At 38.8% G+C, this 106,247-nt stretch overlaps 6 protein-coding genes across 14 annotated transcripts; 2 read left to right on the top strand and 4 right to left on the bottom strand.

Annotated features, from left to right (window-relative positions):
- Nucleotides 1-355: 355 nt before the first annotated feature.
- On the bottom strand, nt 356-45,192 carry si:ch211-191a24.3 (tensin-3). Of its 2 annotated transcripts, XM_058379274.1 has the most exons (29): nt 45,019-45,192; nt 43,801-43,882; nt 43,282-43,324; nt 42,808-42,991; nt 42,638-42,688; nt 42,425-42,547; nt 41,481-41,545; nt 40,113-40,196; nt 37,363-37,472; nt 37,227-37,287; nt 37,075-37,150; nt 36,849-36,978; nt 32,581-32,658; nt 32,238-32,336; nt 24,513-25,247; nt 20,597-20,697; nt 20,314-20,437; nt 18,283-18,363; nt 9,292-9,448; nt 8,114-8,448; nt 6,588-6,674; nt 6,363-6,494; nt 4,809-4,904; nt 4,493-4,570; nt 4,305-4,382; nt 3,331-3,499; nt 3,052-3,120; nt 2,943-2,972; nt 356-2,825 (listed from the first exon to the last, which is right to left on the bottom strand). In XM_058379274.1, the coding sequence occupies exons 4-29, from the start codon at nt 42,958-42,960 to the stop codon at nt 2,681-2,683; spliced, it is 3,447 nt and encodes a 1,148-aa protein (XP_058235257.1). In that variant the 5' UTR covers nt 42,961-42,991; nt 43,282-43,324; nt 43,801-43,882; nt 45,019-45,192; the 3' UTR covers nt 356-2,680. The 2 variants fall into 2 exon arrangements, with proteins under 2 accessions (XP_058235257.1, XP_058235259.1); XM_058379276.1 differs by lacking the exon at nt 43,801-43,882.
- Nucleotides 45,193-47,607: 2,415 nt separating this feature from the next.
- si:ch211-191a24.4 (uncharacterized protein LOC100150331 homolog) lies at nt 47,608-51,852 on the bottom strand. Of its 2 annotated transcripts, none has more exons than XM_058379784.1 (4): nt 51,672-51,839; nt 51,267-51,366; nt 50,819-50,937; nt 47,608-50,275 (listed from the first exon to the last, which is right to left on the bottom strand). In XM_058379784.1, exons 2-4 carry the CDS (start codon nt 51,362-51,364, stop codon nt 49,617-49,619), a joined length of 876 nt encoding a protein of 291 aa, XP_058235767.1. In that variant the 5' UTR covers nt 51,365-51,366; nt 51,672-51,839; the 3' UTR covers nt 47,608-49,616. The 2 variants fall into 2 exon arrangements, with proteins under 2 accessions (XP_058235767.1, XP_058235766.1); XM_058379783.1 differs by having other exon boundaries at nt 47,610-50,275; nt 51,716-51,852.
- A 1,452-nt stretch (nt 51,853-53,304) lies between these two features.
- mcm3l (MCM3 minichromosome maintenance deficient 3 (S. cerevisiae), like) lies at nt 53,305-58,031 on the top strand. Its single transcript, XM_058379362.1, has 17 exons — nt 53,305-53,378; nt 53,538-53,650; nt 53,829-54,037; nt 54,137-54,267; nt 54,338-54,576; nt 54,675-54,783; nt 54,902-55,055; nt 55,147-55,278; nt 55,421-55,629; nt 55,824-55,998; nt 56,462-56,588; nt 56,711-56,861; nt 56,956-57,096; nt 57,164-57,264; nt 57,370-57,458; nt 57,572-57,647; nt 57,762-58,031. The coding sequence occupies exons 1-17, from the start codon at nt 53,307-53,309 to the stop codon at nt 57,958-57,960; spliced, it is 2,427 nt and encodes an 808-aa protein (XP_058235345.1). The 5' UTR covers nt 53,305-53,306; the 3' UTR covers nt 57,961-58,031.
- Nucleotides 58,032-58,352: 321 nt separating this feature from the next.
- Nucleotides 58,353-65,863, bottom strand: mep1ba (meprin A subunit beta a). Its single transcript, XM_058378514.1, has 12 exons — nt 65,836-65,863; nt 63,716-63,775; nt 63,583-63,626; nt 63,366-63,444; nt 63,149-63,266; nt 61,477-61,655; nt 61,051-61,269; nt 60,712-60,864; nt 60,124-60,339; nt 59,346-59,813; nt 58,675-58,860; nt 58,353-58,579 (listed from the first exon to the last, which is right to left on the bottom strand). The coding sequence occupies exons 1-12, from the start codon at nt 65,861-65,863 to the stop codon at nt 58,353-58,355; spliced, it is 1,977 nt and encodes a 658-aa protein (XP_058234497.1).
- Nucleotides 65,298-75,033, bottom strand: LOC131345850 (uncharacterized). Of its 2 annotated transcripts, XM_058378947.1 has the most exons (9): nt 75,015-75,033; nt 71,618-71,725; nt 70,612-70,708; nt 70,409-70,488; nt 69,142-69,399; nt 68,992-69,045; nt 66,519-66,627; nt 66,242-66,349; nt 65,298-66,025 (listed from the first exon to the last, which is right to left on the bottom strand). In XM_058378947.1, exons 2-9 carry the CDS (start codon nt 71,701-71,703, stop codon nt 65,960-65,962), a joined length of 858 nt encoding a protein of 285 aa, XP_058234930.1. In that variant the 5' UTR covers nt 71,704-71,725; nt 75,015-75,033; the 3' UTR covers nt 65,298-65,959. The 2 variants fall into 2 exon arrangements, with proteins under 2 accessions (XP_058234930.1, XP_058234929.1); XM_058378946.1 differs by lacking the exon at nt 75,015-75,033 and having other exon boundaries at nt 71,618-71,862.
- Nucleotides 73,914-101,246, top strand: trappc8 (trafficking protein particle complex subunit 8). Of its 6 annotated transcripts, none has more exons than XM_058378943.1 (30): nt 73,914-74,218; nt 78,084-78,278; nt 80,379-80,462; nt 81,857-81,946; nt 83,837-84,011; nt 84,714-84,867; nt 86,758-86,836; nt 86,953-87,209; nt 87,709-87,824; nt 87,901-88,051; nt 88,142-88,242; nt 88,512-88,617; nt 88,750-88,881; nt 89,898-90,122; nt 90,811-90,919; nt 91,379-91,573; nt 92,053-92,216; nt 92,494-92,568; nt 92,704-92,803; nt 92,934-93,082; nt 93,204-93,637; nt 93,738-93,906; nt 94,163-94,259; nt 96,248-96,316; nt 97,029-97,087; nt 97,253-97,456; nt 98,026-98,127; nt 98,999-99,141; nt 99,992-100,081; nt 100,175-101,246. In XM_058378943.1, the coding sequence occupies exons 1-30, from the start codon at nt 74,062-74,064 to the stop codon at nt 100,407-100,409; spliced, it is 4,416 nt and encodes a 1,471-aa protein (XP_058234926.1). In that variant the 5' UTR covers nt 73,914-74,061; the 3' UTR covers nt 100,410-101,246. The 6 variants fall into 6 exon arrangements, with proteins under 6 accessions (XP_058234926.1, XP_058234925.1, XP_058234924.1 ...); XM_058378942.1 differs by having other exon boundaries at nt 98,996-99,141; XM_058378941.1 differs by having other exon boundaries at nt 92,931-93,082.
- The last annotated feature ends 5,001 nt before the right edge of the window (nt 101,247-106,247 follow it).

The following is a 106,247-nucleotide window of genomic DNA, read 5'->3' as shown; positions in this document are numbered from 1 at the left end:
CTTAGTCAAGCATGCTGTGGCTTGAAAAGAGGTGACATAAAGGCAATGAATAAACAAAGACAGAAGACAGAGAATAGGAGTCTGTGTGTGTGTGTGTGTGTGTGTGTGTGTGTCCACAGTGATACATATCTGAAAGTTTGGAACTTTTGGCTGATCTCCACAAGAATAACTGCTTTTATATCACAAAAGTTGTATCCTGAGGTTAAGGCTATTAATTATTAACTAATTATTATAATGATAATTATTATTAATTAACTGACCTCACTGGTGAGTGTGAACGTTTATGATAACTATTGCCACCTGCTGGTTTTGACTAAAACCTGTCAGTTTTCATAAATCGCCAAATGACACTAGGTTGTTCAGTTGCTTTTATTATATAAGAATATAGGATGTAGACATATCTATACATCATTTACATCAAATACACTGCAATGGAGGTTATATGAAGGAGGGGGAGAGAGAGAGAGAGAGAGAGAGAGAGAGAGAGAGAGAGAGAGAGAGCAATTTCAACTGAAAGAGTTAAAATAAAGAAAAAAGTGAAATGTTTGTCTTCACACTGAAAGAATGCATAGGTGTAAAAACCTGGGGTTTAAGTTCTGGAGCTATTGTACAGCTTGCAATTTTATTTACAGAATAAATATACTGTATATGTTCATTCTGTGCTGTTTAAAGTTAGTACACTTGCAGTTTAGATGACTTGAATTGCGTATACAAATTCTAAATAGCAAGTACTGTAGTCTGAGAAGGTAAACAGCAACTAGAATTTATTATCATCATCATTTATTATCAGTGTGTAATGCAAACTGAACGAGTTTACAAGCACCAATGATCGATAATGTTGCTTAACTAATTGCTGCAATGAGAAGGAAAAATATGTCAAAGGTGACAGAATGAAAGTGAAATAATAAAGCTGAACAAGTATGTACGTTTACACAAATTATATATAAAAGCAGCACTAAAAGCTCTCAAATACACTGAATGTACTGGTTATCTGCTTATCTAGCAGCGGAAGAGGCAAAGGAAAAGGAAAAGGCAGTTTCCTTGTTGAAGAAAAATCCACTGACAAGCAATAAAATCCTTTGGCTCGGTGGATTGGTTATGATTTATGAGATGAATACACGCATTTTCTAAACAGATCGTAACACAATGTAATAAAATGCTTAATGCTGAAAATAAATATGTGCACTTCCATTAAATATGATTCATCATGAGTCTTACTAGGCTGATAAATTGGTTATAAAAATAGTTAACAGTCAATAGTCAATAGAAAAAGCTCACAAATCGTTTGGTTTAGTGATCAAATTCCATCCACTGCCCGGAGTGCTCCTATGGTCAAATTATTAAAGAAGTGATAACACATAGACAAGAAGTATAGACAAAATATGAGCGATGATGCACACTATATTGCCAAAGGTTTTGGGACACCCCTCCAAATCACTGAATTCAGGTGTTGGGCTTGGACCCTTAGTTCCAGCAAAAGGAACTCTTAATGCTTCGGCATACCAAGACATTTTGGATTCATGCTCCCAACTTTGTGGGAACAGTTTGGGGATGGCCCCTTCCTGTTCCAACATGACTGTACACCAGTGTACAAAGCAAGGTTCATAAAGACATGGATGAGTGAGTTTGGTGTGGAGGAACTTGACTGACCTACACAGAGTCCTGACCTCAACCCTACAGAACACCTTTGGGGTGAATTAGAGCGGATACTGCGAGCCAGGCCTTCTCATTCAATATCAGTGCCTGACCTCACAAATGCGCTTCTAGAGGAATGATCAAAAATTCCCATAAACACACTCCTAAACTTTGTGGAAAGCCTTCCCAGAAGAGTCGAAGCTGTTATAGCTGCAAAGGGCGGGTCAACTCCATATTACATTCATGTGCATGTAAAGACAGACGTCCTAAAATTTTTGGCAATATAGTGTATCTTACCTACAGAATATGTCACTGATTAGTAATATCAGAATTAGTAAAATATGAAAAATGTTGTAATTTATGGCAGTAACAGAGACACAGTCCAGTTTCAGGAAGAATTTGGTGAAGCTGCCATAATTTATTTATTTTTTTTGATGGATATTAAAGAGTTTGACTCACCCACATTCTGTATCTGAACACTGATAACCGAACCAAAAATAAAATCAAAATACTTTTAGACAGATGTTACAGAGACTTCTGTTTAATTCAAGAAGCAGGTGTCACTGATGCATGTCACTGGGAAAGCACTGAGAAATAAAACAGTGCTGAGAAATGGTTCTAGGAATTTACAAAGGGCTTGTTGGAAACGGATTCTTACACGACCTGCAGATTTTGCAGAGTACAGACTGGAGCTCTGGTATGCAGATCACATGCTGCTTCTTTTTTGCAACCGACATAGCCGGCAATTTAAAGTTATTTTAAGCTGAGATGATAGGACTCCCTCTATTGGATGATGTGTGTAAATGGCACAAGGGAACCACAAAGGAAAGCTCAAACGAGTGGCCCTTTGCTCATTTCAAGGACACTGAGCAATGGTCATGCTCTAATCCTCTTTTTGTAGTCTATATGTTGCAGTAGTATTGATGTCACCTGTGCAGGTAAAAAAATGTTGATTTTTTTTGGTGACACCAGTCCACACGTCCACAAAACAGTTGTCACATGCCTTTTTCATTCAGAGTGGATTACGACAAGGGCACGTTTGACTTTATTTGGCCTTCTGGGAGCCAATCATCACCTTGGAGACGAAGTTGACGATAGCACTGGCCGGCTGCTCGGGGTCATGCTCTGCGAAAAGGTGACACACGTTCCCCGTGTTGCTCCCACTCTTCCTGGCTACAAAGCCAAAGATCCTGCGTGCACACAGATAAACACACAGCAAGGATAAATGTGTGTTCAATTTAACTGATTTAACATTAGTTCTAACAGAAAAAATACCAGACAGAGATATGGACAGGAGAAAGACTTACTTTGCATTCAGACAGCCATCTCTCGTCCATCTGTGAATAAAATATAAAAGTGAGCCTTGCTGGAATGACATCATTACACGTTGCTGTAGGTGTAGTGTGTGATAATTACTTTCTGTCCTGAGGATCCAGGGCACAGAATATGACCGTGTTGACAGGATAATGTCTCCTGAAGAACAATCTGGAAGCACGAAGGAATTTAAAATATGATTTCTAAATGCTATGAGAATCTGTATGCATATAAGTGACACACACACACACACTAGCACATTTTCAAGATACTGTACTGTTAGCACGCTCTACTGCATGACTATAATAATGTTCTGCTCATGTGACAGGGATTGCAGCTATGCAACATATCAGAGAGAGAGAGAGAGAGAGAGAGACTTACTTCCTCTGGTTATCTGTAAGCGTGATGCCCTGTGCAGACACTTTGAAGTGGACGATGGTGGAGGTGGTTGGAGGATCCTGACTGAGACTCACTGTGGTGGCCTTCTGTACTGCTTGTACACCAGTCAGAGACTCCAGCTCCACACTGCCCAGGAACCACACATTACACGCTGAAACACACACACACACACACCATTACAGATATAGCCAATAAATAAAAACGGCTCCAACTGTATAAACTTTAGACACAATGCTTTTGAGACTATCATGAGACTATCTCAGATGCTCCGCCCACAGGCAGATCATTTTCTGTACATTCCCAGCTATAAGCTTATAAATGTTAAAGGTTGGGATCTGGTTCTGAAAAAGAGTTACAGCAGAAAGCCATCTTTAGATTTTATAGCATTTTGCCTGAAGCAGTTAACAGTACGTTAACATCGTTATCCTGCATGCTTGCCAACCAGCTATAAAAATGGGTCTGTGGTGTGGGGTTTTCTCTGTCAAACAAATGGCCTCACTTTAACTTCCTTCCCTTTCAGTTAATGTAAACAGATGTTAGCCATACTTATATAAGAAGCATAAAACTGTGTGTCTTTATTATTCTGATGATTTGAGAAGGAATATTGTAGTCCTGTAGCCTAGATTCAGGCCTTGAGGTCAAATCTAAGTTAGTCACTGTGTGCTTTTCTCCACCATTCATTTTTTTAATTATTATTTCCGCTACACATGATGCGTAATTTAATTCAACAACCAGTACACCGAAGAGAATTTTCTCCAATAGCGAGAAATCACCTGAAATAGAAAGCTCACAGTGCAATTCAGCATCAATTCCAATACAGAGGTTCGAACACTGACTCTCCATTCAACCAGAACAGAAAAGTATTTGCATTTGTGTTCGAAGACATACAGATCACTGACCCCTAAACCAGACACATATCCTTAGTGGGATTTATAGCTTCACAGTAGCTTACAAACCTGCTCCTTGTTTCAGTAACTCAGTGGCTGAGTTTGTCGAAGTCTGTCCTTGAGACTCGTTCAACTCTTCCAGAGGGTCTGTAAGCGAGAAAGTAGTGGGGTTATACAGAGAAATGGCTATAATTTTAAGGTTGAAGAATGCTTAGAATGTGTATGTTCTAATGCTTAGAAACACACACACAGGATACCTCTGTCTGGGATAATTAGCTTGCAGGGCAAGGCCAGTGGTGTGATGGAATGTTGGCACACGAGAGCTGTCAAGCTTCCTAGAAACAATTTAAGAACAAATTCAAATTACATGGAAGTCGAGATGGACGAGACAGAAAGGCATTCTGTGATGATGATGATGATGATGATTTATATATCGAATGAAACAAATTCAACATTTGGCCACTAGAGGGAGATGATGGTGTAAAAGTTTGTGAGAGTTACAAAACTTTTGCACCTGCACCTACATAGACTGGCCAAAGAGACACACACACACACATAAATACAAACACATACCAAAGTAGGGTTCATTTGGGCAGCCTTTCAGTCTCACTCCTTTCTGTGTACACTCGATCAGGAAGTGACGCACAAGCTCACTGGTCAGATCCCCAACTGCGTGCACACACACACACACACACAGGGCATTAGTTTGGCATTAATTACACACAGTACACATAAAAGCCACAAGGAGGCTAATTCTGATTACGTACATCGTTCAAAGTTGTTTTCACAGCACTAAATTTTCAACCTTGAATTAAAAACACACCCACGTGTTCACGTATAAGTGTCACGTCACAAAACAGTCGCAAAATATGCGTAACATTTAAGAAGTTATCATGATGTGATTTCCAAATATGAGAATAATGACATTGTAACTACAGAAAATTAGAACTGCAGTATATCTAGTTTGTTAGATCACCTAAAGCAACAAAACAAACAATCATAATTGTTTATGGATTATTTTTGACAGGTTTGGATGCTGTTAAGTAAATATTGGAGAATATGACAAATACAACAGAGTATAAAGTATGTAATTCCCACTTTGTATGACTGACATATTCAAACTTGCTTGCTAGCACTAGTGGCTGAAGTTAACAGTGTGTCCATGTTACATGTAGTGGTTTCCAAGTCAATTATTATTCAAATATTATTTTTATATTAATTATTATTACTATTATTATTATTATTATTATTATTATTATTATTATTATTATTATTATTATATAAACGAAATAATAAATAGCTATGTAATAAATTCTTCTTCTTCTTCTTTCGGCTTTTCCCTTCAGGGGCAGCCACAGTGAATCATCTCTTTCCACCTATCCCTATCTTCTGCATCCTCAACACTTACACCCATTAGCTTCATATCCTCATTTATTACATGCTTTGTATGTAATACAAAGCATGTACTGCTTTTTTTTTATTACAAAGCTATGAAATAAATAAAAAAATTAAAATGTGGTATTTTAACTCTGGACCTGTTGGCAGATGAATATTAGCACACACCTTTTTCTGTTTATTGTAATTCTACTTGCTTAGTTATTCATAATATTTAATACTATTATTTTTTACAACATATGAATTAAATAATGTGCTTAATTAACAACTTTTGTTGCTTTGGGGAGTTTTTTAGACTTGCTAAAATTATCATAATTTTTTGGAGTAATGGTAATCTCCTAAGAAAGAGTTGAGACTTTGTTGGTTTTGTTATGATTACTTCCAGCCCCTTATCTCCCACTTCCCACTCTGAAGACGGATATAAACATTTTGTATATGTGGTTGAGGATGTAAGTGTGTTACACTGTTAAGTGCAGTGTGTGTGTGTGTGTGTGTGTGCCTTGCTTCCTTCCTCTAAGTGAAGGAGGCAGATGCATTATGAAGTTGCATACTGGTGCATAGAACAACACTTTGTGGCAATAAACTCTAGCAGACTTGCATGTCTCAATTCAAAGGCAAAGAAAAAGAAAAAAGAAAACAAAATAAAGCTTATCAAATGTTTGGAAAGAATAAAAATGAAAAACTGTAAAGCCAGCGTAAGAATAAGAGGCTCTGTATTCTTCGCTTCGTCACCTTTCTTGCTCTGCTGTAGGACAGAAGGAGGGGGTGTGGCCACCTTCATGGCAAGTCCATACGCTCCTCTGAACGAGTGACTGTCTCTGACGATGAAGGCTCCGGGCTCTTTGTCTTTCAGCAGCGCGATGGCTACGGCACACCAACAAACACCATTCAGAACATTAACTAAAAGTGTCGAATTCAAAAATGGGACATATTTATGAATCCCGATTGGATGCTCACCCTGCTCTCTGGAGATGTCCGGCTTATACCAGAACTTTGACGTGTCTTGAACAAATTTGACGTTGACTGCTTTACTGGAAAAGGAATCTGTTCAATGTGGAAACAATATGATTAACATCTTTAGTCTTCAGTTCTGCTGAACAAGATTTCTCTTATCTTTCATGACTTTGGACTGGAATAGTTTCTTTGGCCCAAATTGTTAGAGAGTAAATTGACAATAGGTTTACACACACACACACACACACACACACACACACACACACGTAACTGTCTTATGTTCATGTTTATGAGGATCCGATCCTTGATCTGCACTTGATGGAGGTCATGAAACAAGGAGAAAAAAATTAATCTTAAAAATTTTATTTTTATTTAATTTCATTCATTTATTTCATTTAAAGTACTATTTTAAGTGCTGGCTCATAGCATTTCAATAAATGTAGTTTTTGTCTATTTTTGTATATATGTACAGCACCCAGGCAATTAAATAATGGTTTTTCCACCTTTTGTATTGCATTATTTTGTTTAAATTTTGAGCCAGTAGAAAAATATAGATGATGTCATCTATATGATCCTTTATAGCTGTGCCTGTAAATACAATCAAATAAAAATGTCTAATGAACCTACTTTGTTCTATATCTTAAATCTGTGCAGCAAAACCTGTTAAATCCTGCAGTCAGATGCCTGAGCTAAACACCTGCAACCTTTATGAATTTTTTATTATTACTTAAATTCAGATATTATTGTATAGCAACTGAAAGTACTATGACTCGGGATTTCTTTTTAGCTTTACTGAAATTAAGCTCTTTAGTTTTTTTACTTTTCTATTTATGTGATTAAAAATGTTAGAACAGTGAGAAAATAACTCACTGCTATGACTGAATTCTGTTCATCTTCACCATTGCTATGAACAGAAATTCTTATGAAACAGTATCAAGAGTTACCTTTACTGTTACCTTTAGAAATATTACAGACTTTAATACATCATACAATTACTTATGGTTATAGTAACATACATAAAACAAAAATATTATATTTTTAAGGGTGGTGAGTATTTAGGTGTTCATCCATCCATCTATCCATCCATCCATCCATCCACCCTCCCATCCACCCATCCATCCAATCCATCCATCCATCCATCCATCTAACTATCCATTATATGTACTGATTATCCTACACAGGGTCATAAGGAGCCTGGAGTCTATCACAGAGGACTCGGGGCACAAAGTGGCAATACCCTCACACACACACTCATTCACACACTATGGACATTTTAGAGATGGAGATCAGCCTACAATGCCAGTCTTTGGACTAGCAGAGGAAACCAGAGTTCTGGAGAAAAACCCCAAAGTACAGGGAGAAGATGCAACTCCATACACACAGAGCGGAGGCAGGAATGGGATCCCCAACTCTGGAGGTGTGAGGTAATTATGCTAACCACTAAGACACAGTTCCTGCATCAAGTACACCAAGCTGTTCAATCTGAAATAATGATCTCAAGCTGCTAGGTAAGGTTTCATTTATTTTACCTGGACTTGGCGAAGACGCAGTAGGTGACCCGTTGTTACTGGAACCTCCACTTAGACAGAATGGTGAGTTCAGGGAGAGCTCTCCTCCATCCATCCCTCTCCTCTTCTGAGGTAACAGCGGTGGCTGTCTTCCATTCAAGCCCAGAGACTCCAGACCCTCCATTGCTTCCAGTAGACTAAGCTCCAAGTTCCCTACATCAAGGCTGGATGGCAGGGCACGAGGGGAGCTGTGGGCATTAGGGGTGGAAAGTGATGGTGGAGGTGAAGGCTGGGGTGTGTAGTAACTCAGAGGCGTGTTAGAACCACTCTCTAACCATGAATGAGCTGAAACAGGGCTGGATGGGCAAAGGAGTTGAAAGAATATCAGAATAAAGTATAGATCCATTGAAAAGTATATATGTTGAATAACATATTTCTTAAAGCAAATGAATAAACCTGGCCATGCTGTTATGGAAAATGCCCTGACCAATCAGATTTGAGAATTTAACATCACTGTGATCTGACTGCTTTTATTACGCTAAGCCATTTATAATACTTAATCATTAGGATAATTGTGTTTGGTTGTAGACTAATAAATTAAATGGTATTATGAACATTTTTGAATTATTTTCATTCAGGAGTTTTCAATGTTGTCTACAAAGGCATGATGTGGCTGCAAGCTTTTATACCAGCTGAATAGGACGCACACTTGATATGCATACATGGTGCAAACGAAACAAACAAATGGTGAAGCAATAACCAAGGTAGCAAAAGTTACTGAATGTGAAAGAGCCTATGCCTGACGATGCAACAAGCAAAACGTGACATCACCAGAAGCTTGACAAAGAAACACTGGAACCTAAATAGGTCATGGTGATTAGTGGAAATGCAAAACAGGCATAAGTGCTCAGTGACATTCAGGGTCATGTGACATGCAGGGGCTGAAGGGTATTGAATCCAGTGCCAATTCGGCGTAACCCTGATGTGATTAAACAAGAGGAATGAGATTCGGCTCCTGCTTGGTTGGAAGCCACACAATCACTTTGTGTTTAGAAGACCCCTGGCTTTATTTCTCACTTAGTTTTAGTTTTCATTTTGATCTTTTCCACCAACACATACTGAGCTTGTTTACCTAGATTTGGAATAAATGAAATGTGATAGAAGGTCAGTGCAAGGTCAGTAGGTTTGAGAGACGTTACCTGTCTATGTTGGGAAGTGGACTTGAAGTGCTCACTGAGCGCATGGAGCCGAACCCTCTCTGGCATGGGGCGGGCCTTGATGTTACATCGGCGTGAAACAGGTCTCCGTCTGACGACACAGAAGAGTGTGTCATATTATCCATATATCCCCGTGATTCTGGAAAGAGCACAAAACAAATCTTCTTAATGCAGTGTATTGAATCCAAGAACTTTATGCATGTGCAATTGTCTCGTCACTCTTTATAAAGAAATGAAACTTGCGCAGTTAGGACAGTGTGGTTTGTTTTCCCAATAACAAAGGACACACAATGTCAACACTTTAAATCGTATTACATGGGAGGAATTTAAAAAAACAAAAACATACATACCCATATAAAAATAAACAATCAAGAGTTATAAAGTGAATGCATGTGATGGAATGTATGTGTCTTAAGTGTTAATGGCTGGTGGGCTGCACAAACACACACACACACACACACACAAACACACACACACTCTTAACCACTCACACACACCCAAACGCATTCCTGACATAGTGCACATAACGCTACACAGAGGGGGCTCTACACAATATCTCTCTCCTCCACCAAGAGCTTCTAAAAACAACATCCTGGACAACGCAGTAGCAAAGTAAATTATCACTAAATTCTCTACTTCATTACATAAAAATAAGCAGTTCTTCTGGTCAGAATCCAAATCTTTTTATTTAGTAAGTGAATTATAAGGATTTTTTTTTATTATTGTGATGGAATCAATTCACACAATAAGTTATGTTGTCTTTATTTGTCACATTTACATTACAGCACAGTGAAATTCTTTCTTCACATATCTCATCCTTGGGGATTGGGGTCATAGCACAGGGGCAGCCATGATGCAGCACCCCTGGCCCAATGGTGGCAGCTTGGCAGTGTTGGGGCTTGAACCCTGATCTTCCGGTCAACAACCCAGAGCTGCCATCGCCCCAATATACAATATACACTAATATACAATAAACATCAGAAGTTAGTACCTATAATTATGGTCCAGTGGGCTGGTAACTGCACAAGGTTAAAGGTCCAATTAAATCAGAAGTTCCAGCGGTATTCCAAATTATTACTATCAACAATGTGCAATAACAAAGTTTGCCATGGTTACAGTATATGTACCTAGAATAAACAGACATTTTGGGAGTAAAAAGAATTAGTGACTAAAATTAAGTTCCCAGATGGATAAAGTGGGGAAAAATGACTCACCCTAAAAAACCCAAACCTCAACGAGTATACCCAAAAGCTTTGAAATACCAAGCCCTATTTAATCAGAGACTTACTTGTAGGGTCATCCAGTGGAAGTGAACTCGAGAGCAATGCATGTAAGCGAATATGGAGGAGAAGGGATAGGTAAAAGTTCCACAATGATAATTTTAATAAACAGACTCAAGCACCAGGATGATAAATGACCCTGTAGGACTGAACCAGTGCATGGATTAATGTTGAGAAGATGACGTTTCCACACCAGAGACCAAAAGATCTGCCTGCAGTTTTTATGCTGCATTCAGCTCAGGAAGTAAGCTGGAATTACGTCATTTTCAAGGTCTCCATATTTGTATTTTGTCAGCAACAAGCTAGCCAGCTAACTGTGATGAATGATGTCTATTTCCTTCAGCAGAAACACAGCAATCTGTATAGGCAGTGTTATAGACATAGATGTAGAAAGTTAAGAAGCACTACTTTGTAGACAGTTCATGATGTGAGCCACCATGTCGAATTGTTGCCACTTGCTGAACTCAGGGTTGAGGGTTTTGGTTTTATCTTGTTTGAGGTTCGAAATTTAGAGCTACAAAGGTAGGTGGGATGCAGCATCACTCACATGAGGTCTATGTTAACACAGGAGGGTTATGTTAGACATCAAATATGGCTTTGGAAGATTCCTAGCTTCAGGAATTGTCCGCATGTAAACTTGTGTCATTGGTTACTTTCTGTCGTCTGTCATTTTATGGTGTTATTGCATGCAATCCTGCATAGCAAAGAAATAAAATAAGCTTAGCTAAACACTGGGGTGACAAGATAACAGGAAAAAAATCTGATTATGGCAAGAAGTTGATTAAAGTTCATTCAGTCTTTATAGGGACAATAAGGGACAATAAAATTCTATGCAAAATTAAGACATGCGGTGCACATAATATTAAAACGTATCCTCTGCTAGTAGACAAATGTCTAACATGGAGACATTCAACTGATTTGTATGTTGTGGGTGGTTTCTTTCTGGTCTTATTCTTCTGTTTGGTATGAGAACGATGCACACAAAAGACCATCTTGTGCTTTAGACAGTACAATACTCACAACCCACTCCATATATCCAGCCTATAGTGAGCCAGGGATTTCTATTTTTAGCAAACGACTACACCACATGTTGTACAAAAAAAAAAAGAAATATAAATAATCAAATAATTCTTTGGGGATTTTGAGAAGCTGCAAAGGATTAAAAAGCGTGTCAGTTATTTATTTCAACAACAGAGTCTCTCTGGATTATATCTCCGGCACGCCAGAAAGACAAAGAATGACTTTAGTGTTACAGGCTTAACAAACTCACCATTCACAGGAGGAATGTGCGTGTGCACACACACACACACACACATACACACACACACACACACACACACACACACACAGAGAGAGCCAAGTTGAAAACTATTCAGCTGTTGTGATCAAAGCTGCACTGGGGAAAATAGTGGGGGATGGAAAGAGAGACAGGGGGTAAGCGAAAGGAGAGACAAGAAAATTTCTTGACCTCAATAATGGTTAGTGTAATGGTATTACACACTAGTAAAAATATTCCTGAATTATTTGTAATGCTATGAATCATTTTCATGATGAAGCTCTTTCTTCCATAACGTCATCAGACCTAATGGAACATTCTGGAAAGCCATCATCTGCTCTGTTACTCAGAAAATGTTTCTAAACGTTACGTATAGCAGTAAAAATAAAGACTTGCTAATGATATCTGAAACAAATCGAGCATGGTTTGTAGCAGAAATATTCATGATATTCATTCTCCATCCATTTACTGAACTGCTTATCCTACATAGGGTTGTGTGGAACTTGGAGACTAGCCCAGGGAGTTGGGACACGAGGCGGGTGATGGAGTGCTAATCCATCACAGGGCACAATTTTGCACACACACTCACACACTACACTATAGACAATTTAAAGATTCCAGGCAGCCTATAACGAATATATTTGGACTGGGGGAGGAAACCGGTGTACCTGGAGTAAAAACCTGTAGCACTGGGAGGACTTGTAGACTATCGAACCGAGAACATGCTAACCACAAACTTTACACCTATATATAGAACTGTAGCAACATATGCAGCAGCTGCTCCCTTTGTGTTTATTACCCCTATGCAAATTCATGCAGACATAAATAAATCATATCTAGCTCATGTTGATTTCAATTCTCAGGATTAAATACAATAAGCTGACATCATAGAGTGTGGTAATGTCAGTAATTCGTCTTATTACCTTCCATGGATGAAGAAAATGTACTTCAAACATCACTTTGTCTTATAATACACAAGTTGCAGCAATTGCTTTATTCCATTGCATTTGCCACATCATATCCAAAAGCATCTATCTATACCAGTGTCTAAGGTTACTAGCGAATTAGAAAACGTGAGACACATTTTCCTGAGCACTTCTCATGTTCTGTTCCTGCAAATAAAATTAGACCTTCTTGAGTCAAATTGCTCCTGACTGAATTGCCAGGACTTTGCTCTAATTTTATACGAATGACCACAAATAACCACAAGCCGTCTAATTAGAAACCAAACCGTCCAATTGAAAACAACGCTCCTAATGTTTCCTCTTTAGCTGTAACCGCTACGGTTTTATATACATGTGCATTTCATTCTTTAACGATTTCTTAAGAGCACTAGGCTAAGACTTCCTCTAATGGCGCATGTTCCGAACCAAGACATTACTTCACCAGGAGGAGGCAGGCTGAAAAACAGCCCCATTGCTTTAATTAGGAGAAAGTCTGTATGGTGTAAGTCATGTGTTTTTGCTCTTTCTCTGTGATTCAAAGGTGGCTCTGTTTCTATATCTCACTACCGATGAATCAGGGACAGTAATAAAAACATAATATTTACTAAACATAGAGCTTCAGGATTCACAGATTCCATGATATTCAATGATAAAAGTAGGCAATCAGATGTCCTTGTGATTCGTTGCTTCTGTCTGGTTTAGCTTAAAAGCAACAAATGATATTCTACAACTCTTACACTCCTTTTCACACAGAAACACTCAAACCCAGTAAAAAAGAAAGAGCTATAGACAACTTTAAAGATCAGCACACACTTCAGTGCCTAATGTCCACCTAGTTTCTGATTCCAGTCTCTTGTTTTCTTACACACAGCACAGTAGCTCCCCAGCAAAACCTCATTCTCTTGCTTTCTCTGTTTATCTGGGTGAACTTTATGTAGCATATTGTAGATAGCCAGAAAAGTCAGATGGAAAAGACTAAAACTGAATATTTTCCACAACTATGCATTGGTTTGTGTGAAAATATGTCTGCGTGGGACATGAGGACATTCAAAGACCTTTAAATCATGGAGAGATTTTAACTATTTACTATTTCAAATGCAATATTTATTCATTTCAATCTAATTTTATTTTTAAGTTGCTTTCATTCGTATAAAAATGCTTGATGCTAATATTTAGCTCCTGAAATGAGGAAAGAAATGATTAACTGCTTTATACTTGTAGATACTAAACTAATCTACAAAAGACAAATATTGGTTAAATTTGCCTATATTCAACATATTTTAAACGTTAAGAGATCATTTTATTTGCAGTAAAGTAGTTGTTGAGGCATGGACAACTAGCCAAATATCTTTAATGTGCTTTAATGGTGTTTACAAGCTGCTCCTATCTGCCCTGATCTGCAGACTTATCTGGAAGTTGAGTTAAAGCCTCACACAGATTCTTCTCCAAAACTGGAGGACTGGGCATAACAGGAAGAGTTTTCAGAAGACACAAAATCTTGCACATGCAATATATACTACAGCATTGAAAGAGCTCAAAGGTTTTTTAACAAGAGGAGGCCAAGATCAGAACTGACAAAATAAATAGGGGAAGACATCTGCATACGAACACAGTGACATTCCAAAGCCTGTTTGTAAATACACACACTTCCTTGGGCTGGAATCTGCATGTTATCAGCAGGCGAGATGCAAAGGGAAAGAGCCAAAGAAGAGCAAAGAATCAAAAGACAAGGGCAGGGAAGAGATCTACTCTAATAGGACGAGGATCTTCTTACAGTGCCTGCTGTCTGAGTAGACAATGCAAGCTTGCCAGAGACACATACAGCAAATGGCTAATCCATTAGCACACACACACACACACACACAACCCACACAACACACACTGGTATTAATCTGAACAAATTTTGCATACATACATGCATGGAAAGAACTTTTCACACATACCTAGAGAAGCAGTCATGATGAGGAAATCCTCATGGGAGATTCCTCCACAGAAAAAAGGCCGACTCCTTTGGCTATGTGTAAAGTCTTGCAGACGTCTCTGTCTCACTATCACTAAAAGTTTGTGTCTGTCTCTAAAAGTTCACTCTCTTTGTGTCTTGCTGTTACTGTGCTCTGCTTTCTGTCACAAATAATAACAGCATGTTACACAGTTACTGTCCAACTCTCCACTGTCCCTCTCTCTCTCTCTCTCTCTGTCTCTCTCTCGCTCTCTCTCTCTCTCTCTCTCACTCACGCTCACGCTTTCTATTTGAATGAAGTCATTGAGTTGGCTGAGATCTGCGAGAGTCCAGATGGAAAACTACTCCATCCTTTCTTCCTAGAGTAATGTGCCATTGAATGACTGCTGTGAGGAGACACAGGGAGGGACAGAGTGAGAGAAAGAGAGAGAGAGAGAAAGGGAGGGAGAGAGGGAGGGACGGCGTGAGAGTGAGGGGAAGGTCTGAGGATGTGGGGGAGGAGGAGGAGGAGGAGGGTAGACGACTGCCCCCGCCTGGTGCATGAATGAGGGACAGAGAAAGCAGGGACACTTTAGGCTCATTACCATATGACTTCATTGTGGCTCTCAGGCTTTTCACTAAGCATCCAGCAGACCTTCACAATCTGTCTGTCCGAGCAAAAGGCCAGCACCACAGGGTCAGAGGTTAGGATGTCCTCTTACTGATGTCCGTATGCTCGCTTTCTTTCTTCTCAAGTGGCATGTGCAAGCACTCCAAACATCTGCTCTTTGTGTGTGTGTGTGTGTGTGTGAAACTGAATACATAAAACTGAATCTTGTTACTTATTAAGGATGCTAATTAGTGTTATACTTTTAAATAGACTTGATACCCAGAAGTTTCTAAGTCATCTAGGCAATAAAATATCAGGCTGCTCTATTGTCAGTATCCATAGGGAAAAAATCAGCGTACATCAGTTACAAGTCTGAGTATTTAGCCAAGCAGAAGCTGTATGATAATGATAGGTCTTTTCAAAGGTAATAATAGCTACCATAAATAACTGTGTTTATGTTGTGATCAAATCAGGAGCTGTGCATATCTTTTCTATAGCAGCATCTCCAACTGTTATATAAACAATGTTTTATCAATAAGGTAGTTGTAATATGTAATCGTTTTTTATTGTAAGAGTATAGTATGGCAGATAATCTATAGCTAATAATAAATAGAAAGAGATCTGTTGCTGTTTAACAAAATAAACTGTATAATTATTTACATGGTGAAGTTTCCATTAAGAGGCATTCAGGTGATGTTTGTGAAAGTCGTCTTAAGTCTCAGAGCTTTGTAATAGTTGGTAAGTTTCCTTATATGGGACAGGATAGAGTCTTAAGTACAGGAAAGGACAGAGTCTTCAGGAGAAGACAGAGGCTTGGGACATGATAGAGTCTCTGGGACAAGACAAAACAGAGTCTTTAGGACATGACAGGGCAGATGCTTTAGGACAGGACAGAGTCTTTAGGACAGGACAGAGACTTTAGGACAGGGCAGAGTCTTTAGGACAGGACTGAGTCTTCAGGACAGGACAGAGTCTTCAGGACATGACAGAACAGAACAGAACAGGATAGAGTCCTCAGGATAGGACAGGATAGAGTCCTTATTATAGGACAGGACAGAATCTTCATTACAGGACAGAACAGGGACTTCAGGACAGTATAGAGTAATTAGGACAGGATAGGACATGACAGACTCTTCCAGATAGGACAGGACAGAGATTTCATTACAGAATCTTCAGAACAGGACAGCATTGAGTCCTCAGGACAGGACAGGACAGGACATCAGGCTTTGTGTTTTCTGGTTCCTGGTACAAGACAGTGCACATGTTGTGTTTAATATTCAGTCAAATCTGAATATTATTGAATATTTGAGTTGAATTGTGATCACAAAATAAATTAGTGCTGCAAACATAAATGAGCCTGTGGAACATTCTGACAGTAGAAATGTTTTTGTGACTACAAGTTTATAGTTTGTAGAAGATTATAGAAATATTTTCATGAGAATGATTCTTGGAGTGTTCCAAAGACCTTCAGGAGTGTACAGAGAAAATATATTGTTTAAATGAAAGTGCTGGGGTTTGTACAGCTCTGTTACTACAAGCACTGAGTCTTACATATGTTTGTAGATAAATACAAAATAGATGACCTGCTACGGTGAGCTGCACTTATCTAAAGAGGTAAAACAATTTACCAATAATTTATTCTCCTTATTTCCCCAAGACTCTCTCTTATTTTGGTATTGTACCTCAGTCTGTTTGGGAAATTGGCTTCTCTCTCCTTCCCTCTCTCTCTCTCTCTCTCTCTCTCTCTCTCTCTCTGTCTCTCTCTCTCTGTCCCTCTCTCTCTGTCCCTCTCTCTCTTAAGCAGCTCAATAAATATTTAGATTCTTCTCTTAGTCACTCAGTAGCAATCTACTACTTTTCCCATGTTTATTTTTAAAATACAACAGAGAGGTTTTAAGGAAGCACATATAATTTTATCACATCAGGAAATGATAACTCACAACTTTAGGACCTCAGAGCCTCAACCCATTTCCTGTTTGTTCGCATTTTATGCAATTGATTGATTTCTCAGTATAATATATCCAGCATAGTGAATGATGTAGTTGAAAAAAGTCTCCAAAGAAACAGCATGTTAGAGATAGAAGTCTTGTCAGTTGTTCAGACAGAGTGCTTGTATAATAAACGCATGATTCTATTTTAGGAGCAATAATACAGAGTATTAGAAGAACCTATAAGGATTGAATTATTGAGAATTATTGAAACATAGAATAATGCTGGTTAGTAAAAAATAATAATAATAATAATAATAATAATAATAATAATAATAATAATAAAAGTGTAAAAGGTTATTGTCTAAAAATAAATATTTAAAAACCTGAATCATATAATAATATTTCAATAATTTGGAATCTTAAAGTGGCTTAAACTTTTCTTTTATTCAGTTTTCAGTCCACAGCCTCACAGAGATATGTACATCCTTAAAAAATCCTGGTTGAGGCACAGGATGTCCATTTCCTGGCTCACAAGGCCACTTCCTGCAGCAGAAGGAGCTATTTTAGCAGCTACACACATTTTGATTTTGTGGAGTTTTTTTGCACACAGAAGTATTGGGTTGATACTTTGTTCTCGTTATCTCACAATTGCCTGTCTAGCAAGTGAGCATGTATGTCTGCACGCACACACACACACCCACACACCCACGCACACACACAATCATAAACTGTGTGTGTATAGTGGGCCCTGTGCCAGTGGCCCTGTATGATACTACGGGTCAACATAGTGCAGGGAGTCTCAAAGGAATTCAGACCAGCTGTACCGAATCAGGCGGCGCAAAATTATTCATTAAAAAATGGCATTTCAAATTTTTCAGCTACACATTTTTGAGCTTCACACAGAGTTGACTTCATTAACTTCTGTGAACTCCCTTGATTCTACAAAGCTTTGTTTGTTTCCTATATAAGAGCAGCCAGGTGAGTTGAGTTTACCTTGCTGTGTCCTTGAGAGCAGGTGCTGTGTGCCAGCCGGAGAGCTGAGACTCACACGGGAAAAGTCATACACACCCTTCACTGGTTAAATACAAGATAGAAACAAAAGAAGCACTTAATTTGACTTCATTCAATCACAAGATGCAGTTTAAACCAAGTAGCATACATAAGCCATATTATTAGATTTGATAATATACTGTAATATGCATCAGTACACTTGCCCTCATTACTTGGTTGTATTTGTTATGTCTTATCTGCTCTAATCAGCCTCTGTTCCTATTTCATTTATTTAAGTGACTCTATTGAGACTGATTTAGAGACGATAAACTGAAACATTCTGCAAACTGATATTCATAGTCATGTTCAATGTTGGATTCAGTCTGGCTATTATAGCCACAGAATCAAATAACTGATAATGACCTATATCTAATAAATGGAACATTGTGAAATGATTTTATTAGCATGGTAAGGTATTAGGTCTTTAATAAATGTGGAACTGGTGAAATGCCTTAAAAGTGAATGAAAATGAATAAAATAAAATGAAATGAAATAAAGTAAAATAAAGTTAAATTAAATAAATAAAATGAAATGAAGTAAAATAAAAAATAACACACAAATAAACAAACAAACAAACAAACAAACAAACAAACAAATAAATAAATAAATGCTCACTGACAGCATAGAAATTCATGATTATAGTGTGGTGTGTGTTTGTCAGTCGGTGTGGCAGTAAACTTTTAAGAAAAGCTTTTAAAAAAGCTTTTAGCTTTTAGCTTCAAGCTAAAAATGTAAAATAAAATAGAAAATAATCACTGACATGGAAATAAATTTAGAAATTCAGTGTTTGCTTTTAATTTAATGTTTTAATTGCATTCAAAGGGTGTGTGTGTGTGTGTGTGTGTGTAATGAACTGGGCAGAATAAGATTTTTTTCTTTTGATAATCTCTCATTTGCTTTTAACACTTTACATTTAAGCCTCCCACAAAAACAACAACAACAACAACAACAAAGGCTCACATGCAATCCCAGCCTGATTCTGACAGGGTTCTCTGACAGGCACACTGCCAACATTGTAATAATGAACAATGAGGAAACTGAGTGCAGTTTAGATGGATGCAGGTTATGAACAGCATGGAAAAACGATTTACACCAGGGACGGCTGATATATAAATGGACGTGCAGGGCCAAGCCACTTGTATGTCCAAAACACATCAATATCCTTATATTTTAATAGGCTTCAATATCAATATCCTTTCAGTTTTAGAGTCTGAGTACAGCTGACATAGAAAGTAATTACATTTGTGTCTTCACTGGTAGGAGTTCAATAGACGGCTCCAGTTTCACAAAAAAGCATAAAAATCCAAAAGATTTTTTAGAAAAGCCACAACAAAATACCACAACAATCACAAAATGCTCCTGGAGAGACTATATATATATAGAATATATACAACACTGAAATATTATGGTACTTTACTATAAATGTTTTACAGATTTACAGATGTTTTACAATTTGTAAAATTTGCAGTCTAAATATTTACAGCATTTGTTTTACACATATTTAATTCATTTAACGCTTACGACTTATGACTGACTTTACAGAGGCAGGAAACTTCTCCTCTTCTCTAAAAACTCAAACAGTGCAGAAAGGTAACGTGGATCTTTTCAAAATGCTAAAAGTCTCGGTTTTTTTAGTATCCTGTACAATTTCCAGGATAAAAACTATCCACGCTTTGAAAATATCTTGCGATTTTCAAGGTCGATTGTGTTTGCAGAGATGAGAAGTGTAACATTAAGCATGAGGTGAGCTTTACACTCAATATGTTAAAATTATTTATTACACATTGATCTTATTCAAATAGTGGAGTAGCAGAAGTTACATTATGTTGAGTAAATCTTACAGGAAATAATGTAGCTTATGAACTTAATAAAATACATATTATGGATATGAGGTCTTCATCGTGATACTTAAAGATATATTTTTATCTGAATCATATCTCTCGACTCTAACATAGACAAGCTGCTTGGACTTACTGTAAGGTGTAGGAGGCGTCACAGGAAATGCTGGTGTCTGTGGAGGTTGGTTAGGATCCACCCATAACAGACTGTCAGCCCCATGACTGAAATCCACTGTGTCAGTACTATACAAACCTCCACACTGACACACACACACACACACACACACACACACACACAAAGCAGGCCAGATGTTTACTCTATATGGAGGTGGAATTAGTCATAATGGATGACAAACATACCCTGGTTATGAAGAGGGCACTGTATGAGTGTGTGTGTGTGTGTGTGTGTGTGTGTGTACCTCAGATGATTTGTAGACAGCAGGATTTGATAACGGCTGGAAAAAATCACCTTCGCTGCACCTGGATGCAGGCTCATTAGTAATCGGCTTATTCCTCCAGACTGAGAAAGAAAAAAGAGAGAGTTTAATAGCAATTCCAAGAAATACAGTATTCCAGGATCAAAGGGAAAACCTAATGCAGTCATTATAATGTGTTGGGATTGGTCTTTGCTTAATAGTTTTGGGTTAGTGGTGAGGCTTGAAAAAGGGTTTAATAATATACACTTTACTGTATACAATATATAAATGGCAAATGTTATATTTCTAACAGGATGAAGTGTTCTGTGCTTTTCTGCTTCTTAAGCACATGCACATACATACTGCTGAGATTTAGCAATCCATGGAAGAAATTATGACATTGGGCAAATGTACTGGTCTGGCCTTTTAAGAAATGCCCTGCCAAACAGTTAGGCTTTACACTACACACTATACTTTTAAAAAGACTGAACACTGTACATGTTTGTTCATCAGATACTCTGCTGATTAGTAATCTGTTGAAACTGATCTTGATCTTGCTGCTTTTTTATTCCACTCTTAAATATAATAAATATTCCAATGTTAGCAAATAGACAAGATAGCATTTCCCTCATAGACATATTCAGACCTAAGCAAGTAAGCTTAGGACCACAATGTGACCTTAATTTACTTCCTGAATCTACTTTTGCTTGCTTTTCTTTTAGCTTTATTTTGGCTGTTCACAGAATCTAGTGTGATTTCTAGCCCAAAATGTATACGAAATCACACTAGATTCTGTGAACAGCCAAAAAAAGCGAAAAGAAAAGCAAGCAAAAGTAGTATATATATATCATAAACATCATTTCATATTCACTGACTCTGACTGGGCTGGAACTTTATCAAGAGGGAAGATAAATTATGGGGCACAGTGGCTTAGTGGTTAGCATGTGTGCCTCACAGCTCCATGGGTGGACTCCTGCCTCTGCCCTGTTTGTGATGGAGTTTGTATGTCCTCCCTGTGCTTTCAGGATTTCCTCTGGGGACTCTGGACACATGCATCTTAGGCAGATTGTCATCTCAAAATTTTCTGTACTGTAGTCATTTACATATGAAAGCTAAACCCAGGCCAAGGTGATAGGAACATGGGGGGGTCAACTGCCAAGCCTATTCCACGTCAATTTTTTGGCAGTTCCCGAAAATGATCTGTGCTGCCTGCACATTCCCGTGAACAGTCGTTAACCTGAAATTCTGTGGCAATTTACAGTGTTGTTAACTGATGAAAATCACACTTTTCATGCAGTGGTAGTGTGTATATGTACAGTATATATATATATATGTGTGTGTGTGTGTGTGTGTGATTGCGCACATTGATTGTTAGGTTGGCATGCTGTCTAGTGTGTCTCCTGTGTCTCCTGGGATCGACCAGGTGAAAGATAAGTGCTACAGAAAATGGGCCGATGGATGGATGGATGAAAGGATGAAAGGATGAAAGATGAACTTGGTCTGAACTGAAAGGTCAATTGTGACTATCAGCAAGTTTTGATGTGAAACTCATGTACTCTAACCGCTGCATTAGATGACCCAGGGTTTGACCCGCTCCGTTTTGGGCTGCAGCCGTGGCTAACCTCAGCACAGCCAATGACTGCATTTGTGCTCCACACACACCAATAAAAACCAACTGAATTGCTCGAAATGGTCGCTTCTACAAATTATGTGAAATCTTTTTCATTACAAAACCTTTAAACTGAGACGTGACAACATCTAACATTAAGAATTACAGTGAGGTAAACTGCAAAAGTGGACCATAATCACAATGTTATTAATAACAATTCTCTGACAGTTGAAGACAGGCCTCTGTAAAACAAAGAGCTGGGGAAAGTAAGTCCTCAAATGCATTCCTAAGCGCTCATGCAATTCATCTTCAAACAGAGACACACACAACATGACACACTCCAGAGTTACTGTATAAACATCCGTTCTATTTCTTTCGACAGTGGCGTCATTGCACCTTTTCTCTCAGAGCACTGTTCAGGAATGAATAAGGACACGAGTAAGGAGGTACTGTAACTAATGGTACTTAGATGGAGTTCTGGTTTTGGAAAGATGATTCAAATTAAATTGCTAAGCTCATTGAGTGTGTTGGTTGATAAAACTGGGGGTGCCAAAAGACCCATTTTCCTGTGTCTTAGTAAATATTTTATATATTGCCTGATTATCAGATTACAGTGGATCTGTCTGAAAATAGCATTTCATATTCATTGAACATTATCATTATCATCATCTGAATTATTTAAAATATGAAGACACCAGCTAAAGCAAAAATCTCCTGTGCATCCTCATCAGTCATATGCCCCGCCCCCTTGCTGTGCTCCTCCTCCTGACATTGAAACCATAACTTGCAGTCAGACGGTAATTCCTAATACGACATTATAGGAAGAGGAGATATAACTACCAGGCTTATCTGTGTTAAGTCAATTTGTTTTAGTTGGCATAGAATTAATCAATAACCTAAAAAATTACTTTTGTTCTTCTCAGTAGTCAGTAGTGATCAAGATCTACATGGATAAAAAGCATTATTTATGTATAGAACAGAGAAGAACAGCTGCTACCATCAGAGTAAAGCATAGAATTAAAAGCATATGCTCATATACTACCAACCATCCACCATCACATAAAGCAAAACAGCTCAAAGTGCAAAGGTGAGAGAGACGCACACCTGGAGCACAGGCTGTATGGCTATTCAAGTTCTGAATAAAAAAACATACAAGTTTCCCTTTTGCAGTGATTGAGTACATGTTTACATGCCGTTTAATTGCACCCCTATCTGACAAGCTGCATGAGGAAACCGGGATCACCCCAGGCCAATGTCACATCTATTGCTTTATCATAACATGGAAACTTTCCATACCGAATTCCAAGCACTTAACCGCCTCAAGATCATGGGATGATGAATACAAACAGACAGATTTATGACAAAAGAGTTTAAACAAAGAATTCTAGTTAAGCGGCACAATTGCTCTACCTGGAGATGTTTACACACCCAAACACACATATTATGCACACACACACTAAGTATTGCCTGCAGCGATACACTCCAGTGTGAAGGAGTTTATTTTCCTTAGCTGTACCTGTTCAGCCTTCCACACAGAGGTCCATTGTACGTGTGTGTGTGCGTTAATCCACTCAAGCCAACATAAGCTTTCCGAGTTACGAAAGCACATGAGAGTGAGTCAACGGACCTTCAATTTTACTCACACAGTGGGCAACGTCAAATAGCTTGAAGGGCATTTTTTGATTTGAAGGTGTGATGTATATTCACTGTATGTTCTAAAGTAAACCAGATGTTCTCATTAAAATGTTTAGGTCTAAAATCTTCTGTAGGACCAGTCTGAAGTTCAGTTAAAAATGGGACAATGATAAAAACCAGCATGTTAATAGTCAGTGAGCAGTAATTACTGTAACATGCTGTAGTGAGGGGAAAAATACAAGATACAAGCTGGATATCAACAAACGCTTGGTCAACTACATGACACACTTAAAAAGGCCAAAGAAATGACAAAACTAGGAAAGATAACAATATCATCAGACCTGTCCTTGACACGAAAGCATGGGACAAGTTGATTTTTATTATTTTTGCTTACTGTATTTATAAAATCATGGTTGTTGAGGCCACAAATATAAAAATAAGAACATGGTTTTTGGGATGTATAGTGTGAAAGGTCAGATTTAAAAGTGTAGTATGAGCTGTGTGAAATGTCATACAAGATTCTGTTTACCCAGTGTTTACAATCACTCAGGGGAACTATTTCCTTCAGAGGCATAGGCAGTTACTATTGCTATTACATCTTGTGTTTATTTACAATAGGTAAGCATCTTTATGTCTAAGTGGCAATGCAGAGCCATTGCTGTAAGAAAATCTTACCTGATTGGCTGGATTTTGCTTGGCCAACTAAGTATCCAACTCCGTTGGTGGTTGAACAAGTCACATGACCTCTGGCCAGTGTGGGTACAGGTTCAAACTCTGGGTCCAGGTCTAGGATCAGTTGGTTCAGCTGCTCGATTGACTGGTCAATATCCAAGGCGAGGGAAGCAAATTCATCATCCTTTGCCTCTGGCTCTGCCTCAAAAGAGACATTTTTAATCCCTGATTGCACTTTTTGTTCCAGTCTATCCGACATGTTGTACATGTAAGAACTGACAGAGACTAGCTGCTGCTGCTTCACCCATATGTGTGTCTGATCACTGCTAGATGGTGTGCGAGTGTGTCCAGCATCTTCTGACTGAACCGGGTATTCATGTCTACTCAAAACAGGAAGTTTAAAGCCTGTTTCTTTAGAGTCGGACACTATAGCAACAGATGTACTTTCATCCTCATCGTCTAGGATATTGGTTTCTCGTTGTTCACTCATGCTTTGACCATTCATGTGAAAAGCAGGGTCTATATAATGAAGATTTTCTGTCGCTCTCTCATCTCCGTCGCTTATGATGGCAATTTCAGAGGTAAGGACTTGCGCACGAGGCGGCTCTCCTGCCATGCTGACCTGAAGAGTGGCTTTTTGGCTCTGGAGTCCTGCGCCTGCTGCTCCAATACTCAGTGACGTAGTGGAGAGTCCAGAATCACTGCTCACGGAGGACGTTGCGCATTCAGTCAGCTGAGCTGGGGGGCAAATGCACAGAGAATAAGAATAATAGCCTCTATAGTGTCTATACGCAAGATATGTTTTATGGCCTGTTTTAACATTCAATAAACAGCATCAGAATATCAGGGTTTATTTTTTTTAGTCATACCTATGTATTTTTAAGCACTATATTAGTAACATAGAGATTATGAGATTAAGGCATTTGTCTGTTTTTGCCACACAAGAAAAGGTATTTGGGTGTCCATATGTATTGTTTATATTGCTAATAATTAAAATATTAGAATTTTATTTATAGACATTTTCAAATTAAATTGCCTGGAGAGAAAAATGTAAAGAAATTGACTGCATCCATTTATTTTCTGTAGCTCTTATTCTAGGGGACTCGGGGGTACAAGCTGGGGGACATCCTGGGCAGAGTGGCAATGGATCACTGGGCATAATCACACACATAGACATCTTTACACACTACAGACTAATTAGAGATGTAAATTAGCTATAAACACATGAGTTTGGACTGAGGAGGAAACCCGAGAACCCTGAGGAAACCCATAGGGAGAACACACCACACAAAGGGCAGAGGCAGGAACCGAACCTGATCATAATCAAGCTTATTTACTCATGGGCCTAGATGTGCTTGATTATCAATAGCAACTATTTCATATTAGGGTTTGTCGAAAATAAGTTTGTGATTTTTCTTCGGATTAAAAAACACACGTTCTTCACACTCCGCTCTACAGGTGTGTTGAAACACCAGAATCCTCTGCTGACATACACTTCCACTTTTTGTGACGCTGTGTGTCAGAGCCGACAGTCTAGACACACAACGTCAACACACTGACAAAGGGTTATTAAGGTGTCGTCCCATACACACACATACACACACACACACACACACACACACACACATACACAGACAAGCTTTGTCTAGATTTACTTTTGTTGACCGTCATACTATGTTCTAGCTCATCATTCATGCAGCAGCAGCTGAGCACTGATCAGACCTGATAATGTATGTCATCTCTCTTTTACACACACACACACACACACACACACTACAAATAACAGGGACACATACATGTCATAAGAAAATGTAGTTTTACACGAATAAAATAAAGCAGATGCATCAAATAGGAATCATCCTGCATGATAAAACAAAGAATGAAGGGAAGAAAAAAATGAGAAAAAAAGAAATAGAAAAAGAAAGTAAAAGAATGAAAAGAAAAGAAGAGTCCTGCATTGTTATATATCTCCAGCTCCAGGTGAAACATAGATAATAAAATATGTCTCTGTTTCCAGTTTTCTATAATGAGACAGGTATACGGTCTCCAACAAACACACACACACACACACACACACACACATACACACACACACACACACACACACACACTACAAATAACAGGGACACATACATGTCATAAGAAAATGTAGTTTTACACGAATAAAATAAAGCAGATGCATCAAATAGGAATCATCCTACATGATAAAACAAACAATGAAGGGAAGAAAAAAATGAGAAAAAAAGAAATAGAAAAAGAAAGTAAAAGAATGAAAAGAAAAGAAGAGTCCTGCATTGTTATATATCTCCAGCTCCAGGTGAAACATAGATAATAAAATATGGCTCTGTTTACAGTTTTCTATAATGAGACAGGTATACGGTCTCCAACAAACACACACACACACACACACACACACACACACACACACATACACACACACACTACAGTCAGGTAACATGCCTACCTTTCATGGCACCACCAGCAGCTTGTACAAACCCAAACATGCACCAAGTTTCGTTCTTTATCACAAGCTCAATATCACACGTTAAAAAGCAACCCCCAACACGTCCACTCCTCAGCCCAGTGAGGGACCTACACAGTGCTCTCTCACACGGCATTCCAATCTCAGCAGTTAATCAATCTCTTCCATATGTCGGGATACACGGCACATTCCAGGGAATATATTCTGCCATGAGGAATCAGCATAGTTGACCCTGAGTCTAATCTACAGAGTTTGCCTCTTAGGTGATGATATTGCAGAGGATATATCGTATATCCTTAGGGCAAGCTTCATTCTCAATGAGGTAACTCATTGGAGTTCCTTTCAATTTAATCGGGATGCAATTTCAAGTTCTAAAATCATGTCACCATGGCTACACCATGTAACAGTAAACTCAGCTTTAAACACATAATGAACTTCTGTAATCACACACAATTAGACAAGGGTGTTGTCTGAACCGTGTTCCTCCTACTTTGTCCTCTAATCTCTGGATCGTGTTAGGATGATGCTTTAGTGCCTCTTAATGCAGTCAGTATGAGCAGCATGGCCTGGTGTGTGTTTCCGTGTTCGTCTAAGCCAATTTGTGACGCTTCGATACGAAACGTTTGCGTAACACCGGTGAAGTGATGCACAAAGCAGATGGACGGAATGGACATGGATGATATTGGAAGCAGAAATATTAGCTAATGTAGAGGATGAGCACACACACACACATCAATACACTATACAAATCACCAAATTCAACAGATGTGGCAAACACCAGTGTTAACCCACAGCTGGCTACTCTCTCTCTCACACACACACACACACACCAATATGCTATCAAATCACCAAAAAACTCAGCAGATGTGGCAAACACCAGTGATAACCCACAGCTGGCTAGTCACACACACACACACACACACATACACACGCCTCAACAATCCACTCTTCATGAGATCATTCACAGGAGTTTTAGTCATACCAAAAGGCTTTTGTCACATAAAAGTATCCAAGTGACCACAAAAACACTCGTGCGTCTCTAACATAACACTTCTTATCATTGGTTAGACCAAATAGAAAAATAAAAAATAAAATAAAATAAAATAAAATAAAATAAAATAAAATAAAATAAAATAAAATAAAATAAAATAAAATAAAATAAATAAATAAATAATATATTGCAATCTACAAAGGCAGGATTCCAATTATTAGCAAAGTCCTCTCATCTTTTTCACTGCACTAATTTCCTTATTAATTTTTTTCCATAAATTACCACACATTACCACACGATTACCCAAACATCAAATTATCCAGAGCACAAAGCTTATTGCATTACTTATCACAAACCTTATTACATTACTACATCACAATTGTAGAACACTGCATGATTGACGGTCCATTAAAACTCTGCATGCATTAGACAATCACAGGGACACTTCATTGCAAAATCAAATGTCATAGAGCTCCTGAACTATGAACATATCTGCATACTGCATCTGAAATCAGCAGATAAGAGCCATAAACAGTCAAAGCTTATAAAGAAGCTACAGGAATAGGCATTGTGTCCGTGACAGAGGAAAAAAGAAGAGAGGGATTAAGTTCTAACCGTGCGTTCCTGCTGGTTCGTGTCCATTCTCTCGGACTCTTTCTCTCTCCTTCTTGCTTTTCTTTGCTTCCTCACTCTCTCTGTACAGCTTTGCGGGGGCGGGCAGCTTACATTCTTTACCATGAGGTGATAACAGCTCCCCTGTGTCGTCTTTTCTTTCGTCCACTTTCCTTTTTTTTTTCTTGATCTCTGCCTCCTATTTCTGCTATGATCTCTCTCTCTCTGCCTCTCTCTCTGCCTCTCTCTCTGCCTCTCTGCCTCTCTGTCTCTCTCTCTCTCACTCTTTTTCCAGGTAGTCCCTTGTGGTGATTCTCTTGATGTGCAGAAGGATCCCAGCTAAGAAAAAATGATTCCTCTCAGAGTAGCCAGCAGTCCACAGCAGAGTTTTACACCCATGCACATGAACACACACACATGCACATGAACACACACACATGCACATGCACATGAACACACACACACACACGCTCGACCTTGAGTCATCCAAATATGGTGTGGGGAATGTAAACAGGAGGGTGGAGCTACATGCGGGCGGACAGAAAAGTAGTAAAGAAACAAAGAGCAAGGTAAGGTTGTGACACAGGAGGCAGGAGAGAGAGATAAAGTATAGAGAAATGGATGGACTGTGGACGAGATAAGTAAAAAAAGAGGGATTAATAATATTCCATTGCATTACTACAAAACGTCCCCTGCAACAGCAAGCCATTAGCACCGCGCATGTACATACACTACTATAGATAGTATCTACATCTACATCTATGTTCTACTATAGAACATCAGGCACCTCTAATTACACAGCGGTTCAAAACTGACTTACACAACCAGATGTGCATCAACTGTAAATCACTGCCCTCTGACAAACACACACTTGTGTTTGGGTTTGTTTTTCAGAGAGTGGCAAAGAAAAAAACAGACTGCCTTTAAATATCCGGCCTGTTATTTCCTCTGTCTGGATCCCAAAATGGGTCCAAAAATGTTTCAATCTTCCCAGACGCTCTCTCAGTCGCATACAGATGGAGCGGAGTCTCCGTGAGCGGAAGCACAAAGCAAGCTGTGTCACAGAGTTTCTCCTTTTACAGCATTCTACAATGTTTTCAATGACTTTCACACATTTAGGTAAAGATCACATCTATAGAAGAAAAGGTTTTCCGTTTAGCTCAGAAGCAGGTCATGGCAGCAAAATAGCACAAGACAACAACATCTGGCAACAGTGTGAGATTAGACATTGTGGGAAAAATTAACCTTTCATTAATAGAAGATTCATCCCTGTTTGTTATATGCAAGCTGTGAGAGGAAACCATGCATGATTGTTGGCACCGGATGTGCTGGTTTGAGTATTTCCGAAGCTGAATGTGCAGAAAAAGTCTTGAGGAGAGAGCTCAGGGGAGACTGGCCAGATGGGTATGAGCTGACAGAAAGGCTAGAGTAACTCAAATAATCACTCTTTACAAACACGGTGTGCAGAAAAGCATCTCAGGATGCACAAAAACTCAATGTGGGTGAGCTACAACAGCAGAAGATCTCATCAGGTTCCACAGCTTTCAGCCATGAACATGAATCTGAACAGCTGAAGATGTTTTTTTTTTGTAAGTACTGTAAGTAAATTGCTCCATGTTCCTACAACTTGAACTTGGCCGTGTGAACATGGCTGTGTTTTCTTCTCAACAGTTCATTTACTTCAGGATGGTTTACAGTAAATCTGAGCATTTGGCTTCAGTCAGCTGATCCAGTCAGTAAGATGACACAGAGGCCAAGCCAGTGAGTCTGTTCATCTCCCTCTTTTCTCAAAAACAGGATTTTTATAATGGTTAACTCCTCATGAGTCACTGATTCGGATTAATTTCGGGTGTAATTTGTTAGTACAGCACCGAATTCACCATCACGTTTTCAATTCTTCCATAATAAATATTGTGGAGAATTATTTTTATGCTACTGGACCAGGAACACAAACCTGCAAAATGTGTGTTAATGTTAATTAATAATAATACTAGTAATAAATATTAATTAATAAATATTGACCAAAACTGTCTTTTGGTCAGTAGTTATGGTTTATATCGTGACAGTGAATACTAAAATCTATCTGCCATGCAGGCAGGATCTGTAAAGATGTGATGTGTATGAATTATTTTAATTGTTTAAAATGATATCTGAAATGAGGTCAGATTCATGGTCACATGGGATTCCTGTTCTTTTGATGGGAGTAGTAATGGCTCAGTGGTTAAAGCTCTGGGTTACTTGATCAGAAGCTGCCACTGTTGGGCCCTTGAGCAAGGCCCTTAACCCTCACTGCTCCAGAAGCGCAGTATCATGGCTAATCCTGCACTCCTCCTCAAAAGCTGGGATATGCAACAATCAGAATTTCACTATGCTGTATTATATTTGTGACAAATAAAGGTTTCTTCTTGTAGTAGGGTGTATGTATAAGGAGCAGGGGTCATCAACCAGTGGACACAGTAAGTAGACTGAACTGAAGATAAATAAGAAAAATAATGTTAAATTGAAGTTATATGTATAAATGTATACCAAATGAATAATGTATAAAGTGATATTTAACTAATCATCAGTGCATTAGCATTACAGTATCCTGTCTTCAGTCCGTCAGAGCTTTGTAAAGAGAGAATTTTATGAAAATGGTTTTTCCTAGTGTTTATTTAAATATCCCTGACCTGGAGATCTTTGTTTGTTTGCTTGTTTATTAGTTTTCTTTCTTTCTTTCTTTCTTAATTAAAACTCTAACAAAGTTTCTTGAGGTGAGGGATCATGGTATGAAATGATAGCGGTAAATAACAGGCACAATAACGTCTACATCACAGTTCCGTCCTGTAGTCCACAGCTAAATATGACTTGGAGGACAAAAGAGAGTCTGTCTATGTATGGCTTTGTTTTTTGTCTTAAGACTGTTTTATGTCTTAAAGCCATAGCTATGAACATTCCAAAAATATAGCACAAAAATAGTGGAGAAAAAAGTGCAGTTCGAGACCCAAGAGAAATTTGCAGGACCAGGGACAGAACATATGTAAAAAGTATTTACATGATTATGTCAATGCATATGTGTATTTATATATATATATATATATATATATATATGTGTGTGTGTGTGTGTGCATTTTGTTTATTGAAAGTATGTGATCCACTGATCCACATCTCCCTTGTAAGTGAACCATGCATTCACATTAGTCGAACAAATGCTCTAAATATTCCCAAGCCATTGGTATCAAAGGCTTCAATTTCCTGTAAACAACAACTTCCTGAGCCACTGCCAGTGTACAACCAAAAATGGTGAGAGAACAAGCCGGGAATGTTAAACCTACACTTAAATGATTCACACATGAGCATTTGTGTATTCGCAGCTAATAAGTCTGAAGACTTAATATGTTATATAAAGAAGACATCTTCTTTGCAATCCTCATGCTGTGTCCACTACTTTGCATAAGATAAACTCTTGATTCAAGTCAATACTTTTTTTTTTACTGAGAATATAGAATATAAAATCTGGAATAATAGCAGTAGCTCTTTTATGATTTCTAGTCTAAGCAAAATAAATAATGTTTATGGATGAAACAAAAAAAGCTCTTCACATGACTGTGAGCGGTCTGGATGGCAGACCGTGTGTGTGTGTGTGTGTGTGTAGATACAGTACCTCCTGCTGTAATGTTCTCATAAGAATCCCAGTGAACTAGAGGATCCAGAATGTCATAGTCAATGACAACCGCAGAGCTGTTCTTCCAGCCAACACTGCCTTTATACAGAGCAACTAACATCAGCATCACAAAGAACAGGACCATGTACTCAAGCTTTCACAACTCGAGATGGACAACTTTATTCAATCATGTTCATAGTTAAATGAATTTCTGTTTCACCTCCTTCTTATTTTCCCCCCTAAACTGGACAATCATGATGTCAGTCTTAATGTACAATGTATTATACTAATATTAATGCAGTCCAGGAGCACTATATAAGGATGGCAGGATCAGCGAACTTACCTTGTGGAAAACCTGGAATTGTTGCCATTTTTTCTGAGAAAATTAGCTCCACTTCTCCTTCCTCCAAAAATCTGGGATCTAGGATAGAAATAGTGGAAATGAGTTCCAAAGAAAGAATAGAGCTTTCACACCTGAAATAGTTGTAAACCTGAAATAGCTTTCACACCTGAAATACTTGTAAACCTGAAATAGCTTTCACACCTGAAATAGTTGTAAACCTGAAATAGCTTTCACACCTGAAATAGTTGTAAACCTGAAATAGCTTTCACACCTGAAATAGTTGTAAACCTGAAATAGCTTTCACACCTGAAATAGTTGTAAACCTGAAATAGCTTTCACACCTGAAATGTAAATTCCGTGTAAACAGAATCCTGGGTTATCTTGTTTGACGTTTCACACTGCTCATACCTCGTACTGTACCCACGGTTAATTCATCCTGACTGTTCGTAATCGAATATTTGCATATTTGCCGTGTCAACAACCATGACTGGATAAATATAGCAATGACTGTTAAAATAAATAAATATGGCTTGTCTCATGCTTTTGCATCAGTGTTTTCTTCTGTTTTGCTCACGTGCAGGTATTGTTATCTATTTATACTTTTAAAGTTTTTTGTGTTCACCAGTAGTTTATTAATATCCAATTTCCATGAATTTTTCAGTGTCACGTATTTCCCTCTCATTATGGTGTCCATGATGTTTTAGTGTTTTGCCGCCTGATGCTACAGAGTCATTGTTAAGGCTTCAGAATTTCAGATTGAGTGTCTGTTCCTGAGCATCGATCTGTAACCTTCTAACACTGCATTGTTCCACACTGTACATGTTAGGAACCACAACGCAGAGTTAACAAATTTGTACTAACCCCGCTTCAGAGCAGGGTCTCATAACCCCAGGTAAAAAAGCAGTGCTAACTCCGCCTAAAGTGTAAAATGTTCCTCCTTTTTTTTTTTACCTGGGGTTAAAAGCGGGGTTTAGAAACAAGCTGAACCCGGGGTTGAGCGCAGTTTGAAAAGCCGTAAATAAAGGTTTTAATATACAACCTACCAATGCTATTTCTTTTCTATTTTTTTTTTTGTACATACTGCATTTTAATCTAGAAAATCTAGACTAATCTAGACAATATTCTATAGACGTAGGAAATTGTACAATTATTTTGCATGTGAAGAATTAAGTCAACTAACACATAGGGTTCAAATTCTAACCTCTTCATGTTTACTGAATGTTTTAGGTGGTTTTTACACTGATGTAATGTTTTAACATGGCTAATGCTAAGAACCGTAATTCAGAATATCAAGGCCAGATGCAATGCGTTATCCATACATAAGAAAAACAGACCTGCTGCTTTATAATATACATTATAGTCATTTTCATGAAAAACTCCAGACAGGAAAACAAGCAAAGGTTATATCCATTATGCTGCCATGTTTACTGGTAATGATGGTTTCCAGCGGATTGTGTGCTCTATATTTTGGGTGACATTACAGCATCCTAGCTACATGGACAGATGGTTTAAAATCAGGATGTAATCTGAAGGCACAGATCATATATTCTCAGCAGATATAAATACAGACATGAATAGAATATTCAGTATAGACTGTTTTACTAGACATGCTCACACTGCACTAGCTGAGACTAGTTAATTTTTTCTTTTACTCTTATATTGGTCCTTATATACTTATATAAAGCTCATGGGATAAACAAAGACCACATCACATGATGCATTTATGGCATACTGACAGTGCTGGCATTTCTAGCTGCTTCTTATTCTCCCCAGTGTTTGCCAGTGATTCCAGAGGCACAGCAGTAGGGATCATATTAACCCTTTTGATTTGGGCCACGTCCATTTCAAGCTTATTTGTTGTTGTTTTTTCATTGCCGAAGCCACTTAATTCTAAACTCTTCAAACAGTCTGCATTACCAACACAAGTCTTGCCCAAAAACTTTACAAAATGCTCAAACTCTTCTCAAAATAAGCTCATTCGACCATATCACTGCCAACAATTCTCACTCCTAATACTCTGGGTCATAAAAATAAAATACAACAGAGAGTGTTACAGAATTGATGAAGTTTTCCATTCTGATTATTATTATTTTTTTTACATAACTCAGTATTTCATTATAGAATACAAATAATAATAATAATAATAATAATAATAATAATAATAAAACCTTTTCACTTTCTGTTAAATTGTATCTACAGTAACAAGAACGTTATGCTTCAATATCCTTATGCTTATATTTTTCCTCAATCATTACACTATGTAACACGATTTTTGTTCCTGGTTAGTGAAGGACATCTTCCAATTACTCTTGATGGAAAATGATTAAAAAAAAAACAGCCATTAAGCCCCTGGAAGTTTGGGTTCGGGCTTTTAAGAGAACGAAAACCTCAAAATTAGCCCATTTTACTAAAAAAAAAAACTGCCCAAAACCCAAACTTTCATGGCTAAGATGGGTTTTTTCTCTTTATTTGGGTTACAAAGAATGAGGAAATAACATTTATTTCCCAGGAACAAGAAAAAAGTAAAAAATTTGTTACATAATGTTATAGAAATAGATAATTCTCTATCTATCTCTGTCACTCCTCTTTCCTCATCAACCATCCTATCTTCCTTAGTCTGTGTTTCCAAACGGAATTATTCTCCTTTATATCTCCTTTTTACTGAAAGAAGGTAACTTGAGTAAAATTTCAACTGAAATTACAATGATCTGCTTTAGGAATGATTTTATTGTAAATATTTTGCTCGAATTTTCTATATATATTTCAGTCTGGTTGCTGCGTGAAACTCCGCATCGTTCAGTTTGTATGTGTTTAACAGATTTGAAAGCAGTGTGTTAGCAGATGAAAATGTGCTGCAGATATTCAGTGTTCAGTCCACCTGCTGAAGAATGACTAAAAGAGTTGATGGATTGTGTTCATTGAATGCTTTTTGTGATAAAGTAATGAAAAGTAATTCATAGTTTGGTCTGCATAGATGTGTGTTTCGCTGACTGTGTGAAGAGTTTTGAAAATGTGCCTTCAGCTTAAACAATGCAATTTTAGCATATACCGTACAGCCAAATACAGATACAGATCTGAAAATTTGGAGCACTAAATAGCCACAGCCAAAGGGATGTAGCAGCTTAGTGGTTAAGGACTACTGATAGGAAGGTTGTAAGTTTGAGTCCCAGGTCCACCAATCTGATACTGAGGTCCTTTGAGCAAGGCTCAGTTGTATAAAATGAGATATAATGTAAGTCTGCCAAATGTTGTAAATACAAATAATAGCATTGTGTTAAGGACAGTACCTTATCTGATATTTCTTTTTCACTACATCTAAGTTGAGTGGATTTATTTGACTGAACCTGTTTGTCATTTTGCTATAAATGTATTAATAATACATGAGTGCAGATATTCCACAGATTAACTCTCAATTGCTGTAACATGAAGTCACGCTGGTTCTGTCCATTATGTAGTCTACAGAGCCTGTCTTCACAGGTGAAATGAGGGTAGAGGTGGTTTAAGTGGTTAAGGCTCTGGGTTGTTGATTGGAGGATCAGGGTCCAAGCCCCACTGTTGGGCTCCCTGTTCCAGGGGCGCTGTATCATAGCTGCCCCTGCACTCTGACCCCTGATGTAATGTATATGTGGTGATAATAAAGGCTTCTTATTATCGCTCAGTCCTTCTTCTTCTTCTAAAAATAAAAATGTGTCCATTGCTACAGTTACTGCACAAGGATTCAGAACTAGATTAGAGGCAGCTAAAGATGGCAGAACAGATATATTCAAAGATTTTTTCCCCATGAGCCCAAGATTTTCAGGCTTGGTCAAAAAGGGCTGTTTTTAGGTCCCATTTTATGTTAATGCAAAACATTTCTTATTTTCCTTGACACAAAGCAGGGACACTGCATCAAGTGCATCGCTTGAGAAGCAGAAGTCCAGCAGCTGGAACTGGAGCAGATCCAACTGTTTCCAATTGTTTCCAGACCCTTTTGGCTCAAATGAGATTTTGGCTCATTCGTAGGAAAGAAGGTGAAGTTGGATCAGGTCTGAATCCACCCCATGGACATAGGCTTTTGTTGTTGTTGTTGCTGTTTGACAGTGAGGGGTACCGCCATCTTTAAAGCAGCATGGGCCAAAAATTTACTAGTGTTAAATAGAAGGAAGGGGGTGGGGCTTCCAGAGAGCATCAGAGCAAATCTCACTAGGTTCATTGTCCTATTTTATCATGACAATAGACTCACGGCATGCACGTGCTTCAAATGTGGCAAAACTACTCAGTCTTTGTACCTGTGTTTGCAAGATCAAGGTCCTTCTTGTGGAAGACTGAAGGGTGTCCATGAAGAGTGCCTGTGTGAAACTGTATGCGAAACACAATCTCTCTGCTCCTCTTGGCAAGGTTCTTATGATAGCAAACAATCTGCAGAAAATATAAATGAACACTTTTAACACTTTATGTATGAGTATGAATATGAGTGAGTTGCCACCTAGAACATTAGAGTCATCATTAACTCACCATGATGTCTCCTTTGAGAAGCTGTGGTGGTTCCAGTGCAAAATACACTTTGTCTGCTTGCCCCACAGAGACCTGACTGAGAGTCACACACACTTAATGACACACATCGCCACACACGATCATTTATTTTGTGTAATGTGTATGCATCTTACTGTATTCCTGTTGTGCACACCAGCTGCATGTCCTGGTAAACTCTCACAAACAGTCCACATACTAAAAAATAACAAATGCTTTAATATATTATTTTGATCTGTGTTTGCTTTGTATGTGTCTGTGTGTTGTGCTTGCCTGTAGGGTGCAAGTTTGGCAAGTGCTTCAGAGAGATGCAGTGGAAGAGGAGAGGAGAGGAGTTTATCTTTATCTGATGGACCAGGAGCTTGCCAAACATCTGCACATACCTGAAGCAGACACATTATCGTCAATCTCTCCATAGCACTGTACTGAGATTCTTTCAGTATAAACACACACACCCACACACACACACACACACACACACACACACACACACACACACATGTTAAATCTTTAAAATATCTGATGCTTCTTAAGAAAAACAAGGGGCTGGGTTCTTGTTTTTTTTAGACGAAAGCAGGAAAAAGATTAGAAGGAGAACGATTAAACGTCTGACACAGATTCTACCATCTCTAGACGTCTACCGTCTACAGCATTCTTTTAAAAGCTAGTCTCTCCGTTCAAATTTTGATGATGGTGGTGAAAATATGTCAGAGCAAAATCTTCCACAGGTGTTCTGGGTTGAGATCAAGTGAATGTGAAGGGAACAGAATATGATTTACATCATTTTCATCTTTGCATGCGTAGGGGGTGGAGTTAATCTGTAAGCAACCACTCCCTTCAAGATAGAAAGGTTTCATCAAGCTGTTAACCTTGTAGAATAAGCTTTTATCAGTTTGATCCTTCGATCGAAGGCGAATTCCGACAATGGCTCATCAGTATTTCTGTATGAATTTTGACAGCTGTAAACTAAAGCTGTTAAATAAAAAACATGTTATTATGATTCATCCCAGTCACTAAAAGTATAATAGGATCATTTTAGGGAAGACAAGAGCAGAAACTATTCATCTGTATGCACTAGTAGGTAATAATTGTGAGTCTAAACATAATATTTCGGACGAAAGAGAAATTTATCTATATATTATGAAGCTTCTAAGTAGCTCAGATAATGTTTTTTTTTTAGAATTAAATCTTACTTCATAAAATCAACAAAATTATTATTTATTATTATATTCTAATTTAATAATTATTTATTATTATTTTAAATAGTTCCCCTGACCACAGAGCCCCAAAAAAACAGCCCTAAATATAATGCTATGTTCAGCACATACAGGACTTAGACATTTTGAAAATATGTTTAATGTTGTGGAAGATTTGCCTAACTATTTACTACCTGTTCTTACACTGTAAAAAAAAAATAAATAAAGTTAACTTAAAAAGTTAAGGCAACTGGCGGCAAAGCAATTTCGAGTTCATTTAGCTTCTGTGGTTGAAGTTCTGCCCAAATCATTTTAGAAAGCTGATTGAAACTGCTGGTTTAAGTTAGGTCTGCCTTCCTCAGTAATTACATCTAACTAGTCATTATGAGTTTGTTTAAAGTAAAATAAGAGGTTGAGTGAACTCAACTGACCTGAAATTAAAATTTTTGAGTTAAGGTTCAACTTAATTTTTATCTTTTAATTTACGAATCTTGCATTCAAACTACAAACAGATTCATGTATGGTTTTCACTTCAAAAACCAAGAACGGCTGTAAACGGTCATTCCCTCACCAGGATCTTTTCCATGTCTAGAAGCTAATAAGACAAATAAGACTGATATACACCAATCAGGCATAACATTACGAGCACTTACAGGTGAAGCGAATAACACTGATTATCTCCTCATCATGGCACCTGTTAGTGGGTGTACTAGGATGCATTATGTGAAGAAGACAAGTGCAGTGCCATGCTTTGGGGAATGTTCTGCTGGGAATCCTTGGGTCCTGGCATCCATGTGGATGTTACTTTGACACGTACCACCTCCCTTGCAGACCATCTACACCCTTTCATGGAAATGGTATTCCGTGATGGCTGTGGCCTCTTTCAGCAGGATAATGTGCCATGCCACAAATCAGAAATGGTTCAGGAATGTTTGATGAGCACAACAACGAGTTTGAGGTGTTGACTTGGCCTCCAAATTCCCCAGATTTCAATCCAATCAAGCATCTGTGTGATGTGCTGAACAAACAAGTGGAGGCCCCACCTCACAACCTACAGAACCTAAAGGATCTGCTGCTAACATCTTGGTGCCAGATACCACAGCACACCTTCAAGGATCTAGTGGAGTCCTTGCCTTGATGGGTCAGGGCTGTTTTGGCAGCAAAACGGGGACCAACACAATATTAGGCAGGTGGTCAAAATGTTATGCCTGATCAGTGAGACTTGAGAGTCCTTCTGGAAATGTTAAGTAGCTGGACTACTCTCTCTGCTGTTAGGTTTTAATTATGTTAGGTAGAAAAATAAAAACTAGAGCTCAGCAGCACTGTGGTAAAAATATATATTTTATGCAAATAAAATGTGCAGCATGCCAAATATTTTATATATTATTTATATATAATATTTATATCGAGGCCAATATAAAAGCTAGGGGTGGGTGAATTATTACACAATATTTATACTGTTACAGGATAGCTATAAAGGGAATGCACATTTTGCAACGTATATCATTTGATTTTAAGAATCTGAAGCTGTTGCATTTGCACTTTTAGATTGAAAGCTATTGGACTATCACAGAAGAGGGAAGTAGAAAAAGTATCATGCCTGTTCTATGTCATTTCCTTATGATTTTGACCTCAAATCACATTTCAGACATTCCCCTAATATAACCCTTTGCTCTTGTGACAGATCTGCTGTTCTTAATAACCTAAACTTCCTGTTTCTTTTAATATTGTTTATTTTTGGAACAAATTTGAATGTTAATGAAACTGAGAGTATTGCTCCAGTATTAAACTGCATGTGTTGGAGAGAATTAGAGAGAAAATGTTTGCCTTTTCTGGGACGGAGTCATAAGGGAAGCCATTTTATCAATGTAGAACTTTTTCATGGTGTAGCAGTCTAAAGCATTCTCTTCCCTGAGAGAGAGAGAGAGAGAGAGAGAGAGAGAGAGAGATCAATAATTACATAGTATTAGTATATAGTATAAGTATTAATGAGAAATCAATGGGAAGATACTGTAGATGTGCATACACACATTCCACACCTTACATGATCATTTAAGTATATGATATAGTTAACACAGTACAAAACTGGCACAGAGCCGGCACTTGGATGTCACATGGCAACCCTCCCACAAACAAAACAAAACTGTGGCACAAAGTTCACCCACGTAGCGTCTTAGCATTAAGTTATACCTGACCTCTCAATTTCTTTCTTGATATCAACAATGATTCAATACAGTGTTTGCAATCGGGGCGGAAAATAATTTTTTGTACTTGAATACTCTCTTGCTTAATTATATCTATACTTCCAAGGTAAAGCAAACTTACTTTTATTTTTTTGTTTGGACCTTTAAAGTACTCCCATACAGTCATTGTGTGTGTGTGTGTGTGTGTTACCTATCTAACAATTCACTGGACTCCCAACCACTACAGATTAGCATCCTCTAAAGTATATCCATGTAGGGAACATATTTTGTGTTATATCTATCTGTGTGTGTGTGTGTGTGTGTGTGAGTGTGTGTGTGTTTGAATAAGATATATTAATGTTTCAACATGCCGGCACATCCAGACTCATAAAATGAGGTGTCTTGTTTGCTTTTCCCTACCTTTCAAAAGAATGCTGAGGTAAGTTTTGCTAATTTGCTAGCATTAATTGGTGATATAAATTACTAATGTGGTGACTACGTTAGCCTGTTTTCATCATTCATGTCAGGTTAGACTAGCTTTAGCGCACATAAATTATCCTGGCAGTAAATCAGTTCTAGCTGATAGTAAATATTGGTTAGTTACATGATATTTTTCTTCTGATTAATTCCTTAGCAAACTACATAGCATTAGATATGAGAGAATGCATTAGTCAGAGTGAATGATGTTTTCAGGCAAAATAGTGTAGCGCTCTGCTTAGAAACATCATCTTGGATTAGTTTTAGACATAAAAGTTATGTTTCAGACGGAAAATCGAATTTAATTAGTTTAATACTCAATACATTTCAAGTCGCAAGTACATTTAAGAACTAGTGACTTTTTCACTTTTACTTGAGTTCAGTTTTTGTCTGGAAAGATTATGACACTTTATCTAAACTATTATTTTATTACTTATATATTACATCTCAGCACTTTTTATTACACTCTGTATCATCCTAATTGCCGTTTAAGACTCACTTGTGACAGCTTGAATATGTGTAATGTTAGTTTTACCTGCTAAAGATGCTAGGAAGGTTGATGTAGGATGATATGACTACTCCTATCCGGTCTTTTGTGCCCTATTAAAGAAACAATGAGAGAAGGTGAAAGATTACTTAACAGTGTATCGTACTCTCTCTCTCTCTCTCTCTCTTCATATATCATACATCACATCCATTATCACCATTATTCATCATTACTCACACAATACATTATATAATCTATGATGTCTGTATATATACTGTTTTGCTATTTATTACATGTTTTTACTTCATATAATTACTTTGCTTAGTCCTATTATTCCAGATCATTGAAGGTGATATCAGAAATCACCCAAAAGAAGATAAGTTCCCATTTTGAGTTAAGGTTTCTTCCTCATATTGTCTTGCTTATTATTCTGTTTATTGTTTCAAGTGCTTCACAATTACAAGATACAGTTATTAACAAAAGTTTAGGAACTATGAATCTGTTTTATTTAAATGGAATCTCCTCTACATTATTAGCTTGAGTAAACAATCATATCCCTCCATCCATCCATCCATCCATCCATCTTCTCTGTATCGCTTCTCCTACACATGATGGCAGGGAACCTGCAGTCTATCACAGGGGACTTGGAGTACAAGGAAAGGGACACCATGGATGGCATGCCAACCTATCGCAGGTCACACACCCATTTACACTATAGGGACAAATTAGAGATGGACTGGTGGAGGAAACCACAGTACCCAGAGAAAACCCTTGAAGCACAGGGAGAACATGCAAACTCTAGACACACAGAGTGAATATAGGAATCAAACCCCCAAACATTCTAACCACTAAGCCACCTTTCTCATAAACAATAGCATAAGTGCATTAGGAAGGCTAGAAGGCATCCACAAGAGCAATATTAATGATAACTATGGAAGATTATCAACAAGAACCAAGAGAGGGATATGGAGGGAAGAAAAAGATTGGCTTACCCTGCTGTGTAGTAGAAGGACGTGTTCGCTGTGTGTGTTGAGCCAGTTCTCGATGCTTTTACACAGAGAGCACAATGAATGTAGGGATGGAGCATGCAGTTCAGGCCAGCCAACATCCAGGACCTGAGAGAACACATGTGTATCAATGACAGAGACATTGTCGTGACCAGGTATTACACATATCTTGCCAAATTTCTGAGTTGTAATCTTTACCCTGACATTTATCCTCCTAAGCTCTTCCCTGGGCTCTGAGACGTTAATAACCTGCAATCAGGGACAAAAACACAAGACCTTTTTATTAAACTGACTGCATGCAGCAAATATTTATACACTCTATAGGATAATGTAGATGCATTCGTTAATATAGTACAGTTTGTCCTCACCATGTAATTGTCGGAGTGTTTGGACTGTAACATCTGTGTGATGTTGTATAAGTTGTGTAGGTAGGTCTTTTCCGGACATGTGTGATTGAAGGATACGGCGATGATGCGCTCTGTGATGTAGTTCAGGTCAAATTCACGTCCTTCTGCCATCATTGCACTGGTCTATGCTAAATAACAGGAGTTGCTTCACATGACAAAAAGAAAATAGGTTAATAGACAAAGGAAAATTCCATTTTAAAACACTAAATACACTATCTGGTCGGCCAATCCCAAGGGTGTAACTTTGGTTTGAGAAGTGTGGGGATGGGGGAATAATTTTTCGATTTTAATTCCTGCATTTACATACATATAGGGACTATGATGATACAACATCTAGGAAATAATAATTAATAATTATTAATATTAATACTGCCAAAATGAATAGTAGCCTGCTTGTATAGAAAGAAAACTATGTATAGAAAAAAGATGTCTTACTTTCTTTTTTTGTTGTTGTTTAATAGAGGCTGATCACCAAGACCTGAGAGAAATATTTCAATATTAAGTCAAAAAATATTAAGTTTTGTGTTTGAATAAAATTGAGATAATGTGATTTTCAATTTCCACTGTTGAACAAACTTTTATTTTAAACCAACCATTTTACCTGAAAATGTAAAATAAATGACTTGTTGCACAGGATGTTTGAGAGACAGAGACACATCCACCAAACCGCAGGGGTTTAGAATAGAAAAAGCAGAAAAGCTTTTATGAACTGTGTGTTGAATCACTATTTTGTAATATTAGTTGCAGATCGATTAGTTGCAGATCATTAATATGTACTCATATTAAAATGTTGACCATTAATTTAATAATTGTCTTTCATGCATAAACAACCACCCTTTGTTAATGAACAAATTAAAATATTTACATTCCTGGTACTAATTTTCTGTGCAGCACAAATACCTAAGTTTAGTAAAAGAAATTAGCACAAACCAGGTTTAGCACTTCTTTACTTACATGTCATATTAATAAGAAAATCCAGTATGGGATAATGTGGGAGACACAAATGCTGGATTCAAGGATCCAGAATGGACTGCAGCTATACAACACAGATATACCAAGTTACAGCAAAGCCTCAGTTCAGCTAGTTAGCAATCTACAACTTAACAAGCACAATGATGGAACATGAAACTATCATCTTTCATGCTGAAACTGCTAATACTTTGGAAGCTGAGTGAAACTGAGGAGATAAGAGCGCAAGACAGACTAAAGGAATAAAGCACTGCTGCATCAGTCTCTTTGAGTAAATATGGAGCATAGCTAATTTCCATTTGTGCCACTTTCAGCAGGTAGTCGAAAAAGCATTGTGGCTGATATAGGCTTTATTAAGCAAAGTGAAATTAGTCTAATGGTTTTGAACGTGTTAATAAGGTGATGCATTGCGTTCTCAACACTGCAAGTACTACAAGACTTATTCGTTCATCAATATTTACTATTAAAATATAATATCCATTACTCAAATAGAGTAAATATATATGGTTAAGTTGCAGTTTGACCATTTACTGATAAGCTGTTTCCTTAAGTCCTAGCTAAAGCTAATCTTGAAGCTACAAATAAAAAGGCATTTGCGCGTGTATATATGTGTTCTTTAAATTATTTTATCTACCATTTTATCTTAATTCTCACACAATCCTCAAAATATCAGTGACAGATTTCACAGGAAGGACACTTTAACGGCCCTAAAACAATTAAACAATACATTTAATTACCCACTGCAACCTTATAAAAGAGACACAAATTCTTCATACAAATGAAGAATAAAACTTACATGAAAACACGTCCTTGCACATACACTCTGAATAAGGATGAATATGTAATGAAGTCTAAAAAGATGTTTGTAGTGAAATGAATACACAGGTCGAATTTAGTATAAGTCAGTGTCGCTCATCTTGGCTACTCTGAACAGACCAGTCACACATTATCAGAACACATTAAAAGAAAGTCCAAATGTTTTACTTTCTCTCCTCACTATCACTTCTGCCTCCAGAGTAAGTAATTAAAGATATAAGCACTTATCTCCTATTACTGTGTCTGAACTGGTTACTGGTTAATGCACATACTCTTCCACGCTTATATCATCACATTATCTTTCAGCATTAGTAGTGTCTTGGTTTGTTATATACAACAATGCACATAGAATAAAGTTCAGATTCAGGTTAAATACATAGATCTTACCTGGACAACGAGATTACAGGGTGTGCAGTCTTACAGGAACGTCCACTATATTCAGCCAGCGGTGATGAGAAAATGAAAGGGAAATGCAAGTAGGGAAGACAAGGACAAAAAGAGGAACATGCTCTGAACGCCGCATGCTACAGCTCACATGCACTTTGGCCAGCATTCTGTATGTGCGCAGCGCATGTTCTTCTGCTGTCAGCACTAGTTCTCAGTATGACTAAAGCAAAGAAGTCAAGATTAAGGGACACACCCCTCGCCTATAGTACGGATATTTCTACTGTAAGAGTCTTACAATGATACAATACTGTGTGCACTGTTCCAGTGCTGAATATTTGATCAATTTGGAGTCTTATTATATATTCATTGAAACGATACACTTTATAAGTTTATAATACTGTCAGATATCAGCAGGTGTGTATAAGGCAGAAAAAAATAATTTGCATGCAAGGATCAGGAGATATGGAGATACAACTGATTGTAATGGTGATTACAAGAAGCTTTATTGTACTGTGTGGAAAACATGACACTGGAGTAAATAAAGATCTTTTCATAGCTTAGTCATAAAGTTAAATATTACCTTCTTTTGAAGAGCGACTGACTAAACTCACGTTCATCTTTATGTAATAGAAAATATTTCACCATTTTAAAAATCGCTGCTTCAAAATAATGCAGAACTATTTTTTTTGTGATTGCGAAATAATGATTATTCCCTGCACCAGCTATAAACAGTGGGATTGCAGGCCAAACCTACAGTACTGTGGTGCTTAAAAGTTTGGGAACCCTTTTGTATAGAATTTTCTATACATCTGCATAAATATGACCTCAAGCAGAGAAAGAGAAATCAAACAAATGAGAGAGAAATATTCTATATTGTCATTTATTTATTGAAGGAAATGATCCATATCTGTGAAGGTGAACCTCTCGGATTAACAGTTAATGTGTAGGCTGAAAATAGAGTCAGGTTTTTTCAAACAATGGGCAAAGTGAGCATAATGTATTATGTTTATTTTAATTATATAAAGGACGTATAAAGGTCTTCAAAATGCCTTGATACTCATCTGGTTGGAAAACTCTACAGATTTTTGACTCCACTGATCAGACAGATTGTTTCAAAATGGAGGAAATTCAAGACCATTGTTGGACACACATGGACACCTGACCCATGCGGTTCTTCCTCAAACACACAAGTATCTTTGTATGCTGTAGCATTAAAATTTCCCCTGTGCACAAAGTGAGCTCTATAAAGACATGATGTATTAAGATTGGAGCAGAAGAACTCAAGTGTCCTGCACTGAGCCCTGACTCTGACTCAACTCCACTGAATTCCACTGAGACGAACTGGAACACTGACTGCACCCCAGACCTCCTTACTCTTACCTCATCTCACTAATGCTCGTAGCTGAATGATCACTAATCCGAACAGACACAATCCAACATCTAGAGGAAAGCCTGCACAGATGAGCAAAGCTTATCATAACAGGAAAGAGCGTAATATTTACATATTAATGCCTATGGTTTTTTGGTTATATTCAAGTGTTCACATAATTCTGATCATATAAAGTGTAGTGTCACTAAAGGGTTTGATGCATTTTATCAAAACACGTGATCCATGTAAGATCCTGCTTACTTTTACAGAATCAAGACAATCCTGGTCACTCACCTCTATGAGCATTACACAAAACTTTTTGTAAAACAGGATTCAGTGAACAGTTCAAATCTCTTTATTTTGCAGCGTTCAATCTTCAATAGCATTAAGCTTGTGACCAGAAAAGTATAATCGATATCAGCTTCTCCGTGCCAAGGGGCAGATCCAGCTGATGTTGAGATTATACCTTGTATCTTCTGTATCTAGACCTTAGGTAGCATCCAGACATGACAGATATCATAATATCATCAAAACACTTTATTTCTAGTTGGCTAAACAAGCTTTAATATTCATAATGTTCCTCGTATTGTATGTGGGTATGTATATTTGTGTGCCGCAAATTCTGTACATGGCTGTACATACATTTATTGAGAGAAATGATCCAATATTACATATCTGTGAATGCACAAGTATGTGAACCTGTAAGATTAGTGGTTAATTTGAAGGCTAAAAAATAGAGTCTGTTTTTTGTTTTGCTTCTTTTCTAACAGTGAGATGACAATCAGGTGAGTGAGAACAGTGAGAACCTTGTTTATTTAGGAAACAGGTATGTTTCAAATTGTGACTTTCAGAATACATTGATGATTATCTGATTGGAGAACTTTAAAACATCTCTTTCGGATTCCACTGATCCTCAGTCAGACAGATTGTGTGTAAACGAAGGAAACGCCATGATCCACATACCCATATACAATACAAGGAACATTATAAATATTAAAGTCTCTTGAAACCAACCAGAATTTTTTTTTTTTTTTTTTTAAATATTTGGACTTTATCATGTTAGATATTGTCTTTAAAGTAATTCTTTAAATCCCTTCTAAAAAAAAATAAATAATAATAATTAAAAAAAATTAATTAATGAATGAATTAATTAAAAAAACATAATAATTTTAAATAATTAAATTAAATTAAAAATCATTTTAAAAATGATAATGGAAGTCTAATGAGATAATTAGTGGACATTATTTTAAAATTGAACTTTAAAATGATTTGTGTTATGCATTTATTCATTTTTCAGCCCATGAGAAAATGTACAATTCAGTCATGTGAAGCAGATGGTTAACAGAAGAAACTCCATTTAATTACTCTATTTTATTTCATTTGATTTGTATAGTACATGCCACAAAGTGTTGTATTCGTATAGAAATTGCCACAATGAAAGCTTTATACCGGATGAATTGGGTGCAGATTTAACACTAACAGAAGCTAATTCCCTTCTAATAATGTTAGTGGGTTCGATCAGAAATATGTTTTCATAGTCTCCCGGTCCATACACAGGAAATTATTCAGATATTGTTAGTCACTCTTCATCTGGATATAAAGATCCCAGTGAAGGAAGTTCACACTGCTAATTTGTGCACATCTCACTTTCCTTCTTTCCTGAATCCATCAATAAAAAGAACAAGCAAACATGCATACCTGAGAATTTCAGCTGTCCTAAACGTCCTAAATGTCCAACTCTAGCAGTTGGTTAATGAATAGCAGCTAAAACTAAATGCACTAGCTGAGTTCTACTCTACAGTACTCTGAGTATTCCTACAACTGCAGGCGAAAAATATCCAAATGACCCGCTCCTTCTGCCGAGATCCTGCAGTATGAAGTAAAAAGGCACATTGCTATTCCATAAAGCAACGGGACTTGTGCAGAAGAGCTGTCAATCAAAAATAGTGGAAGGCAGCAAGTCAGTTCGGTTTAAGTACAAGTGCTATAGGTATCAAACATTCCTTGTGATTAAACTCTACTTGTTTAAAGTGTTAACTTGTTTTAATTGTAAAGCTCATTATAGCATCTTAGATTACATGACAATACCAACATGATGGATGTAGTATATCCATATTGTATTCATACTACACACATATACTGATCTGCATGAACTAGAGGAATGGCCATGCAGAAGATCTGGAGAAGGTTTCCACTGAAGTGCCTCAGCTTCTGTCTTATTGCCCAAAAATAACACAGAGTTTAAGAAAAAGGCAATTAAACCCACACTATACTACAATGTACACTATAGACAACTACAGTATATGGTCAAAATGATATGGAAGCCTGATCATAAAACCTACAATGTATGTGATTTTGTGGCTGTGGAGATTTGTGCTCATTAAGTCATGAAGTCAAGCACTAATGTCAGGAAGGTCTCTGTTTCAGTTCATCCCGAAGGTGTTAAAGGGTTGAGATCAGGGCTAAGTTCACATGAGGACACATGAGTTCTTCCACAACACAAGTTTGGAGTAAACAGGTTTTCCACTCTTTTCTCAGAAGAGGTCAATATTCTTGTTCGCTGGTAATCACCTATTCTCTAGAAAAGTGGTTCTCTGAGGCAAAGCCAAGAGAAAAATCCAATTTATTACATTTAGAATTAAGATCATAGAGTAATTAGACTGGTCAATTCAATGGAATGGCCTTAAATCCATCCCTAACCTTTGCATAGTAGAATTATCTTCATAAAATGTACTTCTTTATTTAGTCATAGTGCTTCATTATTTGTATTAATGTATTCAACAGGTGAAAATAACTGTCTGAAAATAAAAATAAGAACCCCTTCTCTAAGATTATGAGGCAGTCGTGGCAAGATATCACGTAGAAAAAAATTAAAACACTTAAGTAGTCAAATCAGTGTAAACAACAAGTGTATGCTGCCCCCTGCTGGCAACAATATTAAGGGTATAAGGCAACAGCAGAATTCTTAAAAACGTCAAAATGAATATCTAATGAGTATAAATTCTAAGAATTAAACATATTTACATTTTAATACACTTACTGATTCACATTTTATGTCTACGTAAAAATATACAGTTTATAGAAATAGATTTTTTAGGAAAAGCTATAACTACATTGTGCTTAATCAGTCCATCATATGCTTGTTATAAAATAATTAAAAAAAATAAAATAAAATAAAAACAACAACAAAACAACATTCCATCCAGCTTGTTTCTATTCTTGCTTTTGGTCAGATATAGATGCCGGACTCTTGAGATGTGTCTTGGGTACCTTGCGGTCGTTTAGGTCTCTCAGCTTCATAGTGAACACGATTCTTATTATACTGGTGCACATTTCGAATTGTTCTAGCAGTGAGAAAGGCTCCCACACCATACAAAATTCCCGCTATGATTCCGAACAATGCTACAGCTCCGTCTGCACCGTTCACGCTACAGTTCATCCAAGTCATCCCATTACGTGCGTAAAGTCGTTCTCGCTGTAAACACACGTCTGTCGAGTTCACCTTGATGACAAAATGCAGATACAGGCCCACTGCAGTGACATACGCCACTGCTCCAATCACCTGGAATGCAAACTGACCAACAAGGAGCTTTCGTTGAAGCACATAGGCAGGCTTGTTGCCCGACATGACGAAGAAAAGCGATAGCACACCAAAGGTGATGCTGAAAGCCAAGCCGCCGTAGAGTCCAGGAGCTCTCATTTGTGTAAACTGCATGTCAAGGTCACGCACCTTCTGAAGCTCTGTCCCTTCGAAAGGGATGACCACGTCGACAAAACTCCCGCCTGCTCCAAAATTCATAGCCGACATGCCTGACAGCGTCACGTAACCGGCCACAACACAGAACAACACCAACAGGTTGCACAGAAACGCGCACATCAGCACAATACCTGAAAAACACAAAGGTGGAAAATAACACAATCTTAAAAATGAGAACATCTCAGTGAACAAAACTGAAACAATAATGAGAAGAGTAAAGGAATGTTTGGATGTGTTGGAGAGTGGCAGTATAGAAAGAAAAATATTTAAAATAAGTCTGCTGCAACCTGAGAGCACACAACCAGTTAAACCAGCTTAAAAAGAAAAAAGGAAAACACTGGCAGTATCACAGGGCGTGGTTATGGCACAGAGAAAGAACTGCTGCAAACATCAACTCGTTCACTGCTTCGCTTATGGGATGATGCATTAATTTAGTAATACGAGCTCAAAAACTGACCGGTGGTGATGACATTTCTGTCGCGATATATTAACATCATGTTGCCATTTTGTAAATATCACCAGGTGCCATTTTAATCACAGTAACTAATTGGAAGATGCAACCTTGTATGGATTAGTGATCCTTTTTGGTCTAAAAACTAAACTACAAAATACTGCAATACACATCGTGCACTATTATTGTCTTGCTCTATTACCAAACATTTTCAGATACACACCCCTCCTGGAGCAGATGTGTGAACACTGTGATCCGTGTTCTTCTGCAGTCGACCTTCTCGCATGCTGGGAGCTGGATGTCATGTTTCTGGTGCTGTGCTGGGGCCTAGATGATGATGATCTGGTGGAAAATAAGTTATTTGTGAGGCATCAGAAACAATACAATGTCTTTTCGGCCATTTGTATCTACCCAAAAAATAAATAAATAAATAAATAAACCTTTTACGGGTTAAAAAGTCCCATAGCTTTTCTGATAGGATCAAGGCTGAGGAAAGGGGAGGATTTTGTATACTTCCTGGTGCGAATGTTCTAAAATGATTATCCAAGGTTACAAGAAAAGCCGGCAAACTCAGCCAAAAACAGTAAACATTACAGTGTTACGTGGATATTGATTGAGAAATGTTATATTAGAGTGAAAGTGAATGAGGGTCTGGTTGTAGAAATCCCTACCTGTTGTTGCTGGATGGTCGCGTCCGGTGTTGTCGGTTCTCTCTATAGCCCCCTTCCTGCCTCTGCCTGTGCCCATGGTGGCTTCTGCCCTCACTCATGGCTAAAACCCAGCAGGAAATAATAAACATTCATGCTTCTCTTGGGAATAAAACATTTCATTTTAACGCGAAAAGACAATCAGGACGAAAGAAAGACGAAAAGCGAAGTTGCAAAAAATATTGTTTAAAAATATATATTATAACCTGTTTACGCTTAAACCAACAGATAACAGCGGTTTATATAACTATCTTTATTTATTTAAGAATTATTTACTCAAAATAAAATAATCTACAGGAAACACTTTGAATCCAAGAGCTTTTTATTTAGCTCCGTGTTTCATATCGGTTCAATCTTTACAGAAAATACCTAGAATGCTGCAGTTGAACAGGTGCAGGAATGTACAAACGTACTAGCTATGATGATGATGATGATGATGATGATCTGGTCATTTGTTTCGTGTTAGAATCCAAAAACTCGATGTTTATGCTCGAAGTACAGAGGTATTTTGTTTAGCCGCCTTCCGTGAAACCCCGACACCGCCTCTAAGTCTCGGTCACGTGCTGAGATTCACACCTGTGAAAAGGGGCGGAGCTCAGGTGGTGTGGATAGTATAAACTCATGCAGAAAGTATATAGGTTATATATACATTTTAGGATTTTAGGAGATGATGTTAAATAGCAGTGTTTAGCTCACAATATATCAGTCATTTGAAAACGTGAACACTCTCTAAACTGCTTTAAAGAAGTTCGGTGAAGTTACGGGGTTTGTGATGCCTTTGTGCTTGCTGTGTTGTAAATTCCCAATAAGTGCCCTTTCTCTTCCCTGGTGAGAGGAGCATAGCTGGGAAAGGAAAGCAGTTGCTGAGGTGATAGGAATGTTGTGAAGGAAGAAATAAGGTCATTTATATCCGAGCATGTCCAAATCACAGCAGCAAACAAATCTCAAAATTTCATTATGCCTACTCTGATGGCTTCTCACTGCCAAAAGCCATCTAGAGTTTGGTAAATATCACCATAGTGACCATAAAATCAGATCAGATCACAATACTTGCTTTCACCTCAACAATACCCTAGTACTTTGTCTACCTCAGTATGTCAGTGGGTGGATTGGCTACGTTAACCCAAGCGTATGTGTGATTATAGATTAAGTTAAGTAGCCTTTATATGTCACATATACATTAATGCACGTTCTTCACATATTCCATCCTTGGAGGTTGGGGTCAGAGCACAGGGTCAGCCATGATGTTGCACCCCTGGAGCAGGGTGAGATAGGGGGGCCTTGCTCAAGGGCCTAACAGTGGCAGTTTAGTGGTGCTGGGGCTTGAACCCCAATCTTCCAATTAACAACCCAGAGCCCTAACCACTTGAGCTACCACCACCACCAATTGGCATTACATTAGTATTATGGCTGATGTTGCAATACCAATCTATATCAATCCTGAGGTTAACTATTAATAATCCTTTTCATGCTAGGAAAGATACAAGATTGGATGAATACAAGTATTAACATTCCACTAAACAACAAAACAATCTATGATATATGTGAAGTCTGTTGCCTGAAGCATTGCAGCAATACCACAAACCAAAGCAAGACTTTAAATAAATATTAGTCTTGGATACATGTGCTTTCAGTTTTCTCAGGGAAAAAAGAAATTCCTCCATACATATCATATAGGTATAGACTTTGCTGTCACTTGGAACTGGTTTGTATTTTTGCCCATTCCCAGTTAATTAGCCTAATTAGCCAGGTAATTGGTTCCCAGACCTGCAAACTCCAGCATTTCCTGCAGTCTAAAAAATTATTTCTCTTTTTTTTGGGGGGTAGTAAAGAAGTGGTTTTTTGTGTGAGTTGCACTTCTGTAAGTATTCTTGTTGTGTGTTTATATATGACTTTTAGTAGCATTTAGGAACTTATGTCTGCCATTAAATTTAAAGCTGCTGTTAATGGACTAGTACTAAGCTGAAGGTTTTTACTGTTTCAGAGGTGTAGTATTGTGAAAAAATGGATGGTGGCTTTGAGGATCTAGAGCTACGAGAGGCCCAGAGAGAATACCTGGACTTCTTGGATGATGATGTGAGCACTCCAGCAAATTTGTTCATAATTTCTAAAATATCAGCCATTGGACATTTTTATAACATCACTACATCTTTGTTTGTGATTTGCTTCACTGAAACAATGAATATTTGCAATAGCCTATAGCCCACTGATCTGACTGCTTTAATGTCTTCACAGCAAGACCAGGGTGTGTATCATGAGAAAGTCAGAAGCATGGTGTCTGAAGGACAGTCTCGGCTCATCGTCAACATTAATGATCTGCGGCGAAGGAATGAAAAGCGAGCCAAAGAGTCAGTAACCCTGCTTAGGTTTTGTGAGAATAGCAAACGTGCATTTATTGGTCATGTTGCTGCCAATGTTTCCTGCTAATTTCCATGTCAGTCTTTTAGAGGTTTTGGATAAATGCCTGCTTTGGTTAGCTCCTGGGTTTAAAAATGATAGACTGGTGTTGATTTGTGTTTTCACCAGACTTCTAAAGAATGCATTCAGTGAGCTGGTTGCATTCCAGAGAGCTCTGAAGGACATGGTGGCCTCTATCGATGCAACATATGCCAAACAGTTTGATGAGTTCCATGTCGGTTTTGAAGGCAGCTTTGGAAATAAACATGTCTCCCCACGTACACTTAGCGCCCGGTTTCTGGGAAATCTTGTTTGTGTGGAGGGCATTGTTACCAAGTGTAAGTCAGCGTGTGCTAATTTTATTTTTTCCTTATGGTTGCAGGTTGCTTTATGTAAATATAGTAACTTCTAAAAGTGCGTTTGTTTGTTTGTTGCAGGTTCACTGGTCAGGCCAAAGATTATGCGCAGTGTTCATTACTGTCCTGCTACTAAGAAAACCTTGGAAAGGAAATATACTGATCTGACTTCACTGGATGCATTCCCTTCTAGTGCCATCTACCCCACAAAGGTGTGTGTATGTGTTATGCTGGTCATGAACATCCCTGCCAGTTTTGTTAACAAATGTTTTGTGTGTGTAGGATGATGAAAATAATCCACTGGAAACAGAGTTTGGGCTGTGCTGCTATAAAGATCACCAGACTCTGACCATCCAGGAGATGCCAGAGAAAGCTCCTGCTGGCCAGCTTCCTCGGTCAGTTGACATAATTTCTGATGACGATCTCGTGGACAAAGTAAAGCCAGGGGATCGTGTACAGATAGTTGGTGTATATCGCTGTTTACCTGCTAAGCAAGGGGGATTTACCTCAGGAACATTCAGGTAGGTGAAGGTTTGTTAAATGAACTGTGGCCAAAGGTTTCTCTTAATCTATTTTTGGAGATTTTGCAGCTTTAAGATAAATGTATTGTTTTGTGCAGAACAATAATGCTGGCCAATAATGTCAAGCCGATGAGCAAAGAAATTGTTCCCACGTTTTCTGCTGACGATGTTGCCAAGATCAAAAAATTCTGCAAAACTCATTCTAAAGTAAGCCGCAAACCATTTTGCAGATTTATGTGAATTTACACTAATGGGCAATGTGTGTGCTCTGCCTTGTCTTTCTTAACTTGCAGAATTTGCCATTTTTGTGTGTGTTTTCATTTAGCATGTCTTTGAACACTTGAGTCGATCGCTAGCTCCCAGCATCCATGGCCATGAGTATATAAAGAAAGCCATCCTCTGTCTGTTGCTGGGAGGAAATGAGACCAACCTAGAAAATGGCACTCGCATCAGAGGCGACATCAACATCCTGCTTATAGGTTTGGCTAGAATGTGGTCATCAATTTCTTTTAAGACTGACCTTTTGAATTGTGAAAAAATGCTAGTTTTGTATTTTGTTTTTTTTTGTAGGTGACCCATCAGTGGCCAAATCTCAGTTGCTGAGGTACGTCTTGTTCACAGCACCAAGAGCCATTCCTACCACTGGACGAGGTTCGTCTGGGGTGGGTTTAACTGCAGCGGTTACCACTGATCAAGAGACAGGTGACTATCTCTACTAACTAAGTGTTGGCTTTTCCAGTATTGGAAATATTTGACATGGGTACTTATAAGAAAAAAGCAATGAGTTTACTAGCAATGACTTTAAAGCTCTAAATGCTTTTACTTCTTGATGCTTACCTCTCAGGTGAGCGCCGGTTAGAGGCAGGTGCTATGGTCCTTGCTGACAGAGGGGTTGTGTGTATTGATGAGTTTGACAAGATGTCGGACATGGATCGCACGGCTATTCACGAGGTGATGGAACAAGGGAGAGTCACTATATCTAAAGCTGGGATCCAGGCCAGGCTGAACGCTCGCTGTAGTGTGCTGGCTGCTGCTAACCCAGTGTATGGAAGGGTATGAGTTTTTTGTTGTTGCTCCTGTTGTTGGCTTTAGGTTACGCACGCTACTTTTTAAAGTCTTGTTTGAAATGTTGTGCTTTATCAGATTTTCATCAGCGGCATTTTATTACCACATTCAAATAGATAAATCGGATAGTTTTTCACTGAACTATATACTTAACCCCCCCTTTCTTCTCTTGTGCATACTAGTATGACCAGTATAAAACCCCTATGGAGAACATTGGACTGCAAGATTCCCTACTCTCTCGATTTGATTTGCTCTTCATCGTTCTGGATCAGATGGATTCAGAGAGTGACCGTGAGATTTCAGAGCATGTGTTGCGCATGCACAGATACAGACCCCCAGGAGAGCAGGAAGGAGCAGGTGAGGCTGAGGGGGAAATAAATAGGACTTGCTGGACTGGAAACTGGGGCAAATGTCAAAGCTTTCACTCTATTGCTGTAAGTTGGAATGACAGTGATATGGGTTCTGGAGCCAGGAGTCTGATTGGGTATAATCTGGCTTCTACATGGCTTCCTTTATTGTCCCAGTGGGATTAGCCTGTTACAGGTGTTTGTCAGCTTGTTATACAGGGTCATAGCCTCATTCCTTCAAGTGAATTAAAATTTCCAAATACATTGCATAAGCATCAATGGCTTAATGTATGTCTGTAATTAGCCTTTTAATGTGCATCTGAAATTAGCCTTTTATCCAAACAACTTTTCTTCTATATTAAGTCAGCAGAGCTTTTATATATGTACTTTTTAGGCTATCAATTAGTTATAGTTCTGTCCAGCTGGCAAAGTCTCTTGGAGACTGACTTTTTTTTATTTGGTGTGTACAATAGCAATGCCATTGGGAAGCACAGTGGACGTGTTTGCCACAGAGGACCCGAACATCACTGAGGCCACAGAACAGGAACTGCAGATTTATGAGAAAAAAGACAATGTCCTCTATGGCCACAGGAAGCGAAAGTAAGCCTAAATTTATTTTTATTGCATTCGCATCCAAAAACCTGTCATTGAAGTAGCCAACTGAAAAAGGTTTAAAAGATGGATGGTTTTTCATTAACCCATGACCAAGCTTGAACTTTCAGAGAAAAGGTTGTCACCATGGAGTTTATCCGGAAATACATCCACGTGGCTAAGCTAGTGAAACCAGTTCTGACTCAGGAGGCTTCAGACTACATTGCCGAGGAGTACACCAAACTGAGAAGTCACGACCAAGTCAATAACGACTTGGCAAGGGTGTGTATCCAAGATCTCACTGAGAATTTGTCACTCATGTTTTTAATGTTTGCCCTGTTCATTTAAATTGTTTGGGTTTTAAACCTTCAAACAGACGATGCCCGTCACAGCACGTGCCCTAGAGACTATGATCAGGTTGGCCACAGCCCATGCTAAAGCCCGTATGAGTAAAACCATTGAGTTGGGAGATGCAGAGGCTGCTCTGGAGCTCATGCAGTTTGCCTACTTCAAAAAGGTAACGGTATGGTCTTCTCTTTTTTAAAAAATGAGAAAATATCTATGAAAACTGAACGTTTGCATAGATTCTGGAGAAGAATAAGAAACGGAAAGTTCCTGAAGATGGTGCGGATGCAGAGATGGATACAACTCTGAGCCAGGAAACCCAAAGCCAGAGAAGTGTCAGGTCTAATTTATATTCATTATTATTTAGGAATTGTGTACAGTATATTAAATACTAATAATGCTTTAAAGCTGATTTGATTGACACATGGACTGGTACTGTCCACAGGAAACGGTCTCGTGTCTCTAAAGACGATGTGGATTCAACAATGGCAGGAGACTCTGATGACCCCTACGACTTTACAGAGGATGAAAACAGTCAGATATTTATCACTTGCCAGCATGAATATAATTGCTGTTTTCATTTCGTTTTACCCTTTTATATCTAGCATTTTGTTTGATAAAACTGGTTGTACTTTCTTCTGCCGTAGCCCAACCCAGCCAGCCAAGCAGGCCAGTATCTCAGAGAAGTAGCCAAAGGAAGAAGGCTGATGTCAGTCAAGACAGGTTGGGTTTTATAACCATTTCCTTTAAACCCCATGCAACAATTATTTGATTTTCTATGTTGTGAATAACCAGTGTGCTCTCTCTCTCTGTGTGTGTGTTACTTATTCACTAAAGAATGAAGGTTTTCAAGGCAGCCCTCCTGAAAGCATTCAAAGTGACCAGATCTCAGTCTGTGCCAATCCCTGAGCTTCTCACCCACATTAACAAAGGCCAGTCTGAAGAATTTGACCAGCAGGAGGTGCAGTTACTTTTGGAGCGCATGCAGGACGATAACCAGGTCATGGTGTCTGAAGATGTAGTTTTCCTCATTTGATAAGCTAGGACTACAATGGTCTCTGGACATGATTGTGATGTTGTATATCCTTATGTATTGATGTCTGTAGTGTTCACTGTTTGTAATTTAATAAATAGTTTAAGCACTTGTGAAGGGGTTTTTCTTTCTTTTTTTTGACTGCTGAAAAGCAATTCAGTTTAGAATTCTGGTTACAGGATTGTTTTAATGAACAAAACAACTCTTGCAACTAATTTATGAATTCTTTTATCTTTTATTTATGGATATCTTTTAGATGTCATGACTTTTCCACCATCGAGTGTGCCACTCTGCTAGCTAGAGAAATTCTGCAAATAAAAGTGAGAGTTAACACCAAAAATTAAGTTCTCTAAGCTTTTTTGAAAGTCATATTTGGTCACTTACAGCCTTTGGGGTCACTCGGAAACAGTCCCTCCCTCAGTATCTGTTGCTTCACTCCTTCGGGGTCTCTTCACCCCATACACCACACTCGCAACTGCAAGCAACAACGTAAGAACGGCCACAAAAGCGAAAAACACCACTGCTGTAGAGTTTACGATGGATGCACCGTTTGAAGAGCTTTTCTGCTCAGCATAGGCAGCAGGTTGAGGCACAGGCTGAATCTCCAAAAGTCCACTCACATCTGAAAAATGAATAAAAAGAATCATGCTCTAACAGGATTGAAATTATTTAAAAGTTTGAAAAATTAACCATCTTAAACATCAGCTTATGATTCACCTTCTAGACTAAGGAGGAAGATGGCATCATTTCCTTTAATGAAATCCCGACTCCTCAGACGGCTGTGTGTGATGAACGAGGTGGTACCAGTACCCGGTCCTCTGTAGTATGAGGTTCCGTCTGGATTTTTTACCAGACTTCCCACTTTCCGTGGATCGTCCCAGAAATATTCCACGTTGCCCTGAGCTTCAGGAAGAAAACATCACTCGTCATTAGAACCAAAATCTTAAATTCCTGATGCAACGTCTGCACAAAGACATCAATTTTAAAATCAATGCATTCTTTTTTCCATGTCCCTCATTATATTTATATTTCTTCCTTAATGTTGTCCACTTGAATATTATAATAGTTTAACTGTAAACTATTAAACAGTTTATGTAGAATATGGGGGAAATAAATCACTCAACTAGTACACATTACCTAGGAACATATTTAATTAAGTGAAAGATTTATAATTGAATACACATGAATATAAGTTTGGAAAATTTCTTCGTCACTAGCACTTGGGTAAGCTAGTCAGGCTAGTACACAGATTCTGTGGTTAGAAATTTGAATAAACCCTAAACAGAAATAAGAATATTTCATCCAAGAAAAAGTGGTGTTTTTCTAGTTGGTGATGGAGGTCCAGCTATCTCTACCCCAAGTTTATTAATGTATATAGTTGTTCTTACAGTCAGTGGAGGACTTGCTGGGGTCAGTGGTGATCATTCTTTGGTTATCCATGCGCTGCTGAATGTTTGGGTGCTGGTCCATCAGTGCTATTGTAGCCTGTCTCCATGGACATGGCCATTTCAGTTGGCTGTCGTTGGGACCAGAAGTCAAGTGCAAGTACATGGCCATATTGCTAGAACTGCTGGATTTCCCATTGACATACAGACCAATTTGGAAAGAGTAGCCATCAGGAGATAAGAAAGTGGGGCTGTAGATCTTTTCACCAACAGGTGTAGTGGCAAGGAGGTTGTTGAAGTTCTGGATGTGCCATGTATGGTGAGGGCATTGTGTCTCTGATAGGTTGATGTCATCCAGAGATAGACCTCCTTTGGATACTCCCTTGCCCTTCACCCCTTCAAACACTACACGGAACTTCTGAGGCGCGTCTAAAGTCACATGGTAAAGCTCCCAGGAGTTTCTCCGGCCTCCTGTTTTTAGGAAAGAATATATCATCCACAATGTAGGATTTGTACCTATAACCGTTTTTTAAGAAGACCTTAATTCATTCTAAGCTTGGGTGTCCAAACTTATCCAGGAAAGGGGTGAAGGTTTTCATTCCATCCAAGCACCTGAGTCGACCGAAAGGCCAGATTAAACAGATGGAATCAGATGTGGCTCCTGCTTGACTGGAATGAAAACCTGCACCAGGATTGGAACAAAATACAAAATACTAGCCTGTGTCTTGAATCATATCATGCATTAAACGATCAATTATTAATTCATCACTGAATAAATTACCGCTGAATCTCTGAATAAGTCTCAGCGCTCCATTAGGGAATTCATTGTTATATTCATGAACCCATATGTTTAGCTGGTCATCAGCAGCCCCGCTGTTGTACATGTAGAACTGCAGGCATTGACGTCCTCTTTTAGGATAAAAGAGTCGACTTTCCAAGTTAGCATTATCTCCAGGGTTTCCTGTGGCTGTGCTGAAATGCATAAAGTAACCGATACCTGTGATAAAAAAAAAAAAGTAAACAGTTAGTTTTAAACAAATGTTAATGTTCATAGATACTATCTAAATATTTTAGTATATTGCATAACAATCACTGGGATGGTATAAAGTCAATACAGAAATTCTGTCTGAGTTTATTAGACTTTTTGGTTGTTTGGTAAGCCATTAAAATATCTAAAGATTGTCAAGACCAAAGTTCTGGTGTGGTCATAAAAAAGAAGCCAAATAGCCGCATGATCACTTTCCATCCTAGTTTGCTCTTATCCGAGATGAGATAAGTGTTATCAGTTATCAGTGGACGTTCATGATCAACAGAATCCAGTTTAAGGATTATAAAAGTTACAAAACTACTTTGTAATAAATGTTCATACCATTGCACTGGCCCATGCTAGTGTAGTCGGTGTTTGCACCTCCGTCCACGCTCTTCACACGCATCCACTTTGCCTTTGCATCCATTCCTTGGATCATACCACAGATATTAGGCTGCTCAAAGCTACAGGAATCCATGAAGGTAGAGGATGTGGCTGGAAATAATAATCAAAAGTGAAAGAACAATCCTCCTCCCTCGTGCCATGATTTCAGTGCGATAGACATTTATTATAGATCGTATTAAATAATAATAACTATCACGAGAGTGTGTAATAAAAAGGACTTTATCATAGATTACAGAGAAAGGTAGGATTTTAATCGATATCTAGGGCTGCACTTACTGCAGTTATACAGCCTGTTTAGCTTGCGCACATCACTGGAACTGAACTCCATGCGCTGGCCAATTATGTCCATGAACTCTGGAATCTTGGTGACGATGGTCGGTTTGGTGTCCTTGTTAAAGGCAGTCTTACTGTAGTGCATAACAGAGGTGTAGTCGTAAGGAAAGCCCAGAGCACTGGAGACTGTGTCGTCATAGGTGTTGAAGTTGTGCTCTTTGCCTAGGGAGAATGCAGTGTAATGAGTCAACCATAAAGCAAAATATATAGAAATATATATAGAGAGAAGGAAAGATATAAAGAAATAAAATGGGATGTAGTGAATCTTGGAAATTACCTACTCTATACATACTGCACTGCAATGTCAAAAATAAAGCCACGTTTTAGGTTATTATATATTTATATTATTATATTCAATGATGTAGTTACCAGCTTCAATTTGATCCCACATGATGTTGACGTAATCATCTCGGTCCGCTCTCGATTGCTCGTGCCAGAAACCCAGCGCATGCAGGAACTCGTGCTCTACAGTCGCGAGGCGATCGCAGTTGTTGCCGATCGATAGCCTTTGCTTCCCTACATGACGATTTCCCACAGAGGAAAAACACCTAATAATACACAAAAATGAGAAGGTTACTGAGGACATGATGAGGATATTTCATGGTGTATTTTCCATTTGAAAATTTGCCTATAAACCACTGTGAGATGAGCTGCTAGACCCGTGACTGAGGGAGTTATACTGCACACTTGGAAGATTTTAAGTAATGTATAATTAAGTTCCAATCTTTTTTAGCACAGGCCTCTCTCTCTCTCTCTCTCTCTCTCATCCCACACATGCTATCCTGAGATACTAGTGATCCTACTCCCTTCTCCTTCCTGGACCCGCCCGATCCATCCTGATGCTCTACTCCTGGTTAAACTTTTCATCACTTTAAACCACTCGGATCTGCTGAGGATGACCCACATGGATCAACTGATATCATTCTCGATGATATCAATTGGTCAGTGGCTCTGGACAGAAATTGATATGAACAGATTTGCTAAGATGGCTTAGGACTTTAATTGCCACAGTTTTGCAATCGAGTCTCTATATGTGACCAGTTCCACTTTAATTTCAACAAAATAGATTTTATGTTAAAACTAGAATGAATTTCCTGGTTATGGAACCACTCTCAAGGTTTCTTCTTCAGGGACTTTTTCCTTCCTCTTTAGGAATACATTGAAAATATATATCCTAAATTCATATATTTCTATAAAGCTTCTTTGTGACACTGTCTATTTTTTTTTTAAAGGCGCTATGCAAATAAAATGAAATTTCATTGATTTTGGCATCATTTGGATTAATTCTGAACCAAAATTAAATGCTGTGCAACAATTTCAAGATATAACGTATGTAACATACACTGATCAGGCATAAGAGTATGACCACCTGGCATGTATTGTGTTGTGTATCAAGGCATGGACTCCACTAAATCCCTGAATGTGTGCTGTGGTATGTGGCACCAAGATGTTAGCAGCAGATCCTTTAAGTCCTGTAAGTTACTAGGTGAGACCCATACAGGACTTAAAGGATACTTTTCATAGATACTGACCACTGCAGACCGAGAACACCCAACAAGAGCTGCAGTTTTGGAGATGCTCTTATCCATTCGACTTGCCATTACAATGTGGTCCTCGCTCAAATCCTTACACTTGTCAATTTTTCCTGCTTCTAACACATCAACTTTGAGGACAAAATGTTCACTTGCTGCCTAATATATCCCACCCACTAACAGGTACCATGATGAGGAGATCATCAGTCTTATTCACTTCACCTGTCACTGCTCATAATGTTATGCCAGATGTGTGTATGTGTCAAAAGAAAGTCATGTCTCTTATACAAACCACAATGTCTCATCCCAAAAAAGGACATTTAAAGCTATTTGACACTCAGTAGTTCACCTTTAAACATGGCTTACACCTGAGCTTATTTGAAGTGCTACTGCTCACTATTTTCTGGTGGACCAGAGGTTTGTGTGGTCTGCACCCAGGTTTCAAAATCAACCAAATGTCATGGACTTTTCCTTTAAACAGGTTCTGTGAATGCGTAAATATTTCTTACCCAGAACCTTTGAATACAGAGATGTAGTTTGGCTCGCCACTCCAGGGTTTGAAGTCGATGCAAGTCTTGAGTCGGTATTGCTCGAATGCTTTTAGTATCACTCCTTTAGCATTGATCTCTAGAGGATATGTAGGTTAGAGTGATGTTACACTATTAGACATTTATCAGTCTATCAATGTTTTTTTTTATTATTATTATGTCAAAAAGAAGTTCTTACCCAAGCTGTCCTCCAGATAGTAAGGGACGGTGGTCGGCCAGCGATACTCCTCACCCAGAATACTGTTCTTGCCATCTCCCTGTTAGCCACACATTTATTCACAACAGTGTAAAATTTGCTTGGACTACTGCCAATTAACATTAAAATGCTGGACACTGATAAAGACAAATTTAACCAAATACTGGCAAACAAAAGGTTCAGAAAATGATGCACTGACCTTTTTATCCACTATGTCTCCCTCTACCAGGTCAAGTCCTGCTTCTATTACACAGAAATTTGAGGTCAACACACTACTTCATAGTGCAAGCATAACGTGAATAGAAAATGTTTCTGTTTTATTTCATTCTTACCTTCATTTATGTCAACAAAATCCCAGTCTTTTCCATCATCGATGTCCACCTCTGTAAAACCTAATAATAAAAATCTCAGAAATTATCTTAACACATCCAGTTCTGATATAAGTACATGCACTTAGCAAAAGCAGGATAGATAGATAGATAGATAGATAATCTTACCTGAGAGAGTTGAAGCTGTCTGTAATAGAAAGATATATGATTTTTTTAGCAATGAAAATTATTACTATAACATTTAACAGTATAAGAGATTTTTGTTTGTTTTTTGTTTGTTTGTTTGTTTATTTATTTGTGTATTATGGGTAAATTGCATACAAGGCAATTTCTTGTATTTCTTCTTCTTAAAGTAATATTTCTGATCACATTTCTCATTTTCTCTTTTTTTTTCAAGCTTTCTAGAAAGAAATAAAATCAATCTGCCATCCAATTATTTAATTTCAGCAAATCTGGTCAGAGTGTAGGATTAAATTTGTTTAATAAGAACCTCATAATAGGAAATACTACATGCAAAATAATGCGGAATATATTGAACAAAAAACTATAATATTAATTTTTTAAATATTTATTATTAAATATAAATATAAATACATTTTTTAAATACTATTTAACTATTTATTAATGAGAGTATTATAATAACAAGAGCATCAAGCCTGAAATATTTAGTAAATAGGATTTGCAGTCAAATGAAAACATTACTTTTTTTAGACTTTAATAATAATAATAATAATAATAATAATAATAATAATAATAATAATAATAATACATTTATTATTATTATTATTATTATTATTATTATTATTATTATTATATTGGGAACATAATCTTCCAGTATGTAATTTATGTTGTACATAATTCATACTGTATATATTACTTTACATTCATGAAAAATATCACTTTTTTAAGCTCTCATGTTTACACTGTTATCACTTGTGAAATCCTGAATGCAACAGTTATGCCTTTTTCTGCAAGATGCTGCTTTATAATCATGAAACTCTATGAGAAATACAAAAAAGTATTTGCTCCCTATTCGTAGCACATTTCAAGATTAATTTCTTTTACACAATACATACCATGACCCTTTATTGTTTGCACATCTGATTGCTCAGAATTATGAACAAGAAAGTTGCTTAAGACTTACCGAATAAAGTCTCTCAGCACATAACAGACAAACAAATAAAAACATCAAATCTGAGGCCATAGTCGGTGCTGCTGCTGTGTGTTTGTATGTGTGTGTGTGTGTGTGTGTGTGTGTATGTGTGTGTGTGTGTGTGTGTGTGCTGCACTTATGCACTCTGCATACGTATGTATTTATGTACAAATACATAAAAGGGAGAGAAAATGCTGTGTTGGCTGTGATAAGGAAGCTGAACTGATAAGACGTCAAATCAATGCTGCTGCTGTAAATGAGACTATTAATAAGGTCATATAACGTTTATCTCATTACAAAAAAGGTAGATCTTCCACCAGATTATATTTAATATCCAGGCTGATTTCTGATGACAGTAAATCATATCTAAAATCTAATAAAGCTTGTGTTTTGGTGGTGGTGCAGATAGGCTTCACACTGACAAATAAACACTTGTGCGTCAATCTCTTTTATTGGACACGTTTAAAATCACAGGTCATGGAAGGAGTTATGGAGTCAACAGATCAGTTATGGAGTGCGATTACTGCTGAAGGTGCAAACGTTAACTATATTTGTATGATACATGTGATATAATACAAATCCAGCCAAGTCCAGGAATAAATTAGAATAAGCAAATATTCGAATACAGAATAAGCAATCATTACAAGTAAGGATTTTTCTGAAAAGGTATTTAGTGTTAGAATTAATCTTAGATAATTATAATAAGTCTTCTTTATCCAGACATCAAGCTTCAGAAACATATCAGTTCATTCTTAACAACGTAATATTGCCATACACCTTTGATGCTGCTCAGTGGAAATCATTTTCAGTGATCAGTGTAAACAAATGAATTATTTTATCACCACAAGCTATAAAATAAAATGAGTCAGGACTCTGTTGGCTTGTTTTTCCTCTCTGTTGGATTACCTTACACAGAATTTTAGTGGTTGAAGATAACGCCTTCAGATTTTAGATGCTTATGAAGAAGCACTTGTAGCATCTACTTTCACATGAGCCATTAATCACTACTGTAGATTACAAAGAAATTCAATGCTGAACATGAATACAACAAAAACCAGCCTCTGGTAAAAAGAGTTAATGGAAAAATGTGGCATTTATGTTTGTTGTATTGATCTCATTATGGCATCCTGCAAGTTAACATAGTCGTTCTGGTGGACATTCTGTTGAGGAAAAAAATAATACAAAAAGTTATTATAAATGCATGTTTTTATTATTATTAATAATAGTATTTATAAATAATAGTAATAATAATACTAATTATTATTATTATTATTATTATTATTATGCTATTATATTACTATTATAATATTTATAATAATAATTATTATTATTACTATTATTATTATTTTAATAAATGTATGTAGGATGGATCTTACAGTTATGTCAGCAATGTAGTATCCGTGGCGGAGGTTGAGATGGCCGATGAAATCCCTGCTGCAGTAAGTCGGGTTGCCATGCGGCAGTGACACACACACTGGGCAAACCTACAGGCCGTGGGAGAACACACATACACAGAGGCACATCAGTCACTTGTTGAGATCTTTACAACACTAGTGCTGGTGTAATCTTACAGGTCCTGGCATTGAGGATCATTATCAAGTGTAATGTAAAGCACTTGCATTAGATTAAGAGGCATTATTAAAGCGTACTGACCACTCGTCTGCTGTCACAGAGATGGTTGTTGTTGCAGTGATCACGCAGCTCCAGGTCATCCAGGTTGCCTATCTGACAGTACGGACAATTATATGTTCTCGTGATGTATCTAGGAGAAAAAGAGTGAATGAATTAGATTAGATTAGATTAGATTAGATTAGATTAGATTAGATTAGATTAGATTAGATTAGATTAGATTAGATTAGAATTCAACTTGATTGTCATTGTGCAAATGTACAAAGCCAATGAAATGCAGTAAGCCAATGAAACGCAGTAGTAAAATGGTATTATTATTATTATTATTATTATCTATTTATTTATTTATTTGTTTATTTATTTATTTTTTACTGTTTTCTGATTTATCTGCCTTTTATGCTGTATGGTTTTATTCTGCTTAAAATCGTTCTAAAATTATTATTATTATTATTATTATTATTATTATTATTATTATTATTATTATTATAGGGAAAATAATCTTCTGGTTTTAAATATGTTGTACATTATTTATGTCATTTTCATTTGACTCCCTCTTACCATATATATCAACAAACATTCATGAAAAAATCACTGACTTATGTGACTTTATCTGTGATATCATTATCATTATTATTATTATTATTATTATTATTATTATTATTATTATTATTATTATTACATGTTATTATTTATGACACAAATTAAAATACTGAAAAAACAGGGACTCTTATGCTGGGAATTTTTGATTGTCAGAATCTACTTATCCTCTTAAAGGAAGAAATTCACTTCATCACTTCAATTGCAAAGATTTTTCTGTCTGATTCTCTATCCCATAATGAAACAATTTTCATTTCAGTGGGATTGTTTTTTTCCAGGATAACTTTGCCCTCAGGAACAGAAAGGGCCATAATGAAGTCCCCCCAGGAGTTGTGTTTTATTTTATTTATAGATTTTTTCAAAATTCAGGTTTTGATGCATCGTTTTTGTGCTTTTTTCTTTTGCAGAAAACTACTTGAATTGTTGAAACTTCAACCACAAGATCCGTCTATTAATTTTCTACCAAATTTGTAGTCATTTTGAGAAATTCAATTGATTTTGTGTTCATATTGCAAAATCCTGGAGGGACTGATAAAATAACACCAAAAACTGTGGCCCTGAATAACAGGAAGATTATAAGTAAAATGTTTAATGGAAAATATTCAATTGTTTGCTCTGTTAGGTGATTTATTGTCATTGTTTTTTAATAAACATTAGTGTGTGCACGAACTTGTCAATTTGACTAAAACATCCACTAGCTGCAGGGGATGTTGACTAATTTAAGCAAAAAATATCAGCAATACACAGACTAGCAATACCGATGAGCTGATGAGAAAAGCTAAACATGAGGGCATCTGTGTTTTTTCCCTTACTTTTCTATCTCAAATGTTTTAAGGTAACAGAATTCTAAGCTCAGACTTCCTGCTTCTCAGCCAACTGGTCAGCCAATTAAAAATGCAACCCTTCTTACTGCTGACGGTGCTATATATGATATACTGGCCTTATATCTACTTTCTATCTATTGTCCATTCACATGGGATTATATCAGTTAAGGACATATTCATGTACTCATTGTCATCTATCTTGTCGTTGCTTAGCAACTTATCTTTTCTTACTTATCTTATATTTGTTAAACCTGCACATTTCTGATAGTCGTCAGTCATGTTATCAGTGTTTCAGGATGTGTTTTAGATGTGAGTTGATTTGTTTTATGTGTCCGGTGTGAATTCAGACACATTGTGAAAATAGTTAGTAATAGATACTACAGTCAAGGGAGTGAATACAGGCACAGGGCTTGAGATTGAGATTGATACCTGTACCTTAGATACAAATAAATACAGCTACTCTGAATAATAACTTTTATCCTGACTAGAAGTTTACTGGATAATAAATCATATGGTAGTGGTAGCTCAAGTAGTTTAGGCTTTGAGTTGTTTGATCAGGGTTTAAATCCCAGCACTGCCAAGCTGCCACTATTGTGCCCTTGAGCAAGGCCCCCAACCCTCCCTGCTCCAGGGGTGCTGCATCATTTCTGACCCTGCGCTATGACCCCAAACCCCCAAGGATGGGACATGTGAAGAAAGAATTTCACTGTGCAGCAATGTCTATGTGACAAATAAAGACAACTTAATTTATATGCTGTGATCCTGACAGTCACCAGATCTCAGTCTAATTCAGATCTTAATCTATGGAAGATTTTGGACTGATGTGTTAGACAGCACTCTTGAACACAAGAGCATCTTTTGGAAGAATGAGGTGTTCATCTCTCCTGTAGAGTTCCTGAGATTTGGAAGCCTATGGCACTTTGTAGATGTTCAGAAGAAATCTGGTGAGTCAGAACGTGTTTAGAGTTTCATATACATAGTCCAAACTCCACATATGTATAAGTGTTTGTGTGTATGTGTGTGTGTGTGTGTGTATGTGTGTGTGTGTGTGCTTGCATGACACTGAAGCTATTTACCCAGTATCCAGAGATCCAGTATCCATTTCATCATTTGGAACATCCTCCCAGTTTCTGTAAGAAAATCACCCCTTAGTGCAGCACAAAAAAACCCTTACACATAAAGTTTTAGCTCTAAGTTGAATAATGTAAATAATGAAGTGTACTCACAGGTCATCAAGATCATCTAACTGGATGACTGGCGGAGGACTGGTGATTGCTGGGATGCTGACTGGATTTGGTGGTGGGGTGATCACTGCAGCAGGAGCTGCTTGAATATTGACTTGGCGCCGTGGTCTGGGAACTGGATGAGGTCTGAGAGTAGAATGGCCAGCAGGTTGTACGTCAGCGTTCGAAGTTAGCGAACTGACATTTGGAGCGCTGGCTGCCTGTGAAGCCCGGGTACTTGCATTAAGCAGGCCGAGGAGACTGTAGTTGGACAACAAATTATTGTAAGTAATATATAATATACATCTTTAAGTCTATATGAATTTATTATGAGGGTTTTTTTACTATGAACACTGCATAATAATTTCTAGTTCATATTTGTAGTAACCAAACACGTGTTATTTATTCATCCTGACAGAGCTGGAGTAATTGTGCTTTGTGTAATTGTAATTGTACTTTGTTATTTCACTTCAGTGCTATTTTGGAAGCTTTGGGCTCACTTTGTGCTTACATATTATTGGCATTTCATTAGACTTTCGTTAAGACGCACTCATGTATAACACACTCTTGACTCATACATTTTCATTTTCACTTTACACATTTTCACTTTTAAAGTGCAAAAACAAAATAAGTGGGAGTGGTAGCTCAGTGGTCAAGGCGTTAGACTACTGATCGGAAATTTGAGAAACCCAGGACCACCATCTTGCTACTGCTGAGCCGTTGAGCAAGGCCCTTAACCCTCAATTGCTCATTTATATAAATGAGATAAATGTAAGACACTCTGGACACAAGCACAAGTCTGACAAATGCCGTAAAAGTAAAACAAAACAAACAAAAGCCCATGTCCGTCTCTTCTTGTTGGATCTTCCAACTACTGTTATTTCAGCTATTATTCACCACTCCTGGTGGTCTCCTAGTTCCTCTACTTTCAGCTACTGTTACAAAATAATGTCATCTTAACTTCCCAAAAAAAACAAGTTCCAGGTCAATAAATAGTATGTAATAAATACTAAATAGGCGCTAGGGAACTAGAACATAGTGCACATAATATGATGAGTTAATATTGCATTATTAACGTACTATATGTAATACATTGTAATTATTGTGGAATTTTGATACTGTGTTCATTTGGTCAGCTATTCTCCCCAGTGAAAGGGCAGGAGTTAAAGAGTTTGATGACCACTGGTACACAAACATTTACTTAAACATAGTTTCATTACACTTTTTGCACCTGTGCATCCTGAGTTCATAAAATGTGCGCAGAACTTACGCCTGTATATTGGGGGAAACAGTTCGTGCTGTCTGAAGTGAAGCACGGGTACCGGGCTGTCCGTAGACACATACGGCAGACTGAGGGAAACAGCAGAGGACTGTTAAATGCACAACCTGGCAACAACTTGTCAAATGTTTTAATAAAGGAGCAGTCTAGATGACGATCTATATCATTTATTAATAAAAATTTTTTTGGTTTACCCTAAATGCAAGAGCGGCAGTGTCATTTATGGGGCTCCTGCAGTATGGACACCTGGGTCGTGCTAAAACTGCCTGTCTTAGGCAAGACTGACAAAATCTGCAAAGAGAGAGAGAGAGATGAGATATAAGATATAAGATGAGATATTGTTTTTATTTCAATTCTATTGCACCACAATATAATAATAAATGATGACTAAGTAATTAAATAATACAGCGCTCTGGTGTTGGCACTGTCAGCATGTTTATTTGTCACACGGTTGACAAATTTCCCCTCAGAAAAATTCTTTCACTTTGCACAGCTGCCAGGAATAGCTACAAGCATTTCCAAGAAGTTATGCTTCGCCATTTCACTCAAGTCATTTGACCTAAAAAATATGAGAGCAATGATTTATGCTGTATTCATGTAGAATTTAAGCTTAGAAAAGAGCTGGTTTGACTGTCATCGAAAGGCTTCAACGAAAACATTTGTTGAAATCCAGCAGTACTGAATATGTCTACGTTTGTTAGGTTATGTACTCAACGCTAGTTGTTGCATAAAGGTTCAGAGCGTGTTATATCTTTTATGGTAATTGTTTTGACCTTTAATATAACTTTTTATCAGAGAGAGAGAGAGAGAGAGAGAGAGAGAGAGAGAGAGAGAGAGAGAGAGAGAGAGAGAGAGAGAGAGAGTGGGAGAGAGACATAAATAAAGAAAGAGAAGAAGACACAGAAAGAGAGAGAGAGTGGGAGAGAGACACAGAGAAAGAGAGAGAGAGAGAGAGAGAGAGAGAGAGAGAGAGAAAGAGAGAGAGGCCTGTGCTAACCTACCAGGAAAATAAAACAGTGTTGTATTTAAGACACATCAATTCTTTTGTCAACAAATTATTATTAGTATCTAAATGTTGACTTTATTGTCTTACTCTGCATTTTACTCTCAGCTATCCCCATACTGAAGAAAAAGCCCATATCTCTTTAAACACTCTATACAGTCTACAGTATATTCAAATGTTCTGAACTTTTTACTCACACTTTTTTACAGCAAGGAACCGGCTGTGAAGGATTCTGTAAAGGGCCCTGACACACAGGGCAGTCGTCGTCCATGCTGCTGCTCATCGTCTACAGTGTGTGGTCTTAACTGAAAGTATAATTCATGACAGATCATAACAGGGTGGATCAGCTGCATGTCATTGCCGTCACTTTCTGTAACAGAGCTTCAACTTCCTTATAGATAAAGTGGCAGCCTATGCAGGGTTGGGGAAAGATTGGTTGGGTGTGTCTGTTAAACACTTTATCCTGGAACAAATAGAAAGAGAGAATCCTAAATATAGATCAAATATACATATAAATAAATATAAATCCTAAATAAGACAGCTGAAAATAGTTAGAGAAAGAGTTTGAGCATTATATTATTTTATTAAATTATTTAATTGAATTATGAGCATTTATTTATTTGTTTGTTTGTTTGTTTATCTTTTTCTTGTTTGTTTGTTTGTTTATTAAATTATTCATTCATTCATTTATTTATTTATTTATTTATGGGGAGGTGGTTCTTGCAACTAAGTTTTATACAAGGCAAACAGGAAATCTTAAACTAATAGTCTCTGAAACACTGTTAGAGTTTATTATATAAAAGGGGAAAGACACTTCCTTCAGCTGAGTAGTTCTTGACATTGCCATGATATTTTTGATCACTGAAGGCTTTCACTTTCAAAAGTGAAACCTTATAGTAATCAGACCTCAACAGAAATCTGATATAAATTAGTTATAGAGTATGACAGGGGGAACTCTGACTTTCTTTCTTGGCAAGAGCTCGATGTGTCTGACTCCAAGGTTTTGTTCCTGGCAGGAAATTTAACCCAGCTGACCGAACACAAATTATGTCTCGGTTAATGAGATCTTTAGGTGTTTTACAGATCCTACAGATAAGGACACGCTTTCTGGAGAGACTTTAAACTTCGAATCATTCTCCATAATACCTTTTAGGTTGTTTAGAAAAATTAATCGGCTTTTATTTCACGATTTCATATGAAGCCTAACATATGGATCCGTATTAAGTCGTACAATTTATTTATTTTTATTTGATTGTAATTGTAGTACAAATCTTTCACACATATTATTTTTAACAACTCCTAATGTTTCATTTTCACAAACTGTGGGCACCACTAGATGGTGGCACTTGGCTGTCACAGTGGAAATCCCCTAACAGACTACACACATACACACACACACACACACACATACACATACATACACAGGGAAGTATTTCTGGTCAAGGACTGGTGTTGTTGACCCCTGAGCAAATTGTACTAGATCCAAATATTTAGTGTTGTTTGTTTTGTTTTGTTACTAATACATAATTGTTGCGTTATTACTATCATTTTTTCCTTTTATCCATGGTTACCAGATACACTATATGGCCAAAGGTTTGTGACCTTCACACCTGACCATCACACCCATATGTGTTTGTTGAACATCTCATTCCAGCGTTAATCCCTCTTTGCTTTCATGATATCCTTCACTCTTTCTGGGAAGGCTTTCCACTAGATTTGGGATTCTAACGTCGAGTGAGAAGATCTGGGGTTCAGTCTGTGTTCCAGTTTATCCCAAATATGTTCAGTTGGGTTGAGGTCAGGACTGTAAGGTTCTTGTACATCACACTTGGCAAAACATGTTTTCATGGAGCTTGCTTTATGCACAGGGGGCATTGTAATGTAGTGAAATTGTAATGCTACAGAATAAATAAAGGCTCTATACAATTGTTTGCTTTCAACTTTGGGGTAACAGTTGGGGGAAGAGTGATGGGTGTGATGGTCAGGTGTCCACATACTTTAGGTCTTACAATGGAATATCATGATAACCTGGTATATAAATTCCACTATATGTCTGTTTGCATGGCTTAAAACTGTATAGAATAGTTCTTATGTTATTTTTATACCAATATTCCCCACATTAAATTAATGACAGACTGTCAACTGGTACTTGACATACTCTGCAGTGAAATAATGTGCACGCGTTATTTAAAATATATTTTATTTATAATATATGTTTATAATAATAAATCCGTGTCAAGCTTAAAACTGAAACCTTCAAATCATGCTTACGTTACACCTTTAATATTTTAACTTAGCAATACTTTTATTATGAAGGAAAATAACACTCTTGGTTGAATCCCAAACACATCCTTACTTCCTATATGTGCGCACTACCTAGGGTACTTAGCAACCGTTTCTACGCACTAGGTGGATCACTGTGTGTTTAACGTTAATGTATTTGGAACACGGCCCATTCCTCTGCTGTCGCCTGACAGCCGCAGTGCTCGATGGGAGTTAAATTGATTAGGAGGCGACTGACTGTTAGAATACAACATGGCTGCCGCGGCGGGCTGTCAGTAGGGGAGTTGTTTTTAAACTCTAAAGCAGTTGCTTTATTTCGGTTTAAGGCAGAGGACGCACTCCGTGCTCGGGTCCCGCCATGGCTCGGTGTGCTCAGTCCGTGCAGGAGTTCATCCAGGACTCGTTCGTGCCCATGGTGGCCGTGCTGTGCAGCGACGACGCCGAGAGAGTGACCCGCAAAAACAGCCTGAGTTTCCCCGAGCTGCTGCGGCCTTTCTGCCGGCTGACCTCGGAAGGTACGCGCTCACACCACGTCCTTGTGCTAATGAAGACGCGTAGAGGATGAACTGTTTGTTTTCGACGCGAAAACCGGCCGCGTAAACACACTCGGTTTAGCGTTAGCAGGATGCTATCGCCGTTAGCGCTGTGCTCACTCGGGCAGCTGACAGGAACCGGAGAGTGTCCGAAACCGCGTACTGATGGACTAACTAGTGTGTCACCATTCACGAGCAAGCCTGCTGACTAGCTCACTGAGTAGTAGGCCAGTGTGGTGTGATGTACTCGATTTGGGACACAGCCTAGCCCCGAGCGGCCCTCTTTCTTTTCAGTGTGAGACACCTGATCGGTTTGCCGGTTACCCGAGCAGCTCAGCGGTGTCAAATAACCTTAGATAACTTCTTTATTGAGATGGCCATCTTGTTCACATTAATCAGCCAGAATATTAGCTTGTTATTAGCCACAACAGCTAAGTTAGCTAATCGGCTGGCTACACCCTCTTTAGCAAGTAAACAGATTAGTGAAGCAACGCAGTGACTCTGTATCTGTTTAGAGCTCCAACTATTACAACATGTATTCGGGTGTAAGGACGAAGTGGGCGTGGCTTAAACCGGAAAGTGTTCTGTTGTTTTTGTTTGTTTAATTAAATATGGATTATAAAAAAGAAATACTTAGCAGTTAAAACACAGGTAGACATGATAACGGAGATGGTCTGATAACGCACATAGTCAGAATGCTGTGTGTGAGTGTGAACATTTCCTCAGCCACATCACTACTAAGTTTACATTTCTGTCACCCTTATCCAGAGCCACTTACCTCATTTTGTGCAACTGAGCAATTAAGGGTTAATGGGCTTGCTCAGGGGCTTGGCAGTGGCAGCTCGGTGGACCTGGGATTCGAGCTCAGTGGTCCACCACTGTGCTACTACACTAAAGCCCACGCTCATCCTGGGCTTATTGCACAAACACTTCATGATGATGATGATGTTCTTTCGGCTGTTCCCGGATCATTTAGTCCACATGTTTCGATTTGGCACAGGTTTTACGCCAGATGCCCTTCCTGATGCAAACCTCTTATTTAATCCAGGCTTGGGACCGGCACTGAGAGTTAACTCTTCAGTAGCTGGGTTAGAACCCGGGCCGCAGCAGTGAGAGCGCAGGATCCGGCCGCTGGACCACCAGGAGGCTACAAACACTTTATTATACTGCATTATAACTAAAAAGGCACTTATGCATCCGGCTCCAATGTTATAATCACAATGGCGTACCCCTAGAGTCTGCAGCAGATCTTGGAAATAATCAACATTCAGCATGCATGTAGCTCCTTTTGCTTAGCTGGAGAAAGGTGTCAGGCTGTAGGCTTTGTTGTAAATGAACTGCTATGAAGTACGTTAATAGAAACGAATAGCCAAGCTAACATTAACCCAACACTGAGTTTTTATTATAAGACACAAAACCTCAAATATTAGTCGCTGCTCCTGTGTGCATTCAGCAGTACAGCAAGATCTGTTCACAATGTAAACAGTGCTACCTGAGACATGAGTGACACCATTTCCAATATGCCATAGCCCTGAACTCGAGTAACCCATAGGAACCCTTTAGTGCTGTGTCCACTGGAAAACACAGAAGCAGAAATGGCAGTGCTGTCAGCGTCAACACTGCCTCAACATCAGCTACTTCAATCTAGTTCATAATTCAGCTTAACGTTTTAACCAATATAGTTGTTTCTGTTCCCCAAAATATAAATAATATAAACAATAAAGCCCTATCTTGATGGGACTAAACTGACAACTGGTTCTAGGGTCAGTTTTTTATATTAATTGAGATTTTATTTACATGTTGGTCTTTTACTCCGCCTTCCTTTAAGAAAGTTACAAGCCACAATTACCTACTGTTTTATTCTGCTTTGTTTTTTGTCAGCAATTGTCTTTTGTATTTTTTTTTTTAAAAATGGTTTTTCATCATTGTAAGGTGAATGGTCTCATTGTAGCATTGCAAGAAACTGGACTTTGTGGGCTTGAGAGGTTGTGCAGACCAATCATGCGATAAAATCTCACCATCTGGTATGTTTAGTTATATTACTTACTCTGTGACATGGTGCCGGAAATGTCAACGACAGTGTAATGAAATTGCAGTAGGGCAGAAATACTGTGCTATTCTGACCAGGTTCACTGGCTCTAATGTGTGCCGGGGGGGAAAAAAAAAAAAAAACCGACTACGCACGGTTGCCACGTCAACCTGTCTGCAGCTTTCGGTCCATAGCATTTTGTTTGTTGCATCCAATCCATGTCACACATTTATTTTCTACTAGGTTTCTGCAAAGCAGTCTGCATGTGACTTGGAATTCATAATGTTCATGACCCGTCTGAGTGGTGGACGTGACACGCTGTCTAATGCAGCTTGAGTGGACTCTCATATTGGGGTGATGGAGTATAATACAATATTATCACTGCTGTGATGAACGATGTTAAAACTCTTCTTTCTTTCTTGTGTATTATATTATAGATTCGGCAAGTACGTAAACATAACGTTGTTTTGTTGGCAGTTTATCAAACCTACATTCCCATCCAAAAGGATTGGAAAAGCAAGGTCAGATTTTTTTTTTTTTGGACATACAGAGATGGAAAAAAAAAAAGATCCATACTTGATAAACACTAATTGAATAGCTCTGAATGTCTGCTACTAATTTGAGCCCTGGGTTTCACCTGTGCGCACTGCGTTTGTGGATAAACCAACATGAACACCAGAGAGCTGTATGTAGGGAAAAAGCAAATCATGGAAAGACCAAAGTGTGGAGAAAGAAAGGATCAGCTCATGATCCAAAACATACAAGCTCATCTGTGAAGCATGGTGGTGGTAGTGTCATGGCTCGCTCTGGAACAGGATCACTAATCTTTACCGATGATGAAACTTATGGTGGTAGCAGCATGTATCCAATCTGTTTTGTTAGGATCTGCATTATGCAGCCAGACATCAACCCAAAACATACTGCCAACACAACAAAGGACTTCATCAGAGGAAAAAAAGTGGAAGGTTTTAGACTGGCCAATTTAATCACCGGACCTTAACCCAACTGAGCAGTATTTCAACCTCTTGAAGAAGAGACAGAATAGAGAAATTTTCCAAAACAAATGAATGAAGCTGTTGTATAAGCCTCACAAAAGAAGAGAGCAACAATTTTGTGATGTTGCAGCTTGACGTAGTTATTGAAATCAATGGATGTGCAAACAAATATTTAGTGTTATTTACGTTTAAGAGCTCTCTGCTCCAATATTTTTGCTCATCGGAAGAATCGATGGTCTGCCACCAAATTCTGTGTTGTTTAACACATCTAGATCTAATATCAGGAAATGAAAGCTGAAATTTTGTTCTGTTTTCACATCCATCTCAAATAAGAGGTCTTCAGTGTCCAGCAAAAACGTGAACTGACCTTGTCATTCCAGTACTTTTGGAAGGGTCGTGAGAATCGGCCCTAAGACACTAATGAAAAGCAGCTCTTCTTGCACAAGTGATCATTTTGGTTGTGTGGTGGACTTCTCTGAGAATGTGTTTGTGTCGAATATAATTAGATTCATTTAGGAATGTTTTGCACAGTTGCTGGAATAGAAAGGTCACTTCAGTCTTCATTTAGCAGCTGTGCTGAAAACAACCTGCTCTAAACAACACTAGAGTATTTGTATGTGGTTCACTGCCTTTCGTGTGTCCCAGTGCTCTTGGCCTAAAAATTTGTTTTGTCCTATTACATTTTGTTCTGTTTAGATTTTCACGATGTCATCTGAAACATATTTGTATTTCTTTTTCCTGCGATATGAACGTTTACTGCTGTCCAATACCCAGATACTCTTTGTGACTTCATTAATAGACAAGAAATCTTACTGTCCTTCAGGTCACCTGCGCGACCCCAATAACCAGATCGTAGTGGTGAAGGGGCTGAGGATCAGCGTGACAGGAGTGAACACTCGGCCAGCGCACTCCACCGAGCTGCACAGACTCCTGAGCCAGGCCGTGTCAGCCTGCCAGCCTCCCGATGGACCCGCTGCTAACGTCATCACTGCTGGAGACTACGACCTCAACATCAGTGGTGAGTCACAGAGAGAGAGAGAGAGAAATCGAGGAAGAGAGACAGGGGAAGACTTTGCTGATGGATAGTATAGAGACTTTGAAAGAGATGGAGATAAATAAAGACAGGGAAGGGTGAAAGTGAGACAGACCGAGTCTGGAAAATGACATGTAGAGATAGAGGAAGAGAAAATGAAAGAGATGTAGAGAGTGTAGGAAAGACAACCATAGAGACAGACAATGGAAGGAAATGAGGTGTGTAAGAGGATGAGAGAGTGAGAGAAACAGGAAGAAATGGAGAAGTTAGAACAGAGAGAAAGAGAGAGGGGGTGGAGGATGTCAGGAGAAGCGCTGGAGTGAAGCACTGAGAGAGAAAGAGACCGCTTGGTAAGGAAAGCTGGAGAAACAGAAGGGAAGGAGGAACTGAGGCCGGCAGTGAAGTGAGACGAGAGTAGAGACTTCTGCTGTTCTTTAGTTATTACAGAATTTGGTGCTGACTTATAAGACTTATTTCTTGCTTATGTGAGCTTGTTAAACTAATAAGATTTTGCCACAGTGGACTACGTTTAAACCAGTTTAATTTTAATGAGTTAATATTTCACAGAAATGTTATTCTAGTAAAGAAAATATCGTTCGCTTTAGTTACACGTATTTGTTGAGACTTCATACACATTTCAGCCTCCACATCCTCCAGTGTCTCGGCGGACCACTGATTCTCTCACACGGGTACTGTGATGCAGCACACATGGTGTCAGGGCTCCTGATGAACAGACAAGAAGCTTTTAGCCTATATCTCCAAATATTTGTGGACATCTAGCATGTCCTTGTTCAACAACCCAGTCCAGATTTATTCCCCTTTGCTCTTATTATAAACTCCACTCTTATGGGAAGGCTTTCCACTAGATGATGGAACGTGTCTGTGGGGATTAGTGATCATTCAGCTCCAAGAGTATTAGTGAGATCAGACACTGATGTTGTAAGAGTGAGGAGGTCTGGGGTTCAGTCAGTGCTCCAGTTCATCCCAAAGGTGTTCAGTGGAGTTGAGGTCAAAGCTCTTGAGTACTGCTTCTGCTTCTAAATTAACACAAAAAGACCATGCTGATGAAAGAAGATGCACCTCAACATATGGGTTCCTAGCTGATATTGCCATCCATGTTTTTTGTTTGCTCATTGTTTTCTCGCCAGGTCACATGATCATTTCTTTCTATCCAGACGCACATGTCTATTTGCATGCGTCTGCCTTGTAAATAATATCTGACTTCTGTGACTTGTAGCATGCGTACGAGTGACTAACCCCCAAATGAGAGTCCCTTTCGAAGAGGCGCTAAACCATCTACTTGGTCTGGAAAACTGTCAGGAGAAAGAAAATAAAATCATTCATCACTTATCAAAGGAGCAGTTATAATGCCAGCTACTGGTATAAAGCATTGTTTAATATTGATATTAGTTAGAAAACTAAACACTCTGTGGTGCATGCTGATAAATTAATAACTGTACATGATTTGAATATAAACTATTAAATCATTTATTTATCGATCAGCATTTAACATGCGATATTTAAGCAACTGGCTTTCAGGTTTCTATAAATAATGACTAGTTGCATCTCTGCATTTAATGCTGTAAATGTTTTGATGGTTTGTATTCAAAGTGTCAATCATTTTATCGGAATTCGTAAGATATTTATGGACCTGATCACGTAAACATCGAAAATACTACATGCTGGAAACTCGCTTGTCTTGTGGTCATTCTATCGTTGTCCAGTCATGAGACTTTTATTGATGATGAGTGTCGATGAATATCGATCCTGATAAACGAATCCAGTATGAACAGAGATAAAAAGCACATACCAAGAGGGGAAAAAAGGCGATCAATAAGGCAAGCTTTTATGTTCTTGAACCTTCTCCTCTGCTGGGCAACAACAAATAAAAGCCCCAGGCTTGTTCCAGGTGCCCACACTACCGATTTGTCCTTTCTCCGATGAAGAGTGGCCTGGACTTTAATTGTTAAGGCGCCCCCTGACTGCAAAGCTTTTATTCTAAACTGGCTGTTTTAAAGCGGTGTGTGTGTTTCAGAGTGCTCTAACCCAACCCTCTGGCTCTCTGCCCCTTTCTCCCCCTCCTAGACCGCTCGGTCAAAGCTAGCGTTCCCTGGTACTCTGACTGGAGAGAAACGCTCACCCAGCTCAGCTCCTCCAAATACTATACAGGTACTCGCTACAGTCTGCACCGGGGAGAAAAGGGGGAGTCGATTTTTAGTTCTAAAATCACCCACTCTTCCTCCTCTCTTTCCCTTTCTTTCTATAACAGATCTGTCGCTAACTCTGTTTTTTGTTTTTTTTTTTTTTAAGTTTTGTTTCCATCACCCGTCAAGGTGTTGGTTTTTCATGTCAATACACTGAGGCAAATGACTCGTGTGGCTGAAACAGTAACGTGGTATACAGTATAGTGGACTGATTAAAATGTAGACTTTAGTTGGGAGGAAATTTATTCGCTTCAAGCCCATGAGTCATTTCACTCGTTTTCTCTGATCCCAAGCCTCTTTCTCTTTCTAGATGTCTCGGTGCTTTAGATCCTGCTTCTGTCTTTGAGGCTTTTTGTTAATCACAGACAGAACACATCTGACCACTCTCATTGTGCTGCTAGGAAATACAGGACATTTATTTTTGCAAACCTGTGAATGGCTGCTGAGGTTTAAGAGATTGAATGAAATAAATAGCCTTTATTTGTCACATATACATTAAAGCACAGTGAAATTCTTTTCTTCACATATCCCATCCTTGGAGGTTGGGATCAGGTCAGCCATGATACAGTGCCCACTGGAGCAGAGAGGGTTAAGGGTCTTGCTCAAGCGCCGAACTTGGTGCTGGGGCTTGAACCCCTGATCTTCCGGTCAATGACCCAGAGCCTTAACCACCTGAGCCACCACCGCCCCATTTTACATATTCTACATATTCAGTGAGTCGATCAGATGTGTTCAAACTGTGATCAGATGTCCTATGTAATTGATCACTCTTTGGTTAGACCTCTGAATTTATTTATTTGGTGAAGTGATTATTGTTCTGTTTCTCTTTCACTTTGCTTCAATCCCATGTTTCCTGTCTTGATTATTATCCATTGATTTTGTTTTCTTGGCGCTTATCGCGCTCCTCTCGTCTCGGGTTGTTTGAATAGTCCCAGCGCACGTTTCGTCCGAAGCCACTGAGCTTTCAGTGAGCGTTTTGCATAAACTTTGCACAAAAGCATGCCGACTGATTCAGACCCCTTCGAGACGTAGCAGAGCTCGTTTAATCAGAGCAGCAAATCAGTCGGCTTTTATCAGATATGCAACTCTTCTTTTCTATTATTAGCTTGATTTCTTTAAATGAATTGACATTTTCCAGTGAGCAGTTTGAATCTAGAGAGCTGCAGCTCTGTTATATCGACAAAGCTTGTGTCCTCTGGTTTCTTTCTCCTTCCTCAAAAAGCTGAATTCTGTGATCTTGTGTCTCGTTCCTCTTTTCAGTAATGATAGACTCTGCTCCTCTGTCCAACCGTACAGGAGGATTCACTTCTACTGTGCTGTTCAAAAAACATTAAGTGTGTGTGTGTGTGTGTTTTCTAGCAACAACACCATGGTTTGAAGCATACAGGGAGAGTTTTCTACAGTCCATGCCTGCGTCGGATCACGAATTCCTCAACCACTATGTGGCCTGTATCCTTTATTAGACTCATTTTTTTACACACACACGCACACACGCACTCTCTCTGTCTCTGTCTCTTTCTCTCTCTCTGTCTGTCTGTCTGTCTCTGTCTGTCTCTCTGTCTCTGTCTCTCGCTCTTGCTCTCTCTCTCTCTCTCTCGCTCTCTCGCTCTGTCTCTCTCTCTCTCTCTCTCTCTCTCTCTCTCTCTTTCTTCCTCCCTGCCCATCTCTCTCTCTCTCTCTCTCTCTTCCTTTCTGTCTGTCTCTGTCTCTCTCTCTCTCTCTCTCTCTCTTTCTTCCTCCCTGCCCATCTCTCTCTCTCTCTCTCTCTCTCTCTCTCTCTCTCTCTCTCTCTCTCTCTCTCCCTTTCTGTCTGTCTCTCTCTGTTTCTGTCTCTCTCTCTTGCGCTCTCTGTCTCTCTCTCTCTTGCGCTCTCTCTTGTGCTCTCTCTTGTTCTCTCTCTCTCTTGCTCTCTCGCTCTCTCTCTTGCTCTCTCTCTCTCTCTCTCTCTCTCTCTCTCTCTTTCTTTCTTCCTCACACTCTCTCACACTCTCTCTCTCTCTTTCTCAGACCCATTTTCTCTTTTACTCCCATGCTCATTTCTCTATCTTATCATTTCCTCCTTGTTCGTGTTCTGTTTCTTTGTGCTCGTTTCCACACTTCAGTGGCTCTTGATTGTTCGTACAAAACTTAAACGTCTGCATAGAAATTTTCCCACTTCTTTGAATTTTCTGTTCAGTCAAGCTTGCATTAGTTCAGGCAGCAGGTAAATTGGACTTGAAGGTAACCGATGTTAATAAAACAACTAGGAAACATTTAGTCAGTTTTCACATTCACACTAAGAGCCAACGTCTCGATTCTGCTTGTAACAGTTTGGTAATGAATTGAACCACGTCATACTGCAAGGAGTTCCTCATTGATGGTAAAGCCCACCTCATATAACACCTTCAACATTCATACAATGATGTCAGTTTGTTGTTTCATATTTTTGTATAGTTTGTTTCTGCTTCAGGAATGAGGAGAAAGGGATTATGGGTAAACATAGCTCAGTTCATTACATGGGGGAGCACTGGGTATTAGAACAAGAGGATTTTGCTTCTGGTAGCGATGCATTTTGCTTTGTGTTGATTTCAGACTGCTAACTTTGTGCTGTTTCTCTGTCACGTTACATTTATTTCTCTCAAGCCTGCAAGGTAAAATCATTTACAACTTTTCCATCGAGGAAATAAGGTAATGTGAGCCATTTTCGATTAACATTGCTACAGATTGCACAGTTATATATCTCACCCTGGCTGTTACCTCTCTCCATTCATCTTCCTACAGTTGGTTGTTTTTCTTTTTCCTCTACATTCAGATTTGTAATGTGCTGTGCAAGTTGACATTATGCAAAAGAATTACATTTCTTCAGCTACCTTCACACATACAGCAGTTTCTGATCACCAGGGCACTGTACTATAAAGTCATCAGAAAGTGATCCTTGCTAATAACATTAATCAGTGGGTGGAGCAGCTTGCTTTCCATTGAACAACAAACCAGCTTTCTTGTTAAAAATAAAACAATATGGAGGGAGATATTTGTGTGTAAAGTTCAGCAGTGTTTATCTGTGTCATATCGTATGAGATGGAGAAGCAATGTGTGCTCTATGTCTTCGTCTTCACTCCCATAAAGTTCAGCTAGAGTCGCTAGACACGCCCACATCTAGTTACCAACGCTTGCTGTCTCTAGAAGTCATCAGCTCTCTTTGACACTGGATGATCTCCAGGTCACTGAATGTGTTTCTCCTTACTCATATATCTGTCTCTCTTTCTCTCCTTCCCTCTATCCATCATTTTGTTTTGTTTTTTATTTCTGCCTCCTTCCTTTAGTCCTAGTGTGTGTATTCCTTAACTCCAGCACGTGTAGGTATGTTGGTGGTGTCATCTCAGGAAAGCGTGCCCACGGAGCAGTTTCAGAAGCTCTCTCAGGAGCAGCACAGGATCCAGCACAGCGGAGAGTACACCTTCCCTAAATGGTTCATCCCAAACACCCTCAAATACTATGTCCTACTGCACGACATCAGCGACGGAGACGAAAAGAGGTCGGCTCACGAGCTCCAGTCTCTCTGAATCTTTATTTCTCGGTCGGTTGATTTGTTTGTGTGGGAATTTGTGATTATTAGAGATTTTTCCAGGTACTGAATCTCAGGTGTGTAATTTTACCTTAAAAGACTTTCTGGGGAAATGTTCAAATGGTGTGATTTAGAAAGGTTCAGATTCTGCCTAGGTTGAGAATTTCAATACAAATCTTTATTTGCTGTAGCAGCAGATCTCTAACTACTATTTACAAGACTGAAAAGAATTTCTGAATCTGATGATTTGAAGGTGTGGATCAATTTCCTATAACAGCAACGTATAGAAGATGTTGGGATAATCATAATCTTATCCTTATAATAATAACCAGCGGTTAGAAAAAGCATGTTGGCTAAACAATGGACAGCATATAGTAATAATAATAATAATAATAATAATAATAATAATAATTTATGTGGTGATTGATTTAAATCAGTGTTTTCTGAATTATATATTAAATGTAACTATAAGCCATTACCCAGTATGATGATTGTAATTAATATATTAAATTATAATCATTGGTGAATTGCTCTGGTATTAAACCAGAGTGTGTTATTTTTGTGTAGTAACACAGTCCATTGTGTTATTCCATGCTTAATAAACTTTTATATCTGACAGTTGCTCTCCTTTGCTCTTACTCCCTCCTCCCGGTCTCCTACTTCTCTCTACAGGGCAGACTCCATATATGAGGACATGAAGCAGAGATATGGTACTCAGTGCTGTTACCTGTTGAAGATCAACTCTGGAACAGGTGCTGCTCGGCCAGACGAGCAAATGCCGGACCCCTGGAGTCAATATCTACAGAAGAACCACATCTATAGCTCCGTGAGTCCTACGGAAACATGTTTACATAGTTGACCCTTGATCCTCAGGCTTAAACGAAACATTCCAGTGCTTTTCAAACCTATGACTTCAGTATGGTGGTATTTGATTGATTACTTACAACAAACCAGAATTGATATTTTACTCTATATTGAGAAAAAGAACTGAAAACCTGTTTACAGGAAACTTACATGAAAGGGACACTTCACAACAATGATGGGATGAGTGAGGGAGGTGAGAGTAAAGTCCTACCAAAGATGCTCTGTAATATTAGCCAGTGTGCCAACATTGGAGCAAAAAAGAAATTCTAGTTACTCATCCTTTCTCTAAAGGATTGTGGTATCCACATGCAACACGATCCTCCTGCAATACGATCCGAAGTCTGAATTATACAGAGTTAGAGCTTACTTTAACAATACTTTTTGTCTGAATCATTTCTGAAAGCTTTCCACCTCAACCTTCCAGCAAGTCGTGATGAATCCATATAATGTAGTATTCGCAGTTTTTCCGCTTTCACGCTTTCTTTTCTCTGTGAACACAAACTGCATGTACGCCAGCACACTTGGTTTCCACTGCTACATCCACTCGGGTGTAAAAGCCTTGTAGCTTCATGTCCAAGTGGGGCTACTATCCCGAATGAATAGCAAGATTCATAATCCCGGCAAAATTCAATTTCGTATAGCACAATTGCTATCGTCACAAAGCAGTTTTACAGGAATTAAATCAGAATATAAATGATCATTTCTTAAAATTATTTAAGTCTATATTTATCCTTCATGAGCAAGCCAGGAGTGATTGTGACAAGGAAAACCTCCAATATGAGGAAGCAGACTCTAGAGAGAACGCATCCTCATCTGCGTGACACCAGATAATAATAATAAGTGAGATCGTAAATCATTTCTTTTCTATAACTGTACACTATATAGTCAAGCGCTTTTGAGAAACTCATGAGTGTGAGCATCAGCATAATTTCTGAATTCATTATAATTTTTACATGCCTGTAGGCCCTTTGGGATGATTCACAGACTCAGTACTGCAGTGCAGCAATCACCCCTGAGCTCAAGCGCTCTTATTACATGGGCGGTATATGCCCTTAGCTGGAAGCTGTTCCATGAGCTTGTCTTTATGGCCAGATGAGAATGGAGTTGACCTGCAGTATTAGTTTAAGGTCATATTAAACAGTTTTGTGAATTGCAGATCGTTCTATCATCCTACAGTACTATTTAGACTGAATGGCAAATAGACCAGCTGCTTATCTGTCACAGAGGAATGTAAGATGTAAGACTCCCTTGACTAAGCAGAGACCGGTGTGTTGGGTGTTGGACGTCATCACCAAGGCCTCCAGGCAGACTGAGTGCTCAGTTTGTACAAGATCATTCCACTTTGAGGGTCTGCCAAAGTTTGTGTATTGCTGCCATCTCGGCTAATTAATAAAAGGCTGATTTCACCCTCTCAGTGGTCTGGGCTCCACTTAACATTATTATTGAGATGAATCTCTCTGCCCCTGGTAGTTAGGAGCAGAGGCTGGTTATGTATGTAACTGTGGTTTACTGAATTAATTTGTGGTGTGCACAAGAAGGTTCCAGGTTATTCAGGGTAATCTAGGGTTCATTGAACACTAACTAAAGTAACTAGCATTTGTCATAAATGTTTATTGACACAAATGTTTATTGTTTCATCAACTGCTCTTTGACTTCCTTTGGCAAAGTCAGGTGTTCTGTCATCTTGATACAGGTAAACAGGTCATCTCAATACATGTCTTTGGACCTTCCTGTCTTTGGTAATATGCGTGTAATATAGATTAGGTTGAAATTAAGTTCCTGTTACTCGACTTCAGACTTGTTTACTAAAGCTTTGTGTAAGCGTAAGCCGTCCTGTCTGTATACGTTACAGGAGCAATACGAAGAAGCTGTGGTGAACAATGTTGGGGAGAATAACATTAATTCTGAAGTGGATGGACTGGACACCGCAGGTAATTATTTATTTATTTATTTATTGCATGGGATGCCATTGGTTTTTAACACACTTTCAACTGACAAAGTGTTTCTAATAAATATTAATATTCTGATGTTCTCGTCATTTGTACAGATGCAGTCACCGATACGCATCCACTGAAACTGGACCAGACAGCTGACCCAGGTTATCCATGCGACTCCCGCGAGGCTGTGAACAATGTGGACATGGATCTATTAAAGTCACAGAAACAGACCCCTTCACCATCACAGGCTCATGGTGCCTGCCTGACCCTCAATGACCATGACCGCATCCGCCAGTTCATCCAGGAGTTCACCTTCAGAGGACTGCTGCCACACATCGAGAAAAACATCCGCCAGCTCAATGACCAGGTGATCTCTCTCACTTTTTTCTCTCACATTTTTTTGTTTTCTCATTCTCTCTCTCAATTGCCGTCTGTCTCTCTCTCACACACACACACACACACACACGCGCACTCACACTCTCTCCCCCTTCTCTCTCTCTCTCTCTCTCTCTCTCTCTCTCCCTCTCCCTCACACACTCGCACTCTTGCTCTTTCTCTCACACAGTCTCTCTCATACACACCCACACTTTCTTTCTCTCCCCCTTCTCTCTCTCTCTCTCTCATATACACACACACACACACTTACCAACAAAAGAAGTTTTCTCTTACATGCCTGACAACTATTAGCCTCGAGTAATATGTGTTGTTTCAGCAATGCTTTGTTTTTAGTGTTACTTTTAGCTCAGTGTATTCTTTAATCTTACCCTTTTATCAAAATCAAATTGAATTTTAAAGCAAATGAATTTCCTTGAAACAGTTTCCTTTTCATCTCATTCATTAACTCCTCTGTGTAACACTCTCTGTAGTTGGTGTCAAGGAAAGGATTAAGCAGGTCTCTGTTCTCAGCTACAAAGAAGTGGTTTGGGGGTGGCAAAGTTCCGGAGAAGAGCATTGCTGAACTAAAAAATACCGCAGGACTGCTGTGAGTGTGCAGATATAACACGGTCACTTGTTTTTAAGAAAATGCTCATCTAACCTTTTGACCTTTGTCACCACAGATACCCCCCAGAAGCCCCTGAGCTGCAAATTAGGAAGATGGCTGACCTGTGCTTTCTGGTCCAGCACTATGAGCTGGCCTACAACTGCTACCACACCGCTAAGAAGGACTTCCTCTCTGACCAGGCCATGTTGTATGCTGCTGGATCACTGGTTAGATACACCAACACACACAGTCATTTCAGTAGCTACGCAAGCTCTGATGCACTAGCATGTTCTTAAAATTTGTGTGTGTGTTTGTAGGAGATGGCCGCATTATCTGCATTCCTGCAGAGTGGAGCCCCCAGGCCGTACCCTGCCCACTACATGGAGACAGCTATCCAGACATACCGAGATGTCTGCAAGTATGACATTCTCACTTTTTTCCCCCCACCATTGGTAATTTTGTGCATATATGTACTCAAACTGTACGCATAAACAGACTATTGTCACACATAGCTTTTTAACATGTAATTTTAAGTATAGAGCATGTTGCATAGGCAATAGGTGAATGATAATCTATTTAAATGCTGGTAGGTGATCAGAAAAGGTAAACAGTACTGTTGAATATAATAGTATAAATTACTTTATAATTTGTCTGTACTTTTAATCTTTGTGTGTGTGTGTATTATAGAAACATGGTTCTGGCTGAGCGCTGTGCTCTGTTGAGTGCTGAGGTTCTAAAGAGTCAGGCCAAATACTCTGAAGCTGCAGCTCTCCTCATCAAGATGACCAGCGAGGTGAGCTTAATTTTTGTGTGAATGTGTGTATTTCCTAATGAATGTGAATTCATACCCAATTTGTTCTGGCTCTTTCTCTGGTATCCTTATAACCGTTTTAATCAAATTGATATCTGTCTCGTCTGTGCTTAGGAGTCTGATCTGAGGAGTGCGCTCTTATTGGAGCAGGCTGCTCACTGCTTCATTAATATGCGTAGCCCCATGGTGAGGAAGTTTGCCTTCCACATGATCCTGTCAGGCCACCGTTTCAGCAAAGCCGGACAGGTGAGACCGAGCCTCCTGTCCTGAGCACCATTTTAAACGTCCGTCTTGGCCAAACCAATACCTTGCTGTCCATTTTAAGATGGTTTTACTTTGGTGATAAAATCCCCACCCTTCCTGTTTTTTTTGTTTTTTTTTAAAAACCAAAATGTCCAGTACTTAAGAATGTTGCCTGACTGGATCCAAGAACCAGTAGTATCAGGAGATTAAGAGTCTAGTCACCATCTTGAACAAAATCAGTGAAATTAAATGTCGTAGGCTTATGTAGTCTGGCAAGCAAACGGTTTTCTGGTCATTGGCTTAAAATAAACTCTAAACAGAAAATTGCTATTGGATGGTCTTCTAAGCTGGAAGAATCAGTAGATTAAATCAGTATTGATATATATATAGCGCTTCTAACATAGGACAAAATGTCACATAGCAACTTTACATATATCTGGACATAGTTTTATCCCAAATGAGCATGTCACAGTCTCTGGTGTCAAAGGAAAAAAACTCCCTAGCTGACATGAGGAACAAACCTTGATAGGAAACAGACTCAAAAGGGAACCTATCCTCTTCTGACTGACAGAATATGAATCCTTATTCTTCTAAAAGTGTTTACTATAGTGTCCAGATGTGCTGTATTTCTTGGAAAGATCTTCAATATAAGCAACCAGGTCATTGTTGATTTCGTTAGTTTTGCGTTTAAGTTTGTATCAGTAGGTGATCTAACACATTATCTGTTAATTATAATATCTGATAATATCTTCCTGCTGTGTCTAGACACAGAGAGCAAAATGTAAGCCACTGTTTCTAATGCATGCTGTTACGGTGTATTAGAAAATAAACTGATTATATAATGATTCTGTTCTCTTAACCTCTGTATTATATATCATTGTACTCTGTACTGGCATGGCATGTTTACATATTTTGCTGATTTTCTTTTGATAGTGTGCAAAGATGCTTCCTTGTTTGAGGAAGTCATAATTTTCCACTTTGTCATGCATGTGTTTTTATCTTACTCTGTCTGTTTGCAGAAGAGACATGCATTGCGGTGTTACTGCCAGGCCATGCAGGTGTATAAGGGGAAAGGATGGACTCTTGCTGAGGATCACATCAACTTCACCATCGGCCGACAGTCCTTCACGTTGCGCCAGCCCGACAACGCCATATCCGCCTTCCGGCACATTCTCATTGGCGACAGCAAGCAGTCTGCCACGCAGCAGAGCGCCTTCCTCAGGGAATACCTTTATGTGTACAAGGTAAGAAGTTAAAGACTGTTATTTACCAGTTGAAAGAGAGTATATAGATAATGCCAGTGGTTAGATAAATAGATCAGGTATTTTGGCTGCTTAATAATATATTAGAGAAATTCTGGGATTTATCAAGGAAGGAGAATGTGTTTTGAAGACTGCATGTTTTTGATATTTTCCCTGAAGGTACTCATTTGAGATTTTTCAGCCAGCAGTGGAAGTGACAGTCATGCGAATTAATCTCATGGCAGAAAGAAATGAAAGTACAACTCCAATGTTCATTGACTCAGAATGAAAAATATTTAATAAGAAAAAATGATTTGTTTCAGCTGATGTGTGTCTCACATCAGCAGTAGGATGCAGTGTCGAGGGTAAAATTAAATCTGTTTCTAATAAATCCACTTTCATATAGCGTTATAGTTGTTCACCAGCAGAGGTGTTAAGAAAATGTGTCTTTTTTTTTATCTGGAACATCAGGGTTCTTACTAATCTGTGTAGCTGAAATGACTTTAGATATTTTGTCTCCTGATATATGCTGAAACAGCAATGAAAAGTGTAAGGAATTTCAGCTTGTAGATTAAAAAGGACCCTTTCTATTGATCGATCGATTTGGAAATGCTCCGAATGTGACCTTTTATTTTGCATTACTTTATATAATTGAATCCGTCACTCTGTCCATTTAAACCTGTGCTTTCAGAGCGCGAGTCAGCCGTCCATAGAGAACTCCCTGCCTCAGCTGCCCATACCCTGTTTACTCTGCGGCCAGACACGCGTGTTTTTTGGCCATGAGCGCAGACTCGCAGAGGGTAAGACATGCATATATGAAGCATTTCACCTTTTCGCTGTATGCATATACGGATGAATATAAATGTTGAGGGGTCGAATTCAAGCAAAAGTCTGTGCAAAATTCCTTGCAACGTTTTGTCCCAGAGCTGTTTTCAAACAGTCTTAACTTTTTCTTTTGGAAATAACCTCTGCCCTTGAAGTGTATTGGTGTGATCTGTATATGAAGATTTCAGACCTGTTGTATTTAGAGGTGCTGTAGTGTAATGGGATTATGAGACACAGTTAATCAGTAATATTTGCCTAGTGGATGCTGAGCCGTCTGTATTTACTGTTCTACCCATCAGCAGGTCTTTTACACTTTTTTTTGTGCATTATAATCTCATGCTTTTCCAATCAAGTGACTGCTCAAAGCTTAAGAGTGTGTGTGTGTAGATTGAGATGTCGCTGATTCCAGGCATGTGTGCTTGTGATGTTCATAGGGGAAAAACAAGCCGCCACCCATGTGTGGCTCGATCAAGAATACGACCGGGAACAGTCTCAGCTGTGTGCGGAGCTTGAAGAGCAGGTGGTGGCTGTGGTCAACCGGGGCAGCGTGCCCATCAGCTTCCAGCCAACTCAGTACTGCCTCAGCAGCCACACTGATAACCTACGCTACCCCCTCGCCGTGGTGGAAGGTAGGAATCCTCTCATGACACCACCAGTGAATGTTTCAGAGCATTCCTGACATTATATTTCCGAGCTCTGTTAAATAATTAACACAGCTAGGTGAGAAACTAGGCACAGACGGTTTAATGATGTGTCTAGGTAGCAGCTCGGTGTTGCCGAAGGTTTTCTTTTTTCTCGTGACTTCCTTTGGTTTATAAATACAGAGAGATTTGGGATTTGATTTCATTTAATGAGCTGGTTTTCATCTTGGAATGTGTCTTAAATCTTTCCCCATGATCTCCTCACTCATTTAGTGTCTTTGGATACATGTGTGACATGAACAGTGTTGAGGCTAAATCATGAAAATGCTAATATTAGAAATCATCTTTACGGTACAGTAAGATTTGATGTGTATAATATTGAAGTGGAATGACCCAAGGAAACATAAATGTTTGCAAATCCACAGCATAAATCATACATGCTCCATATATATGCTTTGCCTCTGCAGAGCCCATTATCGTGGAGGTGGTCTTCAGAAATCCTCTGAAGGTTCCACTGGCTTTGTCTGAACTGTCTCTGCTTTGGAAGTTCACACCGAAGGACTTTTCTGGGCCTCAAGGAGGCACAAGCGGAGAAACCATCTTTAATGAAAAGGAGGCAGCTACAAGCAAAGTAAGAAAATCTGTTATTAGTGTTTAATTAGGCCTCCTGTGTTTAATACTTATTGTATTAATAGTCTAGCATATGAACATAGACACTGAATATTTTTTTTTCTATTTATCTTTCTACTATTTGTTTATTTTACACTATTTTGATATATCGGTTTTCTCTGATGTCATTTCTCTTGTGCCGCTGTGTCAACTAGAATTTCCGCCACAGGGGAATAATACAGCTACATCTCATCTCCTCTCCTATTATCTAATCTGTCAATATGAATTCTGTGTTTCAGGCTACAGCATTCAATGACCTTATCAGCACTGAAGTCATTCCAGAGTTCCCTATGAGTCCTGAAGAAACGAAAGTGGTGAGGAATTTTCTTCTTCTTCTTCTATTTCTTGTTTCTGTATTTCGTCCTTCGGTTTGTTTGGCAGATTTGTTCAGGTGTCAGAAATGTATTTCTTGTTCGAGTCTGATTTTTTTTTTTTCTTTTTCTTTTCAGGCTCGACTAAAGTTGCTGCCTCATAAAACCGGTGAGCTGCATGTGCTCGGTGTGGTCTACAACCTGGGCACTGGTGAGGAGGACAACAACACTGGTGAAGGTACCTTACACTCAGTCACACTCACTGTTTATTATTTGAACCTGCTGTGGTGAAATTTTCTGTTTGTTCCTACTTGAGTATCCGTTTCAGTGTCTCCAGAGCATTGTTGGTTCTCTCCTGTGCTCAGCAGCCAGTGGTATGATGTGTGTCCGCGGGAGGCAGGATCTGGAAATCAGGGGGCCGAGACTGAACTTGACCAAAGAGGAGAAGACCTCTGTCCGACACGGATCAGACCGTCGCCTTGAACCTATCATCACTCCTCCAATGCCTCTGCTGGAGGTCTGTGTGTGTCTAGCACTACAGCAACCTTTAATCCCTTGCAGCTTTAGTCTTGTTTGCAGGCTTAAGCCACGCTCACCCTGCAGCTCTTACAGATATTTTCTTTATCGTCCCATCCCAGGTGTTTTTCATTAACTTCCCCACGGGTTTGCTCTGCGGCGAGATCAGAAAAGCGTGGGTGGAGTTCGTCAACATGAGCGCCGTTCCCCTCACTGGCTTGCGGGTAGTGTCCACCCATCCCGAGTTCTTCACCTTCGGGAGTGCTACCTCTGACCTCACCCCGGTGACCCCCACTGCCGCCGAGAACTGCTCCGCTTATAAGACAATGGTCACGCCCCCGTCTGAAGCTGCCGTGACGCTGGTATCCCCTGCATCGTTTGGCGTAACCGGGGATGACCGGTCCACGGTAGCTGAGATTCCGTTAACAGGAGGAGTTCTGGGACCCGGTGAGGCACTACAGATACCACTGTGGCTCAGAGGACCTGACAAAGAGGGCGTGCATGAGATCCACTTCCTGTTTTACTATGAGAGTGTGGAGAAAAATGCGAAGCTCAGGTACCTACCAGCAGAGGGAGTTTTTTCACTTATTTTATTCCGACAGCTTTGAATGACTGCTCTTCACTCTGTCTCTCACTTTCCCCTTCCTCATTCTCAGTCACCGGGTGCTGCGTCACACCGTATTCATCTGCGCGAGTCGTTCCCTGAGCGCAAGAGTGACGGCGTGTCGCAGTAACACACTGCCAGGGAAAGTCAGGAGAGAGGAAAGGGAGGAGGAGCACTGCGGCAGCATGCTGGTGTTCGTGGACGTGGAAAATATCAACACTGTATGCCCCTTTCATCAGACATTCCTTAGTTCCCCATACATGTTCAGCCTCTCTGTTCGCTTTCTAATCAATATTCCAGTTTGCTTGCACACCCAATCAGCAAAAACACTCACATATGAATATATGCAGGATGCTAATCAGCACACTTTTACTAGCATGTCTGTTGAATCAGTGCTGAATCCAGTGCTAACATGAATGAGTTCAGAATTTCCTTATTCGGAATGTCTCTTGTAATGTCCGTCTCTCTCCCAAACAGAGTGAAGCAGGGGTGCGCGAGTTCCACATAGTGCAGGTGTCTAGCAGCAGTAGACAGTGGAGGCTGCACAAGTGCATCAATCCTACTGGAGACAAAGGTCAGTGTGCTCTACATTTTCATTTACTTCTTTCTTTTACTTTCAAATTGAGGGTTGTGCCAGGAAATTGGCTTGGACTGGTATGAACACCCATGCACTGATATTAAGCAAGAACTGAAAGAACTGTTACTGGTCACTGCTACTGTTGAGGTTTCCTCCTCACACTTTGCTAATGATATGTTTGAGGTTAGGTGTGGTACGGCTTCATGGTATAATATTTTTTTTTGTGTACATGGTCTCACTCAGTGTCTAATCTGTTGTCTATTCAGCCTAACGTGGCAGCAGTACGCTGCAAAAATCATGCAGATACACGTCAAGGACTTCAGTTGCTGTTCACATCAGAATGGAGATGTAGGGTCTCTGTATTCTGGTATTGGATGTGAACTGGAGCTCTTGACCTGCTGCTAAATGGCTGGCTGATTAAATAAATCCATAAATGCATAAATAACCAGCTGTACCAGTATTTCTATATGAAGTGAATATCTGATTATACACTGATTTTCATACTCGTACTATCAGGTATAGAAATGATATTAAATAATAGATTAAGCCATTGTCTCAAAAGTGTTTTTGTATTGTTTTCATTGGTGTGTCACTCGATAGACGCGCCCCCTCACAGCCTTTAATATCCACATACACCGATCAGCCATAACATTATGACCATGACATATGATACAGCTGATTATCTCCTCATCATGGCACCTGTTAGTGGGTGGGATATATTAGGCAGCAAGTGAACATTTTTTCCTCAAAGTTGATGTTACAAGCAGGAAAAATGGGCAAGCGTAAGGATTTGAGCGAGTTTGACAAGGGTCAACTTGTGATGGCTAGACGACTGGATCAGACCTGCTCCAAAACTGCAGCACTTGTGGGGTGTTCCCGGTCTGCAGTGGTCAGTATCAATCAAAGTATCCTTTAAGTCCTGTAAGTAGTCCCCACCTCGCAACTTAAACGGACTTAAAGGATCTGCTGCTAACATCTTGGTGCCAGATACCACAGCACACCTTCAGGGATCTAGTGGAGTCCATGCATCAACGGGTCAACACAAATATTAGGCATGTGGTCATAATGTTATGCCTGATTGGGGTGTGTGTATGTATTTATATATACACACCGTATATATTGCACAGGTGACCTTGATTATTGCTTTGGATTTATTGTAACCACAGGCAATATATCATGCAAGGAAATACCAATGCTCGTCTCTGCATTTTCACAACGTTCTAAAATGCCCCCATGAGCTGAAACTGACCGTGTTGGTGCACATGCTCGATAAAAGGGAAGAAAGCCATTTTTAAGGTCATACTTGTGTTGCTAGCCCATTTAAACGTTCCTGAGATCTTTAGTCAATGAATTTAAGGCTCTTGACAGTTTCTAAATGGGATATGGAAAAAATGAGTAATTAGTAGCACTGACTGGGCAAGGTATTTAATTCATAAAGGTGTAGATGACCGTGTTTAAGAGCGCTTGTTGTATTCATCAGTTTATAATCGTCTTGAGCCAAAGACAAAATTGAATACATGACAATACATGACAACATGCTTAAAGAACACTAAACACACATCGTTAATGTGAAGAGGGAATTTGTTGATGAAAATAGTGTAGGTTCTGTGATACCTAAGGCAGCGCTGCTTCACAGAGCTTTGTGTATTTATAAATCAATAGTTGGCTTAGAAACTCATTAGAGAATATGAAATGTGGAGTGTGGGAATCAAACAGACAAATGCAAATAATACACTCTTTGTACAGACTCAAATATGAGCTTTTTATTGCACAAACCTCTAACCTTGAGCTTAAAGTTGTTAAATCTGTGCACTTGATTATTTTGTGCTTTTTTGCTTGATGTGAAATTGTAACAGAAGGTTCTTTAAGGAGAGAGGTTCACTTTGTGCAAAAAAAAAGGCATGGAAGCTCTGAATATTTTCATTTCACGTCCCATGTTTTCTTATTGATCTAAATTTTAATCCCTTTTCTTGTTTGACTTCTAGACTCTAAGCTGGGCAGCAGGGAGAGAGGAAAGCTGTGCTTCAGGGCAACTAGATGCAGAACACAGGAAGGTAAGAGACACCCACATGTGCAGCATTTCAATTCTTCGACTAGCTATTAAAAAGAATTCATCATGTGCAAAACTACTCGTTTCACTTCCTGCTAGTCAGTACTCATCCCCGTTTCTTCTGTCTGTATATCGCACGCAGTCCTCTGCTATAACTTTCTACCAGGGAAAGAAAGTATTGACCCAAACAATACCAACTACAGAATATTTCACATGCTGACACTTTATTAGGAACAACAAAGTTAGGGTCGGCGCGCAGGGGCAGCTATTATACAGTGCCCCTGGAGTAGACACAGTTAAAGGCCTTGCTCAAGGCTGTGTCTGTGTGTGTGTGTGTGTGTGTGTGTGTGTGTGTGTGCATCTGTGTGTGTGTAAAGGAAGCTGACTTAATTATGAAATCAGACTTGCTTATTTGAAAACATTAGACTCTGGATGTGGGAAATTGTGCAAGGCTACGTGGGGGAAAATCTTTTTATCTTTAATGCACCATTAACCCTTTGATACTCCTTAGCATGAAGTGAAGAGGTTGCCAGCATTGTTTTTTTTTGTTATTTTGTTTTTAAATTAAATATCACTCCCTTAGGAATTCCTCCAGCAGTTATTTTATTATTGTTGTCTTTCAAAGCTTAATAAAATGTCTTTGTATTGTAGCACTATGACCTGCGATCTGCCCATTTTTTCATTCAGTATTCTATACGTTTTTTTTCCCCCCTCAGCTACCTCAGACACAGTAGAGAAGTACACTTTTGCTGACCTAAACCTTGGCAATGAACAGGTAAATCAAAACCGTGTATTTTCACTGTCTCATATACCTCAAATAGACAGAAACACAAGAATCAATTCCGTTCATATAATTGCTTTACACCAAGGGATTGACGTGCCGTTTTTAAATTCTTCCCAAGATCTTCTTATTCTCATGCTTATGTATTTTTTTCCACAGATTGTCAGTTCTATGACTCCATGTGCCGACTTTTTTTTCCGGAGAGGTCTGCCGTCTGATCCCAGGAAAGGAGGCATGTCTTCAGGTGGAGCCACGCACATGAGGAGGCAGAGCCTCACACCTGCTGGCAGGACAGATGACAGCATGACGAGCGTGGTTCGGAAATGCTCTGAAGTGGAGCTCGACATCATCGTCCTTTGGAAGGTATTTTACCGTTGCTTCAAATCAGTGAAACATTTTCTTATCATCTGGCAAAATTCATTACTATATACACTCACTGAGCACTATATTAGGGGACACTATACTGATGGTGGGTTAGGCCTCTTTTTGCTATCAATACAGCCTTAGAAATTTATAGCATGGATTCCACAAGATGTAAGAAACATTCCTCCGAGATTCTCGTCCATGTTGACATGACTGGAGACCTGACTCCAGCTAGAGACATTATCAGGATAATTCTGTGACTAGTACGTGTTTAACCAGTCAGTGGTCTGCTATTTATAGCTCTCCCCATATGTCAAAGCTCAGCTCACATGGTTCTTCAGGAAAATAAAGGTAACCACATTTTACACCTCATCATTGAGACATGCTAACAGAACGCCAGCTTATAATATATGAGGTCATGATTTGACTAGGTGGCAGAAGAAGTGAACATTTTTTTTTGTTCTGACCTGTTTGTTCTCAGCAACACTTCCTGGATGTTTTGGAGTTTGGAGCTCTGTGAAGTGTTTGTATTTTTGTTGATCTAATGCCTTGAATTTCTGCTTTCGCAGGCTTATGTTGTGGAGGACAACAAGCAGCTCATTCTAGAGGGACAACTCCACGTCGCTTTGCAAACTATCGGCAAGGAAGCATGCTCAATCGCACAGAAAGAGGTATAACTCAAAAGACTAGACACTTTTGCTCGTACTCATTATAGACTGATTAGAAGCAATTCCTTATCACAGTTCATAGTGGTGGGAGATGTGTAGTATACATGTGTTTAGATCAGTATTGTATTATGTTAACATCACAAAGTGCATGCTGGTCTTATTCACATCACTTCACCAGATTTCAATCCGACGAACCTGTTTAAAGCACTTCCAGCAATACCTGTGTGATATTAGTATTCCTCAGTTGTTTCTGTACTGAAAGGAAATCTGAGTGAATCATTTGCTTGAAGAAATGCTGCTGCAACGGAGTCCAGTCAAGCAAATAATTCACTCATCTCTGATGTGTTCAGGTAGCATAAAGACTAGGTGTTATTATTATTATTATTATTATTATTATTATTATTATTATTATTACCTAGTTTGTATCATGGATGTATTGCCTTTTTTTTTTTTACGCATACATACACTACAGCACAATTTCCAGCATCAAACATTTCACTTTCCTTTTTATTTGTACTTTTTAATTTTTAAGTTTTGGCCAAGAATTGGAATTTTGCTGCCTCACTAGTCTGTCAAGCAATTCTTACTTTTCCATTAAACATTATTCTCTTAATTGAATCATTAAGTAAGTAATTCCTTCAGCTCTCGTTCCTCTGGAACATATTACATATGGTCTACTGCCTCTTTTTTACACTGTTGCATAGCAACCATGGCCATAGACGACACCCACTGACGAAATAATGCATATAAATAAAGTCCAGATGTTGCTCACTTGTTTCTCTACACTAAACCGCATCCCCCTGCATCTTCTAATGAATACTAAACACTAAGAGGATTCTGTGACATAGCTTTGAACTGGCCCTGTGTGTAGCAGGAAGCTCAGGAGATGGTGCTGCTAAAGTTCAAGCCTGATCCTCCACCTCCTGTCAGCAGACCTTCCCTGGAACAGCTTTCTCATCTCATCAAGACCTGTCTGCACTACCCTGAGTCCTATGACCACCCCTTCCCACAGAAAAGGTCTCTGTCTCTCTCACTCGCGTGTGTGTGTGTATATATATAAATCCGAGACTAAATAATACATAGCTATGTATCAAATGCGCTCTTATTTTACCTTCCTGTTTCTTTAGCTGTGTCCCAAATGATGTACTACACACTGTGCACTTACACTGTACACTATGTAGCCTGAAACTTTAAGTAATTCGTTTTTAAAAAATTATAAATTACACAACGTTAGCGAATTTTAAAGCCGTTTGTAAGATGTCTTGTCCACCTAAGTGACGTGGGTCATCTTAAAATTTGTTCTCATCCAGCAAGAGCGCCTGGTAGCCCCGCCCCTCCTCCGCAACATAAGCAAAGCTGTGAGCGTTTATTGCATAAAGTGTCCATCATTCCATGCTTAGTTCAATAATTTAGTGCACTTCTTGATGAAATTGTCAATATGAACACACTAGTCACAGTGTTTGTACTGCAAAAAAAAGGTGTGGGATAATCTTTCATCTAATAGGAAGACCAAAAAACAAGAATTAAGTACCTCACTATAGAAGGGCAACCTGACTGCAATCAGATCCTCACTTATTTAGTTGTTTAATTTAAATTCTGAGAGATTTATTGAAAAACATAAATCATCTGTGAACAAATGAGTCATTACTCAGAGACGTAATAGAAAAACCAAAGAGTTAATTAGCTTTTAATAGACCGCTAACCTTGCAAAATGAAAGATTAGTTCTTGTGAAATATGAAAGATGTACTGGAGAATGATTTCATAAAACTGGAAACAAGATTTCGTACAAAGATCTCTCTACTGAACCCTTATTTCATCTAAATTGTGTCACTTTGTCACTCTACTACTCCATCTGTCTCTCCTCAGCTTATGCATGGTACCGGTTACCTTGACTCTGTCCAACTGTTCCTTGGCCCAGGTGGACGTCATCATTGACCTGCGCCAGAAAACCACGAGGTAAACGAAGTCAATCACTTTGTTCTAGTCTATGATGGATTTTCAGCTCGTGTCCATTCTAACTATCTGCTGTCTCACTCTTCCTGTTGTCAGCCCCGAGTCGTTAGAGGTGCACGGTGCGTTCACATGGTTGGGGCAGACCCAGTACAAGCTGCAGCTGAGGCCACAGGAAGTCCACCAGCTCTCACTGAAGGCCTGCTTCTTCCAGGCTGGTGTTTATAACTTGGGCACACCGCGGGTCTTTGCCAAGCTGGCCCAGTCAGGCACCATGTGTGAGACCAGCCAGCAGAGCGCAATGCCAGCTCTCATCGTTATTAACAGCGTGTGATCCAGTCATCGGTGCGGGGCCTAGTGCTGCTGCTGCTGCTGCTGCTGCTCGAGCCTCAACTCACCACCCTACAGTGACTCTTCTCTTTCAGACTGCAGCAGTTTTCTACTTCTTGTTTAAAAAACTAAATTTGGGGGGGGGGCGATGTACTGAGGTTATAGAAGAAATGCGTGTACGTGCAGAACTGCATCTGACATTCTTGTACTCTCTGGGGAGATGATAAAGACCAACATGCCCGTAGTTTTTGTCTTAAATGCAAAGAATGGATTTGAAACATAAGTTGTCTTTTCTTCTTTTTCCCAAGGATATTTCTCATATCAGCATTTTTTATTTTATGAAGTTCATTTTATTTACCCAACTCAACACTTAAGACTAAACCTGTGTGTGTGTGTGTGTGTGTGTGTGTGTGTGTGTGTGTGTGTGTGTGTGAGCGTGTACATGCATGGGTGTAAAAGAAATTGTAGTTCAGTCTCCTCATATTGCCAGTGATTCAGACACAATGCTTCATTTCTGCAGTAACAAAGACTTTGCTCCATGTGGAATCTTGAAGCTGCATAATTAAAGATATAACCTGCTGCAGGATTTCTTTTCTCTGCCTAACAGACCATGGCATTTATTTTCCTTCTTCATTGAGCAGGCTATACAAGCTGTCCAAGCCTGCGAGGTGCGAATGGCATCTGTGTGACCCGGTGAGGAAGCTGTGGCATGTGTCGCTCACTGCAGTACTGTGACACGCTGTGGACTACTCTGGGGTGGGTGTGTGTGTGTGTGTGTGTGTGTGTGTGTGTGAGAGGTGGGGTTTGACTGGACTCTGCTGATTTCACAGGATAAAAATTTTCATTCACTTTTCTTTACAAATCATTTCCCTGTCTTTCCACCCATCACCCCTGATTAAACTGTTATTTAATGTATCTATGTGATTGCTTTTCAGACAAAAATGATGTATTATATTTATAACAAATGACTGTAAATAGAATAAAATGTAACCAAATAACCACAAAGTGTATTTTTGGTGTTTCAGTGAATATAATTGCGTACATATCGTATACTGTATATTGTTTGTGTGATTGTTTCAGATGTTTCACTGTTACACAAACTATGAAAAGCTTTGGAAATGAACTAATTATTTAAATCATCAAGGTGTAAAGTTGAATGTTAAAATCTGCAGTGATGTGGCTCTTCAGGACCTGGTTTAACATGACTTGAAGTTGAATTCTTTTTCACATTGGAATTGTTTTTCAGTTTTCAGTAGTCCAGTGTCAGTGAACCTGTGCTAACTGTGGTCTCCGGTTCATGTTCATTGATGACCAGACCTCAGAGCCGTCTGCGGTTCTTCTGTTGTTGATTTAACGTGTATTTTGTTACAGAAATACTCCAACCACTCAGGCACCAGCAGCAGAATCTCTCCTCCTCTATCGCCATGATTTTGTGCATTGCGTTTCTGCCAAACGATTGACCGAGCTGATGATTGTATGAATGTGCAGGTGCTGAGGTGTTCCTAATAAAATGGACGGTAGGTAAATATGATGATTGCCCCTATGAAGGAGACATAAAATGAGTTAAATTCATATCTAGCATTGTGTGTAACACCTATAAATAATTGTAAAGGGCCTCTGAGTACAGCCCTACATCCTCTCCGCTTCAGGGTCACTGCATCATGGCTGACCCTGAATCCTGACCACAACCACCTTAACTGGGATATGTGAAGAAAAGTTTCTTTGTGCTGTATAAATAAAATCTTAACATCAGTTTGCTTCTAGTTTTGGCTTTAGATTTTCTGTTAGAAATTAAAAACTCCAGTAGTTTACAGAACAAATATTCCAAAAATCTAAGAGTAAGATTTCTTCTTGAGTATTTTGATAACGTGTTATCTTGTACGTTATTGCCAAATGTCCTCCCGTGTCAGAGGCTTGTTTTCCTATCACTGACCTTGGTCTTTGTTTGTCTGGTGCTGCTGGTGTTCTAAAAAGCTCAACGAGAACACAGTGCTTTACTGAAGTAGAATTTTCTTTAAGGAATTTTTATCATCACTCCACTACGTTATGCCTCATCTCTTGTTACTTGAATATGAAAAACACTAGTCCAATTACAGCACAGCAAGCACGTTATTTTTGACCTACGTAGCTGTTTGGTTTCATTAAATGCCGCGAGCACAAGCAGTACAGTAAAAGTGCCTACAGGATTCGTTTCAAGTTGTAGAAAGAGTATTTCATATTTAGATTCCTGCGTAGCCCACCTCAGTAACATACGGTTTCTTCTCGCAACAATTCAACATCCAAATTTGAGAAAACATGAAGAGGTGATCACCTGTGATAAACATTGGTGTTTTTCAGAAATATGAAATCTAGGGTGTACCCCTGCCTTTCACCCAGTGTGTGCTGAGATAGGCTCCAGCAGACCCCCATGACCCTAATTAGGAATAAAGCTGGGATGGATGGATGGCTGGATGGATGGATAAATTAGACAGATTGATCGATGATTGGATGGATGGATGGATAGATGGATAAATTAGATGGATGGATGGATGGATAGATGGATAAATTAGACGGACAGATGGCTGGATGGATGGATAAATTAGACGGATTGATCAATGATTGGATGGATAAATTAGATGGACGGATGGATGGATGGATGGATGGATGGATGGATAAATTAGATGGATGGATGGATGGATAAATTAGACGGATTGATCGATGGATGGATAAATTAGATGGATGGATGGATAAATTAGACGGATTGATCGATGATTGGATGGATGGATGGATGGATGGATGGATAAATTAGACGGACAGATGGCTGGATGGATGGAATAAATTAGACGGATTGATCGATGATTGGATGGATGGATGGATAAATTAGATGGATGGATGGATGGATAAATTAGACGGATGGCTGGATGGATGGATAAATTAGATGGATGGATGGATGGATGGATGGATGGATAAATTGGATGGATGGATGGATAAATTAGACGGATGGATGGATGGATAAATTAGACGGATGGATGGATGGATAAATTAGACGGATTGATCGATGATTGGATGGATGGATGGATGGATGGATAAATTAGACGGATTGATCGATGATTGGATGGATGGATGGATGGATAAATTAGACGGATGGATGGATGGATGGATAAATTACACGGATGGATGGATAAATTAGACGGATGGATGGATGGATGGATAAATTAGACAGATGGGTGGATGGATGGATGGAGCTCATAGCAATGAAGGATTTTATTGTGTATGTGAATTAACCTGCCATTATTAATGTTATTAACGTTACTGATGTTATACAGCAACCCAATAGGTCATTGTTTATTGTTGATATTTGACCAGTCGCAGAATAAAATTCCTTTTTCATTGTTTTTTTTTAATGTAAAGCAGGATAAGATTACTGTACAAATACTGACTGTGCTGAATTTGGACTTTTTTCCTCTGAATCTGTAGAGTTTCTGTTAAAGGAAATCTGATTAGATCCTCCCTTGCCATTTGTTCAATACTGATTCCCTGGACACAGGCGTGTCCAGCACACATCTTTTTATAATGCTCCTTTTCGTTGTGTAGTGTGCATGCACAAACACCTAAATTGTTTACCATAGGTTTACCACAAAGTTTGCTTGAAAGTATGAAGTTGCGACAAATTTGTATCAACATTGCCAGAAGTTAACTGTTTCCCAGAAACCTGCAATTTTTTGTAAGGGTGTTACAAATGTGCTATCTCAACATCGGCATGGTAAAGTGTTTCATCAGGTCAGTGGTCAATGGTCCAGTTGCTCTGTTTAAAGGGGAGTCCTTTAGTTCCATCTCTCTTGCTCATCTGTCTCTTTGCAGGCCTGTGCCAACTATGAGTATCTGCAATTCTGACTTTTTGCACCATGACTGCTGGAAATACTTAAAGCTGCTAATCGCTTTTGTAAGCAATTAAACCCTCGTTTGTTATTGTCTATGCTACAATGAGATACTCATCCTAAAATGAACTGTGAGCATGATTGCATTAAAAAGTAATGTGTGTTTAATGACCGCCTTCTTCTGTGCATTAGGTTTAGATTCACTAAATCTAATAATTATTAATAGAATTGGTCCATTTGAGCCAAAGGCACAGACCGTTTATCACTTTTAATGTAATCCCAACTACCATGATTTACTGCTCCTGTGAATAAAACTGTAACCTAAGCAGGACCATGTAATTACTGATGAAAATGAATAAATAAATCAGTTGATTTCATTTGAGCACGAGTCTTCATGTTGCCAGTGTGGCAATGAATTCTGATAAGCTGAATAAGTCAAACCAGCTAAGCAGAAATGCTTAAAAAATAGCGAGGGTGTGAATGTTTAACTCTGTAACAAATTATTAATGTCGGTCACAGCTGTTGTGTGAAGCAGAACGACTGAAAGTAATATCAGGTAACAGGATTGTTGGCTCGACCGTGCTTCTGTAACTGCTGTTCCGCTTCAATTAAACTAAATTTCTTCCTAACTGACTGCTATAATTGTGCTACAACTAGCATTCTTGCCAGGCTGATTTGATAACATTTGTATTAGATTAAAGACTGACAAATTCTAGACACTTGGCCATCATACTTATGTGTTTCTTTCTCAAACCACACAAATTTAGAAGCACACAATATCAAGAAGGCCTCTGTATGCTGTAGCATTACAATTTCCCTTTACTGAAACTACTATTCCTCACAGCAAGTGTTGCACTGTTGCCTCACAGCAAGAAGGTCCTGGGTTCGAACAGGCAGGGGTCTTTCTGTGTGGAGTTCTCCCCGTGCCTGCGTGGGTTTACTCTGGGTACTCTGGTTTCCTCCCACAGTCCAAAAACATGTGAGTGTGTGTAGTTGTCTGTCTATATGTGGCCCTGCAGTGGACTGGTGACCTGTCCAGGGTCTACCCCTGCCTTTTGTCCAGTGTGTGCTGGCTCCAGCAGATACCTGTGACCCTAATTAGGAATAAAGCGGGTCTAGAAAATGGATGGATGGAACTAAACCTGTTCCAGCATGACAGTGTTCCTGTGCACATAGTAAGATCCGTGTAGACCTGGGAAGGCATGCGTCTCAATCGGCTCTCTAGCTCCATGGGTCGTGAATCAGTATATTGTGTACACGATTTCAGGTATTGGTAAGGACCCTAATATATTACACATTGGGACATGGATGATCCGATGACTGATGACTACATACTCATGTTGTAAAACGTCACCACTGGCATAAAGAAATTAAACATTGTAATTTTTTTACAAATCGCCATGGTATAAGTGGAATAAAGCATTTGCTGCTTTCAGCTCTTCACAGCACCCTGTTCTTATTTATTTTCCAAAAATTGCTTACCTATTTTTTAAATACATCTATATTTACTTTTAAATATGTTGAGATAAAATTTACAGATTTGACTCCAACAGTTATTAAAGTGTACACATTGAAAAACCTGACCATCACACCCCAGTCTGGAGCGAGTCACCTCTTTGGCTGCTATAAAAGCTGTGGGGATTTGTGGGATTCATCCACAAGAGCGTTACATTGCAAAGCAAGGCATTCATTTGGAATTCCAGTTCATCACAAAGGTATATAGTGGGGTTGAGATCAGGGCTATGCACGCAACCCAAAACAATAAGGCAGTTAGAACTCAATGTGTGTGGCCATGTCGGCCTCTTGAATGGCTTGTGTCACCGTCTTGTCACCCTTGGGCTTGGGCATCTTTTGGGCTGCCGCCTGGTAGGCTTCTGGCTTTGGCTCAGCTGTTTAGGCAACACCGTCAGCTTCTGGTGTTTTCTTTGCTGGTGAGGCTAATTAGGAACCGCTCTGTCAGTCTTTGGTGTTGGCTGAGCTAGAGG

This window comes from Hemibagrus wyckioides, linkage group LG25 (assembly GCF_019097595.1).
Source record: "Hemibagrus wyckioides isolate EC202008001 linkage group LG25, SWU_Hwy_1.0, whole genome shotgun sequence".
NCBI classification, from domain to species: Eukaryota; Metazoa; Chordata; class Actinopteri; order Siluriformes; family Bagridae; genus Hemibagrus; species Hemibagrus wyckioides.
This window is presented reverse-complemented; position numbering and strand designations above follow the sequence as displayed.

Excerpts from the sequence above, each read along its gene's own strand:
- mcm3l (XM_058379362.1), top strand. The coding sequence starts at position 53,307 with ATGGATGGTGGCTTTGAGGATCTAGAGCTACGAGAGGCCCAGAGAGAA. Across the intron at positions 53,651-53,828 it reads AATGAAAAGCGAGCCAAAGA|ACTTCTAAAGAATGCATTCA; the intron begins GTCAGTAACCCT and ends TGTTTTCACCAG. Across the intron at positions 57,265-57,369 it reads CAAAGCCAGAGAAGTGTCAG|GAAACGGTCTCGTGTCTCTA; the intron begins GTCTAATTTATA and ends TACTGTCCACAG.
- trappc8 (XM_058378939.1), top strand. The coding sequence starts at position 74,062 with ATGGCTCGGTGTGCTCAGTCCGTGCAGGAGTTCATCCAGGACTCGTTC. Across the intron at positions 88,052-88,141 it reads TGTATGCTGCTGGATCACTG|GAGATGGCCGCATTATCTGC; the intron begins GTTAGATACACC and ends GTGTGTTTGTAG. Across the intron at positions 88,882-89,897 it reads GTTTCAGCAAAGCCGGACAG|AAGAGACATGCATTGCGGTG; the intron begins GTGAGACCGAGC and ends GTCTGTTTGCAG.
- si:ch211-191a24.3 (XM_058379274.1), bottom strand. The coding sequence starts at position 42,960 with ATGATGGCAGAAGGACGTGAATTTGACCTGAACTACATCACAGAGCGC. Across the intron at positions 18,364-20,313 it reads GACGCCTCCTACACCTTACA|TGAAGGGTGTGTATGACTTT; the intron begins GTAAGTCCAAGC and ends GTATTTAACCAG. Across the intron at positions 6,495-6,587 it reads GGACATCTCCAGAGAGCAGG|CCATCGCGCTGCTGAAAGAC; the intron begins GTGAGCATCCAA and ends GGTGTGCCGTAG.
- LOC131345850 (XM_058378947.1), bottom strand. The coding sequence starts at position 71,703 with ATGAGCAGCAGCATGGACGACGACTGCCCTGTGTGTCAGGGCCCTTTA. Across the intron at positions 70,709-71,617 it reads GTTCCTTGCTGTAAAAAAGT|ATTTTGTCAGTCTTGCCTAA; the intron begins GTGAGTAAAAAG and ends CTCTCTTTGCAG. Across the intron at positions 69,400-70,408 it reads GTTTCCCCCAATATACAGGC|TCTCCTCGGCCTGCTTAATG; the intron begins GTAAGTTCTGCG and ends GTCCAACTACAG.
- si:ch211-191a24.4 (XM_058379783.1), bottom strand. The coding sequence starts at position 51,364 with ATGAGTGAGGGCAGAAGCCACCATGGGCACAGGCAGAGGCAGGAAGGG. Across the intron at positions 50,938-51,266 it reads CGACCATCCAGCAACAACAG|ATCATCATCATCTAGGCCCC; the intron begins GTAGGGATTTCT and ends ATTTTCCACCAG. Across the intron at positions 50,276-50,818 it reads ACACATCTGCTCCAGGAGGG|GTATTGTGCTGATGTGCGCG; the intron begins GTGTGTATCTGA and ends TGTGTTTTTCAG.
- mep1ba (XM_058378514.1), bottom strand. The coding sequence starts at position 65,863 with ATGGCTCATGTGAAAGTAGATGCTACAA. Across the intron at positions 61,656-63,148 it reads TCTGTATTCAAAGGTTCTGG|GTGTTTTTCCTCTGTGGGAA; the intron begins GTAAGAAATATT and ends GTGTATTATTAG. Across the intron at positions 59,814-60,123 it reads ACTTATTCAGAGATTCAGCG|GAGGCCGGAGAAACTCCTGG; the intron begins GTAATTTATTCA and ends TCCTAAAAACAG.